Consider the following 102,576-nt stretch of genomic DNA (forward strand, 5'->3'; position numbering starts at 1 on the left):
AAGTAGCCGCAGTCCCTCCCCTAAGATGCCCCTGCATCGTTTCACATTTTCCGCCCGTATTTGCCTTGTGTGAAGGCCTTTGTTGTTTTTCCCCGCCCTTCTAGAAAAACAAGTGCAGCTGACGATGTGATCCGTCTAGGCATTCAGGGCCCAAGTTGGTCAACTTTGGCTCCTTTTGGAAACTGTGCGAATATCCAACTGTTCAACCAAAAACAACTCCAAGCGTTGTTTCAACACAATGAATATAGATTTACATGTATTATAACAACAGCCAGCGAGCCTTAACTCTCGCATCTGGTGTATACAATCGAGCTCACGAGTCTATAGACTTAGAAAAACTCAAAGGGACACCGAAAAAGGGGATCGAGACTTCGATAATTGTTTTGCGAATTATTTCCAGCATACCGTCCATTGTGAAACCTAGCGCTATGTTTGAGCAAAAATGCGCTGGCACTTTCTTTGGGCCGGCCCCGTCGAGTAAACCTCGTCATGATTTTAATCCCTTGCGAAAACAGCCACGTAATTCCATTATGCGGACACACAGATTATGAGGCCAGTATGTTCCAGCAAGTGTTCATAAACGCATTGTCATGTTTACAGTAAGAGCGGCAGAGAATCCTTTAAATTAGTCGGCAAACAGATTGCGGCTTTAGAGTAGACCTCGGTGAAATGACGACGATGAAATGACGAAGGGGTGCGAGCTTTACATTAGGGAGACGCATCACGTGATGCAACAGCCAAGGACTTGAATTCAATCTTACCTTATCGACGCCAGCTTAATCGCTTTGTTGCTAGTGCTCCTGGGATCTAAGGATTTTGAAATGTCTTCATTGTTTTCTATTCTGCTAGTGCTAGTCGGAGAAATTAAATAACGGGTTAACTTTTTTAGCGTGTTAGTAATTTAGTACGGCGAAACAGATGTTTTAATTAAGAATCAGTACAAGGTTTTATCTGTGCATGTATTTGAAATGGGGCGCTGTGGTCCAGCGGTAAGGTTCGACTCTTTGATGTACGTGGGTTCGAAAGCTGACGGGAAACATGGTGCTTGTGTTCTTGGGCAAGACACTTTACTACGATTGTCTCTCTCCACCTACTAAATGGATACTCCTACGAAGGTAGAGACCCTATTGCTCTGATCTCGAGCAGCTGCAGCAAAAAAATGGTCTTATTCCTGATGGGCAGGCAACATTGTGAAGCGATTTGAAACATAGGTATAACGCGCTACAATAACACCAAATTGCTATTATAACTTATGTGACAAACTGTGTCTAAAAACGTTACGAAATCTTCATTTCTCTTTAAAAAAAAAAAGCTTCCTCAGAATTCTGCCTGCGCCGCTCGATAAAAGTGCCGTTTGCGTCTGCTCCTGATCTTAAAATGACACGAAGTGCAAAGCTGACTAATTTGTTGGCAAAAGTAATAATCGTGGGGCGAAAAACGCGACAGAAAGAGCTAATCAAGAAAGTGGATTGATTCGTACTCGAGTTGATGTGGGTTTGTGCTGCCCAGTCACGTCATAAAACGCGTGCAGCCAGTTGAAGCGAAGAATTCAACCGCCCAATAAGCGCGCACGGGCGAAGTGTTAACTCGCTAGTTGTATTGCTACCCATGTACTCGATAGGGATATGGTCTGTCTGTGCATACCTACAAGTTTCGTCATTTTGAGAATGAATTTCGCACCGTTAACTGAGCTAAGTTGAACTTCTAAAAAGATGGTATGTCCGCTTTTTTGGAAAAAAAATCCATAATAACATTTCCCTCTTAAAAAAAAGAGTAATGGAAGAAAACTGAATTTTGTAACATTCAATTCGGTTTGGTCTTTCCAAAAAAAAGCCATTAATTTTTTTTTCTGCTTTGGATTGATATACATTATTGCGGTTTTGGAAAATTAGTCTTTGAATTTTTGTCGACCGATTTTTGTGAGATGTCCAATTGAACAAGCTCGTAATTTATCTTATGCTAAAAATGGCAATTCTATTTGAAGATTATTCATTCTAGGGAGCCATACCACTAAAAAGGCGCAAACAAACTGTATTCATGACATGGAATTGTACAAAAGGGCTGAACAATATCTAGGCCTACAATTTAATTTGCTAAGACTTCAAGATCATGAAAAGGTCTTATAGTCCACAGCCGTTCATTGTACATGTATACACTGCATGTTCTCAATTTGCAACGTGATAAAGTGTGAATAGAGCGTTTTCGTCGTATCTACGTTGCACTTGACGATTCTTTAGCAACGATATAGCTGTAATAAGATTCACGCTACCATTGGGAAAACAAAAAAAAGCTAGAATAATCACCCTTCAGGGTGGAAACATAATTTCGGTGTGGTTTCCACTGAAGTTCTCCCGTTAAACTCCAAACAAAAAGTACCCCGCTTTAGCTTCAATACGATGGGTGTGACCTGGTTAATTTCCCGTAACCCGTTGCACTGGTACAAGGTACCCTGTGGAGACATGTGCATAATATAGGGAACAAAAGATTGTATACATGGCAATTTGTCTCCACAAGGTTATCACGAAATAGATGTATGGATTTTACTCATAAACTAGGAATTTCCAAGGTGTGTTGATCCGTCGCAAATTGAAGTATCTCAGCTCAGGAAATTATTTTGGTCAAGATAGGAGCATTTTGAAATTACACTTTCAAACTCTAAAATTTAAGTACGCGAGAATAAAGAAATGACTCCACAAGGATACAAATTCCAGTGTGTGTTTTTCTGTTTAATCACAGCTAAATGCTCAAAAGAGAAATTTTCAGGTTGGATATCAAGTTCAGCTATACATGGCAATGCGATACGAGTTGAAGCGTGCGGGGCCCATAACCATCAGGTTCGTGGCTGGTCCAATCATCAACTCGTTCATCATTGACAGTGCGAGCATCAATCATGTCCCATCGTAGCTCTGTGTCTTTAGCCACGAGTGGGATTTTCCGTCTCCTCTTGTTTTTTTTCCCCCGCGCTGCTCCAGACCATACATCATCGTGTATTTCTCCGCTGCTGCATGGCCAAGTGTGTTGCATGCACTACCGGCGATATCAACACTGTGTAACTGATCATCTAGGCTAGGAGGCCGGGACGCTAAATGAAAGTAGATTAATGCAGACCTACAATTAAATTTGCATGCACGGTGTGTCCTGTCTAAAACGAACTATGTTACTTTAGTTGCTTCTCCTTCTGCGATAAAAGACTGTGCTCTGGCTAATTAGAAACGCACAGAGTGAATTTAGGGCAGAAACGTGTGTATGGTGGCCCATAAGGGACATGAGCAGTCTCAATTTTCACTTCGAATTCACATTACTTTTTACAATTGACGAATCCCAAATTACCACTGAACCGAGGCTGTCAGTGGTGAGACATTGTATGAATTTAGGAATTTCTTTTTTTTTAATCCTCGCAACAAAAGACAGTACTGGGGCCGTCGGCTTCAGTGCCAGTTTTTTTAAATTCCTCTATCAGGATTGCTTATCCTGTTATTTACGTCTCAGCATTTTTTGCTTTTGACTGACGCGCGATGTCTTTGATTATTGTTCGTGAAATGAAAGTGGCACGGTCCATGTCCTTTCCAGTTTACCTCACATCTCACTGACGCTGACCAAAGAATAACATGATACTTTCTGTCAAATTCTTAGAAATGGCTACCCTAGAGAATGGCCAGTTTCACAGTTTCACAGAAAGTTGCACAAGAAATTGTTGTTAACCCTAACAGTCCTGAATCAATATAATTTGGCACACCCCTAGGGAGTTAGGGTTAAGCAAGAACGGGATACCAGCCAAGAAAAGGCGTGCAATGCATATCACTTATGACTGGTTCCCAGCCAATTTATGCTCAACGTAAAAATTGCAGAGCAATGTTTTCAGCTTGGCAACTTGAACTTTGACCCTAGGCATTTTTCTAAAGTATATCGAGGTCATTAAGATATTCATCTTGACCTCTCACTCAACATTTCCCTTGACCTTTGAAGTATAAGCCTAAGTGCAGCACCTAAAAACACTTGATAATCACACCCGTCAGAGAACACAAGTGGCTCGCATCAGCAGAAAGTTTCCAATCTGCAGTGGAAAATATGTGGTGTTTTTTTTTAAATGAAATAAATTTGATACCATCTCACTATGTCAACACGTTATTATGAAGAATGGAGAGGCAATAAAATAATGTCAGTGACCAGTAGCAGGGCCCGGCGCGTGGCACACGCCTCACACCTGTGCGACACCACTCGTCATGTGTGGAGTTTGTCTTGATATCGCCAGCCTTCCATTCATAACAGGCACGCGCACTTCTGTCAACTAAATACAACCCCTTTTATGTAGCTTATCTCTGTAACGGCAGTAAATTAGAGGGCTTTTTCAAAAACGTGAGTACTTCTTTTTGTGCCATGTATGCATACGACAGGCGACGGAGCAACAGTGGGGCTGTCAGACGAGTTTATTTTGCCGATTTTTATCTGCCCTCTCTATTTATAAACAGGGCCGCGGATACATTGATAAATGGCTCTTTTGTGTCGTTATACTCGTGTCCTTTGTTCCGTGTGTTTTTCCAGCGAGTCTGTGATATGGTTAATGTTTCGTTCACGATTACAGCTGCTGTGATTGGCCCAAATCTCTCAATTCCAAGTCGTTGATTTTGTTTTCTTGTATTCTCGTTAAATTTACTTTGTATCAATTCCCCGCTTTTGCTACTAATTCCTGCTGCGATGTCTTCTTGCGACAGAAATATTGACATGCACGCTGTAAAATCTTGGACTTTTGAGGTCACATACTATAGGCCTGTGCTTTGGAAATTTGACCAAAACGTATTTAACTTCTTAATTAAGGAAAGCAAGTGTAACATTTTTTACTATCAATTCATAAACTACCGACATAGGTATATTATGAATCATCAACGACATTTGAATGACGGAGCATGTTTCGTGTCGCTTTAAGTTTAAACTGCACTGATGCATTTCAATACAATTTGATGTTCCAGTTAAGCGAAAAATGATTCATCTCCTACCGCTGCGCATTTTTTTTGTTTATAATTCGGTCAGTTGGTTGCTGTTTTTCCAAACTGTCAAGATGACATCATAATCAGGCCTTTGGCACTTTCACCTTAACCTATTACACGTCCCTGCACTGGCAATTAGGGTACACTGAAATGGAATTGTGGGAAGGGTCACGCTTGCTGGAAGGCGTCACTATTATCGGGGCTGTAAGGCGCCTCCAAGCGTCTGCAAGTCACTCAGTGTGCGATACCTTTAATGTTTCCTTTTGGTTCGTGGTATAACGAGGCCACATATCACAGTCATGGGCGTCGCCAGGATATTTTTTTGCGGGGGGGGGAGCAAATTTTTCCCAAAAATTCCTTAAATTGTTCGTTATATTCTCAATTTATCAATTTTCCGAGCGTGCGCAGGGGAGCATTTGCCCTACCCCCATCAAATTAACAGCAATATGGCTTCGCACCGCTTTTTCCTTTTCCCCCCTATTTTTTTCGTTTTCCGTGGAGGGGGGGGGGGGGGGGAGCGCCCCCTCCCTCGCTACGCCCATTATCACAGTGGATCCCTTCGATCTCCTGGGTCAAGCCAGATTTCAGTACCTCTTGCATAAGTTCCGTCACATGGTTGGAAACATTCACATAAACACTGCTCAATGTACAAAAAATATTGCATTGAAAATCCCCTGTCTGCCCGCGCAGAACACTGTTCGTAATGACAGAAAACATGAGAGAAAACTCAACCTAAACACGATCGTGCTTATGTATACGATTAAAGAAACACAGTAACATTTAATAGACAGATTTTCCAGAACGTTGCACCGGATTTTAGAAATAATTGTCTAGTTCCTGCTTATAACGCATGACAACTACTAATAATATGTTATTAGTTCAGAAAAGTCAGTTGCCGCGTCAGAAGTAAACAACAGGTTTTTCCCCATTTGTTCACTCGGGAACAGTGAGACAAAGTTAGTTTCCTTTCAACCAGACCTTTTAAATAAGATAATTGAGCAGTCTAAAACATAATATTTTAGGCGATTTCAGGATGGGTCCCCTTTAAGTGTTGACAGTGTATGCGATTCACAAAATGATCAACGCCAATGAAGACTGTCACGAAATTTGTGTTGACGCCATTTTAAGAGAGTGGAACACAAACAAGATCAATCACACTTAGGATTTTTTTTATAGCTGTCTGTATCAATTTATTTAATTAAAGACAAACGAACACCGATAGCCGATAATTAAATCTTTCAGTGCAGTTTATGACCACGAGGAAGCTGAAAATGATAGCGCCCTTTCGCAGATAGCAGTCATACGTTAAAATGACTATTAGTTTTGGTACCTTGACATTTGCCTTACGGTCAAGGCAGTATCTGATGCGGAAGAAATTACGTAGTTGTAGGATATAAGTATGAATGATGTTTTCTGTTCCGAATGGAGTAGTTTAATTCTGTGACACATCTAAATCTGATTGCCACACTCGTTAGAAACACACACGGCCATTGCCGAGCGCCACTTTAGTACATTACCCACATGGCCACCAACTGGGCCTTATTAGCTCTTGTGATATATTGCTCTTTTAGAGTGCGTGTATCTTACCATGCCTTCCTGCCTCTGTGGAGAAATTCAAGTCGAGTCGAGTCCAATTCCACACGGAGCGGTACTCCTAAGAGACCTGCATCACTCAACCTATCCCCCCATTAATCACCCGGCGGCTAAATAGCCTGTCAAAACAACATCTCATCGTTTCTTTTCACAATAATAAAGAGTTGGTGTATGATAAGCTAATACCGCGCGGCTGAGATGGCGATATGAGTCAGGAATCATGGTAGTCTCCCGGGGAATGGGCAAGAAGGCCCTCGGCCCGCCGGCCGGCAACGCTGGAGTACTGAGGCAGCGCTCCGCGTGCACTACACCGAGGGGACTGGTTGCAAGATGACCAGGTCTAACCGTCGCCTTATTGAGGACACGCCGCACCACCGCGACTCGCTCGATCTCAAGGCAGCGGTGGTAGATGATGATGATGATGATGTGATACTATACACACTTGTTTGTATCTCACCACATCATCAATGCCATAGCGGATCAAAGAAGACCGACGTCATGGTGGCGGGCCGGGGGACAGCTTCGAGTGTGTCGGGAAATGTAGATCCGTATAAGAGCAGACATGGGAATATGAAGACTGCTGGACAGTTTGTGATTAATGACAACACGCAGTTATCTTTGCCACGTTCCATAACGTATAGTGTAACCACTTGCCCCTAAAATGCTTACCAGATACTTGGGCTACCATGGCAGTCTCAGCCGATAACTTTCTTCTTGCGGTGTTTATTAACTCCTACGTAAAGTTAGCCATCAACTTAATGAAAGTGAGAAGGAGGATATGTCTTATATAAAACCGAGAATTAATAATTGTTGACTGATGTGAAGCCGAGGGTGTCGTGTGCCCCGAGGGTGTTCAAAACGTCTTATCCCACATCACATCAGTCAACAACTGTTTTGTTATACCTCTGTCTTTGATTCTTTTGATTTTGATGTAAAAATCACGCAAACAAACAGCAGTAAACACAACAATAATGACCATCGAACGTCAACTCACATGCACGTATAGCGTGCTCGAAACAGCTGGTCGTCTGCTAGTTCGCTGCTCCCACTCGTGTGTAAAAACACTGTGACAACAGCGTGGGTACCAACAATACATGCGTTTCACTTGTACGTGCCGTACACACAAAGTCATATCACACTGTGGGATATCACTTACGTAATATCCCAAAGGTAGTGTGCCGTGACTTTTTACAAACTTAACACGTGATCGTTCTAGGCCAATGAAAATACAGTATGCAAGAGAGAGGTATAACAATGCTATTTTGAACACTATCAGATCAATAAACGTACTTGTATTCTTTATTTCAACTTTAAGCTTGGATCATGTTTTGAGCGTTAATAATTTTTAGGAATACTTGACGGAAATGCCTGAAGATACGTTAAATGTACATTTACAATATCACATTTTCATATCAGCTTACGGACCTCCACGCGTCTTACCAAGCAGAAAACCTTTTTGTCTGCATACTTGACGGGAATGTCTGAGGATACGTTCGGTTAAAGGTGGGCGTACATGTACAATACCAACACATTTTCCAATCAGCTTATGTATACCTCCACACGTTTCTTACCAAACACAAAACGCGTTTGTCTACAATTTTATTTACAGGCTTACCCATCATTATCAGAAACACACTGACACACTTACTATATTCCAATGAGGAATCTAACAGAATATGCACACGAAAAGAATTAAGAAATCAAAAGTATCTCATATACAAGTGATGCATTAAAAAAAGTTTAAAATTGATTGCATTCTTCATTGTTCAGCAGAAATTACTAATAACTGTCATTCTCTTTATGGCGCTTGAACTCACAAAAACATATATGGAATAATATCAAAGAGAATTTCTCTTATAAACAAAACAATTCCTCGACGGACCACCTAGCTTCACCGAGATGACGGAAAAACTGATATAAAGCAAAACAAACTGAGATTCTAAATCATCTTAAATGATCCATTGTCACCTATGCAGGCGCAATGGTAAGTATACACAAAGCAGGCGCGTCTGACGGGGCTGAAGGGTGAACACCGGTAAATAGGCCTAAATCCATCCGCCGAGCTCGTGAATAAAAGTTATACCCTCAAAATATTCTATATTAGAGAGTTCTGAGAGCCATAACGTTGGGGAATTGAAGAGATATGGCAATGAACCTCTTGCCCGGACTTGGGGCTTCCAATTCTGAGCATTTTGGATACAATTAGGCTCGAAAGTGGCGCTATTTTGTCATGATGTGGAGGGATCGTTTTTCAAGATGGCTACCGTTCCGCTTTGGGGAAAATGGGGGTTGTCTTCTTTGGGAGAGAATTTCTCGAAAGTCAATGGTCACCCCGAAAAGAAAATGAAAGATGACACTTGATCATCCTTTTTCTGTGCAGCTTAAATACCTGTGAGTGTTCTCAGTATTTTTAAAAGAATTTTGAAGTATGGGCATTTAGCACTAGTGTCTATGGGATTTTTAATGCAGGGGGTGCACCCTATAAAAGATTCAGCCTGAAAGAGCATGTGTTGTGAAGTGGACAAAAGAACATTTTAAAATGAAAATGCACACATTTTTTTTCTTGAAAGGTATAGCCCCTTACCATCGGTCACACCCCAATACGTCTGTCATACCCTCCAGATCAGGTACGCGACCCTCGACTGTGGCCCAGACTAAAACCAATACCTATACAAAAGCCTTGATCAGGGTAGGCCTATATAAAGCTTGATTTTACGTTCAGGTTTAAAATCAATGGTGTGTCTTTATTATGTGTTCGACTCGTGTGCTGTGGTACGTGGGTTTGAACCCTGACAGGGAACATCGTGCTTGTGCGCTTGGGCAAGGCACTTTACTACTATTGCCTTTCTCCACCCAGGTGTAGTAAATGGGTACCTGGTAGGAAGAAATTCCTTCAATGCTTGAGCGCCGTAATTGCAGCCGTGTTCAAGACAGGGTAATAATAAGAGCGCCAGGAGCGTCACTTCATGACGGACATGAGCGTCACTTCATGACGGACATGAGCGCTATACAAGAAGCCATTATCGATTTCGAGGGTGCAATTAATATATCAACAGAATGCTGGTAAAGCTTTCTTCAAGCCCATATTACCTTGAACATACTATACTTTTGCATACCTTTTCTATACATCCTGAACTTATATTGGGTTCACAATACACAACCCTCCACCATCAAACGCGGATCCAGAAGAAAATTTGTGGGGGACCCAAAACAACTTTGGTACCCCAAAAAGCGGATCTAAAAAAATAACGGCGTGGGGTTTGGGGCCCGGATTCTAGATGCTCTATGGTGCGATCTGAAGCAATTTCTGACCACTTTAATCAATTTCTTTTTGAGGAAAAGATGTTGGTGTACGCACTGCCTGCCTTTGTTGCGACGTCACCTGAAATATGTAATGTTGGGTTCGGTTTTTTTTTTTGGGGGGGGGGCCTGTTGCCCCCCTCCCCCCCCCCCCCCCCCCCCCGCCCGAATCCGCCCTTGTCCACCACCAATGTTTTAGTTTGGAAATCAACCAAAGATGAAAAAAGTCTGGGATAGATTAAAATGGTCCGTACCACCTTTGTAGATCTAATAATTATTGAACATCCCCTTCCAATACGCTGGCCGACCCCTCGAGTCCGGTGATGGTACCGGAGCGTAGCGACTGCCTATCGCTAGAGGGTTGACCGGAGCGGCTACCGGGGCCTACCGATGCCCGCCTGCTCACGCCTGCCTGGGAGGTACGGCGGCTCGGTCGCAGCCGAGCAGGCACATTCTTACGCCATTTCTTGATGGTCTTGATCCACCTGTGAGAAAAAAAGTGAAAAGCTGAGGGATGCGTCCAGATGGATACTACATGGAACAACATTGGATAATGAAGTGTTAGGAGAGAAGTAAACGTAGGCTCATTGTTCATGGGGCAAGAGATAGTAAGTTAGAAATTTGTAAAGAGCAAAATCAATATCGTTTTGGTTTGCGGTAACACCATGTGGTAATAACTACTGCTTAGAAGATATTAGTTCTGAAAAGAACTTGTCCTGCTTATTATCAACGTTGCTAAGTAGATTTTTTGTTCTGATAAGAACAGTCCTGCTGTAAGTTCTAAACAAACTTGTCTTTGGTGTTACCGCAAACCGAAACGATACCGATACCCCACCATGCAAAGCCTCAAATCTTATAGAGCAAAATCAAGTTATCCAGAAAATACTTATATGATTGTTGCCTTTATTGCACGTGAGTAGTTCGTGTCTTATACTTAACTCATAGGCCTAAAACAGAAAAAAGTTGTGAGCATTAATATTCTTGAGCTACATGGAATTGGGCCTGTAACACTCCGACATTTTCTAAGCGAATACTAATAAGTAGCTTACTCTTAGCTTACTCTTTGTTAGCTTACTCTTTGCTGCATAATTATGATCTCATTAAAATGGACAGATGCTCCGTTTAACTTTCTAGAAAAGTCATGAAATCATCACGGGTCACGTCAATTTAGCTACGTGCACAGACATTGGCTTAGCACTGAAATTATTCGCTTAGCAAAAACAGTATATACTAGCCATATACTATTGTGACCTGTATGAAGCTGATACATGCTAAGCACACGGATCTGCTGAGCAAACTTTTCTACTGCTTCATGAGATTCGTCCGAGGATCTCTTTGTATTTTTTTTTTTTTTGGCATTTAATGCTGTCCTCCCTCGGATTGAGAAATCTTTGGAGCTAGCAGCATGGAATTCCAGTAGGGTCTATCGTAGGGCTAGTCTACATGCTTTGGAGATTGTAGCTTTGTTTGATGTTGTCCAACCAACGCTTAGGGGCCTGCCCCTGGGTCTTTGTCCAGCGATTCTTCCTTCCAAGGCTACTTTGGGGTATCGTGTTAATTATACTTACCAGTAAGCGGAGTAGATGCTGTATCGGTTGATCGCCGGTGTGCTGTGGATATCCCCGGTACCGTCCATCTCCTTGACGAACATGGACGGGCCTCTCTGTCTGGGTGTCCTCAGGGGAGTCTTGGTGGAGAGCTTGGAGCCCGGTGGGCCACGGCTCCGGGCACCCCCTTGTCCTGGTGGAGGTTTGCTGCGCTGTGAGGGGGCCACGGAGGAGCGTCTGGAAGTCGAGGGTTGTGGCTCAACTTCAGCTTCTGTGAGATAAAATCAAATTGGTTTCAATTTGCTTCATCTGTGATAAATTGGTGACAATAAATGTTGGGTCCAAAGTTGTGACAACTAACACAAAACCTGTGTAATTTACCAGTTCACACACGTTTCATTAAAACTGACTTCAAACTATTTTTACGGTTTGGCAAGCACAGTACTCTTGGAGATGGAAGGCATGAAATTATGTGTCCAGAATGTACAAAATCTTATATCAGATGCAACAGTGACATGAAAAAATTGAACCCCAGATTAATTTTTACTGACCCTAATAGCATCCGGGCCGTTGACGTTCGCTCTGTACATCCGTCGGTACAGACCTTTCGGATTCAGCTGCCAGTCTTTGAGGGTTTTTTGGTGGTTTTATATTATAATTTAACAATGAATTAGTGCACATGCGGTGAAAACATAGCCTGCGAAAATCGGGGATCACTCAAAGAATACGGCTTTTTTTTGTTTGCTGGACCAGTTTGGTGTCCTCTGAGTGACTCGTGGGGTCCGGGTGTAATGTCCTAAAATGAGTTTGAAAGCTACAAAAGATACATTTAGCAACAAACGGAAATTGTATACACTGCATTAGAGTCGCTTTCGCTTCTACCTTGTAATTAATAAAAGGCTAAAGGTTGAACAAGGAGATTGACGGGAGCAAGATTTGAACTTGCGACGAACCTCCGGAGAGAACGGGCGACCTCGATTTAAAGTGAACTTAGTATACGTTCCCGCTTGTGGTTTAATGTTTCAATGAATTTAAAAAAATAAATAAAAAATTGGCATCATTTTTATTTCCTCCTCGCCTTTAGTTCACTGGAGGTCCATTTACCTTTTGTCGGACTCTTCCCACCGCCAGTCACGGCTGCTCCACTACTGCCACCTTTGCCTGCAGCAACATCAGCGATTTCTTTCTTCAGCTGAACGATCAAGAAAGAAAGAGAACATGCATCTTTACAGAACTGTGACTATCACACTTATTTCACCATACAATGTTACTACGTGTCCCAATAAACATTGTGCATGAAGAAGTCGCTGATTTTCTCAAAGGTTGGTCAGACTAGCTAATCAAATTTTACAGCATTTTCAAGCCTATGGTCATGTTTACAATAATGGTGAAAAAAATCAAGAAATCCAACGATGCAAACCAGAGATATCTTTGATTTGGTAAGGCTATGTATTTTTCGACCTGCACAATGTAATTTCCACACTTAGTATTTGCTTGTATATACCAATTATTGGGTTATTGGTAATACGCAATGCTTGACATATTGCATGGCCTTTATGTAGCATTTAAAGAAGGGCGTTCACAGATAACATTTTGGGTACATAACAATTTATAATCAAATCTAATGCCACTTGGAATGCCTAATATCAGGCGTTTAGTCTTTGACAAAGATATCTCTGGTTTGCATTGATGGATTTTCTTGATATTTTCACGAATTATAAACAAGACCATAGGCTCAATAATAATATAAATTTGATTAGCTAGTATGACCACCTTTTAAGCAAATCAGAGACTTCTTCATGCATAATGTTTATTGGGACACGCTATACTACGTGTATTCACCCCCGAAAATAAATAACCTTATGATCATGAGTCCGAATCCTTATAAATTTACGTCAGCTCTCGTATAACAGAAACCCTTTTGATTGTGTTTTATCTTGAACGTGTTCTTTTCACGTTATAAAATATTTCTTTAAAAAGCATACCTTGAAATATTTTTAAGTCATTCGATTAAGGGAGCCTAGACAAAAACCTCGTCCTCTGAAAGGACTAAACTGGGCAACTTTCAACAATCAGACATCTTATATACAATAAATGGAGATACATGCAGTTATACACAATGTGTTGATTAATTTAGCCAACAGGTTCATAATTGTTTCATGTGTTTTTGTGGTAATCACCAAGGTCATGCAGTTTATTCATTCTGCCCTTTCAATTATTGATGCCCCTAGAACATTATAATTACTTGTACTTACTCGACCCCTGTTGTACTGTCACAACCCACAAACCTGGTGACTGCTTAGTGGTTAGTTTCTCGCTGTGGTTGAAAAAAAAAAACTCACCCGCAACAAAACACTTCCTATACGTCAAACATTCACGCGAGGTGCAGAGATACACACATGAATATCACTCAAAAGTGCAGTTCCATTTAGCAAAAAAAAAAAAAAAAAAAAAAAGAGACGAAAACACACGGTCTGGAAGCATTCGATACTACAAAATCCGGTAAACATCTCTCAAACATCAACCCCAGATCGATGATGGAAAAAAAAAGGAAAAACCCCATAAATGAAATTAGACCACCGCGAAAAAAAAAACATCCGAGGTGGTTTATTTGCAGGGCAATTGTTTCTGAAAAAGCTACACGCTCCCCCACTTTAGTGGACTAATATTCCATTGATCCGGCGGATTATGTCAATAACTGCGAGTAAATTATTACAGGAATTAGGTACAATATCCGTTATGTGTGCACTGGGCTCCGGTCCAGCACTGTAATGGCTCACAATTGGTAGGGAGTTTATTGCATATTTAGACTCATAATGGATTGTATAGGCCTACTTTGTTGGAAGGTGGTGCTCGCATAGCAACTGGCGACTATATAGCGCTGCATCGAGACACAACCCCGCTGACCAAATGTTCTTAATTCTCTATACATTGTTACTTTGTCTTAAAATCCTATAACGTGTTGAATGAGAATGAGTGTTAGGTATGAAAATGACATTCGAATATCGTTTTATTATGGGCAGAAATAGGGGAAATGTTTGGGGGAATTGTGCCTTTGATGAACATGAAACAAGCATGGCATTGGGCACACAGTCAGAGTGTGTCATGAGAAAAATATCTGGCTATGAGGCCCTCGCAGATTTGTCTTTTGAAAAAAATGTAGGTAGAATAACAAGCAATTTTCAAATTTTTCAAAATGACTGCCAGTGCTTGTTATTCTACGTATTTTTTTTCAAAGGGCAAATCTGCGATGGCGCTATAGCCAAATATCTTTCACATGACACACTCTGACTGCGTGCCAAATGCCATGCTTGTATCATCAAAGGCACAATCCCATCACATATCTGTCGTACTACATGTTTATTGTTCATTTATAAGTTAAAATATCATAAGGTAAACGAAACTAGGCGAGTAATGCTCCTCTTAATTTTAGAGAAGTGTTTTACAACAATACATTTCTTTTGAGGATTCCTGTTTGCATTGCATGAAAAACGATTCCTTGACTTGTCCAGATTTTCCAATACCTAGGCCTACCTAACATTGCGATCCAAATACAGAACAAATTAAACTCACAGTTTTCTTTTCTTATACCTCTGGAAGATGATGGTTTTTTTTTTTTATTCATTTCCATGTGTGGAGTTATTGATTAATATATATACAGTCGAATCTCGTTGGTACAAATTCTGTTAATACAAAATTCTGGTTATAACAAAGTAACATAAAGCCTTAGTCCCGACTGTGCATTTATGTGCACAGTGAATGGGACTGATGTTCCTCTTAATACAAAATTCTGATAAAACAAACAATTTCGCTAGGTCCGAACGAGTTTGTATTAACGAGACTCGACTGTAGTTAGCAACCTGTAAGCCGATCTTATTTAAATACAGAATTCGCCACAGAATTCATTCAATGAAGATCAATTCCCTGATGACATGAGGTGTCGGACTTGTGGGCCTTTATTTGGTTAGGGGATGCGATTTTCTCGGACTTATGATATGAGGCGTCTGACCTATGAGGCGTCGGACTTATGAGCGGGCCCAATTACAAGAATGGTCAAAAACTAGTTTGTCCACGTCTATGGCAGTCATGTAGACCTAAGTGCAATTATTGCAGTTCTTCGTGCGTGCAGTGCTGTTGTGTTGATCTTTATCTCATAGACTTGCGTGTGGACAAACTGCTTTTTGACCATCATTCTTTAAAACATCGACATTTCGTAATTCAGGCTGTATTTTTAGTGCCGGCCACCAAGATGCTGTACTTTAGGAATATCTTGAAACAATTTTTACATGTCTCCCCACTGCCAAGAAATCTGCGTCTGGAAAGTGTATATTTTGACCACCCGGTAGACTGGTCAAAAAATTACCATGAAACCACCCTCAAAAATATATATTAATGGAAAGAATGTTGCTGCAACCTGACGCTGCTTTTTTTCTTCATATATCATCTCAATGAAGGTCAGTCATTGCAAAAATTATGATAAGGCATGAATCTGGGACCCCACTGAGAAACATTTCCAATTTTGTTAGGAAAATGTTCTTGACTCTCCATAGACTTTGTACACAACCGCCATAGTAGCGTCAGGTTGTAACATTCTTTCCATATTAATAACTTAATATTTTAATAAACAATGTAATAACTCATTCTTAACAATCTCCATCTTTATATCAAAAGTAAACCGAGCTGTTTCTATATTTTACAAATTCCATCCAAATTAAACACCACTTCAGAAGAATATTAACTATGCCTAAATAAGTAGTTGTTCTTATTGTGAAATTGGCCCTTTAAAACAGAACAACGTTAACACTCCATATCACCATGTTGCTAAATATTCTTTCTGTACAGATTTTTTTTACAGCATTTTTACAATAAATATTCACAGTAAATATATTTTTTAGAAGGCACAAGGACATTTTTCACACTTATAACCACAAGGAAGATGGTGGACAGACACTTCCTGTTAATAAAGAAATATTTCAGCAAAAACTGTTAAAATGTATGTATAAATATATACCTTTGAAGTCAACAAACCATTCTAGTTAACTTGGACGAGCAAGACATTATATGGAAGTTCCGATAAATAAATAACAATTGATAAATGAAACACATGCAGATAGACACAGTTTAAAGGCAATATACACCATTTGCAAACATCAAAAAACAAAACAACCAAATTATTATGAAATATGTTACTTGACTGCAAGTGAATAACCTCAATCATCCTGTGAAATCATGGCACCTGGTGTACTGTCATTGTTAAGAAAAGTGATTTTTTTTATCAATTTCCAACGATAGTCAGCCGACCATCTTTGGAAAAAAAAACAGAGGTTTTTTTTCCAAGTACTTTAGTTAGGCCATATTTTGATTGCAATCGGTTACACAACGGGTGAAAGCCTGATAGTCAAGTTCCCTGACCTTACAACTCCCCAACGTTCATAAATGGCTCTGTTTCGTCTGAGGTAGGGTCAGGGAACCAGACTACAAGAACAGCTTTTTTTCTTCGTTTTTCCAGCATATATGAACACAAAACTTTGAAGAGGTCAGTGTAACAATAATTGCTTTAAAGTAACTTCCAAATTCACTAATTTCTCTAAACGACAGCAAAAGCAAATGTTGTATATTATTACCTTTAAAGCACGAACAGAAATGTGAGTACCTTTTCTTATAATACCAAACATTGCAACAGCAGAAAATTCATTGTTATATTTGGCCATTTTTCACCTTCTAAACAAAGGCAAATTTTACGTTTGATCATTTTCCAACTGATACTCTAAAAGCAGAGACGGAGCTTCAGAATTTACAAGACTGACATTTTTTTTGACAATTTTGCTGAAAAAAAAATGCAAGATCAAAAAGCCCTTTTTTTTCTCCAAATGTTCCCGTTGAAATTCCGCTGGATCACAACGAGTCATTTTAGATTTCTGTTAAGTTTAACATCTACAGAAGTTGTTAAGTTGCAAGCAAGGCATTTTAATGTTACAAAATTCAATGTCAAAATCACGCTTTTTACATTTTTTTTCCAAGTTATAAAATCTTGGAAATACAAGCAAAAAGTCACACACAAAACACACATTTGTAAATTGTTCCAAATGTTTTGTCCAGCAAAACATAAAATGAACAGCAAACTTTGATTAATCTTCCAAAATGCGGTCTAAACTTCTTTACATTTAAAGCACAACATTGTTTATTTTTCTCCCTTAGTGTTTATTCCCAGGAGGGGGGGGGGGGGTGTTATGGCTTGTTAAAAACTCTGCCCTCATATTTTCGGCCTAGAGCAAGTCGCTGGCAGATATTTCCAGCCTCGCTCCCTGCATCTTTATCCGTCATCTGTTTCGAATACTGCAAAACCTTTGCGTGTATACACGTCATCCAGCATGAACTGGTTAACTTGTATCTCTAGTTCTTATTTTTTTTTTGTAGTCGCAACTTTAAGTGGCCCTTAGCTTTGAGGCTGGTGATTTCCATAGAACGCGTAATGATTGACATTTTCACAATCTATGCAGCCATTCAATCAAGAAGTGGCCAAGCATCAAAGTAAACACTTTGTTGCCCCGAATCCCAACGCATTCCTGAGCTAACTAACATTGTTGCTTCCGGCCGACGTCCTCCCCCTACCTGCTGCACTCCCCTTCTTACTCCCCTTGGCCGACTCCGGCCCGTTCTCCTTGTTTGTTGGCGTCGAGCGTCTTTCCGCCGGGCTCTTGCCGTCAATTAACGGGGCCAGCCGGCCCTGCAACTCCTCAAACAAACCTTGCATGTCTTGTACCTCCTCTCGCCTCTGCGTTTGTGTTAGGAACCAATGCAAAAACACACACGTTTGATACACACGTTAGTAATTAGTCTGGTGCTGGACGGAACAACTACACAGCAATAATGTGTTTAATTTCTTAAAGGCTCAAAGAAGTGAATCTTTCTCAGGAACATATTTTTGTGCAAATTTCTACTCCTCTTAAATGTATGAAAACTATCTGACATCCCTTTTTGGTTAATTTTATTGAAAAGTGCACCTTTTTAAAAACATTTAAAAAATATTCCCATGCTTTTCCAGACAACTAGAGAGCGCTGATGCTGTGATGTCATTTCAGGAAGACAGGTACAGGAAGGCCTTGGTCTCGAATCGTTGGAATACCTTGTGGGTTGTCTCGGGACTCAAAGACTTGCGAGGCACTTGTGACGGACTTGTGAGGACCTGGCAAGTTCTGAACTACAACACTGATACAGGGCGGCCAACTTTGAGTAAGAGCTGAGAGTGAAAATTCGGCGATGGCGCTTGATCAGAAGTAATCATATGCTAATGCGAGCGTGAAGTTCTAATAGCGTGGATTTGGGGCCCGGGCTGATGGGCTCCAAAAAAAATTGGGATTCTAGACGCTCTGTGGTGCGATCTGAGGCAATTTCTGACCACTTTAACCAATTTTTTTTCAGCGAAAGATCATTATTTAAACATCATTTTCGAGTTTTATTTGTTTACTTTTTTAAGCGTGAGAAACCCCAAGTGCGCGTCAGAGCACGAGAGCAAGCTGAAATGCATGAGTCTCACGCTCAATGCGTGAGAGTTGGCAGCCCTGCTGATAAGGAGTGTCTCAAAACTAAGAATGCTCCATGGATGTAATCCAGTCCATCACAAATCCAGTCACAAATCCAGTCACAAGTCCAGTCACAAGTCCAGGCACAAGAAAGAAGGGATGGACAATAACAAAGGAATGCCTTTGTCAAAGCTCCTTTGAATAGCTTGCGACTGGAATTGGGACTGGAGGACTTGTGGTGGACTTGATGACATCCCTGGAAAGCGCTGAATATTCCACTAGAAATATTGCCTGTGTTATCTTGTGAACACAAAATGTCCCCCATGAGGTAAACATTCCACCTGAAAACACCAACAGTGGAATCCCGCGACAAGATTTTGAAGTGTTTACTGCGGTGGAACTGCGGTGGTGTCACGCTCACGCGCATGCTGCACGTGTTCTTAAAGACGAGGCCCACGCGCATTTTGGTATTTCTATTGGTTGAAGGAGCCCGGAGTGCGTGCATACTACCTGAGCGCGACTCGCCACCGAAGAAAATGGCTGCCATCGGATATGTCTATACCATATTGAAACATTTGCTTATGTGCGCATGAGATCGCAAAAAGAACTTTCTAGCTAGGAACACACAAGATATACAGCTTGGATATACTGATCGGACACAAGAATAGAAACAGGTTTGACTTTTGCTTCTCTTATGTATTTCTGCTTAAAGCTATAGTCCATCATTTGCAGCCATCCGAAAAGTAACTGGCGTAATTACTGTTGAAAAACAAACTTGGTTGAAAGAAAGTAAGGGAACTAACCTCCCTGTGAAATTATTCTTTCTGGGAAACTGTCATTTTGAAGTAATCAACGAAAGAAGGCATTTCCAACGGTGATTCTTAAGAAGCACCGTAGGAAAATTTAAATTAGTAGTTGTTTTGTTATTCAGCGCAGCGCGCACAAGTATTGGAACGACGCACACGCGCGCGCGGTTGTTATAATTCGTCGGATCAGTGCGCGACGCCGCGTATAGCTGCAATTCAAAACAATTCAAAACATGATTCAGTAACTTTTGATTTGAAATTGAGATCTTAGAATGCTGTTTTTCTCGGAATGTACAGCTGAAGCTTAGCTGAAACTTCACCAGGTTAGTTGCTCAGTATCCTTCATTAGAGTTTGAACACTTTTGTTGCTTCAAACGAACAAAATGCACTAATTACAAATGATGGACTATAGCTTTAAAAGAATTGTCTGTGATATGATACAATAACCGATTCCTCACAATGCTGGTCTGCATTCATGTGCTCTGAAAATAGTTTGAAGTGAGCCCTCTTTTGGCTATTTTTGATTATTCTGTATAAGTCCTATCAACACTTTTTGTTGAACCTTTGAACCCCTTTGAAGCACAATAAATAAAAGATTAGATCAATTTTAGTGGCCACTTTCTTTTCTAGTTGTTGCTATGACAATAGTCTCATAATCAGTGTTAAGTAGACTTTTTGGACATTTTTATCGTGTTTAAGTCCAAGCAATAAAAGTTTTAGTAAACTTTGTTGGTAACAAAATGTCGAGTTGAAAACGTGACAATTCGCTCATATTGTTTAGTAGACTGCAGTTCAATTGTGTGTGCTTAAACATCGACACTGGTGCATTGTTTTAATGTGAATTTGAGGAATGCTATGTACTTACAGCTTTCGTCTCTGCATCTATCTTCCTTCCCAGGTGGACTCGGACTGTCTGTATGCTGTTCTCAGCTTTCCCTATCTGCTCTTTCAGCTGTTAGTGAAAAGCAATAAATGACTACCAATTATAAAACCTGATAAAAAAAGGGGAGACGTTGGTGGAAGTCATTGAAATACCCACTCTTAATTTTTTGCCTGATTTTTCAAGAGGCCATTATGATTTTGACCATTTCGCATCGACTTAATTTTTGCCAAAAAATTTTGCCCAAAATTTCTAAATTTTTTAAACGGCAAAATTTCCCAGCCAACTTCTGATATACAGCCAAACGCCACAAACACTGATTTGCAAGAGTGATTTTAACAGTATTTGTACGATATTTTTTGCGGAAACCTCGTATGTTTCAATACTTCGGGGTGTGCACTGGAGCATAAATTGTAGGCCGTGCACAACGGCCCACACAACGGTCAGCACATGGTCCCCTTCCACAGACAACACAGACTTTGTGTGTGTGTGTGTGTACCAAAAGGCACGAGGGATTATAGTATTTAGACGTCACCCGGAGGCAAGTCGAGGCAATCTTGACGTCTTAACCCGTCATCCAAGCCTGTGCAAAAAACAGCCTGTGCGAATTGGTTAAATGGCATTCAAAACTAACGTTCTTTAGTTGGAACTAGATTAGATACTGTATATGTTCAGAAATCTGTGAAAAACTGGTGACACAAAGAAATACTTGCAGTGACTGTCTGAGGCTTGGTTAATTTTAGATCTGTGTGAAAAATGTGACAGCAAAAGCAAAACACCAAGGCCAGGAAATATCAGTGAAGGTGATAATAACTTTCTGCGTCATTTTTCATTCAAAAATAGTTTTCTTTAGTAATAATTCATCAGTAGGAACAAATAGATTGAATAGATTGTTAAATAGAAAACATGAATTATATGCCGTTAACTTTTCCCCTACAGAACATTGTTCACGTTGACAAAAACAAAGAGAATATACGAACCTCTTCAAACTTCTTCCGTTGCTGCAATAACAAAAGAAAAAACAAAGAGAGAATTCATTAGTTAGCAAAGGAGGGAAGACTTTACAATTTTATGTTTACTCCTTTCTTTTTAGTTTTAAAAAGTTGCACCATTGGGAATTTTGTAATACAGTAAACCCCGGCTAAGTCGGCACTCTCGGGACCCGAGAATTTGTGACGACTTACACGAATGCCGATATCTGCTGTAAGTCGTCATTTTGCCAACTAACATGAACGGCCTTTTGCACACATGATTCACTGCACTAATTGGCTTCGATTTACCCTGGTTTATCTCCTTAATGCTTGAGTTGAATCCAGCAAATTAATCCTCCAATTGTATCATCACGTTTGGGGTATTGATAGTGGAGACCACGATACATATGTACGTGCACAGTAACGAATTAAATGCGTGTGTGGTCCGGTATAGACCACGCACGCATTGACTGCAGCACTAGTCATTCAATAAGACGACCTCCAAAATGGACAGAGCGCATGCGTACATGCGTACAGCATAGAGGGGGTACTATCATTAGACAATCAGATTCAAAATTATGACCCCTCCAATGATGAGTCTCTTTGCGGTTTTTGTTAAAAAAAAAACTAATCTAACCTTATTAATGTTGTCCTCAATATCATCAATCCTAGCCTTGGTAGCCTCGTCCACTTTGCCGCCTCCTTTCCCCTGGGCCAGCTTCTCCTTCTGAGTGACTGGAATGACAGGCACGGCGGCCTCACCGCCGCTAGGTATGGCCTGCTTGGCTGCCTCTATATCCTGCTGGAGCTGGGTGTACTTAGTCTGCAGGTCCTGACGAACCATCTGGACATCACGGATTCTAAGTAAATAAACAAAAAAAAAAGAAATCATTTGCCATACATTTTGTATTCATTTGGTAAAACTAGCGGGCGCCGTGCGAATCGCTAGCCGGGTGAATCTTACAAATGATCAGTGCGCCTTCAATTGACTATTTTTGAGAAGGGGTTCATGTCATTTATACAGTCAGATTTCGAAATGTGTATTCATATCGTACAAATTTGTACAATCAACGGTTAATTTTGCCACATTTTTCATCAGCAACGTTATGTTTTGTGTCAGTGATACGTTTTGGAATGTTTTCACAGAGACAATGTTATATTGTAACTAACGAAGATCTGAAAGAAACAAATTTTCCACAAAAAAATATATTAAAAACAAATTTAAAACCTATTTTTTTCCCCCGTGTTATCCGTGACTTCAGAGGACATTGAAATCGGAGCATATATGTGATACGATCAAGCTACATGAGTCGTTTATCAACCCTGGTCCAAAAAAAAATTATTACAGATTTCAAAAGAGCACAATCTCAGCATTACTGCTGTGAAAACCGCATGATGGTACCATCTTTAGTTCAAAAATTATGGAAGTCGGAACACCAAGAGCTGTGATGAAGTGATGTGATGAAGTGGCCCTATTTTGGCCTGAATCTCCAAATAAAAATTCCCGACAAACGACTCATTTAGCTTGATCGCATACCATTTAAGCACCTGGTACAACAATTAAGCACCTGGTACACAATAACCAAGCCTCTCCATTAACCCTAACTCCCTAGCATCGTTTACTAGGAACCGTACCCATCCTGGCAAATTCCAACACCCACATGGGAAATTGTACCGGTACACACACACTGTTGGACTTAGTTTCTGGAGGTATGCCAACCCCAGTGTAAAAGACCATCAGTTTAGGGGTACTGTACCCATCCCAACAAATTTCAACAAAACCTGCTGTTGGGCTTTGATGGGTTGAGTTCGGTTAGGGTTAACCATTGCATTTTGTGCATGCTCACACCCTTTAGGCCTTTTACAAACAAAACGTGACAAATAGACATAAGACAGACAGACAGCGTAGAATCTTTTAACATCGATATACTCAGTATGCTGTCTTTTTTTGTGGATAAGAGCACTGGAACAACAACTTTAGGAGTGCAAACGTCACTGGATTCAGAGTTGCTAGCATGAATTTTTAACTCTAACTCCCTAGGCCTTTTTGCTAGGATGTTGCTAGCATATAGCCTCAATCCTGCAAATTCCTCAGTTGTTTCTTGAATATGGTCCATGGAGGGGTGACCACTGCCTGAATCCTGCAAAATCCTCCAGCTATGACTGTCAATAGGCTGAGGCAGAGGCAGTGACATCCTGGAGCAGAGCGGAGGATGACAAGTATAATCAAGGACTAAATTTATGCACGGCTGAGCATAAACAACACAAGGTCCGGCCCAAGACCTTGACACAGTGCGTACTCCGAAATCAGCAACGCACTTTTGCCATGTTACCTCAATCCTGCAAATTCCTCCAATTTGCAAAAAGGATTTTGGAGGATTCAGGGCGGTTAGGGTTAATTAAGCAAGTCATCAAGCTACGAAATGATTGCTGCAATAAACATGTTCCTTTTGCTAAAAAAAATATGTGGCCTTTTTGAGGTGCAACATGTATTTAGAATGTGGCAAGATGTTGACAACTGTCTGATCTCTGTCTGTAATTTTATTCTCTGTTGATTGAGATGTCACACAAAATGGTGCTACTTTTTTTTATACCTTGGGAAGAACAAGTAAGCTAGAAAATGTAGTCCCAAGGAATTTATATAGGAATACATTAATGTAAATCTCTGCCATGTATAACACGTTGTATTTCTGATGTAATGTCTCTCTTGTATTTAGTTTGGAAGGTGGATTATTAGACCCTAATGCTCCTTAATCCTCCAAATTCCTCACAGCAGTTGCTGTCTCAAGTGAAATGATTGGAGCTATATTCATATTAATATTTTCATTTGGGGGGGGGGGGGGAGATTGAAGTTTAATAAATGTGAGATACAGACGTGGAGTTTGGAGAACCAAAATCACATACTTATTCACTCAAGTTACATTTTTCAACATGGAGGGGCAGGGGAAGCTGGCTCAGAATTATTGAACGACTGCGAAAACTGTCTAAGAAAAATAACATTTTGAAAGTCATATTTTGAACCAGATGGCTATAGATAAACTAATCCCTTGGAATCAAATAAAACATTTTTTTAAAGAGATATTAAAAGAATGTAATATCCTTTGAAGGATTGAGAGGGTATCTTAACCAAACAGGCCACAGAATGTACAGCAAAATAATGTAATTTATGTACAATGAGAAAGACAATTAAGCTCCATATCGTTGACTAAACAATGTAATTCTGGGTCCACAAAATAAGTTCAGTGAAATTTGTTTGAGGGTAATCCATTTTTCTTCACGGAAATCAAACTATCAGAACCGACCGAACAATTGAAATTATGACAAATCATTGACCAACGTCCAGAGAATATTGGGGTTAACAGATAACGCAAACTGTCTTGAGTCAACGTGTGCTGCAAATTAATTGAGAGTACGCAAGCACAGTACAGAGCAACACAGAAAAGAACACGTCACCTAGCAAACGTCTTAATCAAATTTGTGGAAAGAAACCGAGTCAAGCTTAAGACGGTGGAATTATTATCCTTGCCTTAATTCAACGATCAATCACAATAGATGCCAAACACTAAAGACGCCTCATTTACACAGTACTGTTTTACGCATTACTTTTTTCCATGTTGGTTTTTATTGGAAAAAGTAAAAATGCATAAAGTAATACATGTCAGTTTTGCCTATTGGGCTCCATGCAGGAACCAGTAGATGGTGTTTTGAGACCACTGGTGCAAGCTCCATTTGCGCGACACACTGTGTATGTACACTAGTTTTGTAGGCATATTAGTGGTGTTGTAGTCGAGTACTTTTTGCCGAGTACCGAGTACTGCCGAGTACTTAGGTTACCGAGTGCTTGTACGAGTACGAGTACTTCCAAATACAAGTACAGGTCTCTGAGTACGAGTACTTGTACTTCCGAGTTCAAGTACTTGTACTTCCGAGTACGAGTATGAGTACTTCTATTTCCGAATACGGCCATACGGCAAATGGTTCATTGTGTGTAATTGGCCCAGGCCCAGTCAGATCGATATACAGACCCAATCACGGACAGCTGTTAACTGTGTTTGCCCAGACGTACACAGAGGAAAATCAGAGATTCGATTTCTTCGCAAGCCAATCAACCCTTTTAAACTAAAAGTATCGATGAACTAAGGCCGTGGTATGTCAAGCTATACCATTTTTTGTTAGTACTGCTATTCGAGTACGAGTACTTTGATGATGGAGTACAATTTCGACATGTCGAGTACGAGTACTTTGCTGCCCGAGTACGAGTACCGTCATTTCGAGTACGGGTACTTTGACATTAGAGTACGAGTATGAGTACCCTAACAAAAGTACTCGAGTAGTACTCCAGTACGAGTACCAAGTACGAGTGCTACATCACTGCATATTAGGGACCATTAGAAATGGTGCAGATATAGGATACGTATGCTGCACAGAAAAACTAGTTGGTTAAAGCTATAGTCCATCATTTGCAGCCATCTGAAAAAGTAACTGGCGTATTATTGTTGAAAAACATACTTGGTTGAAAGATAGTAAGTGGACTAAACTCCCTGTGAAATTAATCTTTGTGGCAAGCTATCATTTGAAGTAATCAACGAAAGAAGGCCTTTCCAACAGTGCGTCTTAAGACGCACCGTAGCAAAATTTAAATTAGTAGTTCGTTTTGTTATTCGGTGCAGTGCGCGCAAACATTGGCACGACGCACAGGCGCACGCGGTAGCTATAATTCGTCGGATCAATGCGCGACATCGCGTATAGCTGCAATTCAAAACATGATTCAGCAACTTTTGATTTGAAATTGAGATCCTAGAATGCTGTTTTTCTCGGAATATACAGCTAAAGCTGAGCTGAAACTTCATCAGGTTAGTTGTTCAGTATCCTTCATTAGATTTTGAACACTTTTGTTGCTTCAAACAAACAAAATGCACAAATTACAAATGATGGACTATATCTTTAAATCGCTATTTTGTATTGTTATTTCATTGGGAACATTACATTAGTTATCCCATGAGAGTGGTATGTCGGACGCAGAGGCACTACAATTTTCCATGTTCCACGAGCGTGAGTGGGACAACAAATTTATCGTCAAGCAAACTTGGCGCAAAGTAAACATGGCACACGAACGCTGCGTAGGGCCTACACAAACTTTTCATCGCTAATATCCTATTGCACGTGCCAGTAGTGGGAATGGCGCGCACATCTTAGAAAAGCGTAATACGCTGAGTGCGGTGTAGACCGTGCTACATGGGATAATGTACCACGGGTTGTTGCCATGGATCAACCAATCAGGATCAAGGATTTAAGTTTACTTGAAGATAAATAACAATGTGCATCTCACATCCAAATATTGATGTAGCTTTTTGTTGTAATTAGGCAAAAAAAAATTCTTCTGCTTCCGATTTAATACATGGCTTGTAAAAAGACAGTCGTAGGTTGAGGATTTATTTTTTCCCTTCACAAAATTTTGCGCCAGGGATTAGTGGCCACCAGCTGCTTTGGATAGGACAGTGGGTAGGAGCAAATGGAAGTTGTTGCAGCGCCTTCTACAGGTCTGGCCAAGGAATGTATGTGGTAACTACTCAACTCACCTATCCTTGGATTCCGAGTCGATCAGCCCCTTCATGTCCTCCTGCAGTGTCTCATTGGTCCGATTCATCTCACGAATCTAAATAAATTTTACAGAATTTGCATGAAGGTGAAGTGAATTTCAATGGAATTTTGTTGGAAACTTTTTTTTAGTTAATCAATCATTGTGTTAATTATTCAAAAATAGCTTGGAGAAAATGAAGCTTTCCTTTGTTTGCAAACAAAATTCTTTGATCAGTAAAATATCTAAACTGTTTTTTTCACAAGGACTGGAAAGCAGTCAAAGACCGTTGTGATTTGATTTCAGATGAAATCAACAACAATGTGCACTTCACATAACAATAGAAAAGGTAAGAAAACGAAGAACAGTTGAGTTTGTTGGACAAACTTGAAGAAAAAATATGAAGACAAAACTTAAATTGTTGGTATCCTTTATATTGATTAAGTCATGCGAAAATCACCTGTTTGAAAGGGTCCATGCGATGAATTTTTTTTAGGAACACATTTTTTGAAACTCCTCTTCACTGTATGAAAAGTGCACTTCTTTAAACATTTAATAATTTTCCATGCTTTTCTGGACAACTGAGGGCGCTCTTGCTTTGATGTCAATTCAGGAAGGCACTGTTCAGTTTAGGGGTTTCCTAGTCAAATTGTGAACCCACAATTTGCTCATTGAAAACATTTGTGAGAAAGGGTTGCTCATTGGCTTACTGCCATGTGCTAACACAACGATGAATCACCAAAGAAAAGACAATTTATGACAGCAAAATATATCCAAAATTCTAGCAACTTTTTGCACTGAAATAGGTGTAAAAATGCGGTTTCTGCCTGGAATGACATCACAGTTTCCCTCATGAATATGAAAATTCACATTAGCATAAATACCCAAAAGGTACAAAATACCCTTCAAAATGGCAAAACAAAAATTGAAAATAAGGTTAAATGAAACACAACTGTGCATTTTCAAGGATAGCATTAAAAAATGAAACGCAAGTTAAAAATGGAAGAATTAATCCAATGAAAGAATGGTTGTAAATTTTGGCCCAGCTAGATACTAGTGAAAGTAATTCTGGCCCACCTCTGGTCCGAGTTCATCCATACGCTCCTTGATCTGTTTGAGTTTCTTCTCGGCACTGTCCCGCCAGTCGTCTATCTTCTCCAGTTTCTCAGCCTGATCTTCCATCAGCGATTTAGACGCCTAGGGGAAAGAAAAATCCATTACTTACAATGATTGACAGTGCCTGTAGAACTTCGATGCATTCACAAGTAAGGGAGTCATAAAGAAATCCTTAAAACAGAAAAAATTGCTACATGTTCATCATGTTTCAGCATAAACATTGAACTGCCTGCGTTGATAAAGATTCTTTGGAAGTGACTGATGAAATCATGATAAAATCCTGAAATATAAAAAATTGTATCATGTCTCCGATACTAAACTTCAAGGTTTAGAACCATGGCCTGGCAACTTTATTAATTAACCTCCCTCTCTCAAAAGACAAATGGAGAGGGATACCCTATCTGTCAAAATCATCTATCAAGTGACTGTTTTTTTAACAGTTTGGTAAATTGGGCTCATATTAGTACAATTGACAGGCTGTGGCAATTTTGTCAACTGAAAGTACCATGCCTTGACTGATAGTAATAGATATGGGCCCAATTTCTTGGCTCTGCTTACCGTTGGCGAAAAATCCCTGTTTACTTTAGCAGAAAATTGTGTACTTACGGTAAGCTTATTTCACGCATTAGCATCGAATTTTGGCTTCTGCGCATGCAAACATCCCATAACTAAGGATTCTGTGCTTACAGGGTTAGCACAAATTGTTCTGCTAGCATAGTTAGCTCAAAATGGTGATCGCAAGAGCCACGAAAGTGGGCCCTGGTGGGTTTAAGTACTGCTGAGTGCCTGGCAATGATTGATTTCATTCAGTATTACAGTGAAGGCACAAAAAGGTTCACACATGCATATCACAGCAAAACAATTTATTTGAGGGCAATGGCTGCTACGCATAAGGTCTGTAGCATTGCAGTATAAGTTGCTGCATTATTCAAGGACACCCTGTCGATCAAACCCCTTCAACAGGTTTTGACAGATATGTGGCTTAATCCATAGGGGTACAACCCTGCAAAAAAAATCCCACAGACACTAGTGCTAAATGCGCATACTTCTAAATTCTTTTAAAAATACTCAGAACTCTCACAGGTATTCAAGCTGCACAGAAAAATGATGATCAATGTGTCATCTTTCATTTTCTTTTCTTTTTTTGGTGGGTTGACCATTGACTTTTCGAGCTATTCTCACCCAAAGAAGACGACCCCTATTTTCCCCAAAGCGGAAAAGTAGCCATCTTGAAAAAACCATCCCTCCACAACATGGCAAAACAGCGCCACTTTCGTGCCCAATAGCATCCAAAATGCTCAGAATTGGAAGCCCCAAGTCCGGGCCAGAGGTTCATTACCATATCTCTTCAATTCCCCAATTTTATGGCTCTCAAAACTCTCTAAAATAAAATATTTTGAGGGTATAACTTTTATTCATGAGCTCGGCGGACAGATTTTTGGCCTATTTACAGGCGTGCACCCATAGAGGTGCTGCCTGTTGGTGACCAGCCTGTACAAAAGAAAGTGGGTTGGTTTTTGGACCGTTTGTGACAGTTCTATCAAGGTCTACACATGCAACAAATCCACAAACCAGTTAAAGGGTACAACACAGTCAGTGTTAACTCTCCATATGCGAACAGATTTGGTAAAGTGGAAATATTAGGAAGGAATAAAAGATGGTGCTTTGACATCTTCATTTGTGCTGCACATACATCACAATCACAGGGAGCTGAGATGGTATTTGGAATGTTTCATGTGCCCAATGAGCAGGGGTAATAATGATGTAGCGCCTTGAGCACCAGTCCTGGTGGATACGTGCGCTTTATAAATATCCACTATTATTATTATTATTATTATCACAAAAGGGTGTCTCTAGCAATGACATTAATTTGTTAAAACAAGGGCGGTGGTGACACACGTCCTGAAATATTCTGGATGGGGTGTGTGAGGTGGTGGGGAAGGGGATAGAGTTAGATACCATCTGACTTGCTTGAAAGTGTTAAAAACAAAAAATCAAGATAAAAATGACATCTACATGTACATGGAGAAAAAAAGTCAATTTTGGAGTAAAAGGGTTGAGGATGTATAAATCACACTGTGCGGCACTCAACATGAAAGAAGTCAATATATATGTACCTGCTTATCCTGTCATGGTAAAAAACGGTCAGGCATACATGCAAGGAAAAATAAATTCATCAAAACAAGCACTATGAAACATGCATACTCTTATAATATGACTACAGGTACCTCTGGGTGAGTATCTCGATTACTCGCGAGTAGTTTATGCTACATGTTTTTCTTCTCATGGTTTTTCATGTTCTCGAGTACTCGTCCTGACGCGAGTAGAAGCAGGCACTCGCAAGGTTTAGGGTTCACGGCTTAATACGTCCCCTGCAAACAGGGGTTCCATTCGTCCCCCCCCCCAAAAAAAAAATTGAAGTAAATGACCCAAAATGTCACACAGTAAGAATATTTCAGTGCTGAAAAATGCGGTGTGACTTGCAAGGTATTTGCTTGTAAGTCATACAAATGTTCATTTTATTTTCTGCTTTTATGTGAATTTAGTTAACTACTCGCGAGTACTCGACTACTCGGGAATAATTTCTTTGCGAGTATTCGAATAGAGAAATCCACTACTCGCCCAGGCCTATCTACAGACTTATCCAATGACCACAGTTAGAAGACATTACTGCAATGGTATTACAATGCTCGTGTGCACGTCACACACGTTGTCAAGTTTGAGATTCGTCAGCGTTTTTTGCAAGTTGTAAACACCCTAATGTGAGAAAGAGCACTTAGTCCGTGTTACAACCTGCATGCCACCTAAAGAATGTCTTCCTCAATGTTTTAAAAGTGATCACTGGATTAACTACAGGCCAAGAAATGCTAAAAGTCTAATCCGGCGAACAAAATTAGAAGCCATTTTTGAGGTGGTGCCACACTCACGTGCATATACACGTTTGTTTATGGTGTAAATTGAGGATTTTCTATTGTTCCTCTTCACTTTTCCTTTCTTTGTACTTTAACTTTTTCGCAACAGCTCTCATTGGTTTTGTACATGTTTTCCAAGCAAGGAGTCCTCGATTTGGTTTCTGTTCTCGATTTATCGATGGTGTTGCACGTGTGTGTCCTCGATTTACACCATAAACACGCGCACGCCGCACACGTTCTTTAAGATGAGGCGCGTGCGCATTTGTGACGCAATCAAGCTACATGAGTCGTTTGTCAACCCTGGTTAAAAAAAAAAATTATTACAGATTTGAAAAGAGCACAATCTCAGCATTACTGCTGTGAAAATCGCATGCTGGTACCATCTTTAGTTCAAAAATTATGGAAGTCGGAACGCCAAGAGATGTGATGAAGTGATGTGATGAAATGGCCCTAATTGGGCCTGTATCTCCAAATAAAAATTCCCGACAAACGACTCATTTAGCTTGATCGCATCACATTTTGGTAACCCCTTTGGTTGAAGGAGCCCGGGTGCATGCGTACTACCTGAGCGCGACTCGCGCGAGACTGGTGCCACCGCAGAAAATGGCTGTTTACGAACTAGTCTATACTAATGACACATACAACTAGTCCGACACCTTTGTATACAAAGCTAACATGCAACTGACAATAATAAGCTGATTACAAATTCCAAGTGCAATATTTTGCTTCCTTACCATTGGATAGTCGGTTAGAAACAGCTTTACAGCAACATTTAACAAAATATTAAGTTGAGGGTTAGTACAAATATACACAATAACTTCAATCTCGGGAATTCATTACTAGGCACATTGTTCAATTGTTTTTGTCTAGGTTTTATATTAGCCCTAACAGTCCCGAATCCTCCAATTTTAATACGATTTTGCACACCCCCCTAGGGAGTTGGGGGTAATTCTTCAAACTTTTCTTCTAGAATATGTTTTCAAGGAATGTTTGATTTTTGGAAACCTCTGTTTTTCCATTTTTATTATTATTTTGTTTATCATTTTTGTTGTTGAGGACTGTCATCAGGAGACCACAGTCGATTTCATTACTTCCGTGATTACCCAGCAGTTTCATATTATAAAAAAAAAAAAAATGAAAAGAGGTCAAAACAGGTGATTGTTTTTTCTTTCACATCAGGGCTTACATTTTCATGAATTTCCCAAAGCTTACCTTATCATCAATCGCCTCAGCAATTGCCTGTAACAAAACAAACAGAGAAACAACACATATTGATTAAAAGTTGAATACAATAACAAATTGTCTCATTGTCACAAATTTAAAGGCATATAGGATCATTTGCACTTATCCCAAAAGTAACCTGCCAATTTATAATCAAAGAGCTCACTTGGATTAAAGATTGTACTGGTACTAAACACCCCGTGAAATTACTCCGTCTGGCTTGCTGTCATTTAGAACAACTCAAAAAGTCAGTGATTTCTAACGATCAGTCAGTTGGCTGATCATTAGAAATACAGTGTGCTATGGACGAAATCGTCTTGAAAAAGTTGGGCATGGTTTTTCACTGTTTTCTTGATAAGTGTCACATCAACTGGGCTGCAACTTCAACACTATAAGACAAGTTCTTTTAGAACTTAAAGCAGGACTGTTCTTATCAGAACAAAAACTACTTAGCGAAAGTTGATAATAAGCAGGACAAGTTCTTTTCAGAACTAATATCTTCTAAGCAGTAGTTATTACCACATGGTGTTACCGCAAACCGAAACGATACCGATACTCCACCATGCAAAGCCTCAAATCTGATATTCAACACTTATAGTTCTGAACATTCTTGTTTGGATTTTGAGTGGTGTTATTATTGGAAACAAACAAATTGTATGAAAAGCAAATGATTCTATACTTTAATTAGGAATAGCACTCCAATAATTGTACGTAATAAAAAATTGCAAAGGTCAGGAAAAACTAAATGTATCATATGTCTCATGTTCAACATCTCACCTTAGTAACGGTTCGTTGAGTTTCTTCCTCTTGCGATGCCAGCTTGGCCTGTAAGGCCATGACCCTCGCATCCAGGTCAGCTAAGCCTCGTAACCCGCCCTGGCTCTGCTCCTCAATAAGTAGCTTCACCTTGTCTTGATACTGCGTGCATTATGGAGAAACAAGTCCAACTATCATGAGACTATCCCTGGTCAGAGTTGTAATGACTCGAGTCAATGACTCAACTCAACTCGAGACACAAATTTTGGTGACTCGACTCACATCAAGTCCCTAAGGGTAAATGACTCGACTCGAGTCCCTCATCAGAAGACTATACTCGACTTGAGCGAATGCTAAAAGACTCGAGTCCCAAAAATAAAAGCAAAACTTCGCGAAAAGTATTTGCAATGACTTACAGTGCAAACTTTATGTCATGTCACTTTGGAAATACAGTACGACACAGCAGCCGCTTGTCATTTACAAACATACAGCGTGTCACTTTGTGAATACAGTAAGGTACAACAGCCACTTATCATTTTCAAACATACGTGTCACAGACTCCCACCTCATGGTTCTAGAACTCACAAAATACTATCCAGGAACCGGTTTTAAACACATTTTACAATTCGTTGTTTCATCATTGGCTTTGGGCGATTTCTTATAAAGTTGGATTCGAACGCCAGCTAAATTTGTGCCCTCCTTTTAAATACATTTTGGTATATATATATGGTGTTTAAATATTCGTGACTCGAATTGACTCGAGCTAAATATCTGACTCGACTCGACTCGACTCACCTTGACCTTCTTGACCTAATGACTCGACTCGACTCTAGTTACCTCTTTAAAATGACTCAACTCGACTCGAGTCACTTCTTTAAAATGACTCGACTCGACTCAGTCACAAAAATCAGTGTCTCGTTACAACTCTGTCCCAGGTACAAACAACTTAGGAAGGGCATCCATGCATTTCATACAAGGCCACATATACATCAGGGCGATTCCAGCGTTATGTAACTCCGTGACAGAGCTTTTATGAGCTTATTGAATCATGGAATGTAATATTCAAATCCATCCTCTAGTAATGCCCAAGGCGATTACGGACTAGGCCTTTTGGATCAATTCACTGAATAATTCATTAGATAGGCATCAAGGTAATTAGCTGGCTTTGTCACGGACATTACACTTCCTTTCATAAAGCTGGAATTGCCCATAAAATAAACAAAGCAACTCACAAATACTGGTGCGTACTTCAAATAATATGAAGACAGAGCGAATTTGATCATGCAGCGTCCAGAGTGAATTTTGTGACAATTGAAATGGATTCAGTTTACATGTATGTAAATCTGCAAGAGTTAAAATTCTTTTACATTGGACATGTAAACTAATTTGAGCAAGGTAAATTGTGCACTAGCTATCGACGGTGTCACAATGGAGTGCAGTTTTGAAATAGTTCCGTAAATGAAACTTGATCTGAGTGTACATGAACACGTAGCTACATGCTGGCTTTCAAGCAGACCCAGGTGAAAAAGTATGAAAAAAATTGGATCAAATTACATGTATTCAACAACAAAAAATGAAATAAAAATTTGTCTATTGGTGTTTATGTAAACAGCCCATTTCAGTTGGGTGATCCATATGACACCTTATCTTCAAGCAAACTTGAATCCTCAATCCTGATTGGTTGATCCATGGCAACAAACCATACTGTATTTATACCTAAGACCATGGTCTATACCCCACTCCGCATTTCGCGCTATTCCAAGATGGGCACGCAATTCCCATTCCTGCTGCACAAGTTCATTTTCAGCATGAGTATTCCATCTGCTGTACTGTGGGTCAAGTTTGCTTGAAGATAAATTTGTTATCCAAGTTGTGCTCGTGGAACACGGAATAGTGCGTCTGCTTCCCACATACTACTAGGCCTTCGACCTCGTGGCATGTTGGACACAGACGCACAACATTATTCTGTGTTCCACTTGCGCGATATGCACTTGGGATAATGAATATTCTAGGAGATAATATATACTGTGCGCAAACAAAAGCTATCCCAGAGAGGCCTTTTTGCGCAGCACATTAAGGGCAAAAAGATGACATCAATGCCTATTAAAACCTGTATTCCTCTTGCATATTCACTTGGTACATTTTACATTCGGGAGTCAGGTTGGCGTAGCGGTACTTTCATCACCTACTACTGCTGTGACCCGCATTCGATTCCAGCCTGGGCCAATGTGTGGATTGGGTTTTCAGTCCCTGCCTGACTCCACTGGTTTTGCCCAGAATATTCTTCTGGGGTTTTCCTCCCAACTCTAAAACTGTAACTTCTTCTCAACTGTCTTCTCTCTACCAGTTTCTTCAGGCTTGCAAGCTACGATGCCTAGGGAACTTTTGAGGAATTCTTGGTTAAACTTTCATTACCAGAAATAATTGAAAATAATAATTGTTTATTTATCACATGCTGTTCGTGCAAGGAGCTCGAATTTATCTAATAAACAACACAAATTCATGCTTCTATGTACATGTACGTAGAAGATACAATGAGATGTACTGACAATATGCATGGAAAATGGATTTTGATTTCTGACAAAGAATACAGCAAAATATCTCACCGCATCACTCTCTCTGGGCTACAAACACGATAAACAGTGACCAAAGGAGGAATTAAGGAATGTTTAAAATTAATGAATGAATCACATGATCGGACACAATAGGAGTATAGTATGCAGAGTCAAACAATCAATCTTGATCTCAAATATTGCATACAAGTGTCATCACAGCCCCTATGCATTAATTTCCGGGGGAAAAATAAAATATGTTAGCTCTGTTTTCAGAATTTTATATTAACCCTAACCACCCCAACTCCATCAAAATCCATCCCCTCATTTCGGAGAATTTTGGGGGACTAAGTCCAGAAGGCCTGGCATGACTAAATATTGATGGATTATGATGGACTTGGGCCTAATGGCCTGAAGCAGTGCTAGGGGTATCCGATTGATTTTGCCTAGCTTCCTGTACTGCTATTGTGATAAAAGCCTTGTGTAGCAAGTCCATGAATGTCACCCAGTTCGTCAGTGGTGGATTCCATTATGTCATGTACAGTTTTGTATTGGACGCACAGTGATTGATGGATTTTGATGGACTTGGTCCAGTTCCTAGTAAAAGACGCTAGGGAGATAGGGTGAAAGGCTGTTCTATGATATGACTTGACATCAAGAATAAGACAATATTCAATGTGATCTCTTCAACTGTAAGGCATTATTTTTTCTAGAAAATTCTTCCAGAATTCATCGAAATGTATCATTGGGCAGGGCCCAGACTGGGACCCCGAGTGCCGGAAAAAAAAAATCACGCCAACTTAACTCACTCTTAATAGCTGACCAAATTCTCCAAAATTTTCACTCACTCTTAATAGCTGACCAAATTCTCCAAAATTTTCACGGGCAAAGACAAGGTCCTCAGTATTTCACCAGCCAAGTTTGAGGTCTCAATTCAATTTTTAAACGAGACTTTCTTCATTTTTTTTGCATGTGCGAGTGAACCCAAGTGATTTCAATTTCAAGCCTCAGACTCCAATCCCGGCCAAAATTTACTGGGAACCCACCCCCGCCCCCAGCCTATGTTGTCTCTCACTGCGCAGTCTGTGCTAAAGCGCGAGATGACAACATTGACCGGGGGAGCTGGGGACCGGGGGAGGGTATGCTCATTGTGTGGATGTGTCCTAACCATTTTGGCCGGGATTTTAGACTGGTACATGTCCGACTTTTTGAAAAGATTGACCATTCAGCAGTCTGGTGGCATGACTATGGAGAGAATGTGTAGAAATAGAGACTAGGTACCAGATGTTTCTTTTGGAACAGTTGATTGATGCAGTACTAAAGCGGTGTTGGACTGGTTGTTTCATGTGCCCGTCTATTTTCTTGTATTGCATGTTTGCAATACCTTAAGTTTTGGGACTCTCATACACAGTTTTGAGGTTCCCAAATTTATGGCATGGGCAGGACCCAAATGCATATGTCCCATGTAACATACTAAAGTGGCTGAGCTGTACGTTTATGATACAGATGACCAGAGCTGTCCGACATACCTGGCTAGTAGCTGACGATACTTGCTCATTGATGCCTCCGATGGCCTGCTGCAAGGTGGAGATGGCCACGCCCAGCTTCTCTTGAACGTCCTCTATCTTGTCTTCAATCTGCTTGTCTTGATTTTGCCTAAAAATGACCCAAAAAATTATAACATGTTACTGGACTTTTGACTGACTCAATAACAGCTGTGGAAAATACGACAGTTCATACAAATCAAGACAGCAGGCATAAGGCTGGAATTGAATTTATTTCCCTTGCTATCAGTCATCATGACAAGACCTCAGTTTAATGCTCAAGGGTAAATGATTCCAGTCCAAAACCTCATTAGCCATTTCGCGACATGCAGGATTTTACACAAGTTACATAACACAGCACTTAAGTTAATTAAGGCAGGAAACTTGGTCACAGTGTCCAAAATGTTGTTGTGATCGATTGACCATTGTGTAGTGATGCATGACTGAAATTTAATAAAACTCATAGGGGTTTAGGCCAAGGATAAGGAGTATCTGCACAATCAAACATTTCCAATATTGACTTAAAGGTTTTGTAGTTATTTCAAAAAAAGTCAGACAGACACTTTTCTTTGGGACATACTGTTTATTAAAACCAGGCATATCTACTCAAATGCCATAGAGCAAATGCATGATATAGTAATGTTCCATCTGATTACGGCAATTAATTACGGGAGTAAAAGGTTTAAAGAAGAGAGTACGCAAAGAGAGAGAAGAAGGCTGGGGAAGATACAGTGTACAAGAAGCAAAAGAGAATATAGCACTTCCAGTTTGTCTCACCTTGACTTGATCTCAGCTTTCATGACGGCTTCTAGTTGTTTCTTGGTCTCGTGTTGCATCTTCTCCAGTTTGTCCATATATTCATTTACCTTGGACATGCCGCCCACATTCTTGTGCCTGTCCAACTGCAAAACACAGAGCATCACATGCTGTAAGATATCATGCAAAACAATATTCTAAAACAAAAACAAATGTTTCAATAAACCCCAAGAAGCTTGTCAATTGTGATTTTGAAGTTACATTTTTCTGAGACATGATCATTCAATCCAGAAGTCTTAAAAGTTTAAATACGAAATAGGCTTGTGTAACTCTGCACAATACATTGTCTATAATTTATTCCAAACTTGGAATTGGAATTGTGACCCCACTTTGTTTTTATGTAATCAACTCTTTGCAGTACCCAACATGAAGTTCCCAGAGAGTTGATTCCAGGCACACTAATTTCACCAGGAGTTGAAAAATTGGGCAAATCAGGGAAGAAGTCAATCGTACAAAGCATCTGAATAACATGAAATGTATTACAGAGCTAGCTGATCTGTTTTATCTGTAGAAACTTTCATAGATGCTTTTCTCTCCAATTTTAGTGTCATTTCTGAAAAGATTACCGAGTCCTAGTCTGGGCCCAAATTCATGACTCTGCTTAACGTTAGCAAAAATTCCCTGCTTACTGAAGCGGAAAATTGTGTGCTTGTGGTAAGCATATTTCATGGTTTAGCCAGGAAATTTGGCTCACAAAATGCACATGTGTACATCCTGTAAACTAGGAATCTGTTCTTCCTGGGCTGGCGCATATTTTTTTTTTGCTAGCACTGTAGCACATAACGGTGATCGTGAGTGCGACTTCTGTGCTGAGCAGCACCACGGAATTGGGCACTGGTTGGAATCGAAATTGAATGAAACATAAGGCTGTGTCCGTATTACTTGACTACGGCTCACACTAACACACTCCTCTATGGGATGTGGCTTCAGCGGCCACCAATAATGCATGTGTAACCGCAAGCCGTAACCAGTTCGGATGCGGTCTAACTCTTACTTTCTGTCCTTCTCTGACGTGTAGTACTTCCTCTTCTGTGAGTTTCTGTAGTGCAGCCCACCTCTTCTCATTCTCCTCTCGCATGGCTTGCTCGTGAGCGATACGAGCAGCTTGCTCAGCATGGAGATACTGTGTAGGGAACAAAGAATATATGAGTGAGTTTCTTTGAGTAACAGTGAGTTTCTGTTACAGCCCATCGCTTTTCATTCTCCTCTCGCATGGCTTGCTCGTGAGCGATACGAGCAGCTTGCTCAGCATGGAGATACTGTGTAGGGAACAAAGAATATATGAGTGAGTTTCTTTGAGTAACAGTGAGCTTCTGTTAGGCAGCCCATCTCTTCTCATTCTCCTCTGGCATGGCTTGCTCATGAGCGATACGAGCTGCTTGCTCAGCATGGAGATGGGGAGCCAGGTGTGGAAAGTTTTGTGTTAACGTTTAAATGTTATATAAAATTTCCCTGAGAAGTTTCCAAAATTCTATGAGAGATATTTTCAATTTAACGAGGCTACTGGGAAGTCAAGAGATACAGTGTGTAGCTCAGCCAATTGTTATTGTCTGGAGAGGTGTGTCATCTTTACACTGCATAAACACTAAAAAAAAACCACCATAGCCTGTCAGTCAATGGTCACAGCTTGGACACATGGCACAAGAGGCACATACACCAAACTGGTGAAAAACAAATTCCCTTCTGGGTCACTGTCAAGTTTTTCCAAATTGCCTGATGTTTCCCTCACTGGAAAAATAGAAACTAATTTTCAAAATATCCATGATTTCCGGAGTGGCTTGCAACTCTACAACTGGGGATCTTTACCACTTTCCTATTACTGCATTGGTGCAAGGCAAGTCACAATTCAACCACAAGTTGACCTATGGTCTTTAATCAAACCCTTGCTCTGTACTGTACCTCTAAATGTCATCTTGCTATTTTTGTCATGCCGTGTCATAAACAGCACACAGACACCTCTGCCTACCTTCTCAATATTCCCAAACTTTTGCTGGGCCTCCTCCCTCAGTCTGATTTCCTTGGAGAGTATCTTGCGGCTGACCTCCTCAGCAATCTCGGCAATCTTGCCCTGCATCTTGAGCCGTTCGTTGTCGGCGGCGTGCTCCCGCTCTCTCTGGACCACGTCGATGGTGTGTATGGTCTCGTCGCGCTTGCGCGACTGCTCATGGACCTGGGACTGGATGTCATTCAGCCTGTCAGAGGGGACTTTTTTATTAGTATCATTCATTACAACCTGAAAAAAACCCTACCTGGTGAGGTTCTTCGTGAATCATAGCAGAAATGGAAATATTGGCATGGAACGTCAGACAACTAGCCATTTGAGACTGGCCAAAACATTAGAATTTTAACTTGTATATTTTGCAAATACACACACACATACAAATATCTAGCTGAAAGCAAATAGGATAAACCATTTATGTCTTAAGATTGCAAAATCATAGAGATTACCCAGAGAATTTCAGGAAAGTTCTTGTGATATAATAAACAATTCTAAAAAATATTGGCTCCACCATATTTTAAAGTTGGTGTATGCTCCAAGTTGTGTGCGAACTACATTTTCAATTTTCTTTTAGACTGCCAGAAAAATTTCGGATTGGGGCTTTCAGTTACCACTATCCAGCTGTGTGTGAACATGTTTTTGCCCAAAAGTTCATATCATCGAAGAAAACTGGAGTAGCAAGCTGGCTGAAATACTGACAAAACTGTCAAATAACCATAGAGCTATATTAAATTACTAGAGCGCTGACTCATGTCCAAAGTGATGCCAACTGGGTGCATCCATGTTTGTGCAGAAACCTACATGTATGGAGAACTAGAAATTTTGTGCACATTTTGTACGTCTATTTGCATATCTGCATTTGTATTCCATACCAGTGCGTCATCGAATCCGATACGCCCAAAACCTAAACGCACGATCAGCAAAATGAGCGTTTCGTTTTGCTCTACGCAAACAGTGCAACGTGTGCGCGTATCCCCTGCAGGTGATTAACCATTTTTTTTTTTCAAACCATAAACATGCACTTAAGAAAATTGTGTATGTTCTACTTGCGCGTTGCATTTAGAGTACACTTCCAAATTCAAGCCATCTATTTTCAGTGTGTTCTACAAACACGCACATGTCTGCGCCCAGAAAGGCTTCAAAGAATCTCCGCGCACAAGAATGAGGAGTTAGTGCTCTAGTAATTTAATATAGTTCCATGCAAATAACAGAAATTTACTTGAGGAAGAAGTTCTGCTCTTGTTGCCTTCTCTCCGTCTCCTCCGTGGTGACTCGATTCCTGAGATCCATCAAGACATCCCTCACCTCACCAAGTCTGCCAAAAATCAAGCAAGATAAAAAATAAATTCATGCAGAGTTGCAGTTGAGTCCATCGCAAGTCCATCACAAGCCCAATCACAACTAAGGTCCCAAGTAACAGGGAATGAACAATGACAAAGGAACACCTCAATCACTATCATTCATAATATGGAATTTTGCGTCGGGGTGATGTGAATCAAATTAGGTTTTACCCTTCACCGACGTATAAACACTGTATATACTCAGTGTGTTACCTCCCGAGTGAAAGTTGGAAAAAAATCACTCGGCTGGGACTCGAACCCACGACCTCCTGCTTTCTAGTATTTACATCATATTCAAATCAGCCAACCGATCCTGTTAGCTCCGTGGTCGAGTGGTAAGACATCTGCACTAGAAAGCAGGAGGTCGTGATTGATGAGTGATTTTTTCTCACTTTTACTCAGGAGGTAACACACTGAGTATAAGTGTTTGTATACATGTACAGTATACATGAAGGGCAACACCTAATTCGATTTCCATCACTTTTCTTTAAAAAATCTGGCACATGACTTTAAACTAGATGACTTGTGACTGACTTTTGAGGACTTAACTTCAAATTCCCAATCAAATTGTCAAGAGATGAGTACTGAACATGAAAATGAAACTGCACATGCATGCAAACAATGAATCCTAACTGCTCACATTCCACCAACACCTGATATTTGTGTGTGAAAAAGTTTGGGAATGTTTTCCCACTTGTGTGAAATGGAGTGAGATTTTTTTTCCCAAAGGTGGGGTAAGTTTTTCACAATAGTCATGATAGTGAACTGGACATAATTTTTTTGGGAAAATTAAAAGTATGAAAAGAATTTCCCATTCCCAGGTTAACTTTAAATTGCAATGTACTGTAGTCATGCTTTTAATGGATAAACAGAATGTGAAACATGCTTTAAAATTAAAAAAAAAAAAAAATAGAAATTAGAAAGAACATCAGAACAGCAAGAGAGCAGATTCATGGACAGAACACAAACTGGCAAAATTAAAAAAATAGAATCAGAAATCCTAAAAAAAAAAAGATTAATTTTTCTGACCGTAGGATCTGTGTCAATATTTGGTCAATGGTTATCGAAAGAGGATACCATATCTTCACAAGACAATATTGCAAAGTAAAGAAAATATGAGATGAAAACAAAATAAATTTACCAAATGGAGTTGTGGAAATTTCAATGAGGGTTTAAAAAACCTTGAATTAAATTTCCTTGAAATGTTTCTGATTTAGTAATCAATGATAATTATGTAAAGTAGCATAATCCTTGATGCATGATCAATGTTTTATGCCAGGTAATTTATGGTGAACGGATCCCATTCCGAATCAGTGAGCCGAAACCCCTTAATTGCCGGCAAATTTTGGAGGAAGTTCAAGCGTAGCTTTGCCAACAATGACCTGCTCATTGTCAAGGTTGTTCTTTCATTACAAAGGAGCGCTTTTAATATCCGTACACTTCAATAAGGCATTTTCTGCATCGATGCAGCAGGCCTGGACCGCTAATATGAACATGTCTGGGCAATTTTTTGTATTTACGTCTAATAAAATATGAAGATCAACTCAGGTGGAAGATATCTCTTTGAAAATAATTACTCTTGCTGCGGTACATCTGGGCCCAATTTTATGGCTCTACTAACCACAGAATTCCTCGTTTTTGATCTGCATGTTGCGCTAGCAGAATAATTCCGTGCTAACCCTGTAAGCACAGAATTCTTAGTTACGGGATGTACGCATGCGCAGATGCCAAAATTCCTCGCTAACCCGTGAAATATGCTTAGCGCAAGCATGGAATATTCTGCTATAGTAAGCAGGGATTTTTCGCTTAACAGTAAGCAGCACCATTAAATTGGGCCAAGCATGACATTGAATTACTTTCCTTGGGCTCTGTATTGTGCCAAAACAAATTCTGGCATCTCCATGGTCACCATGGTGAATCATTCAAAAACTTTTTAATCATTGTTTTGAGTTTTTGTTGGTTTATGTACTGGGAAATATGTATATATTTTTTTCTCCAAACAACAACATGTTTTCTGTTTACAAATTAACATTAGATCAACAGGAATTGTCAGGTATCATCTGCCAAGCATTCTGGGAAATTAAAATTATCAGCATGGAAGTGAATAGCTACCGAGAATGTACGTTTATTTTTATGTTTTCTCCACTACTTTCAATATTTGGGAGTACTTTTTCCAGTGCTCACTTAAGAAAATCCAAACTTGGCAAAATCTGACCATTAAATGTCACTTTGGATGTAAATTATTTTTAAGAAGCCAGACACTTAATTACTACCGTAGTCGATAATTACTACCGTAGTTGATAATATAAAGGAAAGCTTCAGATTCAGACATCCAGCGTGAATGGACTTTACTTCTTTTGAATCTTTTGAATTTAAATTTCACACACAAAAATCGGTGCTGACGTAAATGGCTTAAAATGGACACGATCACCATGACAACCACTACTCACAAAAAGTGCTATTCAGTGTGCACAAAAGCTGCCATGAAAACACTTACATGTTATTGTTGGGAATAGCGAGAGTGTTTTGATGTATTTACTCAGGAAGTCCAACAGAGTAGATAATTCATTTGTTACTGGCCGTGTTCAAGGAAAACATGCAAAAAGCTCCAATGGTTTACCATAATTAATCATGCTGGCAAATTTCAGTTATAAGAAATTAAAGGGAATATACAACATTTGCAAACATCGAAAAATAAAACTACCACGTTTTTATGAAATACTATACTAGAATGTTGGTAAATGACAGTCTAAAGCATCCTGCAAAATTATGGCACCTGGTGTGAAGTCGTTTTCAAGAAAATTGTATTTTTGTGTACATTTCCAACGGTGGTCGGCCGACCACAGATGGAAAAACCTAACTATTTTTCAACTACTGCTCCAAATTTACCATTTTTTCAATTTTGTTTGCTATTGGTAACATGTTCACAAACGGGTGCAGGCCAGCTAGACTGCAGTTCCGTTACCTTACAATTTTCCGGCATCTATAAATTGATCCATTTCATATTTAGTGGAGTCAGGGAACCAGACTACTTGAACATTTTTGTTTCTCTTGGTTTTTCCAGCATTTTCGAACACAAAACTTCAAACATGTCAGTGTAACAAAATTTGATCTATCATACTAACCCCTCAAATAGTTTATTTCTGAAAATTACAGCAAAATCCAATGATGTACATTCTCTTTTATAAGTGTAGTCATAAGAATGGGGCTTGTCAACCGGTATGTCAAATGTTCCGTAATTTTCAAAAAGTATCAAAATGTACTTATCGCTTCAAATCTGCAATGAGGATGTGAATTTGCATTTAATATTGCAAACGTTCAGCAAATATTTAGAATACTGTTTAAATGTTTAAACATTTAGGCATTTCACAAAGGCCGATGCCTGCCTATTATGTCTGCAGACCGGCGTGATTGACATGACAAAATCAACAATGGCCATGGATTGACATAATAAATAGCGGCCAGTCATTGAAAAAATAAAAATTTAACTACGTGAACCCTGAATGTTATCAAGCACTGCAGCGCTTCTAAGGTTTTGTATATCAAATAGGTTTAAAAACATCGTTAATTACTTGTGCTTTGTACGTTTAACTCAAAGGAAGATGGAGTGAACGTCGGTTACTTATTTAAAATGCAGGTTTTGTTTAAACATTTTTTTTGTTGAAAAGTGGTAAACGGATTTAGAATTGTTTTCATTTAAAGGGGCTTCACGGCCTGAAATCCCCGAAATTTGTTATGTTTTGGATCGTTTACTTATCTTAATTCAAAGGTCTGGTTGAAAGGAAAGGAAGTTACTGAGAAATGATGGGAAAAAAACCCTGGTTGTTTACATCGGATGCAGCAGATATTTATGGCATACGGATGTACATGTATTTCTAGCCGTGTCAATTCAAAGTACAGTGTGTGTGACACAAAATACACACAGCACCAATACACACATTTTGTTTCCCGCCCGTCCACAGAATGCGATGCACTGGTGGAACACGTGCGGCTGGATTCACGACTAGCACCCAACAGCTCGCTTTTCAAGAGCCAAAATGTTGAACCCTGCAATTTGTTCTCGTAAGAATAACCCCAAAACGCCCGGCTTTAAAAGAACTGTTGTGTGGAAAGTTACATCATTCTTTTAAATGCTCTTTCCGATAAATATTGTTTTGTTTCAAACTCGTTTTGTAGCCGAACTGGACGCATTCCAAGTATATATCCCTTTAGAAGTGTAAAACATATAAATATCACATCCTTAATTTTCAACATTTTGGGGAAAAAAAACTCTACACTCCTGTTTGGATTTTGGTGATACAAATGCAGTTAACAAAATAGGAAAGTCAAAATTAGGTTTTGCCCTTCACCGACTTATTAACACTATATACTCAGTGTGCCACCTCTCGAGTGAAAGTTGGAAAAAAATCACTCCGGTGGGGTTCGAACCCACAACCTAATATTGATTAACATCACCCGACACAAAGTTCATATTACAAAAATAGGAAAGGCAAGGATTATAGAATGCTGATATCAATGTGAGGAGAGAGAAATGGAAGGTTTTAGGCAGTTACCTAGCATCCAGCTGAGTCCTGAGCAGAGATGTAGTCTGCTCGGATGAGTGTTGACTCTCATGCATTTTACGCTGGTGATCCATCTTATATAAGCAGCATTAAAATATTCATGAACAGAAAGCCCCGCAGATGAGAAATGGCACCAAAGTCATGCAATGAATGGATGGGGAAATGAGTACACATGTACATTTATGTACGTTGCCATGCTGAATTGAATGATGTTGTAGTTAAGACATTCTGAAACCTGACTCCAATAATAAAATTGATGTTCCAGACTAACAGTCTAATGGCTTTAAGTAAAAAAAAAAAACACCAAATGTCGGGACCATTGTTTAAGTGAAGTTTCGCATGCAGCACTTTCAAAATCTAGGATATAAAAGCCACATTCATAAGCTTTCTTTTAGTACAAGAATCATTCAAATCACTTATGTACCTTTTAAGTTATGGAGTTTTAAACACAACCACCGTTTTAAAGTTCTGTCCACGGATCACAAAGAAGGTGTGCATTCTTTCAGCAAAACGAAAACAGTTCACACACATCCTTACAGTATGTGATTTGCTTTCGTTTTGCTGAAAGAACACTGAACTGTTTGTGATCCGTGGACAGAACCTTAAAATGTCGGTTACTCCGTAACTTGAAAAGTACATAAGTGATTTGAATGATTTTTGTACTAAAAGAAAGCTTATGAATTGGGCTTTCATAATAAAGTGCTACATGAAGAACTTCACTAAAACAATGGTCCCGACATTTGAGTTTTGGTTTTTTTTACTCACCCTGTATAAATTCTCAATTGACCAAGTTCCTCTGTACAGGGCGAGTAAAAAAAAATGGAAACCCAAATGGCAGGACCAATTTTGAATGAAGTTTTGCCAGTAGCACTTTCAAATATCCAGGATATGAAAGCCCAGTTATTAAGCTTCCTTTTAGTACAAGAATCATTCAAATCACTCAATGTACTTTTCAAGTTACAGAATTTTGAACACAAATACCGTTTTAAAGTTCAAAAGTAAGTGTTCTTTCAGCAACACGAAAACAATTCTCATTGGGATGCATGTTAAATGAAACTCAAGTTTCACAACTTTTTCCAAGTGAGTTTCTTGAATGATTGTTTATTGCATCCCGGAAAGGTAACAGTTAACACTGGGTTTTGCCCTAGTACAAAGCTCAGTATTAAAACATAATGTCAGTGTAGCCAAAATCAAAATGGGTTTCATTTTTGGAGCATCCTCACATCATATGAAATATACATGTATACTCATTTTCCTTTGTTAGCTGTTGTCAATCGAAGATGAAAAAAATCTGTCATATCAAAGCTGTTATTAATTAACGGTTAGCAAAACAAAATGTGAGTCATGATACACTGCAAATGATGATGAGTAAACAAAAAAATGATTAAAGGCATGCCGGTGATGACTGTAGGAGAGTTTCACTTGAAAAGCAAGAACAAAATGAGACATTCAACTTTTGAGACAAATTCATCAAATCAGGCCCACTTCACAAGAAATAAATATTCCTTGCGGAATAAGATGTTAAAGCTTTTCGGATGCTATCTCTTCAGTTTCAGCCAAAACAAAATGAAGCACTTTTCTCTTGTTTTATTTTGTATTTTTCATAAATTTCTTATTTTTTTTCCGGCACAACAAAAATACAAAATGCAGTGTCAATGAAAACTTCATGGCATGTATTGTTATGCCAAGTATGAAAAAAAATTAGTAGTTTGTCATCCGGACCCTTTTTTTTTTTAAATAAAGGAGGCGGGCACTCCCCCCTCCCCAAGATGGCGAGTTTTCCAAGACGGCAGATGGATTTCTTCAATTTTCTCGAATTGTTGCTAATACAAAATTGTGTCCAAAGAAGCCATGACACTTTTACATAGCAACAATTTTGTTGAAAACAAATAAAAAGACAATATACTGACAATATATGTGTGACAATTTATGTGCAAATATGAATTTAAAAAAATTCAATAATTCAAGTTGGTTGGGAAAAAAGGAAACGGGCAGAAACAAGAAACTAAGTTTTTTTTTTACATGGCTTTCATTGCAGCATTTTCCTACAATGATCATTTACAAATGAGAATATCTTTGGTCTGTGAAACAGTTCTGTCCATTCCACACCCAAGGAATATTGCGCAGTTACAAGGCTTCACCCGCGGACCACTTCAGCCGCTTCGCAGTCAAGTCGCCCGCGAAAAACTCGCGAATACAAAAAGGCATGCACCTTTTGCATTCCATGTTGCACAGCGGTGAGGAATGAGTGAGCGGGCACTGCAATAATCACATGCTAATTGTCTCATTGTGTTCTCTGCTTCAAGGACTTTCGCTACAGTCGATTTGTCACGTTTATGAGTAGTCATTACACACACGCACACAACACCAGACTCATCAAATGACTGCTACACGTGAGACCAATGACAGCAATAAATTAACGGGAACAATATAGAACTGGTCATGTGGGCCTAAACTGTAGATCCATTAAACCACTGGATACCATTTACTCATAATAATCACGCTATTTTCTAGCGTTAGGCCCAATTAAATTTCAATTCAAAATGCTGGGGAAAAAAATGTGCCGATTGTATTAAAGGGAATATACAACATTTGCAAACATTGGAAAACAAAACTGCCACATTTTTACGAAATGGTAAATGAAAGTCTAAACGCCCGTAAAGTTGTGGCACCTGGTGTGAAGTCATTTTCAAGAAAAGTTGTATTTTGTATAAATTTCAAATGGTGGGCGGCCGACCAAATTCCCTAGCAATCCAGCCATGCTCTTTGTTTGGCCCAAAACAGTGATAATGTGTACAAAATTATGCAATTGATGACACATGGTACCGATAAAAAGTTGCACTTTTCAAGGCGTGCAAGTTAAGTGTGAACCACAACTTGCACGTATACAAAAGTGCAACTGTTTCCAGTATCATTTGTCATAAATTGCATAAATTCGTACACATTATCACTGTTTTTTGCTAAATAGAGAGTATGGCTGGATTGCTAAGGAATTTCTGTACTGATTGTTATTTGAGCGAGAGGTACTCAGTAGTTTTTGAGTTAGAGGAAAAAAGTATTGGAAAGGGGGGGGGGACTTTCTTTTTCGTTTAGTGTATTAGCAATTCAATATAGCTCTATGACCACCACTGTACCAAAACATATCGCTGGGTGCACCACAGAATGACGAATATGATAGTTTTTAATACCGCACCAGGAAGTGACGGATTGTCTATGGACTTTGCGCACAGGATACGTCAAATCATGGTGCGGCAACTATCCACGATATGTCATTTTGTGGTGCGACCGACAATATACAAGACATCAGGTCCCGCGTGTAGCAATGAGTTGATGGATACCGGTTGACCGTGGCTGGTCACCAGCCACACATACTCTACCTGGCACTCATCTGTAACCTGAGCTGGGTCAGGTTCTTGTCAGAGTTCAACTCCTGGTCGCTATGCTGGATGCGATATCTAGAGATCTAGACGAGAGAAAACGTGCAAGGTGGACACACAGAGGACATAAACACAATCGTCAAACAAGGCATACATGTACGTACACACATACAGAGCCACTGACATAAGGTAGGTACACAGGACTGTGTGGGCTGATCACAGCAAGAACTTAGGGGTTTTAGTCAAACAGGATCCACAATTGTTAATTTCACTGACATGTGTTTGGATTGAAGTGCAAGATTAGGATGGGATGGCTGTGTCAAAATCGTCATCGGCATCGTGAACTGACACTCAATTGCACGTGAGTGCGCTGCACGCGCGCGTATTTTACAGAACCAGGATATATTGGGTTTCACGAACTAACATCCTCCACAGTGCGGCACTTTTAAAGCACACCCCGTACATTTTTGGTTTCACGAACTGACACTGACCTTAACCCTAAAGGGGCCGGGGGGGGGGGGGGGCGGAATCCACCCCCCCCCCCCCTCAACATTTTCCGTGATAGCCTCTAAAAAATTTTTTTCGCAACCCGAGCTGTTATGACTTTTTAGCCTCGAGCTTTGCGCATCTTTTGAGACCAAAAACATAAAAATCGGACCACGGGTTGCCGCGTAGCAAAAAAATTTCTGGCGCTACGCGCCGTGAAAACTAAATTTTCACATATACGTTGTGTACACAGAGCAGAATTGCCATTCATACATATGAATAATTAATTAGCCATAATTCCAAAACCCTTTGACCTATAGTCATGAAATTTCTTGGGTATGTTTAGGAAGAGTTGCTCTATGCATGTGCCGAGTTTCAAAATTTTTCGTCACTCGATCCTTGGGGGGGGGGAACCGAATCCGCCCCCCCCCCCCTCGGCTGAGACCCGGCCCCTTTAGGGTTAACTTCACCAATTAAAACGGTTTTAAAAAATGTTTGTGTAAGCACACAAGTATACGGATGGATTAAATTCGTGTAAAACCTTTCAAACCGTTTTTCTCCGTTCTGTATTGCCGCATCATGCTTGGGTGTCAGTTGGTGAAAACGAAAATCTTCCTATTTTGCGTCAGTGTCTGATGTGGGCGAGCACTACCGGGTGTCAGTTCATGGAACTGAAATTGTTGATTACGTGGTTTTCACGAACTGACACCCACTTGTGTGAGAGTGTCAACTCGTGGTGCCGATGACGAATTGATTTCAACTCATATCAAACAATTGCTCTGGCAACATCATTACAGAGTGGAATCGCAATACATTTTTATGTGTTTGCACGGACCATTAAATAAAACATTAATTCATATGCAATTTGTGGCCAAAAGAGTCAGAAATTGCCTGACTTTTTACTGAAGTAGACTGATGCTAATCTTTCTCCATCAGTCATTTTAAGTTTCCCTTTTGAAATATGTCTTCATTCTATTCAACAGTTGCTGCTTACTGCAACTGGGCAATTCCGCAGTTACTCACGCTACATTTTTGAAGTACTTTTGAGTTTCCTTGGGCTGTAATTACCTTACTGAAAAGGTTTAATAACTGTTATCCAGAGTTGTAATGACTCGAGTCAATGACTCGACTCGAGTCCGACTCGAGTCACATTTTTTGGTGACTCGACTCGACTCGAGTCCCGACGGGTAAATGACTCGACTCGACTCGAGACACTACGAGCAAATGACTCGACTCGACACGAGTCCCTCATCAGAATGACTCGACTCGACTCGAGGAAGGCTAATAAGACTCAAGTCCCAAAATAAAAACAAAACTTACTTGCGAAAAATATTTGCAATGACTTACGCTGCGCTGTTCGCGTAATTTTTTTTCCTAGGAGGGTTAGGGGCAATGTCATGAATAATTCAGTTTTTCCTTTGAATCATTGCAAGACTTAGATTCTCGTTCTATGTTCCCCTTAATTTAAAATTATCTCAGTGATAAATTTGGAGAAGAAAAATAGCTGATGAAAATGAGCAGCGACGACGTGGATTCGAACCAGGGATCTTTGTATCCATAGCTCATCTCGCTATCCACTAGGCTACTGTGTGGTAGCTCGACGACAACCGTTCTTTGAAATGCTTTAATAATAATGTATTGTAACTAGTTGAGTAACTAACAACAATGCTGTTGATGTCATTGTCCGTTCTCATGGATTAACATGAATTATTCATGACATTGCCCCTAACCCTCCTAGGAATAAAAATTACGCGCGCCGTTCGCGTTGCCAGTTTTTGTTCACGTCACGTTAATGTTCGCGAATAATGTACGTTTATATACAGCGGCAGTCTGTTTCCTTCCTCCATAATGAAACAACAAACATACACCGTGTCGCGGACTCCCACCTTGTGGTTCTATAGCATGTAATGCTAAACCCGGAACCAGACTTAAAACGCATTTCTCAATCCGTGGTTTCATCATTGGTTTCGGGCGATTTTGAAGTTCTTGGTGGAATGCTGGCTAAATTCATGTCCCGATTTCACACACAAAAATGGATACGGACGGGCCCACCTTTAAATAATCAGAAACAGTTTTGTATAATGCAATTAGGTTTTAACGTTGTCAGCGATCAGCGAACAACAAAATCTAGACCCGAAGCCAAACCAGTTATAAGACCGAAGTTTCACATCTTCTTATCTGTGACGTGAGCTAGCAATGGAAACTGTTGGTTGGGTACCATACAGCATACTTTATGTCTTTGGATTTCCGTAATAGACTGGTGCCTTGTATTCTTTCTCTCTTGTGTTTGTTGCTTTTTATTGTAATTAAGTGTTCAAATATTTGTGACTCGAATTGACTCGAGCTAAATACTTGACTCGACTCGACTCGACTCGGCCACACTCTGTGACTCGACTCGACTCGACTCGACCTTGTTGACCTAATGACTCGACTCGACTCGAGTCACTTCTTTAAAATGACTCGACTCGACTCGAGTCACAAAAATCAGTGACTCGTTACAACTCTGCTGTTATCCCCATGGTAGATAGAGTAGACCTAGACCTACCTAAGCACCAATGATGACATCCAGAAAAATGTATTATGTCATGTTGTATGATAAACAAGACACACAAAATCGGTTACTCACGTTACATTTTCGTAACGTGAGTAACTGATTTTGTGCGTCTTGTTTATCATACATAACACATTTTTCTGGATGTCATCCTTGGTGCTTACATGTAGGTAGGTCTAGGTCTACTCTATCTACCATGGGGATAACAGTTATTAAACCTTTTTCAGTAAGGTAATTACAACCCAAGGAAACTCAAAAGTACATCAATAATGTACCGTGAGTAACCGTGGAATTGCCCAACTGCGTATTTTGCATTGAATGTCCCACGAAAAAACAGTGAACTTCATGATTCACACATGTATTTTGTACAGAGACAATATTGTATTGACTTTTTAGTGCACTGTTATTGGCTTGGCAAAGAAGGAAACACACAGCAATGAATGAGTGGGGACCACGTTCAGTAACGATCCTTACCTTCTGTTACTCCCAAGTAGAGGACACAGATGCATAGATCAACATTACACAATATACAGCATCAGTAACAATAGCAAACATTTAGGTATTAACACTTCAAATATCAAATATTTTTCGACCTCAATGCACATAACAGAGCAGGAAAATACAAGTACAACAAAGACACAAAGTTAAATCCATGTTGTTTAGACAAAAAAAAGGTTCGTATTACTTTACTTCAAAGAGGATGAAAATTAACCTATCGCAGTAGAATCACATGAACGCAGCTTGTGAAATATTGTCCAATTACATGATATACAAATGGACACGGAATGCGCAAAATCTGAGACAAACAAAACTTAACGTACAAAATTCCAGGGTAGTCGAAGGGACGTGGTTAACTCGCAAACGGCGCTACATGTAGGTCAATCGGTCAACTAGCCAACAACAACTCCTTCAAACACGTTCACTCCTTTGGGAGTATGGGCTCCGTGCACAAGTACCCCCTCAACGGTAAGAAAGGGAGAGTTGGGGGAGACCACCAGGAGGGACATTCGAACGCATTGCTGACGACGCCTGACACTCACGCAAAGACGCTATGGCTTTGCGCATTCAGAATAAATTTAGTTGTGCGTACTTTGTGCAATAGGTGCGCAAACCATTACGCATAGGGCAATTCCACACCAAAGTGGACATGACACCAAAAATTCAAATACATGTGACTTAAACAAATTTGGCATCAAATGAAAGCTAAAAGTTTATATTTTCAAGATTTGAAGTCAGAATTTTATTTTTGATACATTTCGGTACCAAAAAATAGGATTACGTAATAATCCTGTTTTAATCCTAAAAATGTGATTAATAGTGATATGAAAGTATTCTACCAATACACACACAAAAATATGTACTAATGCCATCAGTTTCTGTCATGAGAAAGTATTGGCCTTGAAAAACTGACTGAAACTTGTTTTTAATGTTTTGCGTAATTTGTTTCGCTTTAGTGACTTCTAATATTTCAGCCTTCGAAAATGTCCTTCCGTTACCGTGGAATTGCCCCATACGCAAAAAGCGCCCTCTCTTGTTCACGCAGGGAGCCCATGCAACTACACAGGGTCATCACCAAATGCAGTAAAATGCCTTGCCCAAGGACACAATCACAGTGAAGTTAACCTGGTTTGCTTCTAAACCAAACTCCTGACGATTTTATCACAAGACATATGTACAGGGTGTCCCAAAAAAATGCTCCACTCTCCTTTTTTTACAAATTCAAGCAAACCTGAATGCATAAATTTTCTTATTATGCATGGTAAGAATGCTATGTGTCTTGGTTGTTATCTACCAAAAAAAGTGAACAATTGTTACGTGTGGTTGATTTACAAATAGGTATTTTTAGTCAAAGTCCAATAAATGGACAATGCCATGGTTGGTTGGTTTTCTCTGGTATGCTTGATAACGACTGATGACTGGTCTTTCATAATAGCTACCAGGTAGAATTTTTGAAAAGCACACTTGACAAAAATCGACATTTTAAAATTGGTGATTTGAGTCCCCAGCGCAGTTGGCAAATGGAGGCGAGTTCATATTTAACCATTTCTGTCCCTAGTGGATTGATAGTATGATCCAATTTTTTTTGGTAGATAACAACCAAGACACATAGCATTCTTACCATGCATAATAAGAAAATTTATGCATTCAGGTTTGCTTGAATTTGTAAAAAAAGGAGAGTGGAGCATTTTTTGGGGGGACACCCTGTAGAGTTGTACAAGATTTTTGAAAAGAATCAACACTTTTGAAAACTTGAATGTTTTGCTCCTCACCAGTGTTCTGTTGTCCTCCTCTAGTCTCTTGGTGCGCTCCTTGACGTCATGCACAATGCTGGTCGATTCCATGTGCTGAGTGTCCACTTTGCCCTTGATGGCTCGCACTTCGTCCACCAAGGTTGTGGTTGCTCTCTCCAGCTGCTCCCTCAGCCGATTGGCCTCGTCCAAGTCGTTGCGAAGCTCAGCGATTCTAGCAGATTTAATACCACAAAACGACTTTTTAAACCAACTTGTTAAAGTTGAACAAGGTGCTATCAAAATCTGACGTTCTCAAAAGCCTTGTGACATCACAGCAAGTCTCTGCACTGAGATTCACACAAGTTGGACACATTGCAACTCTGGAAAATTTTGCAGAAAATGTTTTATGTCCTCACATGTTATCACATTCGCAATCCTGGCAGTATGAACCAGGCCTTAACTCTGAAGTTCATTCTTAACTGCCTGGACATATTTACCTAGGAAAGTATGTATATCCTCCAAATTTCAATACTTTGCCTTAAACCAACTTGAAAATTCTTTGCAACTGATGTAAAAGTGAGTATGTAAACACCGGCAATCATGGGCCTAAGACAAAAAGGTTAGTGCACAAACAATATGGGTACGTCCATAATTGACCGATAGTCCAAGATTGAAACTCATGTACAAAACCAATGAGAGCTGTTGCTAAAAAGTTACAAACAAGAACTGAGTAGGGGGTCCAGGATTGCTGGTGTTTACAAAGATGGGTGGGGTCAAATTCACCAGGGAAGATACATGTATGGGGTAGTCTCAGTGTGTGACAGGGCTGTAGTGTGAAAAGGCAAGGTTAGACACAAGCGGAGGACAAAATATCCAGGCCCAATACAAGGAGTTGCTTAGCAGGAAATACCTGCAAGCAAATTTATAAGCAATAAATAATTTGAAACCAGACACATGCAACACCTCTTGCATGACATGTTGGCACGTAACTTGTCTTCGTGCCAGGCAAATACTTTCAGAGCTTAGCAAAAGTTCAGTCTTGATATAGGAATAATTTAGGGCCCGTCTCGATTCATATCCAGGACGAGTTCTGGACAAGTTCTGGACATGTCCTGGGTATCTGGTAGAAGTTGCAGAACTCTGAACTTCCCCGCAATCTTCCCGCAATAAAGTTATCAGTATTGGTGAGTCAAGCAGTTGCTAATTAATATTTTCTGAAACACGTCCAGGACAAATGCAGAGCTTCTTCCAGACAAAGTGAATGATTCTACCCGCAGCTTATCCGGAATTCGTCACGGATATGAACTGAGACGTGCCCCTACTTACTTAGTTAGTTGCTGGTCTCTCCTGGCCACCAATTCTTGTTGGCTCCCCAGCACCGCTTGCTCCACCTGCTTGGTGTGGTTGACCAGCGCCCCTACGGCCGTCCTCTCGTCGGACACGCGCTCCTCGGCCCGCTTGAGCCTCGCTCCCAGCTGACCAATCAGATCGTTGCTGGACCGGATGCTGTCGGCGAGCTGCTGGCGGGATTGGCGCTCGCTCTGGATGGCTTCGTCTGAGCGCAGGTGCGACTGCTTCAACTCCCCTAGGTTAAGAATTTCATTTGTTATCACCATGAGTAAATGCCCTTTTGAATTCACACTATCCAAAATCTCTGTGTTCCACCCATGGTCAAACCTTCAGATTCGGACACCCCCTTTCACACAAGCAAAAACAAACAAATGGTTTCTACATGGATATGATATGCAACAGGTGTGTAATTCAGCCCTGGGGCCAATTTCACAGCGCTGCTAAGCGCAAAAATTTGTTTAACGCAAAAATTTGCTTAGCACAAAAAAAGTCTGGCTTATAAAAGCAGGTTACTAGCCAAAGCTCCATATGATGTGCTCGTGCTTGGTATTCGGCTGTTGTTTGCATACATGTAGCATGAAAATCACATGGAGTTTTGGCTGGTAACCTACTTTTATAAGCCAGACTTTTTTGTGCTAAGCAAATTTTTGTGCTGAGCAGCGCCGTGAAATTGGGCCCGGCCCTGGTCAGAACCAGGCTTAAGAGGCTGTACCGAGGTAGGAAAATGTATGACTGACCTGTGTATAAATCAGTGCAAGTGTGAACAGTTTGTGGACCAATGTTGATTGAACCCAGCTACACTGACGGTGGACCCTTGTTGATTTCAAAATGGGCAGATAAGTGTTAAAGGCCTTACACACTGTGTATTGTTTTACCAGAATTTTGCATCAGGGAGACATTGGGGGATGTAGATTTTAATCCTGGGTTTCACTCTTCACATACATAACGTCATAAGTAATGTATGGCCAGGAATTTGGAACCAAAATTGCCCACCTCAGACCAAGTGAAGTGCCAAGTGTTTGGGCAAATTTTGGAAATAACATGTCCTACAGGTACATGCTCGGCATGATATGGACACAAAAAAGAGTGCATACATGTACATGGTATGTACAGTGTTTTCCAAACAGGAGGAGTTTTAGGTGGGTTAGCCGCCCTGCCACTTTTTTAGGAGCAGGCCATCCTACTAAAATTCTATTCTAGCAAAATAGTTAGCACCTTATTGATTGTTACATCATCTAATTAACATTCCAGCTACATGCAACAACAAAGAAGAATTTAGACTTCATTGATACCTCTCATTACAGCGACTTTAGTTTTTTACTCGTTTCGTGTATACCACCCTGTTAAAATTGTGTTTACCATGTACAGATAGAACACTGTATGTGAGTAGTCATACATTTACACAAGAGTTCACACAACTGACTAACGTACAAAGTTACTTTTCCTATTACCTCTCAATCGGACGACTTCTTCCAGTAACGCCCGACATGACTGCTCAGACATGTTCAGTCTGTCCTCCACCTGTCGTAGTCTGTTCTCTGTGTAGTCCCCTGCATAGGCAGGGACCGCAGTGACGTTGGACAGCTGAGACCGGCGCCCGCCGAGGGGAATAATTTGGTTGTAGTCATTGGGCTGTGGAGTCTGGGCACCAGGCTGGTTGCTGGAAATGGCTGGAAGAGGGGCTGGCCCAAACTTGTTGAATAGCCTGTCAAAACATGATTTTTTTTTTATTTGATTCGATTTCTTTCCAAACATCACAAAATTTTAAATTCATGAACAATTAAATTAAACAGAATATACAACAAGCCTGATGAATGCTGGAGGCTGGCAGAAAGCCCAAGCTTAACATCTGGCCCAACCCCAGTGAAAAAAAAACAACAATTAAGGCCAAAAAAAAAATAGTCGGTCTCTGGTCAGACCGAAGTTCCGGAATTGATGCAGCGACGCTCTTTGCTCTTTGGTGCTCTTTGGTAAAAAAAAAATTGAGGAGGTGCGGCAACAGAGGGCGCTGTTGGAGCTACCGCGGAACATTTTGGAAGAAAAAAAAGAATGACGTGCATGGTTAAAATCGACGCGCGCGCTGACCGGAGACCGTTTTTTTTTTTTTTGGCCTTACACTTCATGTGCATACACCATGACTGAATACAACAAGTTTCAAATCCTTCACGGCTATTTTCAAAGTATTCTACTTGAGCTTTTTGTTCTGTTTTGTTTTGTTTGATTTTCCACCCATGTCAGGTCCCTTGGAGAAGGGATGCAGTATAGCCCAGGTTGGACGAAGTCTTCATTTCATTACAACTGACGTCCAGGATGAGAATTCTCTACATAAGACCACCCAAAATTTGGACCAGATTTTTGTTACGTTTTACCTCGTTACAGAAGCTTATTTCACGCCTTCATTTTCTATGTGTCCTTCTCTACTGATCCAGGGGTTCAGGAATTCCATATGTAATGCTGACCGACATTAATCAGGAAAATAAACTCTAAAGCAACGTTAAACTTGTACGTGTTTGTAGTCTCTTTTCATCAGTTTTATTCCCGAGTCGTACGTTATGTACATGTACGTGCGCACGAAAGCGCGCACGCACGCTAGCGCCCTCATTTGTTTAGTTTTGGTTGGAACCGTGACGTCACTCCAGCCAACCGATGTCACGAAAACGCTCAACCAATGACCAAAGCCGAAACATGTTTCTGGTAACTGGCGCGAAAACACGCTCGGTCATTGGATTAGCGACTGCGCCTTCAAGTAAGTGCGCGTGCGTATGAGGGTGGTTACTAAGCAAATCGCGCGTGCGCACTGCATATTCGCGCTGCATAGTCTGGCTCCCAGACCAGACGTGATATGAGCGCCGAGAATAATTGTCAGGTCTAGGGAACCAGACTACACGCTACACGGACGTACGTCATGTACGACTAGAATAGACTCGGCGGTGAGAAACTGATGAAAAGAGTCTACAAACACGTACAAGTTTAACGTTGCTTTAGAGTTTATTTTCCTGATTAAGGTCGGTCAGCATCACATATGGAATTCCTGAACCCAGCGGCCCAATAGATAAGGACACATAGAATACTACGACGTAAAAATTGGCTTCTCCAACAAGGTAAAAATATTGAAAATATTGGTCATAAATTTTATCGCCCGGTTTTGAGCACTTCATACCCTGGACTCCCTCTGTAACGTAGGGAGGAAAGGGAGTCCACCTGGGATAGGATGCAGTACAAAGTACCATGTGTTACAGCCCTATTAAAGCTGTAAACCAATCACGAGAGAGCCTTCTCCATTGCACGAAGTGTTACGTTATGAAAGGAGTCAATGTGTACAGACCTCGTTATTAATTATTGAAATCAATAGCAAGGCCGTAGGCACCGACGCTGCTGAACCAAAGCTAATCTCACAGCATCCGTTGCCATGTTACCAGGGACAAGGTACGCAATAAATTTGATAGAATCTCGTACCAATTATTAATTTCATCCACAGCCCGAATTTTGATGTACATTGTACATACCGTATAAAACCTCTTAATCTTGTCTGAAATTTTCTAAATAGCTTACAGGACCATTATCACTAATACACCAGGTTTAGGAGGACTTTGTGTGAATGACGAAGGTAGACCTGTCACAATTACTATGGGGCGTTCTCCCTTTCATTCATGTTGCCATTGGTTCCAGAGAGTTAACCTACTCACAGTGCCCTCTAGATATGTATATGTGTCTCTGACTCACTGTCCAACTGTCTGTGTCACTTGTGAAAATTTAAAACTGGTCTTTTGAAAATACTCAGAACTCTCACAGGTGTTTAAGCTGCACAGAAAAATGATGATCAACACGTCATCTTTCATTTTCTTTTCATTTTTTGGTGGGTTGACCATTGACTTTTCGAGAAATTCTCACCCAAAGAAGATGACCCCTATTTTTTCCCAAAGCAGAAAAGTAACCATCTTGAAAAACGATCCCACCACAACATGGCAAAATAGCACCACTTTCAAGCCCAATTGCATCCAAAAATTCTTTTAAAAATACTCAGAACTCTCACAGGTATTTAAGCTGCACAGAAAAATGATGATCAACACGTCATCTTTCATTTTCTTTTCATTTTTGGGTGGTTTGACCATTGACCTTTCGAGACATTCTAATCCAAAGACGACGACCGCTATTTTCTCCCAAAGCGAAAAAGTAACAAAAAAAATGATCCCTACACAACATGGCAAAATTGTGCCACTTTCGAGCCCAACTGCATCCACAATGCTCAGAATTGGAAGCCTCAAGTCCGGGACAGAGGTTCATTGCCATATCTCTTCAATTCCTCAGTTGTATAGCTCTCGGAGCTCTCTTATTTTACATTGAGGGTAGGGTCTATAACTTTTATTTATGAGCTTTGAGGATGGGTTTAGGCCTATTCAAAGGTGTGCACCCCTAAACTCCACCACCATGGCATTTACATAGATAATAGGATTACATGCATTCATTTAGGTATAGTCAGCAAGCCAAAATGTAGGCTACATAAAGTCAACTCAGGGAAAGCTCCCAGATGTTAACCAACAGGAGATAATCTCCCGGAGCTTAGCCTTCTGACCAGATGCTTATTTCACAGTGCTTCTTAGCATAGAGATGCGCTAAGCACATAAAATAAGCAAGGCATTCTGGCAAAATGAGACAGAACTGCGCCGGGGTCAAAATGAGGGTTTGCAGGTATTAGGAAAGAGAACAGAATTCTCCTTTCAATAACATTTGTTGCACTTCAGTCGGACATTCTGTCAACAAGTTATGGTAGTTTAAAGCTCGCATTTACCGACATTTAAAAACAAGTAAAATACTGAGAAAAGGCCTTTAAAGTGTCGAGTTTTGTATTCGTAAATTTGAATGATGCCAATTGTTTTCCTAAAACAAAACCTTTCATTCAACAATTGTTATACTATTTCTTTTCACTTTGTGTAGTAGACTTATATCAAAGATTACAAATATCAATAAATCTGAAAAATCAACAACAAAAATCACCCTCATTTGGTTTTTTGTATTTTTCTCCACTACAGCCTGTGCCCAGTTCTGTCTCATTTTGCCATTGGTTTAATACCGGTACTGCTATGCAAATCATAAATTTGTTAAGCAATATTTCTCTGCTAAACAGCAGGCATGCAACTTGGAAGTAACACGCACAAAAATAAGGAAATCTTTAAAAGACTTTGTACAGTGTTTTTCTTTAATGGCATAAGTGTGAAGTGAAAAACGAGGAAATCAGCTGATCCGAGGAAAAGTTGCATGCCTGCAAACAACTGCATAAAAATGCCCCTGAGGAAGGGAAGGATTAAACTATTCTATATTGAAAGACAGCTTACCCCGCATCTCCATCAATAAAGCTTTGCCACATCTTGGCTGACGCTATACGGCTACATGTACAGTGTGTTAATCAGTCACACGCACGGTCCACGGAGCAAACTCACCACTGAATACACTGTCAAAATATAAAGCATGTACAAGCTACAGTTTTGGTTTTCATCAAAAACATGTCAGTCACAAGGCCCCCCCCCAAAAAAAATTCACTAGGTTATCTTTCGATTGAAGCAGGATTTGAACCCACGACCATGTCAACACCAGAGTGCTTTTCCAACTGAGCTCTTCAACTTACTGTACATATGCTGATGTCTCTTGATTTCAAAATTCGGTTTTGCCTTTCATCTACATTTTTTTCTATAAATACTGCGTACACCGTGCCCTCTGGAGACATGCACACAATAGGGAACAAAAGATTGTATACGTCTCCACAGGGCAATGAATACGTCTCCACAAGGTTTTCACAAAATAGATATGGATTTTACTTAAAAACTAGGAATTTCCACGGCAAGTTGATCTGTCGCAAACATGGCAAATGGTAGGGTTTTAGAAAAAGGGATATTAAATCCGAATTTCAGCCAAGGAAATTAATTCTGGTTAAAATAAGAGCATTTTGAAACTGTACTTTCAAACTCGAAAACTTTAGTACACGAGAACAAAGAAATGTCTCCACAAGCATACAAATTATGTAAAATATATACAGTTGTGGTCTCTAAAATTTGTCTTGTCTCTGTTCACAGACACGCATCAGAAGCTGGATAGCTCATTTTGGTATGGTAGAACACCTGGATTTGGTTTCCGATGTTGCAGGTTCCAATCCCACTACACTTTCTTGAACTGATTTTCAGTCTTCCAAGTAACATGGCCGGTTCCTAGTCATATTCAGCAGAAAAATAAACGTGAAAAGTGACTTTTCAGCAAGTACAGTTTATGTATTCCTGCCGCAAATTAAAAAAATGTCAAGTACATTTCTACTCAAAAAAGTTGTAACTTTCATGTCAAATTTCATTTGCCCTTACATTTAGCATGAATTACAATTAGCCTTTATGATCAGTTATTTCCTAGTATGAGCGCACAAGTTCACATTCATGTACCAAAAATATGCCCGCCCCTACATGTAAATGTAAATTGACTTAACATCAGACAACACAGAAAAATGTTCCAACCAGAATAATTTTATATTACATTTTCCCTTCACCGACTTATCGTTTTAAAAAATAAACCCTGCACACTCACTACCAGTGCGTCATTATTTCAAAGTCCTAAATTCACAACACAACGCCCCAGGTGCAATCTGCGCGATATCGCACAGTACGCGCGACGCGCGCGCCAATCTCCATTAAAGGAGTTGTTTACATCTTATTCCCGAGCTGGACACACCATTATTTAGCTAAAGGGGTGTTTCAAAAAATGAAGTGAACCTGTTGAACAAAATCGTGTTTTATTTGACAGAAAAGTTTGATTTTTTTTTGACCGAAAAGGTATTTATGAATGGGAATAAATATGTGCTTGGTCGGTATTAATCACTCTGTTTAAGACCGCTTGGAGTCTGGGTCAGTGTTTCCCCTGCCCATTGAAACATGAGGTGGCCCACCTCGCTACTTTTAGTGACCACCTCGCTCAATTTTTGCCAATATCACCACCTCGCTGTGAAGATTTACAATAAAGGAAATATCAATTGAAAAAAGATCATTTTGAGTAATATATGAGCGTTTTCCTTTACCTCCAGTATCAAGAACTCACAGTTTCGATGTGTTTTTGGAATCATCGCGCATTTCTGTGAGTGTGCTGCATTCTTTTCAGTTTGCAGACTGCATAAATTTCGTTTCAATCATCTTGTTACCACCTCGCCCAGTTCATTAGCCAGGGGAAACACTGGTCTGGGTGCTGATAATTACCCAAGCGGTCTTAAACAGAGGGATTAAAACCTCCAAAGCACACATTTATTCCCCTATTACAAGATAATTTATGGTGGTACTGGTTTGCTACACACAGGCAGGATTCAGAATGCCGACCGAACCGAGCTCAAGAAAATACATAATTGCAATCAATATCTGGCAATATCCTTTGAGGCGGCATATTTTTCCTGATATTACCTTATTCCTGCATCATGTCCACGGCCTAGCCAATATAACGGCCATGTCACGAGTCCTCAACTGAGTTCAGCACAATGACAATAAGCTGGTTTTATTGATTTTCTTGTTGCACATTGTGTTCCGTACATGTGTACACAACTTGCATCGAGGGGGGGTTTTGGTATACTGGCCGTGTCTGGGCGCAAGAGAAATTGTTGAACAGCACAGGTGGGTAGCCATGGAAACTTGGCCACCATAGCGATGCGATGAGTGTTTCTTAAAAAGGTCGGGTTAATTTAATAAAACATGCAAAACGTGGGTGGGAATTAGCTTGCTCACGAAAGTATCATAATTTCAGTACGTGGATATTTTTTTTTACTAAATTCTGGTTTTTGGTGATCTTCAAAATTTTACATCTTTTTTTAAAGGGGGGGGGGGCAGCTGCTTTGTAAAAATTTAAAAAAAAAACAACCTTGTAAAACAACTGCAGCTTGCAATTTTGTAATTTTTCACAGAGCCGCCTCCACCCCCCCCCCCCCCCCAAATGGATTGAAGAAAACCAAAAACCAACATTTAGTTTTTAGGGGTCAGTATTTTATGGCAAATATTTTATTTTACACTGACCGATTTAAGGTTTTGTGTTCATAGATGCTGGAAAAACCAAGAAGAAAATGCTGTTCTTGTACGTCAGATGAAACAGAGCAATTTATAGACATCTGGGAATTGTTAGGTCAGGGAACCAGACGAACCTGGCTTGCACCTGTTCACGGATGTGTAACGGCAACCTCGTTCCCCATGGGTACGATCCTGCTGCGCCATGTTGTTTCTTATCATGCCTTGCGCGATCTTAACCCCTGGAATTGTGTAATTTAAATGTGTCAAAATAATTTAAATGTGTCAAAATTAGGCTGCAGTTTATCCGTTTTACGTGCCGACGCCATCTTTAAAATGTTAAAAGTTGTGATTTTGAAGAATCAATCCTTTCAAACAAAATGTTTGGACGTTGCGTTATTTAGCAAAGATTTGTATTAAATGTACGTACCCCTTTCGTCCCTTTACAACCGAAGATACAGGGTTTTTTTTAGCGAAAAACGAGGCTGCCATGACCCATATTGTACAGGCATCGCGACTTTTGAATAACACATTTTTTTTATACGTTACGTTACGTGCAAAGCACGCAAGCGCATTATGGGCGCACCCGGCGTGCAATCTTCGAAACGCACGTGCAGAACGCTGTGAATAGCAAATCAGCGTCATTTACGTCGTCATCACGGCCAGGGGTTAGTATAAGGAACGCGCACCCGCCCATGGAGTCGAGGCTGGTGTAACGGATTGCAAACAAAATATGGACTACCAGTAACTAAATTTGGTAAATTTGGGGCAATATTTGAAAAAAGGGTCAGTTTTTTTTCAGCCATGCTTGAGACTATTACTCATTAACAGACTTACAGTCAAGTAAGGTATTTCACAATAATTTTGGTAGTTTTGTTTTTTTGATATGTAAAAATGTTGTATATTGCCTTTAAAGGGTAACATATTTGCAAACATCAAAAAACTAAATGATCAAATTATCACGAAATATCTTACTGGATTGTTAGGGAATGACATTCTAAAACACCCTGTAAAATCGTGGCTCCTGGTGTGCTGACTTTTTCAAGAAAATTGGTATTTTTCCAACGCTGGTCGGCCGACCAGCGTTGGAGAAAACTGGCTTTTTTTCCAAAAACTGCTCTTAATTTTTCATTTAAGTGGTATTCCGCATTTTCTTTGCAATTGATTACACACCTGTGAAGTGGTACAAGCCTGCGGGACTGATGCTCAGACTACAAGAACATGATGTTTTTCTAGTTTTTTTCTAGCATCTTCAAGCCCAAAACGTGAAACAAGTCAGTTTAACAATATTTACTATTGTAACATTCTAATCCCTCAAATCCATTTACTACTGAAAATTGCAGCAAGAGCAAATGTTGTACATTCCCTTTAACTTCATAGATGATTGATGAAAATGGTTACACTACCGATAGAGTAAAATTCAGAGTGAAATTACCGACGGCTTGGTGGCAATAAAACCTCTCTCCAGTGATGTTCATCATGTATTTATGACCAAACTGGTAATGGCGGTGGTAAATTAAACATAGAAAATTAAAGAGACTCTGCATCCTGGAACAGCCCAATTGGGCAACAAAACGCGCTTTGAACGAAATTATGTTAATTGGAAAGAACACTTAAAAATAGGATATAAACATCCACACAACTATCCTTTAGAAACTGGGCGTTTTTGTGTTATTCCTGTATTATGCGAGCGAGAATGACTTTCGGGGTCCACTTTTGCGACCCCAAAAAGTCGAGCTGTTTGGGTAATAGTTTTGATTTCATCCGTGAAGTGTTCGCCTTTGTGGACATGTAAGAAACCACGTATCGTGCATTGGTGATTGGTCACCGCTGTTCGCTAGAACAGAGCTGAATAGACACACACAACGTTTACGTGTATATCGTACTGAAAGCGACACGAAAAACGTTGTACTTCGTTGTGTCCGATGTAAACAACCATTTTTTCCCCGTCTTTTCTAGGGAACGGTAAGACATTAGGTTGGTTTCCTTTCAATCAGATGTTGAAATAGGAAAAGTAAGCAATCCAAAACATATGAAATTTTTGGGGATTTCAGGACCTAGTGCCCCTTTAAGATTATAAGTTGGTAATAGAAAGGCAAACGCTTGCAGAACCGGCTCAATTCCCTACCCCTGAAAAATCTCGCAAACAATTTGCTTGCGGACTTGCGGATGGCTGAATAAAAACATCAGTCCATGATATAAGGCCAAATAAAACCAAACAAACATGTTTAGCGTCCCCGCCCGCTTCCTTTATGGAGGCCGCCTCCTTTTTTTTTTAACCGAAAAAAATGAAAAATGTTTAACAGTATTACAGTGACATCATATTGGCCTCTTTGTCTGTTGCCTCTAGCCCATATAGTCCTTAAGCTGGTATGTCACTTCCTGAGTCCAAGTGCTGGCAATTTAAAAAAAGGTGGCGGCCATCTTGAAAAATAGCCCGGTCGGGCGGCCATTTTAGAGGGGAAAAAAGGGAAAGATTTCCATAGTTCACTCAACACCCTGTGTACAAACCCTATGAGATTGGACTGAAAAATTCTAAGTGTTTTCTAAGAAAATGCTTGTATTTTCTCACTGCTCAAATTGACTTTGATGACATGAAATTGCTATCTGGGGGCTTGTTAGTCAATACAGAGGAAAATTAGTGAATTTCGTATATGGAAATCTTTCCAAAAAAAGAAAGAAAAAGGGCCTCCTCCTTCCTTTTATTCAAAAAGGCAAGATGCTAAACATGTTTTGTTTTTACTTGGCCTAAAACTTAAAGAGGCTAAGTGAGTCAAACGACTGTACTGAAGGGTTGTTGGACTGGTTGTTTCAGGTGCCAGTCTTCTTCCTTGTATCGCAGTGGCTATCAGCCATAACGCGATTTCCAAATGCTATCAGTGCAGAAATGTCTGGTTCCCTAACGTACATACTATTATAAATACTGAATGTCAGGATTTTTGGCAGCTGAAACCAGACTATATAGTAGGCCTACTGTACTGACAGAATGGTTCTCGGACTTTATTTCCCTTTTTAAAAAAAAAAACTGATTTCAAAGAAGAAAATGAACTGTACCTAAATAAAAAGAACGATTCAATTAAAACTAAAACATCTAGGCCTAAGTAATGCCAACTATTGAAGAAGAACAAATTGGCGGGGCCAGGGCTGCCGTAACGATAGCCACTACGTTCTTGGGAAAAATTCCCAATAGGTCTATCTGGCCATCACTGTATGACTATAATGAGACTGGTCTGAAAGTTTTTTCAGTATGATACTATAGGCCTACTTCAATATTTTTCCTCCAAAATTTGACTTTTTAGGCCATATTATCACTTTCTAATGGCTGATTTTTTTTAAAGAGGTTGTGAAATGCTCGAAGACATTTCCGTCATTTTTCGGGTATATGTAGTCTAAGGTGTGATGAAATAAAAACGACTATTGTTTCTGTCATGAAATGAGTACAAAAGGTACTTTTGAGAGCTGTTTTTCAGGTCCAGTTTAAAAGTGTGTAAAAGTCGTCGTTGCGGGCAGCAAACAAAACACAGTAAATCATGACGTAATAAACAGGACTCGTGTATGCTACTGTGCATCGGGAGTCCTGCTTATTACGTCATGATTTACTGTGTTTTGTTTGCTGCCCGCAACGACGACTTTTACACAGTTGCACGTTCGGGTCGAAACTGGACCTGAAAAACAGCTCTCAAAAGTACCTTTTGTACTCATTTCATGACAGAAACAATAGTCGTTTTTATTTCATCACACCTTAGGCTACATATACCCGAAAAATGACGGAAATGTCTTCGAGCATTCCACAACCTCTTTAATGATCGATTTTCACTCACGCCCCGAATTTCATTTTTTTGATATTTTAAATTTTTTTTAAATTGTTTTCTGAAAGTTTTTTTTTTCTTAAAAAGGGCATTTTTTACAAGTCCGAGTAACTAGAACTTTACGGATCGCTTTTTTAACATTCTACTATCGCCCGACCATGTCCAAATGTTAAAAAAGCAATCCGTAGAGTCCTAGTTACTTGGACTAATTTTTTACAGGGGGATGGGGAGGGGAAGCGCATAATTTTTTTTATGCAAAGAATACATCGTCCAACCTGGTATTAAATCAAAACATGGTAAACCGAACGAAAATAACCACAATGATACTTTGTAGTCTTTGATAGAGTTTTGAAAGTATTGATCATGTCGATAATAAAAAATTAGCCTACCCATCATCTGATCATCCCTGAGCTGATGAGGCTGGGCGATCATGCGTCCATGCACACTGAAATTTTCTGATGTGAACTGTGAGTGTGATGCCTTTGACTTTGAAGTTCGAGACCATGCACAACTATCGTTCAAAACTATAGAAATAGTATGAGCCGATATTGCTGATAAGTAATATTGCTAAAGATTGAAAAAAGAACAGTGAGACCAGTCACTCACTTAGAATACAGCACGGTCTGTCACTCAGCAACACACGTTTTGCAGGCAAGCAAGCTAACGTTAGGCGCCTGAAATTTACGCTATAATTTATAAACTCACCGGTCAACTCGCAATTTGTTTTCCGTTCATTCACGGCGTATACCAACCTCGTCCCCGAGGACGGGCATACTTATTGAACTCGTTGGAGCATACTGCTCGACAACTTGGCAAGGAGGTTGACAGCGTACCCCGTATCGTGGGAACGAAAGGGCTATTTTTGATTGGCTGATCTAATCACATGTCTTTTTGTTTCTTAATGATGAACTATTGGAGGCGCCCTGCTTTGCACATTCCTCATGATGTATGCGATTCCACTACCTCGAATTCTCTGGCAAGAGCATTTGGGGGGCCATGAACTTGAATTGAGGGTTTGTGAAAAAAAAAAAAAGATGGATGGAAGCGGTGAACAGGACTGCAAGTGTGGCAGTGCCAAGTATTACTTGTGTATTTTTATAGTGTATTAAATAGGAGTAGCTCCCCTTAGAAACAGAAAATCATTTTAGTTTTACTTAAGATTCCCCCCTCCTTTCTTGGTAGTGTGTCCCCCTGGTTGTTTACTTTAGCCCACATGTTCCCCCTATAAAAGCTGCCACATGGTCAAGCCACACTTTAATCAACCAGCAGACCCCAACAGAGACAACTTCATAGTATTTATATATCCTCCTAACTGGAGAGCGGCCTGTCCTGTTTGAGCTCTGTCTGCTCGAGTCATTTGGTGAGTTTTCTTTTGTATATTGTCTACTTTTCATTTATCATGTATAATTATTATTAGAAATATAGTGCAGTTTTCTTTTGAAAGTTTGTTAGCTTTGAATTGACTCTGGTCAGTTTAGATCTTTGAGAAAGCTCCAGTTTGAAGTTTTCTTTTACAACTTTTGGATTTACTTTTGTTTCCATTTATTATTTTACTTAAGACACTAGTGGTTTTTTACTTCTTTTCATGATGATTGATTTGTTCCTACTGTATATAATAAGGAAGCTTTAGTCTTTTCAATGAAACCGGTCTCTTTTGAGTTCTTTTGAGAAAAGTTTCTTAGTTCTGTTTATTTTCATTAACCTTGGTTTACTTAAGGATAGATTTTTTGGCCTTGTTTTATTACTAAGAAAGGTTGAAAGTTCATTTGCATTCTAGATTTTCATGTTTTCTTGTACATTTTCTTAGAATTAGATTTAGAGATTTTCTTAAATTCGTCACCATGTGCTTTAGCTTTTCATTGCAATTTCTTTGTTCTCATTTAACTCACATGGCCTGTGTATAGGATGGTGCCACTGGACTTGTTTTATTACTTGCTAATCCTTCACTTTGGGGATTAGTGTCTCCCACTTCCTTTGGATCATATTACAGCTTGTTTATTGCTTATTGAATATTCATTAGATCATTTCCTTATATGTTTTCTCTTTTTGTATTTTCTTGTTTACAGACTTTATTCCTGCTTGAATGTTCTTTGAAAGATCCACTATTCACACTGTGTTGGTTTTAGATTTTAGGGTTTAAGTCTCAATTTTTTTTTTTTTTGGTTTTAGTCTTTGGTTTTTAGGTTTTATTCTTTGCTTTTAGTTTCTGGTTTTTGGTTATATAAGGTTCTTGTGAATAAATTCTTTTTTGGTCTTTTTTTTGTTTGAAATCTAGAATTCGTCTCTGGTCTCTATTAATTCAATTTCCTCACGACTCTTCCCTTCAAAGATCCTGAGTTTAGTTTAGTTTTGTTAGTTAATCCCCATAGAGTCTTAGTTTGTGCGAGTTCCCCCAAGTGTGTCATTTTTCACGGTTACACAAGCTTGTATTTCTGTGAAACCTGGATGCAATTGGACCCTAAACTGAATTGCTATAAGCCAACTAAAATTTCCTTTCAAAAGAGGGCGTGCTTCAGAAAAAGCGGTCACCACTGCACAAGAAAAAAACTATTTAATTTAACTTAAATTCTACTGAAAACCTGCCGAACTACTGAACAAAACATCGCACTCGTTGTGTGGACGATAACCCAAGAAATACCTGGGTTTTTACTGAGTGTTGACAACAATTCTTTAGGTGGGGACCATTATTATTTTGTGTAGCGCGCCCTCTTTTGAAAGACAATACGACACGAATTAAAGTCAACTTATAAAATGTATATGGAAACAAAACAGCACACTCGTTTTTCGGACGATTACTCAAGCAAATAGTTGTTACATTATATCGAAATGTCTTATATTAATTTCATGTGACATGTAACACAATTCTGTTGCGTAACGGGAGAAATTGTCAAATAATAAAACATAATGTAACTAAACCAATGTAGTGGGTTAAACGCGAAAAAAAAAAAGAAACAAGGCGAATTTAAGTCAACTTTCATGACTCGAAAACATCAAACTCTCGTTTTCAGACGATCAAATACTAACTATTAATCGAAATTTTAGGTACTAATTAAGTGTGATGTGTTGCACAATTCTGTTGAAAATCCGTAGAAATCGTCAAATTTAAAAAAAAAATACTAAATGCGAAAAACGCATATGCGCATATGCCATTCGCCGTTCCGGTGTGGACGGTAATTCTGTCCCCCGTTAAAAGTGTCCGGCGGGACATTACCTAGGTAAAAGTGTCCTCCCCGGCCCGTTAATTCTGTCCCCCTTCAGGTAATTCTGTCCCCTCCAGGTTTTTTTGTCCCCCTAGTTTTGCAACGCAGAAGGAGTTCTCTATATTGTTTTCATGAATTCACTCTACAAGGTATACATTTTTTACTCTTTAGTCTGCCCTTCATGAAGATGAAAAAAAACCAACTCTTTGGTCTCTTTCTTAGATGTGAAATGTGAACACAATGTTTCGATCGATTCGGAGTACGGTGTAGCCCTATTCTACGGTGGACGCCTCAATAATATAACGCCTACTTGGATTGGTCTGCGTTCCCATCGTAGCGCGTAACGAAATATCCTATTACAGTAGTTGAATTTCTTTTGTGTAGCGGGCTCCACATTATGTACACATTATGCGATAAGCGCTGCCACAATTCTTGCAGCATGTACTTGCGGCGATGCGCGCTCACGAACACGACTCGTAATATCATCGCATGGGTGATACTTGCACGGGGACACATTTACCAGGGGGACACTTTCAACGTTGGGCAGGGGGACATATTTACCAGGGAGGGGGACAGATCTACCTAGGTAAATGTGTCCCCCGGACAGATTAACCGGGTCACAAACCGGTAATTTGTCCGGGGAGACACATTTACCAGCTTGATTAATTGACGTTTTTTCATGAAATGAAATCTGATGATGCCAAACATCAGTTGTTGGCCCGAAATCGGGTTTGGTGGTTGAGATCGAGACCACTATTATAGAGGGCGCGCCACATAAATAGTGGTCTCAACAACGCATCAATACGGATGCTGCACAAGTAAAGAAAAAGAACAACCTCGTTTCCGATGAACTACTCAAGAAATTCAAAATGGATTAAATTGAAATTTCGTGCAATTAGTTTTCACGATGTGTAGCATGAGTAGTTTGAATGGCATGAGAAACCGTGAAGCTATAAATACAATATGATCGTAACAATCTAGTGTTTTAAACGTTAAAAATCCATGTTAACTTCCATTAGGATTGTATTTGTTGCAAATAAAATCCTGTATTGTTACGGTCGTAATAGCTTAATTAATTGACGTTTTTTTCATGAAATGAAATCTTATGATGCCAAACATCATGACAAATGAGTGTACGAATATTCATTTTAATGTAACGTGTATTTCTTGAGTTGTTGGCCCGAAATCGGGTTTGGTGGTGGAGATTGAGACCACTATAATAGAGGGCGCGCCACATAAATAGTGGTCTCAACAACGCATCAATACGGATGCTGCACAAGTGAAGAAAAAGAACAACCTCGTTTCTGATGAACTACTCAAGAAATACAAAATGGATTCAATTGAAATTTCGTGCAATTAGTTTTCACGATGTGTAGCATAAGTAGTTTGAATGGCGTGAGAAACCGTGAAGCTATAAATACAATATGATCGTAACAATCTAGTGTTTTAAACGTTAAAAATCCATGTTAACTTCCATTAGGATTGTATTTGTTGCAAATAAAATCCTGTATTGTTACGGTCGTAATAGCTTAATTAATTGACGTTTTTTTCATGAAATGAAATCTTATGATGCCAAACATCATGACAAATGAGTGTACGAATATTCATTTTAATGTAACGTGTATTTCTTGAGTTGTTGGCCCGAAATCGGGTTTGGTGGTGGAGATTGAGACCACTATAATAGAGGGCGCGCCACATAAATAGTGGTCTCAACAACGCATCAATACGGATGCTGCACAAGTGAAGAAAAAGAACAACCTCGTTTCTGATGAACTACTCAAGAAATACAAAATGGATTCAATTGAAATTTCGTGCAATTAGTTTTCACGATGTGTAGCATAAGTAGTTTGAATGGCGTGAGAAACCGTGAAGCTATAAATACAATATGATCGTAACAATCTAGTGTTTTAAACGTTAAAAATCCATGTTGACTTACATTAGGATTGTATTTGTGGCAATTAAAATCCTGTATTGTTACGGTCATAATAGCTTGATAATTTGACTTTTTATTATGAAATGAAATCTTTTGATGTCAAACGTCGTGACAAATGAGTGTACGAAAATTCATTTGAATATAACGTGTATTCAGTGGCGTAGCCAGGAATTTTTTAGTGGGGGGGGGGGGGGCGCTTGGGGGCCTGGAACGTTTTATGGGTGGGGGGTTGGGGCGTCATGTAGATCAATGATAATTTTTTTAGAAACTAGATTCTAGAACCGTGCCTGGATGGCCTATGTGGCGCTGTTAATTGCAGAGATAATGAGTTTTCTTGTATCCGGTATCCATCATCCTAACTTTTATCATGCACTTACTCTTGGCCACATTTTAAGGAATTTTTTTCATATACATTTCATAAGCTACGATCTTTTATTACTCGAATGGGACTCATTATTAACAGTTTCACTCGTACCGTACCCACCGCCCTGTTTGCAGGGTCAGGGCGGCGGGTACGAGTACGATACGAGTGAAATTAACAGTTTGCTTCAATATGGGATCAGCCAATGGGATCAACTAGCCCTGCGCTAGCTGGCGACACATTTATTAAATCACTCTATGATTAAATTAAGTAGCCTAGGGCCGGCCCTAGGCCTTCTGACATCAAGACAGAAACACAAAGGGAAAACATATTTTGTCCTAATTAAAACTTAGATGACCTTACTCAGTAGGTATGCAAGGAAGTGTTTCGCTCAGGAAAATGGAAATAATAAAATCAAAATTAAAACTTCATAAAATTTTAGCGATCGAATAAGGGTGCAGACCAGTAAATCGGTCCGAAATTGCCTGCGCCGGCCAAATCACGATTTGCATGCCCTCAAAATCTTCGGTATTTGAGCATGCTGTGGGCCATGAACTTGAGGGATTGTAAAAAAATATGGGTAGAAGCCGTGCACAGGACTGGGAGCTTGCAGTTCTGTGTAATTTTGATGTAATTTAGACCCTAAAAGCGCTCTATTTTGCAATGGAGTGTAGGCATCGTTTTTCAAAATGGCGATGGGCTTCAGGACTATTTTCAGGGGTGATCATCTTCAGATGGAAATTTCTCCTAAAAGTCATCAGTTGACCCCCCAAAAATTGAAAAGAAAATGAAAGATGATGAAATAAGCTTTAATTTGATGTGTGTCTCGAACACCTTGGAGAGTTGTGAGTATTTTTGCCGAATTTTTGAAGTGGGAGCATTTACCATTGGGGTCTATGGAAGTTTATTTACTGGTCTGCTACCATAAACACATGGTACTCCGAGTGATTATGACATCAACAGAGGGCGCTGTTGTAATGGCCATTTCTGATCTTGTGATTGTGAATATTTTTGACTGCTGCTTGTGTTACACACGTAATTCTTTTTAAACTGAATAACTGCACAAATGCAACTTTTTTCGAGAGGAATTTTCGTTGTGTTTGTTATAGCGGTTCCTGTGGTCATCTTTTTTAGCCGCGTTGATAAATCAGGTAATTTCTTGGTCCTATAATTCTTTTTAAATGATGATTATGAGTGACACTTGACCATTATTATGACTAGACTGTCACTGTTTGCCATGAATGATGTAGAACTTTGTCAAATTTGATTTTCACATTAGGCTTAGGCCTAGTTTGTAGTTTATTTTTGCTTTTAGAAGCATACTCACCCTATTCAGAACGCAGTGGCTATTGTTACGGCAGCCGTAACGCATTTCCCATTTTCTATCGTTACGGTAGACTGCAACCTGGCAACTTTTATAAAAAACATGACAAGAAAATATAAAATTAGAAGGAAAAAAGTGAATTTGAACTTTATGAAATTCGGACTTTATTTCCCTTTTAAAAAAAATCCTCCAAAGCCTCAAGGTTAGAAAAGGAAAAAAATTCGAGTGCTAAACTGAGATTCGAACCCGCAACCTCGCGGTGCAAAATCCTACTCTCTATCGGCTGAGCTGGCGCACTGCTCGATAAAACGTGTGGAAACAAATAATTATATACCTGCGTGCGTATCAAAAAAATATCGTAGAGGGCGCTAAACAACGAGTGCCGTAACGATAGCCACTTCGTATTCAGAAAGTGCTGCCTTTTTAGTTTTTCAGATGTCTATATTTCGTGAAATGTCCAGATTCGTTTGCACACGTTTGCGTATCAAAATTTCAACATGAAACGGCCAGAAAATGAGAGTTGGGGGTGACCTAAACTGGTTCCTGGTCCATCCACTGCGTATTTCGAATGTATCCAAAGTTTTTGGAGGCAGGGATTAGTCTCGGAGACCAGCGCAAGTTGAATTCGAACGTACTCGCGCGCCGACGACGCCTGACGCTCACGCGAAGACGGGGTGGCTTATAGCTTTTGCAAATTCAGAAAGTCGTGCGTACTTCGCGTGTGAAGCAGTACAGTACAGTACGGGCACGCTGGGTGTCCCATCCACGGAGCTCTCAAAAGAGGTAAAATGCGCCCTCTTTTGTTGGCGCACGGAGCCCATAGATACAAGTAGTGTCCTGTTGAGACCACCATAGCATTACTCATTGAATTAGGCTTATTAATTGTCATGCTCATGACTGTTCCGCAGCATCTAAACCAGTCCAGCACCCTGTTTTGAGTCGAGAGCAAGGAGCATCAGCAAGGATGACCGAGCCAGATGCAGAGGTTAACCCCTTCACCTGGTTGGACTATGTCATCTTTTCGGCCATGCTGGCAGTCTCAGCACTGACTGGATTGTACCATGCGTGTGCAGGGGAGGGGCAAAAATCCACAGCAAAGTAAGTATATATACATCTTCTCTTTGCACCATTTTTGTTGTTGTCGAGTCCATTACAAGTTCAGTCTCAAATTACTCAAAAGTGCAGTCACAGGTCCAGTCACACATAACAGGGAATGAACTATAACAGAGTAATGCCTTTGAAACAGTTCATTTGAATAGCTTTGACTTGGATCTGGTTGACTTGTGGATGACTTGTGATGGACTTGTGGATGACTTGTGGATGACTTGTGGATGACTTGTGGATGACTGGTGATTGACTTGTGGATGACTTGTGGATGACTTGTGGATGAATTGTGATTGACTTGTGATTGACTCGTGTTGACTCGTGGATTACTTGTGATTGACTCGTGGATGACTTGTGATTGACTCGTGGATGACTTGTGATTGACTTGTGATAGTCCTGTGGATGACTTGTGATTGACTCGTGGATGACTTGTGATTGACTCGTGGATGACTTGTGGATGACTTGTGGATTACTTGTGATTGACTTGTGATTGACTTGTGATTGACTCGTGGATGACTTGTGATTGACTCGTGGATGACTTGTGATTGACTCATGGATGACTTGTGATGGACTTGTGATGGACTTGTGACTGACTTGTGATTGACTTGTGATTGACTTGTGGATGACTTGTGATTGACTTGTGATTGACTTGTGGATAACTTGCTTGTATGATGTTCAAAAGGCAGTTTTGTATAATTTCTAGCTTGGGGGCCATCACATGAAGTTTTCTGGAGCCCACATTCCATGCATTACATCTACAATATGTATATAGACCGCTTGCAGATGCGTTCGATAATCGACGCGCGAAGGCGCGCGACGCCATGTTGTGGGACAGGCGTATATCTATCCATGCACATTTTGTCCCATAACATGGCGTCGTGCACCTTCGCGCGTCAATTATCGATCGCGTCTGCAAGCGGTCTATATGCATTTTCTCTGCCCGATAAATAACTGAAATTTTTTCCCCAGGTTTTTGATGGCGGACCGCAGCATGATGAGTATCCCCGTTGCTATTTCCGTCATCGCCTCGTACCTGTCGGCGATCACCATCCTGGGCGTGCCTTCGGAGGTCTTTGTCTACGGCATCCAATACTGGATGGTCGTCTGGAGCTTCTTCATCGCCATTCCGGTCACCGCGTTAGTCTTCATACCAGTCTTTCACGGGCTTGGATTGACGAGTGCATACGATGTGAGTTAAAGCTATAGTCCATCATTTGCAGCCATCCGAAAAGTAACTGGCGTAATTATTGTTGAAAAACATACTTGGTTGAAAGATAGTAAGGGAACTAAACTCCCTGTGAAATTATTCTTTCTGGGAAGCTGTCATTTTGAAGTAATCAATGAAAGAAGGCATTTCCAACAGTGATTCTTAAGAAGCACTGTAGGAAAATTTAAATTAGTAGTTTGTTTTGTTATTCAGCGCAGCGCGCACAAGTATTGGAACAACGCACACGCGCGTGCTGTTGTTATAATTCGTCGGATCAGTGCGCGACGTCGCGTATAGCTGCAATTCAAAACATGATTCAGTAACTTTTGATTTGAAATTGAGATCTTAGAATGCTGTTTTTCTCGGAATGTACAGCTGAAGCTTAGCTGAAACTTCATCAGGTTAGTTGCTCAGTATCCTTCATTAGATTTTGAACTATTTTGTTGCTTCAAACGAACAAAATGCACAAATTACAAATGATGGACTATAGCTTTAAAGACGGTTGGCCATGTCATGTTGCAGTGGGAAACCAAGTTTATGGAATATCCTCTTGAACATCAAGGGTCGATGACATGGGTGCAAATTCGGTGATTAATAACGCAAAACAAGACTGCGTCTTGATCGCCAGATTCTGACCATGCAGCGGGCACTGTCTATCAGGTCTTCCGTAAGCAGTGGTGGCGCCAGACTCTAACATTTTGGAGGGCAATTAGGGGGCAATGAAATATTTTTTGGGGGGCAGTCAGAATAAAATCATAAGCCTGTGTATGCACGCATGGTCCGGAAATAGGCCACTACAGCAACTTAGAAGTGTAGTCATTTTTATGAATGAGAAATATATCAAACCCCAGAATGGTGTACATGTATAACCATGTGTAAAACAAATGTACAAAGACATTGGCTGCACACTATCTACGCATGTGTGGCGTGTTTTGTACCAAAGTACCAATGTTTATAATGCTTTCCTTGGCCCAAAATGTGTTGGTATTTTATGAATCTTAACCGTAAAGAAAATAAATATAATTAAACCATTTGTTGATACAGTGTTGGGAGAAAACTGAAGGGAGGGGGGGGGGGGCAATCTGGGGGAAAATTCCCCCCCCCCCCCCCCTCATCCCATGCAGTGAATGAACAGTCAACTTATAAAACAGGATGAAAAAACATGAAGGTTTTCGAATATTTGAAAGACCAAAAACATTTGGAAAGGTAGAGCCGGGCTTACACAGTTTCACCAGAAAACAAGCAAATGCCGACCACCCTTCAAATTTTGGCTTTGTCCCACTGTACTGCAAAATGGCAATATCTGACTTTATATGCTCATTTCGTGGGGACAAGTTACATATAAGTTTTTGGTGAAATGCATTTACTTTTTGTGTTTGATTTGCAGTATCTTCACAAGCGTTTCAGTCCATTGATGCGTTCGATTGGCGCGTTGTTCTTCATTCTTCAGACACTGCTGTACATCGGTGTTGTATTGAATGCCCCAGCATTAGCCTTACAAGCAGGTACATGTAGAACCCATTCAACAATGTCATGTGGTTATAAGGAGAGAATATTGCTTACTTTTTATTATTGATTCATAAGTGCCTGAGACAGTTTACCCATTCCTATTGGTTGAGAGCCCGTCACGTGGGTAGTTTTAAGCCTCTGATAAAACACTGGCTGCTTTAACCACAATTTCTACGTTCTGCGCCACACCGCACCACATGTGTGCCGCACAAATGCCAATTTCCATATAAGGACATTTTTCGCACTGCGCGTGTGAGGCACATACCTAGACATGGCCAGAGGGTGTTTCACAAAACATGAAGGAAATTGTTGAACAAAATTGTTGGAAATTTGTAACTTTTTGACTTGATTGTGACTTTTTGACCAAATGGTATTTATGAATCGGAATAAATATGTGCTTCCCTGGTTTTGAACAAGTATGTTAAAGAATCCTTAAATACGGGATGTAGGCATGCGCAGAAGCAAAAATTCCTCGCTAAGCAGTGAAATACGCTTATCGTAAGCACAGAATTTTCTGATACAGTAAGCAGGGATTTTGTGCTAACGGTAAGCAGAGCCAAGACATTGGGGCCCTGGGCCCATTTTCATGGCACTGCTAAGCTCAAAAATTTGCTTAGCACAGAAAATGTCTGGCTAATATAAAAGCAGGTTACCAGCCAAAACTCCCTGTGATTTTCATGCTAAGCAAACGACTGCTGAATACTAATCACGTGGAGTTTTGGCTGGCGGCCTGCTTTTATAAGCCAGACTCTTTTTGTGCTAAGCAAATTTTTGTGCTTAGCAGTGTCGTGAAATTTACCCCGGGCTGGTTGATGATACTGGCCTGAGCCTTCAGCTCATTATCCTCATAACTTACTCACTTAGCAAAATAGAGCTAAGAAACAATTAGAAACAGTACAGGGTGATTAAAAAAAAAAAAAACGAAACCCAAATGTTCGGACCATTGTTTCTGCATGTAGCCCTTTCGAAATCTAGGATATGAAAGCCCAATTCATAAGCTTTCTTTTAGTACAAGAATCATTCAAATCACTCGTGTACTTTTCGAGTTACGGAATTTTAAACACAACCACCGTTTTAGAGTCCTGTCCACAGATCACAAGAAGGTTAGTGTTCTTTCAGCAAAATGAAAACAAATCACATAGGGATGTGTGTGAATTGTTTTCATTTTGCTGATAGAACGCACACCTTTTTTTGTGTATGATCAATTGACAGAACTTTAAAACGTGAAAAACGTTTAAAAACTTTGAAAGTGCTACATGCAGAACTTCACTTCAACAATAGTCCCGACGTTTGGGTTTCGCTTATTTTGCCTCGCCCTGTGTACATTTACATGACAGTTTGGCTTGCAATCTTATGTTTGGAGTAAGTGCTTTATATTTTAAATAATATATTTGTTTGTATGAACAATCGTATTTTGTTTAGCCCCTTGAAAATCTCGTTTACATCATGCTCTTGACATGTATGACTCATGACCAAACAAAGGGGGTATTTTAATAACATAATTTGTACATTTAAAGGGAAAATACAACATTTGCAAACATCAAAAAATAAAACTACCAAATCATTTTGAAATACCTTGCTGGACTGTTAGTGAATGACAGTGTAAAGCATCCTGTAAAATCATGGCACCTGGTATACTGTCATTTTCAAGAAAAGTGGTATTTTTGTATCAATTTCCAACGCTGGTCGGCCGACCAGCGTTGGAAAAAACTGGCGCTTTTTTTTCAAATACTGGCCCCAATTGACCATCGCACTTGTCTGCAATCGATTACACACCTGTGAACGGGCACAAGCCAGCTAGACTGGTTCCCTGACCTTACAACTCCCCAATGTACGTAAACTGCTCTGTTTCTTCTTATATGGAGTCAGGAACCAGACTACAGGAAAACGATTGTTTTTCTTGACTGTTATAGCATTTTCGAACCCAAAACCTCAAAAAAGTCAGGGTGACTATATTTGCTATATATTTCCAACCCCCCAATTCCATCCATTTCTGAAAATTACAGCAAAAGCAAATGATGTATATTCCCTTTAAATCTTTGCAGCTACCAATTTTCCCGTATATGCCACTATACTACTCTTGGGTGCCCTCTGTACTGTATATACTGCAATGGTAAGTAATGGCATTTCTGTTTTTATTTTTTAAGTAAAAATTTTTTGGCCTGGCAAGTGACCTGCTCCACCAAAAAAAAAGTATTTTGTAAAAAAGGGAAATAAAGTTATGTACACGGTTGGAAAGTCCACAACGTAAACTTTCATTTGGTAGCCCCTTGTTGAGGCCCAGCCATTGACATCCTGGAGCAGTGTGGAGGATTTGAAGTACAGGGTGCGTCAAAAAAAGCGGAACCCAAACACCAAAAAATGTTTTTCATATTTTAAAAAATATGAAGCACCAAAGAGATTAATGAATGGAAAGCCAATTTCAAAAGCTACTTTTAGATGAAAAAATTACTGAAATTGCTCAATCCGTTCAAAGAATACGACCGTTTAAACGCAATGACCCTAAAACCTGTCTCGTCCAAAAAAATCAATTTATTGTGTGTTTTGACTGTTTGGAACAACAAAGAAAATGACACAGAATACTTGTTTCAACAACTGTCACCAACTGTAGCACACAATTTTTTGATTAACAACCCTGGTTAGGCAAACAATATGATTTATATAATCTACTTTTTTAAACGACAGGCCTTTAAAAGGACTTCGCTGCATATTGTTAACGTTTAAACTAAGATTTCATCGCTGGTGATGTTTGAAGACAATTGTGTCGACGATTGTTGAAATCGCATTTTTGGGACGAGACAGGTTTTAGCGTCATTGTGTTTAAATGGTGATATTTTTTGAACGGATTGACTTTCAGTAATTTTTTCATCCAAAAGTAGCTTATGAAATTGGCTTTCCAGTCATTATTATTTTTGGTGCTACATATTTTTTTAAATATGAAATATAATTTTTTGGGTTTGGGTTCTGCTTTTTTTTACTCACCCTGTATAACGTAGGCCTAGATTTATGCACAGCTGAGCATAAACATCGCAAGGCCCAATCCAAGACCTTCACACAGTGCATCCTTCAAAATCAGCCCCACGTTTTCGCCATATAGTCTCAATCCTGCAAAATCCTCTATTTTGGAAGAGGATTTTGGAGGATTCGGGAGGTAGTGTCGAAGTACACGCATTCTTCCTGCATCAATCAATATACAGTTTTTCCATTCATTTTTTGTTCTCAGGGTGGCATCAAAGCTGTCATCTGGACCGATGTCTTTCAGTTCATTGTTCTGTTTGGGTCCCTTCTGACCATCACCATTATGGGTATCGTTCAAACGGGGGTATGTCGCATATCTGGGACTACAACAACCAGAGGGGACACCTCAACTTCTTCAAGTGAGTGCCCACAGAGATAGGGGTGTACCTGGGAACATTATGGGTATCGTTCAAACTGGGGGTATGTCGCATATCTGGGACTACAACAACCAGAGGGGACACCTCAACTTCTTCAAGTGAGTGCCCACAGAGATAGGGGTGTACCTGGGAACATTATGGGTATCGTTCAAACTGGGGGTATGTCGCATATCTGGGACTACAACAACCAGAGGGGACACCTCAACTTCTTCAAGTGAGTGCCCACAGAGATAGGGGTGTACCTGGGAACATTATGGGTATCGTTCAAACTGGGGGTATGTCGCATATCTGGGACTACAACAACCAGAGGGGACACCTCAACTTCTTCAAGTAAGTGCCCACAGAGATAGGAGTGTACCTGGGAACATTATGGGTATCGTTCAAACTGGGGGTATGTCGCATATCTGGGACTACAACAACCAGAGGGGACACCTCAACTTCTTCAAGTAAGTGCCCACAGAGATAGGGGTGTACCTGGGAACATTATGGGTATCGTTCAAACTGGGGGTATGTCGCATATCTGGGACTACAACAACCAGAGGGGACACCTCAACTTCTTCAAGTAAGTGCCCACAGAGAGAGGGGTGTACCTGGGAACATTATGGGTATCGTTCACACTGGGGGTATGTCGCATATCTGGGACTACAACAATAAGAAGGGACACCTCAACTTCTTCAAGTAAGTGCCCACAGAGATAGGGGTGTACCTGGGAACATTATGGGTATCGTTCAAACTGGGGGTATGTCGCATATCTGGGACTACAACAATAAGAAGGGACACCTCAACTTCTGCAAGTGAGTGCCCACAGAGATAGGGGTGGACCTGGGAACATTATGGGTATCATTCAAACTGGGGGTATGTCGCATATCTGGGACTACAACAATAAGAAGGGACACCTCAACTTCTTCAAGTAAGTGCCCACAGAGATAGGGGTGTACCTGGGAACATTATGGGTATCGTTCAAACTGGGGGTATGTCGCATATCTGGGACTACAACAATAAGAAGGGACACCTCAACTTCTGCAAGTGAGTGCCCACAGAGATAGGGGTGGACCTGGGAACATTATGGGTATCATTCAAACTGGGGGTATGTCGCATATCTGGGACTACAACAATAAGAAGGGACACCTCAACTTCTTCAAGTAAGTGCCCACAGAGATAGGGGTGTACCTGGGAACATTATGGGTATCGTTCAAACTGGGGGTATGTCGCATATCTGGGACTACAACAATAAGAAGGGACACCTCAACTTCTGCAAGTGAGTGCCCACAGAGATAGGGGTGGACCTGGGAACATTATGGGTATCGTTCAAACTGGGGGTATGTCGCATATCTGGGACTACAACAACCAGAGGGGACACCTCAACTTCTTCAAGTGAGTGCCCACAGAGATAGGGGTGTACCTGGGAACATTATGGGTATCGTTCAAACTGGGGGTATGGCGCATATCTGGGACTACAACAATAAGAGGGGACACCTCAACTTCTTCAAGTGAGTGCCCACAGAGATAGGGGTGTACCTGGGAACCAGGTACCGGAGTACCTGACCGCTGATGTCAGGAATCGGTTCCAGATTATGGAATCGGGTAACCCGTAACAAAATTGACATATTAGTTAGTAACTTTGCAGACCAGTGTTTCCCCTGGCTAATGAACTGAGCAAGGTGGTCTGGTGGTATTTTACAATTCAAGTTGACGATTGAAACGAAATTTATGCAGTCTGCAAACTGAAAAGTACTGCAGCGCTCACAGAAATGCGTGATGCTTCAAAAAACGCTTTCGAAATTGTGAGTTCTTGATACATGGAGGTAAAGGAAAACGCTTATATATTACACAAAATGAAAATTTTTCAATGGATATTTCCGTTATTATAAATCTTCACAGCGAGGTGGTGATATTGGCCAAAAAATGAGCGAGATGGTCACTGAAAGTAGCGAGGTGGGCCGCCTCACGTTTGAATGGGCAGGGGAAACACTGTCGCAGACGATGAAAAAGACAGGTGTTGCATGTCCTTTGTGGAGAATTTTCGAAATGAAAACCAGCCTACATGGAAAAACAACACAGATTCACACATAATGCGTGCGATCATGCAATTTACACCGTGAAGCTATTTTTATATTGAGCTCATGGCTTCACACTTGCATCTTGCTGCATTGACTAATTGACGTGGTAGTGTTATCGTGCGAACCTTTATGAACCATCTGTAAAGCAACTTCCGAGATTCAAATTTTGCCCAAGTGAATAGAGAAGTTTGAAGGCGTCTGATTGTTGAAACCAATGAAGGTGACGGATGTAATTGGCCATATTTGCCTTGCCAGTCCACTTGTGGTAGTTAAAGGGAATATACAACATTTGCAAACATTGAAAAATAAAGCTACCAAGTTTTTACGAAATACCTTACTAGGATGTTGGTAAATGACAGTCTAAAGAATCCTGTAAAATTATGGCACCTGGTGTGAAGTCATTTTCAATAAAATTGTATTTTTGTATACATTTCCAACTATTTTTCAACTACTGCTCCAACTTTACACTTTTTTCAGTCCAAATTTTGTTTGCTATTGGTTACATGTTCATAAACGGGTGCAGGCCAGCTAGACTGGTTCCCTTACCTTACAATTTTCCGGCATCTATAAATTGATCCATTTCATCTTTAGTGGAGTCAAGGAACCAGACTACTTGAACATTTTTGTTTTTCTTGGTTTTTCCAGCATTTTCGAACACAAAACTTCAAACATGTTAGTGTAACAATATTTGATCTATTATACTAACCCCTCAAATAGTTCATTTCTGAAAATTACAGCAAAAGCCAATGATGTACATTCCCTTTAAACTCAACTGGTTTTTTTTTTTTGTATCTTGCAATTTTCAGCTTTTCGCCAGACCCAACCCAGCGGCTGACCTTCTGGGGTACAATCATCGGCGGCAACTTCAATACGCTGACCATCTGGGCGGTCAGCCAGACATCGGTCCAGAGATTCCTGACCGCAAAGAACCTCAAAGAAGCCAAAAAGTAAGATGACGTTAACCTCAGACTGGCTTTGGTAGAATGATCAACAGCGTTCCAACCGCCATGAAATCCTGCCAAACCCATATGTGATGATGGGTAATATTTGGCTATTGCAGTCGTCCAGTTGCCTTACTTCCTCTTTACGCATGTATGCTCTATACTTGTTGAATGTTCAGTGCACCATTGTGGTGCTCAGTGGTCTTGTGTCAAACTGGAAGGCTGAAAGGGAGTGGCGTCCCTTGCCTCAGTGTGGTGACAACCAATGTATTGTTATACAAATATTGAGTGGATCAGCGTGGAATGGGAGGAATATTATCGCAAGGTAAAATCTGGACTTTTCCAGAGGCGAAGCCAAGTGAACTAAAAAAGTCCAGATTTTACCGAGTGATAATATTCCTCCCATTTCACAATTGAAAGCCACTCAATATTTGTTTATATAACTGACATATAGATCCTTGTCATTTGATATATTGGAACTTTTATTTCAATACAAAATTGGTGAAAAATATATTTCTCTCTTCCAAACCACCCCTTCACTCTTTGGAACAATACGCGCTATGCGCAACGCTAAACGTGCACACCAGCATGCATTTGCACACAAATACCGCGTCATGGAACAAGACTGATCCTAACTGTTCAATAGTATTTCCCATTCCCCATGGGCGGATAGTACTTTTTGAGCCCCGGCGTGAATGGCAGTAATAACGAATAACACGTGATGTGAGTTCCACCAATCAAATGACAAGGATCTGTATGCCGGTTTTATCAATAAAAATAGGCACCTAAGATATAAAACAGTGTAAAATAGTACACAGATTGCTGATACAAGAAAAAGAATAATAGGGTACCTTGTTTGGAGGATATGGCTTGATGATACCTCTTTGTGTTGTTTTTTTTTAAATTCAGATCTGTTTGGTTTGGTCTGCCCGGCACCGTGATTGTCCTGACTTTAGTAGGACTCATTGGGTTGGTCCTATTTGCATATTACAACAGTAAGTTGACCGCAGACTCTTTTACCATTTCCAATGGTAGTCGGCCGACCACCATTGGAAAAACCTAACTATTTTTCAATTACTGCTCCAACTTTACCCTTTTTTCAGTCCAAATTTTGTTTGCTATTGGTTTCATGTTCATGAACGGGTGCAGGCCAGCTAGACTGGTTCCCTTACCTTACAATTTTCAGGCATCTATATTAAAATTGATCCATTTTATCTTTAGTGGAGTCAAGGAACCAGACTACTTGAACATTGTTGTTTTTCTTGGTTTTTCCAGCATTTTCGAACACAAAACTTCAAACATGTCAGTGTAACAATATTTGATCTATTATACTAACCCCTCAAATAGTTCCTTTCTGAAAATTACAGCAAAAGCCAATGATGTACATTCCCTTTAATAAAAAGCCGATTTAGGCAAAAAAAAAAATACGTCGGTCTCTGGTCAGCGCGCGCGTCGATTTTTATCATGCTCGTCGATCTTTTTTTTTTCCAAAAATAATGTTCTGCGGTAGCTCCAACAGCGCCCTCTATTTCCGCACCTCCTCAATTTTTTTACCAAAGAGCACCAAGGAATGGGAAATTGCACCAAGGCAAATGATCGAAAGCACCAAAGCAAATTATGGAGGACACCAATGTACATGAGAACACCAAAAAAGCAAAATAGTACCCACCTTGTCTGTACAATCCAAGCTTGAAGAAAAAAAAAAAAAAAAAAAAATCCGCGTGCCGCGTCATTTCCGGAACTTCGGTCTGACCAGAGATTGAATATTTTTTTGTTTTTTTGGCCTTATCGAATAGCACTTCTTGCATGTAACTTTGCTTTATTCGTTCTTTTGGTTTCTCTCTTTGAAATGAGACAATTCTTTGTTAATTAATCTTTCAGATTGTGCGACACTAGTGAACCCAGCAAATGCCACTGCAGCAAGTAAGAAAATCTTTGAAGACAGTCGTTTATATTTCACAAGCTGCTCACAAATTGTTGCATATTTTTTTGAGTCGTCTTGAAAAAATTCCAGGAAAAAAAATCTGGAGATATGGGCCTTTTTCACGAAGTTGGCCATTTTTGTTGAGTTCCCTGAATGTATTTCATCAAGTGTTAACTGTTGAACGGGATGGCGCCAGACTATTTATGCAGGCACAATGCAGCCTTATTTTACTTTCATTTTTTTTTTTAATCTGGCTTTTAACATCAGGGAATGTTTAATTACAAATTTTAATTTATTCATTGAAGCAGACTGGAATTAATTAGTAATTTACTTGCTTTCATTTCTCTTCGCAAGTTACAAAAAGAAAGATTTTTACCTCACTTTCAATTCAACATGGCTGACTCGTGAATAAGGCCCATCTGCGGCCTCTGTTGAGTAATCAATTCTACTGAGTCAAGTATTGGCTGTTATTAAGTTTTGTCCACAAGATTACCTGGTGTGAGAGCTTTAATTTAGATCTCCAACTTTTTTTGGATTATGATTGAGATATCCTGTTGGGGGAAGTTCTAGGATTATTATTGAGATGACTCTTTTTACCTTATCATGAATATTGGGGAGAGTAAGGGGCCAGTTTTAAAGAAGTCTGGCAAATAATAATAATAATAATAATAATTTGGGAGGCTAATCATCCTTACTCGCAGCTGGTATGCTGAATTGCGAAGGACGGGGCTACAACGTGGTCAGGCTGCTGGCACGTGAAGGCGCCTAAGGCTGCCGGCCACATTGACCCATATATGACCACGGAGCACAGCCTGAGATCGAAAGTGTTTGATTTTTCCGGAGGGAGGAAAACCGGAGGGCCCGGAGAAAAACATGAACATGAACATTTTTATTTGGAGTCACAATATATTTGTATCCCCTCCCCCCCCCCATGCCAGTTGGTGAGAAGACACATATGATGATAATGGTAACCTGTTTTGCTAAGAAAGTATCCCAGTGTTCATAGGTCAATTTATCTATTCGTTTTCTTCAATTACTGCATTAATTTTTAAAAATTGGATTATTTAACAACTGTTGACTGCTGTGATGTGGGATATGTCGTTTTAACACCAGACATTCATTTTTCACACCGGGGCGAAGTCGAAGGTGCTATGCACCCCTAGGGTGTTAAAAACGTCATATCCCACATCACAGCAGTCAACAATTGTTTTGTTATACCTTTGTCTTGGATTCTTTGGATTTTGATGCAAAAATCACGAAAACCAACAGCAGTAAACACAACAATCATGACAATTGAACGTCAACTCACATGCATGTCGCGTGCTCGAAACAGCTGATCGTCTGCTGGTTCACTGCTCCCACTCGTGTGTGAAAACATGGTGAAAATAGCGTGGGTACCAACGATACAAGCATTTCACACCGTACGTACCGTACCTACAAATGTCATAGCACACTCCCTGTGGGATATCACATACATGTGATTGTTCTAGGCCAGTGAAAATACAGTATCAAAACAAGGTATAACAATAATATTTATCAAATTAGGTTTTACCCTTCACCGACGTTTTTAAACACTGTTTACTCAGTGTGTTACCTCCCGAGTGAAAGTTGGAAAAAAATTACTTGGGTGGGACTCGAACCCACGACCTATTCATGAATAGTTAATGCGGTACCCGCTGCTATGTACATGATTCGAACCGGCCAACCGATCCCGTTAGCTCAGTAGTCGAGTGGTAAGACATCTGCATTAGAAAGCAGGAGGTCGTGGGTTCGAGTCCCACCCGAGTGATTTTTCCCAACTTTCACTCGGGAGGTAACACACTGAGTACACAGTGTTTATACGTCAGTGAAGGGCAAAAGCCTAATTTGATTTACACCCCGACGCAAAATTCCATCTTATGAATAATAATATTTATCGTTTTACACTCAGTTGAGTTGTGTAAGTGTCTTCATAAACATTGTTATAAATGCTTAAGGTGCCTTATGGAATTAATTAGTATGTCATTATCATTATTTCAATTGTTTTGTTCTTTTCTCCCAAAGCTGCACTACTGAACTGTAACGGCTCGACGCCTCATTACACACCACACTACCAATCATCGGACCAGGTGGGTAATCGGAAAGTGAATTCCCAGCAAATACGCAATCTCTGAACCCCTGAAATACCTTGAAACTTTCCCTGAACTCCCTGCTTAGTTTTACTGAGTAGAAGACCATGTCCATCAAAATCCATGACTCTGGGACTGGGAGTCAGGTTGGCGTAGCGGTACTTTCCTCGCCTTCCACCGCTGTGACCCGGGTTCGAATCCCGCCCGGGCCAATAGGTGGATTGGGTTTTCAGTCCCTACCTGATTCCGTGGGTTTTCCCCAGAATATTCTTCTGGGGTTTTCCTCCCACCTCTAAAACTGTAACTTCTTCTCATTGTCTTCTCTCCACAGGTTTCTTCAGGCTTGCGAGCTACAGTGCCTAGGGCGCTTTTGAGGAATCCTTGGTTTCATTACCAGAAATGATTAATAATAATAATTATAATAATAATAATAATAATTACCTGGATTGGACATTTGGGAGACTTCCCCATAGACTTGTGCACAAAATGTTTCACACTTATATGTGCCCTAACCCAATATTCCCTTGTCCCTTTTCCACAAATTTTGGTTTGTTTACTAATTAGACCACGAGCAACAAATATAATCTAATTGCGACAGTAAAATTGTGCGTCTAAAGGGGGGCTGTGACATTAGGAAGACATGAAAATGTCTCCCTAATGACCGATGTCTCCCATCGTGCGAAGAAATTACGATAACGTGTCTCCTTAATGGTACCATTACACCTATAAGATTACTCTGCTTCACATAATGCTTCAGGACCAAATCTGTTGAAATCCACCACTTTTACTGGTGGATTTTGATGGACTTTAGTACACATGGCTTATCTGCCAAAATTGCCCAGAAATGGAGGGGTGGGGGGGGGGGTTGGATTGGATTTTGATGGAGTTGGTAACGTTTGGGCTAAGGTGCGTAAACTTTGCAGAAGTTTGATGGCACATACACTCATTAAGTGACGGATATAGGATTCTTACTCACCATTCAGATAAAATCAGCTGCCACAATTGCCACCTGACAAATATTTCAGTTTTTTGAGTACTGCACTCTTTGGATCACTGAATTTGACTTTTAAGAGAATTGTGTTCTGCAAATCTACTCAACTCCACAGGTTCAAAGAGAAAGGACGATTTGTATGTACGTGTCTGTAACTCACGAAAATCTTAAATTGAGCACTCATTTTAACAGGTGAAATGCTGATAACCTTATTTTTGTGAGGTAGAGATTATTGTTTTCAGAATTGTGAGCGAAGAATCCAGCTACAACTTCATCTGCGCACCAGCTGAAATATATTATACAAGTAGCAAGTTTTTTTCCCCTGTTTGTTCTTAAGATAGCGGTTCACTCTTTTCCATCCAGATTCTGGTGTATTTCGTCAGCCTGGAGTTTGGCAAAATCCCAGGGATTCAGGGTCTGTTTGTGGCTTGCCTGTTTGCTGGAACTCTCAGGTAAGCTGGTGTTGAGAGATTTTCTTTCACATGTTGCTTCTAAAAATATTTGGTATTAGTAGGACAGTGTTGTCCAGGTGTAACCTGATTCTGTTCTTGTAATCAGAGTTGTTATTGAAACAGTATTCTCAGGTCAATCACACATCATTCAGTCCCAAGTTATTTCGATGACGATGACACAGATATTTCCTTGTCAGTGTTCATCTCCTGTGTAAAATTGTGATTGGTATGTGATCGACGTATGATTGACATGTGATTAACATGTGATTAACATGTGACTGATGTGTGATTGACGTGTGATTAACATGTGACTGATGTGTGATTGGCATGTGATTGACATGTAATTGACGTGTGATTGAACTTGTGACTGACCTATTATTGACTTGAAATCGACTCATGTGATGTGACTTATGATGTGACATGTAATAAGCATAGGGTAAGCATGTGAGTGACATGGATTGACATGTGATTGACATGTGATTGACATGTGATTGGCATGTGAGTGACATGGATTGACATGTGATTGACATATGATGGACATGTGTTTGACATGCAACTGACATGTGACTGACTTGTGATTCACATGCGAATGATGTCTGGTTGACTTGTGATTGACATGTGACTAACTTGTGACTGGCCTATTATTGACTTAAGATCGACTCACTTAAAAGTCTACTTGCCGTTGAGTCTGGGATTTTCTAAAATGAACAACTTTGACATTTTTTGAAATGGGAAATATGGGTCTCTCATTTCAGCACCGTGTCGTCGGGCCTGAACGCCCTAGCTGCCGTGACGCTAATGGACGTTGTGCGGATATGGAGAGGTCGCAGTAAGCCTCGTACTGACTCGGACGCCAGCGGGGAGATATCCACAAACGCCAGCGGTAGCACTGTTACGTCAGCTTCAACGCCAAGCTCCTCAGTCGCTGTGAACCAGGCCCAGGACCGATGCGACACCATCATCTCCAAGCTACTCAGTAAGCTTATTGCTTATTAGCTGGGTACTAGTGATTGGCAATTAACAACACGTCAAAGCTTGGCTGGTAACCCTGTTGGTGCTAAGCAACATTTACTTTGTGTTTAGTAAATTAATGTGGTTCCACAAAATTGGCCCCTGGTGGGACTCTGAGGTAGACAAACCTGGTGAAAACCATCAGTGCGTCAAGCGCTCGCCTCTCACCAATGTGGCACGGGTTCGATTGCCGGCTTGGGCCATATGTGAGTAGAGTATTTTGTTGATTCTCTCCTGTGCCACAAGGGTTTTTCTCTTTTCTCCGGGCTCTCGGGTTTTCCTCCCTCCACAAAAATCAACACTTTCAATCTCTGGCTGTGCTCCGTGGTCAGACATGGGTCTAATGGCGGCAGCCTAAGGCGCCTTAAATGCCTTCGGCTCGACCTTGTAGCTGCATCCTTTGCAAGTCAGCTTCTGCTGCGAGTAAGGACGACAATCCAAATGCTGGCCAGTATCAGACTTTAAGTGTCCTGCCATTTTGAGTCTGTGTTCTGACTAATTAGTCTGTGCTCAGGCTAATCTTTCTTTGTAGGTCATTTTGTAAACGATTCTCGTGGTAAATTCAGAAACCAAAGTAGATTTCGAGTGACTGATCCCTTTTTTGTGTCCATGGATGTATACAGCTGCTGGTTTTGGTGTTGCCAGTATCGGCCTGGCGTTTGTGGCGTCTAAACTAGGCTCTCTGGTGAAGATGGCCAACACAGTACTAGGCGGTGTGGGTGGACCGCTCCTTGGAGTGTTCTCACTGGGAATGCTGTACCGAAGAGCAAACACAGGGTAAGGATAAACTAAATGATGAAAAGATCATCACCAAACTCACAACAGACTAGAAGTCAGTCTCTTGAAACAGTTCCTACCTTATGCCATTCATTACGATTTGGGATTTCTCAAGACCTTGGCACAGCTGCGCAGTGTTTCAATGTTATACAAATCTTGGATGAGAATGATCACAGCGTTTACGATAGTTATTTGTGTACAATTATATATCAGTTACAAAACAGTCATTGAATCAGCTCCGCTTGCCATTTTGAAGACAGTTTTTTCTAATCTTCTTTGGAAAAATTCTGCCGTGGGTAAAACAACATTTAGTTTGCCTCATAAACAAAGCTGTGAATTTCTTGTGTCAACCCTAAGTTGCGCAACTCTACTAATTATATTGATTAGCCAGTAAAATCATCTTTTTTGAAAATTTCTGCCGTGCCTGAAGCCAAAATTAAATAACTGTGTTGCACAATAATGTATTGCTGAGGGTGGAAGTATGTAGGTAGTCGGTAATCCATAATGAAAAAAAAAATGGTTCCCCGTTTACAAAATGTCTTTCCAACACTTTTACCTCTGTGCCAGAGTCAGTTGCCAGAGATTTTTCATTTTCTTTTTCTCTGTCATAATTTACCTGCAGTGGAGCTCTGATAGGAATCCTGGTTGGTTTCTACCTATCGATGTGGATCACAATAGGTGCAGCGACTCATCAAGATGAAAATCACAATGTTAAAGAAGATGCATTCGCACTGTATAGGGTGAGTCAAGCTGTACAGACAAATCTGATTATTGCAGTTGGCTGGGGACCATAATTGCTGGGGGGCCATAATATGCACTTTATAACAAAACCGGGTGGAATTGACACTCATTTTTCTTCCAAGATTTGAAAGTTTGTTCTGTTGTTAAGAGTATATACCAACAACACTGCTTTTTTCCGAGTGTCCCTTCATTCATTGCAGTAAGAAAGGAATCACAAAGAAATATAGACTAGTAATGTGAATAATCCCAAATCTCTTCAAAAACCAGAGAGACATTTTTTTTTATCAAAATCTCCCACCATCTTTTTCCAGCAGAAAATTTCTAGAGCAAACCCAACTGTAGTTTAAAACTTTACAGTGGAAAACATGTTTAGAACTATATAAACACACATGTTCCAGATACACTAAAATTATTTCGCCAAATAATGCTGCTTTAGAATCATTTTTATGCCACGTTTGCCCTCCATGTAAAAATTCGTCTTTTTTTTTACTTTCAGATCTCCTTCATGTGGTACAGTATGTTCTCCAGCATGGCTACCTTCATAGTAGGAGTCATTGTCAGTGAGATCATCCGATGCAGTATACCAGACGAGAGATACAAACGAGTCGACCCTCTCCTCCTTGCAACATTCCTGAGGTAAGAGCCACTTATTTACTCCCCGGTCCTCCCGTGCCGACTTTCCCGAGGTTGTCTAGTCACCGACACATGTACCTGCTCAAGATGAATTCTGTCCATGTTTGTGTGATTGTTTATTTGTGCACTCTTGAAAATGATGCAGAGTGCATAAGCTCAAGTCTCAAGCGATGAGTGCACTGTGAACACGTAGGCGCATGAGTATGGGGGAATATAGCCCAGGTTGGACGATGTCTTCATTGCATTACGTCTGACGTCCAGGGTATAAATTGTACCACCATAGTGAAAAAAATTAGAACACATTTTTTTGTTCATATTATTACCTGACGGAGGAAGCTGAAATTTCGCTTACATATTCCCTGTGTCCAGAATTGTGCCTGCGCTGGGTTTAGAAAAGGCACATGTGCCCGCGGGCAGCGTGTTTACCGAAAATAAACCGCCAAGTTCTACGCTTTTGTTGAAAAAAATTTTCAGTACGAACTCCCCGCGTGAAGATATACATGCGCATGCCGTTTGCTGCCGCTTGCTGCCGTGGCGGCAGCGTGCTAGGTGTGCATGCACGCGCGCGCGTAATCTTCACATGGGGAGTTCGTACTGAAAATGTTTTCAACAAAAGCGTGGGATTGCGGTTTATTTTCGGTAAACACGCCGCCCGTGGACATATTTGCTTTTCTAAACTCAGCGCAGGCATAATTCTGGACACAAGGAATATGTAAGCAAAATTTCAGTTTCCTCCGTCAGGTAAAAATCATACAAAATTCCCCCCCCCCCCCCCCCCCCCCCCCCCCCCCCCCCCCCCCCCCCCCCCCCCCCCCGCTATGGCAGGAGAAATTCATACCCTGGACTCCGTTGCGTGTACACAACGGAGTCCAACCTGGGCTAGGGGGAATAGTGAAAACAACACTCAGGCTTCCTTTCTGAGATGGAATTTACCCACAGCTAAGTCAAATCGAAGTAGCCAGCCAACTCTGGCAAGCTTGGTGGGAAAAGTGGTTAAAGGGAATGTACAACATTTCAAAGGATGTTTTAGACTGTCAGTCCCTAACAATTCAGTAAGGTATTTCGTGATAATTTGATCATTTTGTTTTTTGATGAGTGCAAATGTTGTATCTTCCCTTTAAGATGTCAGCACTAACGAGCAGGAGGATATGAGTTTGATTCATATCAGACTAAGCTTGTGAATTTTTTCTTACAAGCTCTCGAACAGCATTGAATTTACAGTGCTAATAACATAAAATCGACACTCCCCTATGCAAACAATTCCATCTTACAAGATAAGATTACATGTAATGAAACATTTTTTTAAAACTGTTTCAAGTGTTAAATATGCGAATTTCCTTCCTTTTGTGTTTTCAGGCCCAAAGGTTGGCATAAATCCTACTCCGGCACCGAGTCGAACAACCCCGACCTGCAGATCGGCGATCCGGTGTTCCAGAGTCTACTGGCCTCTGGCAATCAGAGCATGGACCAGGAGAACGAATCGCTGATGGGTGACATAGAAGGAAATGACATCCACGAATTAGGGTCAGTGCAAAACGAGGTCACAGACATGAGAAATGGACAGTATTAATGCTTAGCAGGCTTGTGGCACAGGGGTCCAGGTCCTAGACTTGTGGCTGATTCACCTCATTGATTTGTTGTGGTTTTGAAATAGTCGGGTCCAAGAGCTAAGGTTGTAGACTAGTAAATAAACTGCCATAGATTCCAGTGATAAATACACCCACTTCCCAAATTCAGGAAAAATACTCACAACTCTTTAAGGTGTTCAAGCTTTTTTCATCATCCTTCATTTTCTGTACAATTCCATCCAAAGATGATCAGCCTTAAGAGTAGTCCTGAAGCGTATCGCCATTTTGAGAAATGATGCCTGCACTTCATGGCAAAATAGAGCAATTTTAGGGCCCAATTTCACAAAACCCTCAAGTTCATGGCCCACAAAATTCTGTAATAAGAAAAAAAAGAAAAAGTTGGGGGCATGCAAATCGTGATTTGGCCGGCGTAGGCAAGTTTGGGCCTATTTACTGGCCTGCAACCTCACGGACTCGACAGATTAAAGACTCCACGCTATGCTGCTTGTGTAATGTAATTTATGCGCATGTTCATACATAGACTGCTACAATGTATATGCCAGTATCTCACTAACCAAACTGAAAAATATGTTGTTAATAAAATGTATAGTTATTTACAATTTTCCTCGTGATGTGGAAACAAAGTTTATTTTTTATTTTAATTGGGCATTATTTACGAGAAAAAAAACAAGGTTGTGTTTTCTTGTTCATAATTGTAATGGCAGTTACAAAAGCAACAGATGTGCTCGTTCTACGTTCATTTCTCTATTTTCTAAGTTATAAATTATAAAAAAAAATAAATACTTACAAGGCATTACAAAGGAATGATTAAAACGCCTCACCAAAAGGTGACATGACGTACTCTACTCAAATTACGTCGGTGAAGGGGATATATTTCGGTTTTACTCGAGTTACGGTTTTACTCGATTTACAGTCTGTCCGCCCATCTTTGGTACGAGTAAAAATAAGTAAGAAACTAATAATCAAACAAAACAAAACTCTATTGGCGTTGAATATGAACCTTTCTCTCTGCCTTAACCAGTTCGCGCTGGAGCCATGCAAAAGTTTTCCGAAATTCAGATCAAATGACTGATGAACCCGCAACAAGCGCGGCTGGAAATATCTGTCAGCACCCAAAAAAATTAGGGTGTGCTACCCGCAGATCATGGCTTGAACCCATCGGCATCGAGGTTCGTGAAAAATAGCCCCGCGTCTGGGTCCGGTCACTGTCAAAATAAACCCGGCTCGAACTGGGTAAAAACAAAAACTCACAATAAGGCCAAAAAAAATAATAATACTCGGTCTCTGGTCAGCGCGCGCATCGATTTTAATCATGCGCGTCAACCCTTTTTTTTTTTTTTATTTCAAATTAACACGGAAGCTACAACAGCGCCCTCTATTGCCGCACCTCCTCAAATTTGTGTACCAAGGAGCACCAAAGAATGGGGAAATTGCACCAAGGCAAATGATAAAGGGCACCAAGGCAAATTATGGAGGACACCAATGTATAATGAGGACACAAAAAAGCAAAATAGTACCCACCTTGTCTGTACAATACAAGCTTGAAAAAAAAAAAAAAAAAAAAAAAACGTGTCGCCGCATCAATTCCGGAACTTCGGTCTGACCAGAGACCTAACACTTGCATTTGGCATGAGAAAACAAGATGCTAAAATGACTCTCTAAAATCCATACTTTAAACGCCCAGAACAGGTTTTTGACAAAAAGTACATTTAACCACATTCCATCTCACTTGCATACCACTCAAATGAAAGGTCTTGTTGTCACCTTTAATTTTGAGACCACATTGGAGGTTGTGACGCTTGTAGTTCTGATTAAGATTTCATAAAATTTTCCACTTTTCAACCCACGTCCACTTTTGCGTGGCATAATCATGATTATTGATAAGATCTGATTTGAGGCTTTTTTTAGTGGCAAAGAGCACAACTGGGGAAAAAGTTTGAATGTGAGGCGACTATCTCAAAAAAGTAAGCGGCAATTACCGACACCAACCAGAGGTTGTTAAGTTGATGTTGGCGCTTTCGGACGGAATATGATAGTTTGGAAAATGTGATTCAGACAATTCTTGACACAAGCGTGGTCACTTTTGTTTGTTGTTACAGACGTGACCAAGACAAACCGCCATCTTGAAAATGGTAAGAAATTATTTTTTGGGAAGCAGTATTTTACTCAGCATCATCTACCAGTAGCAACAAATAGAAACAGTCACAAAATCACAAGGATTTTTGTCACCAGATATTTAAAGATAATCCTTTTTGTTTAAAGATATACATGTATTGAAGATATTTTATCTTAATTAGTCGTAATGGCGATATATATATTTCATTCTACCCCCAGCCTTTTTCTGTGTAAACAGTCGCGTTGCATAAACAAATACGCATTGTCGATATTAGAATTTTCAGTAATCGATATATCGGAAATCCAACATCAAGAATATCCGATATATCGATTATCCCATGTAAAAGTTAAAGACCATAAAGATGACACTTTAAAAAAAAAAAAAAAATAAAAAAAAAAAATAAGTCCCAACTTTCCAGGGCCTTCTCTGGAGCATAATTGCTCAAACTTTTTAGACAAATCTCAGAGTTGTCCAGAACGGGCGGTTTCTTTTGAGGTTTTACATTGGGGAGACCACGAATTCCAGCCAACGCAGAGCACTAAGGGGGCTTGGCATTTCGCGATGTGTTTATTTTGAGGCACAAGTTGCCCCCGAGTTTTATTTCATTATACAGCAAACGTTAAACACAAAGTAAAAGCAAAAACTGTAGATTTTATTTTGACGATAATCTGACGCATTTTCGATATTTTTGATATCAATCCTCATTGAAAATATTGATATTTCAATATGATTAAAAAAACTTTGGCGATATCGATATCAAAATAATATTGAATAATCGAGTGATATCGATATATCAACAGTGCTTATAAACAAACTTAATTTTAATCTCTGTTTTTTTTTCATGCAGTGTATAACAGACTCAACACAGCGATATACACAATGTTCTCGTTAGGGCGTCCTCTTCTTTTTCTACAGACTCTTTGTATACATGTACGCAAAACTATTTTGTACACTTGATGTCAACCTTATCGATTTTCGTGCACTCCTCCCCTTTTATAGTATTTGTCCTTTCACTCCGTCATACATCGTTCAAATCATGTGAAATTCAGCCTCCATCACTAGATTATCATTCACGATAAGACATGTTACCCAACCAATTTCTGTCATGTGACCAGTCATGTGACATATGCCACCAGTCATGTGAGTCATTAACCTGGTTTTTTTTTTACATCGTAATTACTTTGGTTTATTCATGCTGACATTAATAATAATAATAATAATAATAATAAAGAAGTCTTATATAGCGCACGCATCTACCAACAGTTAGGTACTCAAAGCACTGGTAATTGTGTCTATTTTGAAAGACAGGTAAATGAAGTTTATGATAAATATGAGACCCATTATGTAGCACCTTTTTAAGGGTTAATTATAAGGGTTTACAAGGTAATTGAATGTATACGTTATAAGGAGTAAAATTAATGTTCAAGGAAAAACAAGTCATAAAGTAAAATTTTGATGAACTTATTTTAAGATGGATTCACTGAAGCGTCAGCATAGGGGTCAGGAGATGCCAAGGGCTTTTATTCCTTCCCCTGTCCCATTTCCTATATCCCCCGTATTATAGTCACAACCTTGCTGCATTATTTAAGTTGCGACTTGCCAAAAAATAAAAGGTCATATATGTTCCATCTCTTAGCCAGGGCTATGGCTAGGCATTTGTCATGTAATGTGGGCAAAGGCTGAGAAAAGATGTAGCCACAGCTCTGGCCAAGTTCGCGCAAGGACTAAAGTTGACTAATGGTGAACCATAGTTCGACTAACGCTTGCCCGAACTCTGTCTAGTTGACGGTGGTTGACTACGCTAGTCGACTATTTGGAACCAGCCTACTGGGGCTGGTTGCATCGCTGGTAACCAATAGCCGCGCGCATTCATAATGCTAGCAGAGAGCCAGGATCCAGAAGTTTTGCAATGACATTTTGACCAGCGTTTGACTAGAGACGTTCGCACGTTGCTATCAGTGCGCAGGCGTAAGGTACGTCACAAATCAACCACTAGTCGACTGATGGTGCTTGCCCGAACTTGGCCTCTGTACTCTGTTTGACAATAGCCAAAGTTTGTAATATTTATAATGGCTCAATTAATGTCACGGGGCTCAAAGAAGTCGAGAGTTTCTCGACAATAACCCTCCTGCTATTTAAACAGTCACAGACAGTCAAAATATTCACCTCCACTTGCCCTGCTATATTTTTAACAATTTAGGCTAGTCACCAGCAGTCAGATCATATTATGTCAAGCAAACACTGACTAGTCAAACTGGGTCAACAGACAAAACAGGCAAGTTGTGGTCACAGCTGTTTTATCACTCACCCGGAGTCAAAGCATAGCTGTATCAAGTTACTTAAACAGTCCCAGCCAGTCAATCCTGCTTTATGTAGGCCGGGAATTCTTACCTGTTTAAAACAGTCACTTGTTTGATTTTGACTGAAAGGACTACTTGGCACAGAATGTATGTTTGCATAGGCGGGTTAAAATGGAAAATGCATTTTGAGCCAACTGATAATGATGAAAATTTGTGATTGATTATATTAATGAAATATCTCTTAAACTATTTTGCCATCAACAGTTCTGGTTGTCAAATTTGTAAATTATAAGAGTAAGCTGTAAATACTACAACACAAAGTGAACATTCTATCAAATCATGCAAATTGATTTTTGAGTTTTTATATTTGATTGCAGAGATGGTAAAATAAGTTTTCTTTTGTTACATGCCTTGACCATCCGTGGAATGGTACTTTAATATTATTTTTTATCTATTTGGTTTATAAAGCGCTTTTTCACCAGCAAGAAGTGCGAATTATTAAAGAAAGACATGTCGTCTTGTCATTACATTGAGATGTTGTCTGTAACACCAACCTTAATTACCGAATGTCCGTCAACGAATTCTTTACAACTTCCAGATGATAATTTGGAGTTTGTCAAAACTTGGTTGTCTCCAGCAGCTGGCTTCAGGTGAGGCTTCAAGATTTTAGGCCAAGGACACGCCGGCTCTGGCTCAGTATTATATCAATGTTGCGATTCAGAAACATCAACTACAGACTAAGGGACCATTCGAAATGGTACGCATACGGTATACGTGTACGGCTCGGGGAAAAAACGCCTATTAGGCCACCAAAAAAAAAGTCTCTGGTTTCTGGTATGGAGCTTGCCCCAAAAGTGGTGCGGCGACGCGGCTTTATTTTTTTTTTTACCTGATTTTTTTGTTTCAAATGTCGGCTGATGACTGCAAATGGTGCCCGACTAAACTTAGTGCAAATATATGGGAGCCCAGAGAGGCCACATAAAGCTTATTCTCGACCATAACCCAATCTAAAAACACGTTAAAATTGTGCAGCAGCAGGATTCCAGTCAAACCAGTGAGTTTGGCGGTTTTGAGACATCATCTTTCATTGAAAAAAAACTTTTCCATTTTGCCGACGCGCGCGCATACCAGAAACCGGAGACTTTTTTTGTGGCCTTAACCCCTTGACGCTGGTATTGTTCGGCCACGGACAGCTGCACATTGGGTGGAATGTGTACGTGCAGGCATTCGGCCGTTGTCTATTAATGGATGCGCTATGCAGCAATAGCAGTCCCCCGGCTTATCAGCTTTTATGAGCTGCGCCTAGAGGCATCAGCTGGCGTTAAGGGGTTCAATCACTTTTAAATATATGTAACCCGTATGCGTACCATTTCTAATGGTCCGTATGGGCCTTATTCACGAGTCGGCCATATTGGATTGAAAGTTAAGTAAAATCTTAATTTTTTTTTAACTTGCGAAGAGAAATGAAAGCAACTTCTTTTATATTAAATTCCAGTCTGCTTCAATGAATAATTTAAAATTTGTAATTAAACATTCCCCAATATTTCTATCATATTTTTTTAAAAAATGACGGTAAAATAAGGCTGCATTTTGCCTGCATAAATAGTCTGGCGCCATCCCATTACACAGTTAACAATTAATGAAATACATTCGGGGAACTCGACAACAATGGCCAACTCGTGAATAAGGCCCATTGCCAGAAACTAGGAATGCTTTCCATTTGGTTGGAAAGTAAGGATCAAAAATTTCTGGAGAAAGACCATGAAATTTGGGAAATTTGGAAAATTTGGAATCTGTGAAATCTGGCAGGTTTCCCTCATATGGACCCTCAGCCTCACACACATCTGTGACGTCAGTGGGTTCATATTTCGTAGAAGTCCAATTTCCACAATTTCAGGAAAAAAAATTAAAGGACAAAATAATAACTGAAGAGCAATCAGACAGAGCCATACTTTGTTCAACGCCAACTTTTAATTACGCTCTAAAAACTGATAGAAATGTACATGCACATACAACCCCTATTTGCTGGTAACAACAGATATGTTGATCGGGTAATGTACACTGAACAGCTACCTTACAGATTAGGTAAATGTGATTTGAAAACAAGATTTGTTTTACTCTGTCAACTTGCGTATAACCCCTGATCAGTATAGAGGTGTCAAAAAACATCTGTCCCAATTTTTTTATCAATACCTAAAACAGATTTAAATCAAATTAACCAGTTCTTTTCGGAGCCCGTGTATACCATGTGCATGCAAAAGATTTGCGGTATTCGGAACGGATGACAGATAAACATGCAAGGAGCAAGCCGGAAGCATCTGTTAGCGACCCGCTCGCAGCGAGCCAGGCCAGAAATACGAGTGTGCTGCCCGAGGGTGATGGCTTCAACCCGCCTGGCTTGAGGTCGAGTGAAAAGTAATCCTGCGCCTCGTTCCGTTCTTGTCAAAATAATCCCGGCGTGCACTGGTTAATAACTAAACGTTTCATCAGAAATATCCAAAAAAATTGGATAACAAAAAGAGGTAATTTTTGAACGCCAACACTTGGAATGATTTTGGGCATCTACTTTTCATACACCAAAATATGAAAATCATATTAACCCTAACTCCCTAGGCCTTTTTGCTAGGGTGTAGCCTCAATCCTGCACTTGGCCTCATGGAAAAATAGCAAATAGCCTCAATCCTGCAAATTCCTCCATTATTTCTTGAATATGGTCTGTGGAGGGGTGACCACTGCTTCAATCCTGCAAAATCCTGCGGCAGTGACTGTCAATATGTTGAGGCTTGGCCAGTGACATCCTGGAGCAGTACGGAGGATTTCAAGAAATAATCCAGGCCTATATTTATGCATGGCTGAGCAAAAACAACACAAGGTCTGGCCCAAGACCTTGAGAAGGTGCATCCTACAAAATCAGTAACGCACTTTTGCCATGTAACCTCAATCCTCCAAATTCCTCCACTTTGGCAGAGAGGATTTTGAAGGATTCAGGGCGGTTTGGGTTAAAGAAAAAGATTGTGGCCGACAAACATGTCTTACTTTAAACAATCCATAAGCTGGCAAAAATATTGAAATTCATCCGA

The 102,576-nt window shown here is 40.1% G+C and overlaps 2 protein-coding genes across 9 annotated transcripts; one reads left to right on the forward strand and one right to left on the reverse strand.

Annotated features, from left to right (window-relative positions):
• Positions 1–10,036: 10,036 nt before the first annotated feature.
• Positions 10,037–68,654, reverse strand: LOC119734339 (golgin subfamily A member 6-like protein 22). Of its 8 annotated transcripts, none has more exons than XM_038207789.1 (23): positions 68,526–68,654; positions 68,210–68,344; positions 61,330–61,445; positions 57,448–57,701; positions 55,973–56,231; positions 54,686–54,878; positions 49,379–49,464; positions 41,319–41,414; positions 40,067–40,292; positions 39,095–39,223; positions 38,062–38,186; positions 37,270–37,396; positions 33,210–33,350; positions 32,424–32,450; positions 30,417–30,425; positions 28,261–28,380; positions 27,185–27,261; positions 22,243–22,465; positions 21,615–21,635; positions 20,620–20,706; positions 12,530–12,617; positions 11,447–11,696; positions 10,037–10,363 (listed from the first exon to the last, which is right to left on the reverse strand). In XM_038207789.1, exons 3-23 carry the CDS (start codon positions 61,359–61,361, stop codon positions 10,153–10,155), a joined length of 2,781 nt encoding a protein of 926 aa, XP_038063717.1. In that variant the 5' UTR covers positions 61,362–61,445; positions 68,210–68,344; positions 68,526–68,654; the 3' UTR covers positions 10,037–10,152. The 8 variants fall into 8 exon arrangements, with proteins under 8 accessions (XP_038063717.1, XP_038063716.1, XP_038063719.1 ...); XM_038207788.1 differs by having other exon boundaries at positions 68,210–68,387; positions 68,526–68,639; XM_038207791.1 differs by lacking the exon at positions 49,379–49,464 and adding an exon at positions 45,993–46,078 and having other exon boundaries at positions 68,210–68,641.
• Positions 68,655–74,235: 5,581 nt separating this feature from the next.
• On the forward strand, positions 74,236–95,431 carry LOC119734372 (sodium-dependent multivitamin transporter-like). The gene is made up of 17 exons (XM_038207864.1): positions 74,236–74,465; positions 75,547–75,736; positions 76,712–76,931; positions 78,337–78,454; positions 80,504–80,571; positions 81,682–81,756; positions 81,872–81,951; positions 84,720–84,860; positions 85,764–85,849; positions 86,736–86,777; positions 88,822–88,886; positions 90,241–90,329; positions 91,085–91,305; positions 91,964–92,117; positions 92,740–92,857; positions 93,355–93,494; positions 94,848–95,431. Exons 1-17 carry the CDS (start codon positions 74,381–74,383, stop codon positions 95,059–95,061), a joined length of 2,106 nt encoding a protein of 701 aa, XP_038063792.1. The 5' UTR covers positions 74,236–74,380; the 3' UTR covers positions 95,062–95,431.
• Positions 95,432–102,576: the final 7,145 nt, after the last annotated feature.

This window comes from Patiria miniata, unplaced genomic scaffold (assembly GCF_015706575.1).
Source record: "Patiria miniata isolate m_02_andy unplaced genomic scaffold, ASM1570657v1 HiC_scaffold_27, whole genome shotgun sequence".
NCBI classification, from domain to species: Eukaryota; Metazoa; Echinodermata; class Asteroidea; order Valvatida; family Asterinidae; genus Patiria; species Patiria miniata.

Coding starts and splice junctions, on each gene's coding strand:
- LOC119734372 (XM_038207864.1), top strand. CDS start 74,381: ATGCAACTTTTTTCGAGAGGAATTTTCGTTGTGTTTGTTATAGCGGTT. Junction 86,778..88,821: donor AGCAAATGCCACTGCAGCAA/GTAAGAAAATCT, acceptor TTTCTCCCAAAG/CTGCACTACTGAACTGTAAC. Junction 92,858..93,354: donor ATGCATTCGCACTGTATAGG/GTGAGTCAAGCT, acceptor TTTTACTTTCAG/ATCTCCTTCATGTGGTACAG.
- LOC119734339 (XM_038207789.1), bottom strand. CDS start 61,361: ATGTGGCAAAGCTTTATTGATGGAGATGCGGG. Junction 40,293..41,318: donor GAGCAGAACTTCTTCCTCAA/GTAAATTTCTGT, acceptor CCCCTCTGACAG/GCTGAATGACATCCAGTCCC. Junction 11,697..12,529: donor TGGGAAGAGTCCGACAAAAG/GTAAATGGACCT, acceptor TTTATCTCACAG/AAGCTGAAGTTGAGCCACAA.